Below are 144,179 nucleotides of genomic sequence, written 5' to 3' on the forward strand. Positions count from 1 at the left end.
TGAGGGTAAATGGGATTTTAAATAATTCATTTATTTAAAATAGTGGTGTAACTTGCATTTGTAGGAGAATGCAAGTGGATGGGGATTTAAATAAATATTCATTTATTTAATGTGTGTGCAACTTGCCTTTTTAGGAAAATGCAAGTGGGTGAAGGATAAAGGGGATCTAAATAAATATTTATTTATTTAAAAGTATTAGGAGGGATCAATTAAATATTAATTATTTGAATTTGGTTAAGTGAATAAAATAAAATAAACTGAATAATTTATTTAATTAATAGAGGAAGAGGGCTAGGGTGAACTAATTATATATTAATTTAATTAATTAATGATCAATGGTTAAATAATCAAATAAATACTAAGTATTCATTTAATTAAGTGGACAAATTTATGTGTCTACATTTGCCCCTATTTGAGATGGTGCAGTTTATTACATCGTTTCAAAGAAAAACAAGTAAGCATGGTACATGCACCAACATGTGCCAAGTTCATGGTTAGGTATGCCCCCTCGAGAGATGGGACAAAATTTTAAAAATTTGAGCGATCTCTCAATTTTTTTAAAGAAAATTAGGCATGGATAGAATGGAGGATGTGAGAATGAAGTATTGAGGAGAAGGATAAGCCGATAAGTACCCTTACCCTAGGTCAGTTAGGAGATACTGTGCAAAAGCAATGTTGTGGTGTATTTGATGGATGTTGTACAATTGATCAATATTGGTTGGATAGTCTGGTGCAATTAGTTGAATTGCCCTGGTTTTAGTCAAAGCATGACAATTGATGGCAGTTGTTTGCTAGGACAATATAAAGTCTGAGTAAGTGAGTCAAATCGACTTGACGAGACTTAGACAAATGATGTAATTGCCCAATGAAGTCAAGGTATCTGAAGAAAAATACTCATTGAGGTTTTGACAATTAATGTATTTGTCTGTTTTGATTGTGTTTGATTGGTTGATCAATTGACAATTTTTTCATTTTAGGTTGTTTGTTGCATTTGCTAGACTTAGTGTATCTATTGAGACTAGGAAATTGATGTAAATGCATGTTGTAGTCTAGTTGTGTGCGATTCGATGTACCTGTGCAGACATAGTAACTTGCTTTGCTGATAGGATGACCTAGGTAACATAGGTTACGTAGCCCCTCCTTTTAGAGATGGACTGTGATGAACGTGGCTTGATTGGTTTGATAAGACACAATGTAGGGTATGTGATGTTGATGATCAAGATGAGGAGGGTGAGGTGGGGAACTCAATTTCAGATATAAGGTATGGAGAACCTAGTACTCATTCTTGTGGAAGAGGATCAAAATAGTTATCCATTAACATGAATGGGGTGTGTATCATTGTACTCATTCATGATTTTAGGGATAGACCACACTTAGCTTTGTCATAACAACCCTATTCCTTGCGTATGCATGCACACCAAATATTTACAATGTATGAATGAGCTATATGCAACAAAATGCAATATAAACAGATGAGATGAAATGGCGATCCATGGCTTATTCATAATGATTTATTTCCTCATTGAGCATGGTAGTACCGATCTTGGCTGAAGTATTAGAAACCAAGGTTGAGCGCTCCACTTGTAAACAAACATCACAAACAAGGAAAATTCCCCTCCATTCTGGTTCATATACACATGGTTGAGGTATACGCTGTAGTTAGTAAGCCATAGTAATCCATGACTTGTATTTTTGTATAGGATCTCATAGCTTAGTGAGCTTCCCACATAGACATAATTAGTATGTGCCCCAAAATTTCATTGGAACAATTTGCAAACAAAAAACAAAGAAAAAGATATCATGAACCATCCCTACCACTCTAATCACTTGTGGATATCCTAGAGTAGCATAAGAACCTGATATATAAAGAAATAATTTGACCAAGTGCCTATCAGCCAAACAACATCTTCTTGTCAAAGATATATGTCACCATGTCTTGTTTTGAAGGAAGGATGCATCCTTGTCTAAGATGGTTTCGTGTATTTGTTGCTCATATTTTTGTTTGTTTGTTTGTTGGTCTAATAGCTGGTTATCTTGTAGGTAGTTCAAATGTTGTTTTGCATCTTGCTTGATGTATTATGTACAAGTTTATTGCAATGTTTTTTTTTGATTGATTTTGACATTTCATGAATACTTTTGGATTATTTCAGGATATTTTCCGAATGTTTTTGATATTTTTGAATGTTTTATGAATGTTTTTGGATTATTTCAGGATATTTTTTGAATGAGTAACTTGGTGAATCGCAATCATGGAGAATCTACTCCCATTAGTAGGTTAAGAACATTGCCCCCAGTTACATGTGGGTGTGAAAATGTGATGCAGGACATATGTGGCAATAACCCTGATTGTCGATCAATACCAAGCCATGGTACAAATGATGTATGAATGGATGCAATGGATGAGATCGCAACAAGTCTAAAAGACAATGGAGCTACAAACTTTACGAATGATGCCTGTTTGCTAGGTTTTCACTACTGTACTTATCCAAGGCGCCATCAGAGTTGGTTTTTGCCATTTGGATGAATGATTTTTCTTTACTATTTTCTTGATTTTTTCATTTTTTTGTACTTTTTTGAGGACTTTTTCTGAATGTTTTTTGGTAGTTTTTTGATATTTGATGAGCTTGATTATCTGTACAACTTATGTATGAAAATTTTTGAGATGCATGCTATTGATTGGATTTGCAAGTGGTTCTCCTTCTGAAGTTTCTAATTGATATGCCTTATACCCAAAGACTGCAATGATGACATATGGACCCAGCCAATTGGATTCAAATTTGCCCTAGTGATCTCTATTTCATTGATTGGAGGGATTACCTATGAGAACAAGATCTCTTACCTCAAATGTGCAAGGTTTGACCCTATTATTATAACTTCTTCTCATGCGTTGCTGATATGATTTTAGGTGATTGTAGGAAGCTTGTTGCTTCTCATCAAGCAGTTCCAAGTCCTAAAGATGAGAGACTCAGTATTCATCATTATTGATCAAATTTTGCAAGGAAATCCATAGGGATGGAAATTCTAATTCAATAGGTAGGATAATCTCTACTCCATAAAGAAGTGAGTATGGGGTTGCACCTGTAGGGGTTTGAATGCTAGTTCAATATGCCCATAGTGCTGGATTTAGATGAATGTGCTAATCACAACCAACATCATTGTCTCTATTCTTTAGGATCCTCAGTATGTTCTTGTTTGAGGCTTATTCTTGACCATTTCCTTGTGGGTAATATGGGGTGGAAAAATGGTGTTGAATATGCAACTTCTCACAGAGTTCACGAACATCTTGATTTTTCAAAGGAAGCTCGTTATCTGTGATGATGGACATAGGTACACCATACCGATAGATGATGTAGTTTAATATAAAGGAAGCAATCTTCTTGCCGGTTACTTGGGTAAGTGGAACAACTTCAATCCACTTGGTGAAGTATTCTGTGGCAGTAATGATGAAGTTGTGACCATTGGATGAATATGGATGGATTTTACCCACAATGTCTAGTCCCCACTGACAAAAGGGGCCATGGTATTATAATGGGTTGCAGTTATTGCACTAGGGCATGTATCAGATCTCTATGAACTTGGTACTTCTTGTATTTTTTGACAAAGTAGTAGAAGTCTTTTTTCGTGGAGGGCCAATAGTATCCTGCCCACATGATCTTTTTAGCTAATGAAGGGCCACTTGAATGAGATCCACATATACCTTCTTATACTTCTTCTAAAGCTATGGTCATCTCACCTTTCTCTAAACATCAGAGGAGAGTACCATCGAGACCTCATCGGTATAGGGTTTCAACAATGATGGTGTATCGAGCGAATTGGTGTATCAAGGTTTTGTGTTGGTTGTTTGATTGGTTAGGTGGAAGGATTTGGTCGCATAGGTAAGCATAAAACTCACCATACCATGGGGAATCAGGACTGATGAGTTGACATACCATCTTGGATTCTGGGATATTATAAGTGGGGATCCAAAGTTTTTAAACTACGAAACTTGTAGCATGTTGAATTCTATGGAAGATAGAGGAGAGAAGCTATGGTAGACATTGTGTCTGCAGCTCAATTTTGATATTAAGGAATCTGCTCAAAAGTGATAACTGTGAATAATTCTTTGAATCTATCAACCATTTTTTGGTAAGGCATAAGCTTATCGTCCTTAGTTTGGTATTCATCATTGACCTATCAGATTACTAGTTGCGAATTGCCATAGACCTGTATCTCCTTTAAGTTCCATTGCATGACCATGCATAGTCTTGTGATCAAGACTTCATATTATGTTGTGTTGTACATGCATGGGAATGTGAGCCTATATGATTTTGCAATGCTATCACCTTGAGGTGTGATAAAAAGAATGCTAGCTCTTGAATCATGTCTTATATAAGTCCCATCAAAATATAACTTTCTTTGTTGTGCTAGCATGACTATGAATATTTCCTCATCTAGAAAATTTGAAATGAGAGGATGGTCTCCTATGAGTGGTGATTCAGCCAACTGATCTGCAATAACTTTCCCTTTGATTTTTTTTTGGTCCACATATTCAATGTCAAATTCGCTGAGGAGCCATAACCCACTTTGCCAAATGGCCAGTTAGTGTTGCTTTTCTGAGTAGATACTTGAGTGGATCTATCATGGCAATGAGTTGTATCTTATGTGTTAGCATGTAGTACCTTAATTTGGTGGTTTCTAAAATCACTACTAGACAGGCTCATTCAATAGGGGTATAATTGAGTTCATACCCGACTAGGGTCTTGGAAATGTAGTATACTGCACATGCTTTTCCTTTTGCATTATGTTGTGTGAGTAAGACTCCTAAGGCCGTAGTTGTAGCTAATATGTTTATCAATAATGGCCTATCTAGAGATGGTGGTGTCAACAAAGGTAGAGTCATTAGGTAATCCTTAAGCTACTGAAATGCTTGTTGAAAATTCTCTTCCCATTTTAAATGAGCATTCTTATGAAGCAGATGTGTGAAGGGATGACATTTATCAGCCAATTGTGAGATGAAGGAATGGATTGACTATAGCCTCCCTTGTAATGTTCTCAACTAATTGATGTTCCTAGGAGATAGCATTTCCATGATTGATTTTACTTTTGCAAGATCAACCTCAATTCCTTTATTTGAGACAATGTGTCCTAGGAGCTTCCTAGAGGTCACTCCAAAGACACTTCTTTGGATTTAGGAATACATTATATTTCTCTAGTCTATTAAAGATTTTGTCTAGCATGATGAGGTGTCCCTCTCTTGTTAATTATTTAGCTAAATCATCCACATAGTGTTCCATTAGTTTATGCATCATGTCATTGAAGATGACAGTCATTTCCCTTTGATACGTGGCACCTACATTCTTGAGACTGAATGGCATCACATTCCGATAGTATGTACCCCATGGGCATGTAAAAGTTATTTTGTGTTGATCCTCTAGAGCAATATTTATCTAGTTGTATCCTGAAAAGCCATCCATGAGTGATAGCATTGCATGTCTTTCTATGAGGTCCATGATCATATCAATGTTTGGAAGAATGAAATCTTCCTTAGGACATGCTTTGTTGAGAACTCTAAAATATGTACAAATACGGATGCCCTCAGTTATTTTTTCCATTGGTACAAGGCTGGAGATCCATTCTGCATAGTCAATGGGTCTTATGAAACCAAATCTAATATATTTTTGAGTTCTTCTTTTACTAATAGTGCGATATGAGGATGCATCTTTCTGATCTTTTGTTAAACTGGTTTGACGCCTTCTGCTACTATCAAGTGATGCATTACTAGTTTTGGATCAAGGCTTGACATGCCTGCATATGACCATGCAAAATTGATTTGTCGCTTGCGAAAGAACTCCATAAAATTAGGATATTTTGTTGGAGTCAGTGATTCTGATAGATGTAATATGTGTGGATTTTTTGGTGCCCCTAGACTAACTTCCTTTATTTCTTTAATAAGAATATATGATCACTCTTGATTAGTGCTGAAGGGGAGAATATTAAACCTTCCATCCTTAGGCATCTTAGAGAGGTTTTTACCTTTGGATACGTCCTTTGTTTTTACTCTTTTGGTTTCCACAAGTGCCACAATGTGGTTTTCACTTGAGGATCTTGTTTTGATTGTAATATTTTTGTGATTGAAAGGTTTGGCATCCTCTCCAAAGTAAGCCACGCTGTTAAGTTCAATAGCATACCCAACTTTGTGATGCCCACTTGGTATGTCATCCTTTAATTCAAGAAAGTCTATGATATCATCATCATTTTGGAAGGTGTCAAGGTATGGAGGGTATTGTTGGCTCTAATCAATCAGTTCCAGGTAAATAATTGGCATTGCTTTATCAATTAGGTTAAGTTCATAGGATGCATCAGTTAGGATAAGTATGGAGGAATCAAGGTAATCATCAATAATATCCTCTTTGTAATCGGGCTCGGGAGGTAACCCTTTCTATTCATGATGTATCTTTAGGAGAAGAGTCCCAAAAGGCTTTAATCCATGCTTCTCCTTCAATGATTTTGTCTACAAGAGGACTGAGGGAATCTTCTTTAGATTCTTGTGAAGCCAAAGAATCCCATTTGTACTCATGTGAATCCCTCTTGGAATCACTTGGTAGAACTTTGTTTTTGTATTATAGGGATTTCGAACGATGTGAAAGGTTTGTTGACAACTGATGTAGGGGTTTTATCTGACAGGGTTCTTGATGCTGCTGGGGTGTCTGAAATGGAAAAGAGTTTTATCCTAGGAGTGATAGTTTGTCAGGAAACATAACTCCTTTTCTTACTTGCTGTATGCAGATACTGCAATTTAGAAGTGCTTTTGTGATTGGAATTTTTTTATTTTGTAGGTTGATTTGCAATGGATATTGTTCTTCTTCTGGAAAGGGTGATCTTAGAAGTGGTCTACTTTTGTTTGCCCGGAATCCTGAGCTTAGAAGAACTTCCTGAAATAGGGTTGAATATGAGTCTAGTTGTATCTCATGGTTGTAATAATGGTTGCAATGCTTGTACACCATATTTGTGGGAGCCCAATGTACTATGGCCATCATGGCCCATCTTTTGTATTAAGGTAAAGCCTTTACCATACCTATCTGTAGGGATCATGACCTATTGTCTAGTTGTATCGAAAGGGTCTTTATAGAGCCATCCAACCAAGTCTTCATCAATAGTTTCCTATTCTTGTGATCTATCTAGGAAGAATCCACCAAGTGTAGTAGTGTTGGATGCAAAAAGTGGCCTGAGTGACTGTTGTGTTTTTCCATGAGTCCTAGGTGAGAGGGGTAGTTTACCAACACAAAAACAATGACTAATATTATACTCGCCTAGGCCTTCATTGCTTACTTTCATCTTTAGCTTTTCTTGTTTAGGTGTAGGGATTGGTGGACTGGTAAGATTTGCTGGGTGGATGTAATATGATGAGGCAGTGGTTTCTCTATTGCTAGGGACTATGATATCAGGTTGATTCCTTATATTTTTACAAAAGGCGAATGGGTTGGCATCACCAAGGATAGTAATCTCTACTCCTTTATGTGGAAACTTGATGCATTGATGGTAAGTGGATGGTACTGCTTGCATGGCATGAATCCATGGTCTACCTAATAGTAGATTGTATAGAAGAGGGAGGTCTAGGATGTGGCAAACAACATTCTTCACCATAGGTCCTACCCTGACTTGTAGAGTAACACAAGCTTTAGAGGAGAATTATACATCATCATAGGCCTTGATGGCGATTCACTTTCTGGCATCTACTGTATCCTTTGCATATCCCAATATTGTGATTAACTGTAAGGTACAAATGTTAAGGCCAAATCCATTTTCAATCAAGACTCTCTTGATTATGTGTTTATGTATGAATCACTTAATGTGGAGAGGGGCGTTATGTGGTTGTTGAAAGGATGCGTCGTCATTCTCTACAAAAGTGAGACATGGTGATGATTTGAGACTACCAACCATGGCTTGAAATTAATATGTATTGAGGTCGAATGGAACTAATGCTTCTTATATAGCTTGGTCTAAGATGGTTTTATGTGAGCGTGATAAGCATAAAAGCTCTAATATGGAGATAAGTGATGGTGTCTTATCTAACTGGTCCACAAGGTTATAATTTATGGGCATGCATGTCACTCTTGATGGTTATCCTTGTTTAGTAGTCTTGCTACGATGAGTAATAACATTGCATGCAGGATCTTTACCTTTGATTGTAATGGTTGCAAATTGTTCATTGGCATCATAAAGGTTGTTGACAATATAAGTATATGGTGTGTGGGTATAGCTTGCTATATTATCTTGATTCTTACCTTGATGGGAGGGACCTCCTTTCTCATATGATGGGAGTGTATTTTTGAACATGGTATGATCAGTATTGAAAGTTTTTGCATTTTGACCATCAACTTCTATGTCTCCTCGATCAACAAGGTCTTGAACAATATCTTTTAATCGATGGCAACTGTTTGTTTTGTGTACTTTTCCTTTATGAAATTCACAATATTCATTATCTCTCCACCATAAAGGTTTGATCTATGGTTCATATTTTGAAGTTTTAGGAAATGTGATAAGATCATGAGAGATGAGTTGTCGTAAGATCTTTTCAAGAGATTCTCCCAAGGGTGTATATGTGCGATTGGGTTTGTAGGTAAGGTACCTATTTTTAGGTTCCTTTTTCTGTGTGTTTGGAGTTTAATTTCCTTGATTGTTTGGGGGATTACCTTGAATGGTAGTGGGGTAGTTGTGATTATCTACTTGCCTGCAATTTTGACTATGGGTTGGGCAATTTTGATAGTTCATGTGTCCCCAACACCATCGTTAACAATGTTTTTGTTGTTGGCCCAAAAATTTAGTTTGTCACTGTTGTAGGTTGGTCATGGACCCTCCTTGTTGTCATTGTATATCTTGAAAAGTCCCTTTTTCATAAGGGCTTTCTTGATTTTAAGTCCTTGGGCTATCACGTCTTTGAAAGTGTCTAAACATTTTATGTCTAAGTAGAATTCCATTTCCTCATTGAAGTTCGAAATAAAAATTTCAACTAATTGTTCTTCGAGAATGGGGAAGGAACGTCTACTAGAAATATGTCTCTGTCTTTGTAAGAATGTTTAGAATACTTCACCATTCTTTTATTTTGTATTGCATAGATTAGGAATGGAGACATCCCATTCAATGTTATGCGCATGATGAGTGTTAAATTTTTGTACCTGGTCCTCAAAGGTCTTGATCCCATTGGGTAGGCATGAGAACCATTGCATGGATGAGCCTCCCAAACTTTGGGGAAAAAGATGCATTAAACATGTGTCCTCATATGTTACCTCTAAGCAGGCGTAGCAAAATTCTTGCACATGATCTCTAGGGTCTCCTTTTCCTTTGTATTTATCAAACTTGGGGGTTTCGAAGTTGTGTGGGAAAGGAGGCATGTATACATTTCTATCAAATGGATATGGATAGATATCTTCGAGAGCATATTTCTTTTGTGACCTTCTTGAGTGTACTTGTTGTGCGAGGTCTTGCATCTATTGTCTCAACATATCCATTTTTATAGGATGAGGCGAGGTGTTTCCTTGTTGATAGTTATCATTATAGTTGTAGGTATTCCTTGCCCTCATGTCATCTTGATTTTTTTCTTGCCGATGGATATGTTGGGCTTGTTCTGGTACATCCCTCAGTTGCGATCACCAAAGTCTACGGGAAGTTTGGCTCCTTCTTGAGAAAGTTTTAGAAAATGGGTGTCAACATTTCCCCTAAGAATTTCCTAAAAAAGTTTGTTAGATATGGGATTACGAGTTGCTTCTTCTATTTATGATTGTGTAGGGGTGTTTGAGCCTTCTCTTCTAGAAAAGGGGTTAATGACTTCTTCGTCTTCTTCCCATATTTCATTTTGAGTTTGTCTCTGACTCCGAGACCTAGTCCTAGCCATGTTGTGAAGCACGCAGTTGTGGGTGAAAAAGTGTGTGTTTGATCTTTTTTGATAGTTCTAAGATTTTATGATGATGAAGATGAGTAGAAATGTGCATGGATAAGTGATCTCCTTTTACCAAAGGCTAGATATCAACAAAATTTCTTTTCGAGATTGCTTGCTTGGTTTCAAATAATTGTGAAATGAGGTGTAGCAAGGTTTTGTGTTATACAAAGCACAAACTACCTATCTATGAGAGGATGAAATCAAAATCTATTTTTAACCTATCTAAGATGCTTAGTAATGCCTGTTAGGATGATTGATCCTAGATGTAGAAACACACTAGAAAGTTGTTGGTTGTTTTTATCAATTTTTGAAGAACTAAGGACAAAACCTCATTTTGAGAGTTGAATGGAATTTTGATGTTATCAGATGAGTGAGGTGACTAAGAATTTTGATGATTCATGTTGGAATGATGAAGAGGAATTGGGGAAGATGTATGAAATGATTTGGAATTTAATTTATGGAAAATGAAAGATGTTGGATTTGGAGAAGTGAATTGGAAATGATTTATGAAAAAATGAAAGATATGTGAATGAGAAGTATGTTTCGGAAATAATATATGAAAATAAAATATGATTTGAATGTTGATGAGATGTGTAGAATTTTTTAAAATTATTTGAATTTAATTTATGAAAGATGGAAAAATGTTTGATTTTGGAAATGATTTGGGATATGTGTGAATTTGAAGTTGAAATATGTGATTTTTTTGGGAAATTAAGTAAGCTTTAAAAAATGTGTGATGTGAAAAATGATTATAAAGATATGCGTGGATTTTGATAAAGATATTTAAGATGTGTGAATTTTAGAGATGTAAATATGAAATAATGTTTTGGAAATGTGTGAAAGATGAAATGTGGAAGATTTACAAAATGATTTGGAATTTGATTTATGGAAAATGGAAGATGTTGGATTTGGAGATGTGAATTGGAAATGATTTATGAAAGATGGTGAATTTGAATCTCTAATAGGTGATTGCAGGTTGTGGAATGTATGATGGATGAATGCATTGATCATGATTGTGATGATATGACAAATCTCTTCTTTGAAAGAAAGCTTGTGATGCGAGGGGTTCTAATTCAAAGTCGTTTGTGAAACCGTGGCTAAAATCGTGATATCGATGGATGAAGGTGCTATGTTTTAGCAACAATTTACTATTGTTGTACAAGAAACTTCTTCTCTTGTGGATTTTCTTTGTATTTTGCTTTTTTTTTTGGTTTTTGATAAATTGACTTTTTGGCATATTTGAGAGATTTCCAAACACGAAGCATTGATAGATTTTTCAAGAATTTTTCTTTTGGGATGTAACTTGTTTCAAATGGTAGATGATTTCTTTGACAAGAAGACACAATAAGCACACAAGCACATAAACACACTTCTTCTCTTTTGATGTATGTTTAGGATCTTTTCAAATCCTCTCAAGGATATTTTCAACTCCTCTTTTGTTTTCATAGGAATTGAACAAACAAAAGACAAATTAGATAGACTCTACTATTGTCAAAAAGGTCATTCCTCATATCAATACTTGATACTTCGTTAGCTCAAACAACCCTGTCACACCCTAAGGTGAGCCTAATTTTTTGCCTTTGTCGAGAATTTGAACCAAAGAGAATTGCACTTCAATTGGATCATTTTCTTGAGAGATATATAGTGAGTCTCTTGGGGGCGGATTCTTCCTTACCCTTGCACTATGATATTACAAATGTCTGGCTAACTGACTCGGCAAGGTTTCAACTTCTAAAGCTCTTTAGTAAAGGTTATGTTTGGCGCAATGAAAGATAAAATCCCTTAAGAGGCTTCCCAACCTTTAAAACAAAGGCTTTTCATATCTCAAGGATACTAGGGGAAGAATATCAATGCACATTGTCGTTGGAGGGGATTTTAATCAGCCTCCACATTTGATTATAGTGGGTTGGAAAACTTGGCTAAAAACCATTCCCCACTTAGGTTGTTCCCCTCTCATTGGCCTTATGGGCTTCTCGGAAGGGAAGGCCTACTAAAGGTTGTATCTTAATTGCAAAAAAGGAAATAAAGAAAGTAAAAAGTAAGTTTGGATTTGTGTAGGGGAAAAAGTGAGACTAGGCTAACATGTCCTAATCCTACCTTTTGACACACATTTGTGGAATATGAAAGAGCCTAGAGGTATCACACAATTGGCTGCTTCTTTTTGTAGAAGAGAGAGCCACAGGCTCCCTATTAGGATTTCTATTCCTTTGTTGCAAATGATAGATAAAATGATACAAGTTCAACTGCTAGCCCTAGAGTGTAAGTATGAACTAGTAACTTTGAGCACAAGATTGTAGAATTGAGATTTAAACAATGGAAAGCTGTAAACACAAGGACAAGAAAAGAATGCAGATGCATACCTGGGGTTAAAATCTGAGTGGAAATGTTCGGGATGGGGGCGTAGGTGCCACTATCCTGATTCTGCACCTGAAACTGTTGTTTTGCAACCTGAAAAGCTGTCAGAAAAATGTTGAAACTGTTGTTTGACAGAAGGACCAGGGTGCCCAGTGCCCCTGTCCTAGGGACTAGGGCGCCTAGTGCCCCTGTCCTGGCAGGACCAGGGTGCCCCACGCCCCTGTCCTGGTCTTTTGCTCTGCAATTTGGTGTGAAGTTCAGTCTTCGTCTGCTTTCGTCAGATCTGCAACTTGCGGCGTCGTCTGAATCCCAAAATCTGCACTTATATCTGAAAAAGGTGTTTGGGCGGCTATATAGGGTTTTGCCTTAGTCAAACCCCCGCTTCGGTGATTTTCACCTCCACGAATAGCCAAGTTGTATTGTAAAAGTAATGTGTGTACAGACCTTGTGTGTGTGCAAGATCTAAAATGCAAGTAAGCAAACTAGAGCAACCTAGAAAGTAAACCCTAATTGCTTGTAAATGACAATGTAAATGCTCCAAATCAAGATGCCAAGTGATCTAAAGCATGAATGTAAGTGACATAATGAGGCTTATGCAAAGACATGAAAACAACATGAAATTATACCCAACCCCAAGGGAGGGGTACAAGCCAATCTTCAGTCGGTGATCCCTTATTGCTCTTCAATGCCTTCAAAGCCCTAAGTGAATGAATGGATTTGATGAATGCTTGGAGGATCAATGTTGAGAGTTGTTGAAGTCTTCAAAGATCTTCTCTTTCACTGCATATGAGGTTCCTAAAAACAAAATTCCCATCCTTTCTAATGAAGAAAGAGAGTTCTTATGTATGAAACCCTAGGTCTTAATTCCAACTTTTGGCCGACCTAGAGATTGAATATCCTGCCAATTTCTTGGGGTTAAGCTTTATTTTATGATTGGATCGCGCTCCTAAAATTTCAAGAAAAATGTCCGGGACCATGTGCACGCCGGGCGCCATGGTCCTGACAACTTTTCACCAAATTTTCAGGGCCGTCGGTTATGATGATTTTAGAGCGAATCCCAAAGTTACAGCTGATTTCGAGATGTTTTGACCCCCAAAATCGAGCCTGTAAGTTCAAAAGAGGACCTAATTAGGGTTTTTGATTAAATGATGTATTGGAAGAATAAAATGAAAGGGGCAAACTTTAAAGAAAGGGCCCAACTTTATAATGTGGAAGATGATGAAATAGGACCTTAGGCCTAATTAATTTGATTAATTAAGTGCTAAAGGGGAAATGCAATGCAAAATGAAAAATGCGCCAAGGCGGGTGCTAAACTAGGTGTGAAATTGTACCACCCTAGAAAGTGCGTACAATTTATGACGCTACATTTAGCCCCCACTTTAGCGGTCATATGAATACTATGTGCATATGCAAGCTAAAGTACAGAAAAGTAAACATTATTTGAAAAAGGATATATCCATAAGTTTGTCGAACGAAGCCCCCAGTGGTATCTGCAGTACACAGTTAGGAACCGCACCCTACAAAACACACGTTATATCACAAAATCACCTAATGATTACTAAGGAAGGTGATGAAAATTTGAGGGTAGCTATATGCCCCCCCTGTTTCGGCTTGCTAATTTTAGTGAGTTGAAACAGGGTATCATGTTTACCACTTTGAATTGTTAAAGAATATTAATGACAAATGATCACAAGAAGATTTGATATGAGATCAAAAACTAATGGAGAATCATTTGGTAAGAAAGAGGACCAAATCTCAATTCCAATACAACAAAGAGTGTGAGGATTTGAGAGTTCTCTAACACAAGATGAAGGATGTAAATGGAAACAAAATGCAAAGAGAAGAAAAGAAAGGAAAAAAGCATGAATACACACATTGGTGATCCATGAGAAGAATAGTGAGAGAGAAAACATGGACTTCTCACCCCTAGATCTTGTCTAGGTGATCCATGGGACAAAGGACATGGAAAACTAGCCCCTAGAGTCTGTCTAGGTGATCCATGTAAGGGAGGAGAGTGAGAAAGTCTAGCCTTATGCTGCTAGTTCCACTCAACCTCGTGCATGTGTGTGTAAGGGAGGTTAGAAGCACCTCATAGGAGTCTATGCCTGAGTATGCTACAACCTATATATGTATAGTACAAAAGCGTGACATCTCGCTCTAAGAGTCTGTGCTCTAGTTCTGAGAATAATCACCTTGCATAAAAGAAAAAAATGGAGACATCTCTCTCTAAGAGTCTGTGCTCCGGTTCTGAGAATGACCCATTGCTCAAAAAGTGTAATGTTTATGTCATAAGAAAAGTAGAACAAGGATACCTACCTTCATCACAAAAGAAGATACCCCAAAAATGCAACAGTGTCATAGATCCAAGCAAGAGAGTTTTGCACTCTTTAAGCAAGGATAAGATAGTTGAAAAGGGATATCTTGTAGTATGCGTAAAGGAGATCCTTAGAGGAGAAGAGATCTTTGTACAAAAGACACCTATCCTCAAGAGGAATTGTCTTAGACAAATATAACATCTTCTAGAATAATACAAAGAAGAGAATAAGAATGCAATACTTCCTTCTTTTGTGAGGTGAAAGTGATTCTTAATGAAGGATGATGCTCTTTTTAACCCAATTGGGAGAGTGAATTCATTATGGATGTATTTTACCAAGTGCAAAAGAGGTTGTAGTCAAGGACTTACACCTCTTGTGAGAGAGAATCCTTGAACAAACAACAACAAATGCATACAAGGAATAACATCAAGTAATAAAGTTCACACCATCCACGAAATAGGAAAAAGTGGATCCTTAGATAAAAATAAGGAAAGATCATTGCCTCCCAAGGATAAGGACAATGAGAAGGACTTACACGATCTTCTAGGGAGAGATTTAGACATAAGCAAAATGTACTACATGCGAGCAAGACATTAGTGTATGTAAAATGCTCCTCACAGGAAGTGGGTAAGGTAAGAAAGAGAATACACATCTTCTCCGATATCTAAGAAAAGAGGATTCTAAAGAAAAGATGATCAATATTTCCACATTATTACCCCATAGGAACAAGAGATAAAATAGAAAATTTAGGCTATTATGTTGCTTCAAAAATATGATTGCACTTGAAATTGTACCATCATGAATGACAATGAGCCCCTAGTAAATGAGCTACCAATGTCACATAATGATGAGCAACATAATAGCCATTAATGTTATTTAAAGACATGATAGATTGAATGAGGTATTTGAATATGACATGTTGAATGCTCAACTATAAGTGAGATCAAAAACATGTATAAAGTGACAAAAATTGAAGAAGGACAGTTACGAGAAATCTTAGAAGAGGGATGAGTGTAATTTATTAGAGCCTTATCCCTGGAGGAAAGGACTTTATGATGAATAGGAGATAAAGATTCATAATTGGATTTAGAAATTTGAGGGGAGTCATAAAGAGATTTGTTCATCGCCAAGATTTCCTTATGAGGGAAATGAGAGTTGATAGAAGTAGAAGATGATTTAGTTGAAGTGAGATCATCATCACTACTAAATATAGCATTCACATTGAGAGATGGTCTTTTAGATGCTTTGGTGGGATTAGAAAGATTATATCCAAGTCCAAATGAATATTCATGCATGTTATGTTCTAAAGGAACTTTAATTCCTTGTTCATTTGTGCCACAACCATTTCCACTATAGCCACTCTTAGCCAAAATGTGAAAACCACGACCATAACGATTAGCCATTTCAGAAAGAAAAGGTGGTTTTTCATAAGACAAAGAATCAAATTCTTCAGAATTAGAGGTGTGAGGAGAAGAAGTTTGAGAAGCCGCCACAAAATTATTGCTCATAGGTTCAGGTAAGACTGATTGATTTCTAGTTTCTTCCTTCTTTTTAACTTTAAGCTCTCTAGGAGGAACCCTATACTCACCTACAAAGGTGGGATTGAAATCAAGAGATCCCCAATCATCTTTTGCGAGAACCTTCTCAGGATCAAAAGCCTTTTCATGTGCAGATTCAAGTTGAGAAGAATCTTCTTCAGGAACTTCAGACTCGTCCAAAGAATTTTGATTATCAGAGGGTAATGATTCATCCATAGGTATCTTGTTTAACGAGTCATCACTAGAAGAGGAAGGCTTAGAAGAACTCCCTTTGGAAGTAGATGTTTGCAAACAAGCTTGAAAATTAGTATCACCTATCAAGGTATATGTCTTATTATTATAAATAAATTTAACTTGTCTATGCAATGTAGAGGGGACTGCTTGCATATTGTGAATCCAAGGTCTCCCTAATAACAAGTTGTATGTTAGATTTCCCGACATAACATGGATAGGAGTAGGCAAAGTAACAGGTCCCACTATGATGGGTAAGGTGATAATACCTAATGAAGACTTAGCCACATTATCAAAGCCTCGAATGGGATGAGAGTCAGGCTCAATAAGGGATGTATCCACATTCATCTTATGCAATAGGTTAATGCTACACACATTAAGGCTAGAACCATTATCTACCAGTGTTCGTCTTATAGCAGTGTCATTTATGATAACCACAATCATCAAGGGATCATATTGATGTTGAATTTCACTAGTAGGCAACTCATCTTGAGTAAACACAATTTGAGCTTTAGGATTCATCACAGAGTTAACCAAAGACACTATATTACTAGATGTATTAGGTGGAGGAACATTCAAATCTTTCAAGGCATCTTGTAACATTCCATGATGAGCGGAAGAAGTTTGGATCAAATCCCAAAGGGATATCTTAGCAGGGGTAGCTTTAAGTTGTTCTATGAGATCATATTCCTTACCAAGAACTTGTGAAATATGAGGAGCTTGAGGAAGAATAGGTTGGGAAGGAGGAAGGGAAGTTGGGATAACTGGAGGAGGATTAGGTTGCCTATTGTTTCTTGTGTTATAGGTATGAGTGACCGCATTATAACTCTCTCTAGTCAGTTGCTTAGCATACTCATAAGGGCTCTTAGTAGAATAACCTCCTTGCACAGTAATAATAGGTTTCTTAGGAGTGCAAAAAGAATCATTAGCATAACCACCTTGAACCACTAAGATAGGATTATTTAAAGGTTGAGAATTTTGAGAAGGACAAGCACCTTGGACAGTGAAGAGAGGTTTGTTAGGTATTTCATTCACATGTATCAAATTGATTGAGGATGGTTTAGAGGAATGAACAAAAGTGTTGGAAGAATTATTGATAGTCTTCTCTTGCACTAAAATCTCATCACGGATCAAATCAATTTTAGGAGAGAGACAAGGGGTAGGCATTGATGTTCTAGTAGGCAGAGTAATACTAGGAAGGGTCATATCATCCTCTATCATCAAAGGATCTACATGGGGAATAAACTCTCTAGGAGAAGGATCAACATTACTCTCTAAAGTCTCACTTTTGAGAGGAAGATCTTTGAAAGAGATGTTAACCATCTTGCTTTGAACTAGGGTATTCTTATGATTAGAACCAAGTTGAGGAGAGGGAGATGCTTTATTTTTAGAGGGAGAATAATTGAGATTCAAGGAAGGTGAGAAACTATCAAGGGAGTTTTCAATATTGATTTCATCCCCTTTGGCTATGGTTCTCTCATGGGGTATAGAATAGTCTACACCTTCTTCTAATGGTTCATCCCAAATAGTGAGGTTGTTGAAAGGAATGTTTGAAGTATTGTTAATTTCGGGAGAGGAGATGACATTGTTTATTAATTCCTCATCCTTAGGAGGGAGAGCATCAATAGATGTGTTAAACTCATCCTCTTTCCTCAAAATATGTTCAATATGATCTTTAGGGGAGAGAGCATTAAGGAAATTGCTTATTATTTCATCTTCTTTCTCTAAGGGATGCTTATGGGTAAGACAAACTTTAGGAGAAGGGTAAGCATTTATCATTAATTCATCATCTCTAGTGAGAATTTTGTTGGAAAAGGAAATTCCATCACTAGGAAATGTAGGGATAATGTCATCTTCTTGCACAAAAGGATCCTCATGAAGGGAGTGTTTTTTAGGAGGAACATGAACATATTTCTCCAAAGATTCATGCTTAGGAAGGAGATCTTTGAAAGAAGTGTTCATAACCTCTTGTTGCACTAACATGCCCCCATTGGAAGGACCAACTTTAGGAGAAAATAAGTCAATGTCCATCAATACCTTTTCACTTAGAGAGGCATCATGTAGGGAAGGTGAAGTAACATTAAGAAAGGTGTTTATGATATCATTCTCTTCCTCTAGGATAGCTAAATAGGAAGGGCACATTTTAGGAGAATTGTCAAGATCACTCTTAAAGTCTTCATCCTTAGAGCATGGGAGAGTCTCAAAGGGATTGGTAGCAACTCTTTTAAGCACTAAAATGTTATTATAGATGGGGGGAGTTTCTTTAGGAGAAGGAAAAATTGAAACAAGGGAAGCTAACCCATTATCACATCTATGAAATGAATGCATCATGACAACAATTTTCCTCTTTCAAATGATAACACATGCAAAATAGAAGGAAATGTTTAATTTTAACAAATGAAAGCACTTAGAATGTAGATTTAGAAAATTAAATTTATGATTCAAATGAGTTCCTAAATCAGATTTGAAATTATTGATCCCAATTAAGCTATCCACAAGTTCAACTTAGAATTGAAAAATTAGGGTTTTAGCAAAAATTTCCTCTAGATTTTTGAATCTTGCAAGAAATTAAAACTTGTAAATACAAATTTGAATTTGAAATAGCATAAAAACTCAAATTTGAAAACATAAATCAGAATTAGAGAAGATTGGAGTTCACGTCGGGTTCACCAAAATGTGTAGGGGAAAAAGCGAGACTAGGCTAACATGTCCTAATCCTACCTTTTGACACACATTTGTGGAATACGAAAGAGCCTAGAGGTATCACACAATTGGCTACTTCTTTTTGTAGAAGAGAGAGCCACGGGCTACCTATTAGGATTTCTATTCCTTTGTTGCAAATGATAGATAAAATGATACAAGTTCAACTACTAGCCCTAGAGTGTAAGAATGAACTAGTAACTTTGAGCACAAGATTGTAGAATTGAGATTTAAACAATGGAAAGCTATAAACACAAGGACAAGACAAGAATGCAGATGCATACCTGGGGTTAAAATCTGAGTGGAAATGTTTGGGACGGGGGCATAGGCGCCACTATCCTGATTCTACACCTGAAACTATTGTTTTGCAACCTAAAAAGCTGTCAGAAAAATGCTGAAACTGTTGTCTGACAGAAGGACCAGGGCACCCAACGCCCTTGTCCTAGGGACCAAGGTGCCCAGCGCCCCTGTCCTGGTAGGACCAGGGTGCCCCACGCCCCTATCCTGGTTTTTGCTTTGCAATTTGGTGTGAAGTTCAGTCTCCGTCTGCTTCCGTCGGATCTGCAACTTGCGGCATCGTCTGAATCCTGAAATCTGCACTTATATCTGAAAAAGGTGTTTGGGTGGCTATATAGGGTTTTGCCTTAGTCAAACCCCCACTTCGGTGATTTCCACCTCCATGAATAGCCAAGTTGTATTATAAAAGTAATGTGTGTGCAGACCTTGTGTGTGTGCAAGATCTAAAATGCAAGTAAGCAAACTAGAGCAACCTAGAAAGTAAACCCTAATTGCTTGTAAATGACAATGTAAATGCTCCAAATCAAGATGCCAAGTGATCTAAAGCATGAATGTAAGTGACATAATGAGGCTTATGCAAAGACATGAAAACAACATGAAATTATACCCAACCCCAAGGGAGGGGTACAAGCCAATCTTCAGTCGGTGATCCCTTATTGCTCTTCAATGCCTTCAAAGCCCTAAGTGAATGAATGGATTTGATGAATGCTTGGAGGATCAATGTTTAGAGTTGTTGAAGTCTTCAAAGATCTGCTCTTTCACTGCATATGAGGTTCCTGAAAACAAAATTCCCATCCTTTCTAATGAAGAAAGAGAGTTCTTATGTATGAAACCCTAGGTCTTAATTCCAACTTTTGGCCGACCTAGAGATTGAATATCCTGCCAATTTCTTGGGGTTAAGCTTTATTTTATGATTGGATCGCGCTCCTAAAATTTCAAGAAAAATGTCCGGGACCATGTGCACGTCGGGCGCCATGGTCCTGACAACTTTTCACCAAATTTTCAGGGCCGTCGGATATGATGATTTTAGAGCGAATCCCAAAGTTACAGCTGATTTCGAGATGTTTTGACCCCCGAAATCAAGCCCCCAAGTTCAAAATAGGACCTAATTAGGGTTTTTGATTAAATGATGTATTGGAAGAATAAAATGAAAGGGGCACACTTTAATGAAAGGGCCCAACTTTATAATGTGGAAGATGATGAAATAGGACCTTAGACCTAATTAATTTGATTAATTAAGTGCTAAAGGGGAAATGCAATGCAAAATGAAAAATGTGCCAAGGCGGGTGCTAAACTAGGTGTGAAATTGTACCACCCTAGCAAGTGCGTACAATTTACGACGCTACAGGATTATTGATCACCCAATTAAGGGGAGAGCATATACCTATCACTCCAAACACAATATATAAGTGGTTCATTTTATCCTTTCATTGCAATGTGATTTAGTTTCTATTTGGAGATGTTTCTCCAACAATCATGGTGTTCTTTTTATCCCTTCATAGAAAAATGCATATTTCTTGGAAAAACTTTGGAAACAAACTTGGTCAACAAAATGAAATCATGTATCCAATTTGGTCAACAAAAGAAAAATTGAGTAGCAAGTAAAAAAAGAGAGATTCTTTTTAACTTGCACTAAAGTAGATGAGGTTCTTTTTAATTTGCACCAAAAGTAGAGTGAGATTCTTTTTAGCCTTTGCAAGAAATAAAAGATTCTTTTGTGGTTCTTTTAAACCTTTTGCAAAATAGAAAATAAGTTCTTTTTTATTTGCACCAATAGAAAATGAAGTTCATTTTACCTTGCAACAAAATAAAAATGAGGTCCTTTTTAATTTTGCAAAAATAAAGGTTTGTTTATAGTTCTTTTTAACCTTTTGTAACAAAAATGGAAAAGTGAAGTTCTTTTTAAACACCAAAGAAAATTATGAGGTTCTTTTTAGGTCCTTGCAAGAAATGAAAGTGAGTTATTTTTAAAAACCCTTGGTAAAAAAAATAAATTTTAAATCAAAATCTACTCTAACTCCTTAGAACCTGCAACAAATTGTTAGACCTACAAAAACCTCTCAAAAAGTTAGTTCATATGGTGGGCTTTACAAGCCTAAAATTTCATTTTTTGTTACAATATGGAGCTCTTTGCCGGATACAATGGCACTACTCTGATGAAAAGAAAAGCACTAATAGAGAAAAAAAAGAGCTATATTAGATCAAAAGCGCCATTTTAGAACAAATGCACTACAATAGATAACAACAATGCTAGATTACAACAAAAGTGCTATAATAAGCAATGAAGGTGCAAAAGTAAAATGAAAGTGCTAATCTACAGATAAAAAACTAGGTGTAAAATCTAGAATGAAGGCACTATATTAGATGTCAAAAGCGCTAAAGCGCTACCTGTGCATGAAAAACCTGCAAGTGTCTAATTTTTTAGAAAAATCTTAACTTGATAGAATGAAAATGGGACAAGATCCCCACGGTGGGTGCCAAAATGATGCACATGAAAGGGGACACAAGTCTTAAACAAGATTCAAATGTTAGTATGTTAGTTTCCAACCAAAACTAAAACAAATGAAACAAAATCCTTCACATACATATCAAGAAAGATTAAAAAGCACGCAAAGAAAGCAAGATAAAAGAAGAGAAGGAAGAGGATGTCTCCATAAGATGCTCCCATGATGCCTTTGTTTCTTCTCCCTTGTCTCTGTCCTCCCCAAGATCCAAATGAGTGTATGTAGCTCTCAGCTTTAGCACTAAACCATGGATGCCAATGAAGATTCAAATGGTTGAATGAACTAAACTTCTCATTGCTATGAAAATGCCTACACCAAGATTACTATGAGAAATCTTAAGTGTTAGTGTCTATGCAAGTATAGTAACAATGATCAATATGCTTCCTCCTTTGCTTGAGGAATGAGGCTCTATTTATAGAAGAAATAGTTGAATAGATGACCAAGATTGATTGGGCTTGTGGAGGGTTAGGATTGTATGATTCATGATCCATGTGATGGTTTTAAACCCTATCTCATGTTGACAAGTGTCACCATGAGAAGTCTTGAGAAGAGATAAAAGAGGCATTAAATGCCTGAAGGGACATGATGGTTACCCTAGGGGGTTGGGTTAGGGTTGAGTTAGTGGATAAAGATTTTATCCAAAGGATAAACTCTTGTGCAAGAGTTAAAGGGATAACCATGGTCAAAGAAATGAATTCTTGAAGAGACCCATGAGTTAAAAGGATGGTTAAGTTAGACAGAAAGTCTCTAACCCAAGGTAGAAGGCAAATTAACCATTAATGATTATGAAGACTTTAGAGGTTAACCATTTGAAGACATAAATCCTTTAATGGTTTTTGAATACTTTGGAGGTTATCTTGTTGAGGAAATAAAGTATTTAATGCTTTATGAAGACTTTGCATGATTTTGAGAAGTTATTCCTTCTTAAGGAATGTGCAAATGTTTAGGAGGGAATTAGGATAATTAGAATGGATTATAATATTCTAGAAGAAGGGTTAGTGTGAAAGTGGATTTTGTAGGAGAATGAAAGTGGGAGGGATTTTAGGATTTAAATAAATATAAATTTATTTAAATGTGTACAACTTGCATTTGGATAGATATTTAAATAAATATTCATTTATTTAAATGTGAGAGTGATTTAATTAAATGTGAAAGGGGGATTTAATTAAATAAATAGGCTTAAGAGGACTCTAGAAGGAATTCATTAAAGACTTGAAGACTTTGAGGGAAACCATTAAAGGATTAAGAAGACTCTAGAAGGAAGCCATTAAAGGCTTGAAGACTTCAAAGGAAGCCAATAAAGGTTTCAAGTGGGTGAGGATAAATGAGATTTAAAACAATTCATTTATTTAAAATAGTGGTGCAACTTGCATTTGTAGGAGAATGCAAGTGGGTGAAGGATAAAGGGGATTTAAATAAATGTTTATTTATTTAAAAGTGCAGGGAGGGATTAATTAAATATTAATTGTCTGAATCTGGTTAAGTGAATAAAATAAAATAAATTGAATAATTTATTTTATTAATAGAAGAAGAGGTCTAGGATGAATTAATTAAATATTAATTTAATTAATTGTTGATCGATGGTTAAATAATCAAATAAATACTAAGTATTTATTTAATTAGGTGGACAGATTTATGTGTCTACAGTAGCTATTTTGAGCAACCTAATATTGCCAAAAGGGATTCTATTGTAAACTTCATTTATTTTTAAGTTGGCCTCTTTCAAATATAGAAAAATTAATAATGAAATCATTTATACCTTATGTTAGAGAATGCTACCATGTAAAGTAGATTAGGAGGTGGGCTAGATAAAGGATCTATGGAGGTTATATAAAAGCATTGTTTAAAAGGGTGAGATTGAGGAGATATGTTGGACAACATTTTGATTTAGTTGTGTATAAGGGTTTTATGGAAGGATGGGTGTGTGAATACATGGGTAAATGCCATGTTACAAAGGGAACCAAGCCAAATAATTTTTCCATAGTTAGGCACGTTTTGGATTAGATAATTATTCTTGAATCTTTGGACGTTTGATGATACAATTTTGGAAGTTCGATTTTGGATTATGGATTTTGGATTCCTGGGATTTGGTAGTTTTGGAGGTGTTTGGATTTTTAGGATTTAGATATTTTTATTTTATTTTTTGGATATAGGATTGGAATATTTAGATTTGGATTTAGGATTTATAGATTTATTTTTGGATGTAGAATGTGAATTTTTGGGTTGGGATGTAGAATTTTTTGATTTATTTTTTTGATTAGTGGTAAACCAAGTTTTGAAGGGACCCAAAATCCTTTACAAATATATTTTGTGGGGATCTAGAACCCCCTTACAATATCCTACCAAAAAATAAACAAAGGTAAACATCAAACCAACAACACCATACAAAAAGGATTACAACATCATACAACTATCTCCAAAAGAACACAACCAAAGCCATGTAATAGCTCAACTCATATAAGCTATTAAAATTGGATCTGAGAACTCCCATAACCTTGAGAAATGCTACAAAGGATAAAACAAAAACTAACAAAAGAAACTAAACTAGAGAAGATTTTTTGTCACAATATCATGCCAAATCCACCAAACTATATCAATGGGTTTTGAAAAAGCTCCCATAACCTTTCGATGTAGGTCCATGCATTTTTCATTATCCTTGAAATCCTCTTCACAAGACATGAACAAAGCATACATGAGAAACACCCTTGAAAAGGGCAACCACAACCCCCTGACAATATCTTCCACCATCTCCTGCAAGCCATGTCTCCACCTCAATACATGGAAACTCCACCTTTATAGGAAAGTTAGGTAGAAAAAAACGAAGAAAATATCAAAGAACAACACATCCTATCACCTCACTCTCCACATAAATAAGAGAAACAAAGGTTTGGGTACTTGGAAGTAAAAACCCTCTTTAAGAGGGACCACAACTTAAGAATAAGAACCACCTTACATAAGTACCACATATTATGAGCAACAAAAAGTCAACTAAGATCCACAACAAAAAAACAAAAAACCAAATCAGGCCTTAAAAACTTAGCAACCTAAAAACCCCACATCAAAATAAAAGTTAAGGGGATAACAACCAACTGAAACCAACTAAATAATAACAAGGAAATGCTAGTAGATTTGAAGAATAAGAATAAACCAATCTTAGAAAAACCCTTGATAAAGAAATAACTACCCAAAACCTTTTGAGGGACGCCATGAGAAAAAGATGGAAAAACCAGCCAACAAAGACACCTCCATAGGGTCAAAAGGCTAGAGAACAAAACCCACTGCTTGTGGACAACAAATTCAATGAGCCTAAAGACACAAAGGGACAAAAACTCAATAGAGTCTCCCAATCTAAGGCCATCAGGGAACAAAACCCCAACAACGACACTAACAATAATAGGGTAAAAAGGATCACATTAGCTAAACAAGAAAAAGAAGCTCTAACCAAGCTCTCAAAATCCATATTTGAATGATAACAGACATTGTTTAGGTCTAAAAGCACCCAAAAAGCAAGGAATAAATTACAAAAGAGAAAATTACAACATTAAAATAAAAAGAGTCTATAAAGAGAAAAGGGATAAGAGTTGCCAAGCAAAGGACAACAAAGATGCCATCCCAAAGTTGAACCCGAACAATAACAAGAATCCTACCACCCACAACATAGACCTCTACCAAGCTATTGACACTAGGAAACCACACAACCTCCCCAATGCTTCCAAATGCACCTTTCATAAAAAAATAATGTACGACATTGCTTAAAATATTCGAGCCCGCACCCATAATTGCACCAAAGTAGTAGAGATAAGGAAGAAATAATGACACATAAAAACCAAGAGAACCCCATGGCCAAGACAACCCTATCTACAACAAAATCACCTATTTTTGGATCATCGTCTCCTTCAACATTTCCATCACCCACTTTGAAAACCCTACTAATATAAATAAATACTCTACAGACATTTTTGACAAAGTGTTGTAATGCCCATTGGGCTCATTAACTCTATAATTTCCTTTCTTGTCTTTCTTGTACGTATTTACTAATGCAGTTGTATTCTTGGTGAATATGATTGTGTGCCATAATGTCACCTCTCTTTTGATTTTCTATATAATAGATGCACTGCCTGTCATTTCATCAAGGCAATTTGTGCTTTTGTACATTTGCTTGTTTGTGATCAACAAATTACGTCTTTTTTCCTCCATCTTAATGAATAATGATGAACAGTAAGTACCAAACCAACTCTGAGATGGGGGGGGTGAATCAGTATAGACAAAAAATTTCTCCACAACTCAAACAACAGAGACTGCACTAACCAGTAAGAAGCATTACCTATCTAAGTCAGGACACTATCGCTAAAACATAGTGAGACTGTGAAAAACACAAACCGGTAACACCTAGATCAATTAAAGACCTAATACATTATCACAACTTCACCCAACTGCTTAAGCAAGTAATACATAAGAAATACTTATGACCATTGAATCAACTTGCATTACCAATTAACATAAAAAGCATCACACATGACACACCGATTTTTCACGTGGAAACCCAACTGGGAAAAACCACGGTGGGGATGAATACCCACAAGCTGCTCTTTGAACTCTTTTGAAGTCCGCTCTATTAGGATCCTAGTCTAGTTAAATAATTTTACAATAGGTTCTGCTGGGAACTGATCCTGCTAGGGATCACCTAGTTAAGAGATGGCTAAATACTCGGTTAAAGTTTAGAACCCTATTAAAGGTTACCTCGCAAGAGGATTTCAAGAACTCATTGAATTGAGTCACCCTGTTAAAGGATTTACAAAAAGTCCTATTAAAGCTACCCGGTTAAGGGATTTTCCAATTGTTGAAATGGTTAAAAGTCAATAGGTAATACACTGATCTGATAACAACACACAATGCCAAGGCAGATCCTCTTTAGCTCCTTTGCTTCTGCAATCACACTCTGCAGGTATCAGCACACTTCTCTAGTCTAGCAAGAATCAAGTATCTCTTCACTTGGATACACACATAACATGTGCAAACAACTTCAAAATGAAAAACATCATCGACCTTATAGGAAACAAACAGGTCAGTAGCATAAACCCTAAACCCTAAACATTTAGGTTTAACAATTTAGTCAGTTCAATCCTGACCATTAATCATACTGCATTGAATACAACAGTCTTGAACAGATCTCAAGACATTCTCCGATGTTCATTATTTGCCACTTTAGGAAGCTGATAACCCATCATGCACTCTCCATCATTTACAAAGACTTTGCACATTTCCGAGGTAGATAGGATCAATCTCCATGCAAGATCCTCAAGGAAATTCTTCACGCGCACAAGGCTGACATGGCAACATGATCTAATCTTCATTACAATGCTAACTCATCACAAGATATCATCAGTTGAATCACATAGGCTTGAAATGCATCAACCGGAAACCCTGAGGCTGATACTACCAACCGGTAGTCATGCCAAATGAAACCCCGATACAAAACTTCCCATAGACCAATTCTCATTCCAACATGTCACTTCACATTTTCAAATATATTGGTTCACAACATCATACCGGTTCACTTGCCAGTTTGCATATATCAATATACCAGTTCATACTTCAGCATATTGACATCAATGACAACATACAATATCATCATGTCATCAAGCTCTACATGTATGCCAACAATCTCCTCCTTTGACATTGATGGCAATATACAAAGATATCTCCCTACTTCACATCTTCACCCCAATACTGCAGATATCTTCTCCCCCTTTGACAACAATGCCAAAGTGGAGGCACAAACAACTATGTTCCACTATGCTGCTCCCTCTAAGGAGTAGCATCCTTCAACACACCAATCCTGCAAAAGATTTATCAATGCAATACCTAATTGATGTGGAGCACACACCTTTAGTTCACCTCTTGAAGGGGCAACACCCCTAATTCACCTCTTAAGTAGGTAAATGTAGCCTTTAGTAGAGGCTTGGTGAATATGTCTGCTAGCTACTCCTTACTAGAAACATGTTCCAATACAACCTCTTTCTTATGAACCTTCTCCCTCAAGAAATGATACTTGAGCTTGAAGTGCTTGGTTCTAGCATGCAAAACTGGATTCTTGGAAATATTGATTGCACTTGTGTTGTCACACAATATACTCATCGGTTCAGATACAGGAAGTTTGAAGCCACTCAATACATGCTTCATCCATATTGTCTGAGTGCAGTTCATAAATGCTGCAACATATTTCGCTTCTACTGTAGACTGAGAGATACAACTTTGCTTCTTACTTATCCATGAGACTAGTTTACCACCAAGAAAGAATGCAACACCGGTTGTGCTCTTCTGGTCATCCACATTACCGGCCCAATCAGCATTTGTAAACACTTTAAGGTCTAAATCATTACTGTATGGATACCACAATCCATAGTCAATGGTTCCCTTTAGATATCTAAGAATCCACTTGACTACTACCAAGTGGGATTCTCTTGGACTTTTATGGAATCGTGCAGTAATGCCCACTGCATGTGCAATGTTTAGTTTGCTATGTACTACATAGTGCAACTTACCAATCATTGATCGGTATTCCTTTTCATTTACCAATGTTGAGTCATCCTCTTTTGACAATTTACAACCAGTCACCATCGATGTACCAACCAGTTTGTTGTCTTCCATGCCAAAGGTCTTCAACACCTCTTTGACATACTTAGACTAAGTGATAAAGATACCATCTTTCATTTGTTGAATCTGTAGTCCAATGAAGAACTTAATCTCTCCTATAATTGACATCTCAAATTCCTTCTTCATCTCATTTGCAAAATCATGACTCATCTTGTCATCTCCTCCAAAAATTATGTCATCAACAAATACTTCACAGATCAAAATCTGATCTCCTTCTGACTTCAAATAGATATTGCTATCTTCACTTGTTCTTTCAAATCCAGTCTTCACAAGATGGGAGTGTAAGCATTCATACCATGCTCTAGGTGCCTGCTTCAATCCATACAAGGCTTTATGTAGCCTGCACACCATGTCACTATCTTGTGATAGGGAAAATCCATCTGGTTTCTCTATAGACACCTCCTCTTCAAGTATTCCATTTAGGAATGCAAATTTTACATCCATTTGATATACTTTGAATCCCTTGAAGGATGCATATGCAAGAAGCATATGAACTCCTTCCAATCTAGCTACTGGAGCAAAGGTTTCTCCATAGTCTTCTCCTTCTTCTTGAGCATATCCCTTACACACCAGTCTAGCTTTTTTTCTTACCACTATGCCATATTCATTCAACTTATTTCTGAAAACCCATTTGGTGCCAATGACATTTTTATGCTCAGGTTTGGGTACCAAAGACCATGTGCCGTTCTTTTCTATCTAGTAAAGTTCCTCTTCTATTGCCTTGATCTAGTCTTCATCTTTATGTGCCTCTTTAAATGTTTTAGGCTCAAATTCAGAGATCATGCAAGAGTTTTCTCTGGCCTTTCTTCTTGTAAGAATTCCCGCATGCTTATCTCCTATGATCTGCTTTGGATCATGATTCAGCTTAACATACCTAGGAATGATCTTAGTTTTTTCCTCTTGCTTTTCTTCTTCATCCTCATCTTCATCTTCATCAACATCTACCAATGTAGAAGTACTGTTACTGGTACTTGGATATTTTGCTACCAGTTCCCAGAAGGTTACAACCGGTTCATCTACTACTTGCTCATTGCCGGTTTCCTCAGGTTTATTAGAAATTTCATCAACTCTAACATTGACACTTTCAACAATTCTCCGAGTCCTATTGTTGAAACACTTGAGAGATTTGCTCTTGGTGGAATACCCTAGGAATATTCCCTCATCACATTTGGCATCAAACTTGTTATGATATTCACTCCTCTTGATATAACATTTGCTACCAAACACTCTAAAGTAGCTTACTATAGGAGTCTTACTGGTCCAATACTCATAAGGTGTTTTATCCTTACCTTTCTTGATGAGTACTCGGTTCATAGTGTAGACTGCAGTTCTCACCGCTTCTCTCCAGAAGGTGTGAGCAACCTTCCCTTAAATCAACATCATTTTGGCTGCTTCAACTATAGTCCGATTGTTCCTCTCTACTAGGCCATTCTACTGTGGAGTCCGAGGGGCAGATAGTTTCCTCTTGATGCCATTTTCTTCATAGTATTTGTTGAATTCACTAGAAGTGAACTCACCTCCTTGATCAGTTCTACGACATTTGATTCTCTTACCACTTTCTTTTTCAACCAGTGCTCTGAAGGCTTTGAACTTTCCAAAAGCTTCAGACTTTTCTTTCAAGAATGTGACCCCACATCATTCTTGAGTAGTCATTAGTGAGAATCATAAAGTACCTATCTCCCTACACACTCCTAGTTTTCATAGGACCACACAAATAAGTATGCACAAGATCAAGTAAATTGTCTGCAGTGAAAGATTTACCTTTGAAGGTTGAGGAAGGCATTTTCCCTAGTTGTCACTCTTTGCACAAAGGATTCTCCAGTTTTCTTAGCATAGGCAATCCTCTAACTACCTTGATCTTACTTGCCTTCACAATATTATCAAAGTTTACATGGCAGAGTCTCCTATGCCATATTTAGCTATCATCAAAATTAGCCATTAGACATGTACTGATATTTGCATTCAGCTGAAATAAGTTACCTCTGGTCTGCATACCGATGGCCATCAATTTACCACCCTTTCCTTTTATTTTGCACACTCCATCTTTGAATTTTAGAGTGAGTCCATTGTCATTCAGCTAGGCAACACTCAAAAGGTTGTGCCTGAGACCTTCTACCCAATACACATTATCAGCATTCCTTTTTCCATTTAGAGAGATGGACCCTTTTCCTTTTACCATACATGGTGCATCATTACCAAATCAGACCACACCACCATCATACTCTTCCAGAGACAGAAACTTACTTCGGTCACCGGTCATGTGGTGAGAACAACCACTATCAATAATCCACTCATTGGAATTATCAAAGCAAGAGACAAGAGCTTTCTTGTCTGCAGCTCTTGTCTAACACATCTTCCTTAACTGCTACAAACACAATGTCTTCACTTTCTTCATCTTCTGATTCCTCATCAGTGACACCTTCGTCAACTACTACAAAAAAGTTTCTCCTGTTTCCTCCTTTGAACTTCTTGAACTTCACCGGTTTGTCCTTATTATCACCATTAGGACAGTTTACAACAATGTGTCCTATCATATTGCAAGAGAAGCATTTCAAAGGGAGATTACCTCTATATTTACTAGTTCCCTTAGGAAGTCTCTTGGCAAGAAGAGCTTCAAATTCTATCAGGATCTCCTCATCATCCATTTCTCTACCTTGTCTTGGTTCACAACTGGTGCTAGCTTCTTTTCCCTTTCTAGATGGTGCAGTAGATGCTCTAAAGGCTGATTCAGTCTTCTGAATACTGCCATCATAATTATTTAGCTCATATGCGGTCAACTTAGCAATGATCGAGTCTAGGGATACCTTTGTCTTGTCTATAGACCTCAACTCTTGAATAGCAACAACCCTTATTGTATAGACTGGTAACAAGGATCTCAAGACTTTGCTAACAACAGTGGAATCATCTATTTTACCTCCTTGACTCTTGATGTCTCCAACAATAGTTTTGATTCATATTCCATATTGTTGTATGGTCTCTCCTTCAACCATCCACATGTCTTCAAACTTTCCCCTAAGGCTCTCTTCCTTAGCTTGTTTCACATGCTCATCACCACCATAGATATTCTCCAGAGCATCCCATACTTCTTTGGGATTTTCTTTATCCTAAACATCAATAAACTCAATGTCAGATAGACTGTTGATTAGGGTTTCCATGACTTGCCCATTCTTTTGAATCTCTCATCTTTGATCATTGGTGAGAGTACCAGTAGGGATAACATAAGCATTCTCAACATAGTTCCAGTGTTGAGCACCCATGCTTTTGATGTATATCTTCATTTTGTCCTTCCATATTTTAAAGTTATCTATGTTGAACTTTGGACCTTCCCTCTTCATCATTATAGTAGGATAGAGTAGGATCTTTTCCTCAAGTGGTTAAGCTTACAACATAGAGGACCTAGAGGATGCTCTAATACCAATTGATGAATAATGATGAATAGTTAGTACCAAACCAGTACTGAGAGGGGGGGTGGTGAATCAGTACAAACAAAAAAATTCTCCACAACTCAAACAACAGAGACTGCACTAACCGGTAAGCAGCATTACCGATCTAAGTGAGGACACTATCGATAAAACACAGTGAGACTGTGAAAAACACAAACCAGTAACACCTAGATCAATTAAAAACCTAATACCTTATCACAACTTCACCCAAATGCTTAAGAAAGTAATACATCAGAAATACTTACGACCATTGAATCAACTTGCATTACCACTTAACATAAAACACTAAACCATCACATGAAAAGCATCACACATGATACACTGATTTTTCACGTGGAAACCCAACTGGGAAAAACCATGGTGGGGATGAATACCCAAAAGCTGTTCTTTGAACTCTTCTAAAGTCTGCTCTGTTATGATCCTAGTCCGGTTAAAGACTTTTACAATAGGTTTTTCTAGGAACCAATCCTTCTAGGGATCACTTGGTTAAGGGATGGCTAAATACCCTGTTAAAGGTTAGAACCATGTTAAAGGTTACCTCGCAAGAGGATTTCAAGAACTCATTGAATTGAGTCACCCTGTTCAAGGATTTACACAAAAGCCTGTTAAAGCTACCCGGTTAAGGGATTTTCCAAATATTGAAATGGTTAAAAGTCAACAGGTAATACACTAATCTGATAATAGCACACAATGCCAAGGTAGATCCTCTTTAGCTCCTTTGCTTCTGCAATCACACTCTGCAGGTATCAACACACTTCTCCGGTCTTGCAAGAATGAAGTATCTCTTCACTTGGATACACACATAACATTTGCCAACAACTTCAAAATGAAAAACATCATCGACCTTATAGGAAACAAAAAGGTCAGTATCATAAACCCTAAACCCTAAACATTTAGGTTTAACAATTTAGTCAGTTCAATCCTGACCATTAATCATACTGCATTGAATACAACAGTCTTGAACAGATCTCAAGACATTCTCTGATGTTCATTATTTGCCACTTTAGGAAGCTGATAACCCATCACGCACTCTCCATCATTTACAAAGACTTTGCACATTTCCGAGGTAGATAGGATCAATCTCCATGCAAGATCCTCAAGGAAATTCTTCACACGCACAAGGCTGATGTGGCAACACGATCTAATCTTCATTACAATGCTAACTCATCATAAGATATCATTGGTTGAATCACACAGGCTTGTAATGTATCAACCGGAAACCCTGAGGCTAAGACTACCAACCGGTAGTCATGCCAAATGAAACCCCGATACAAAACTTCCCATATACCGGTTCTCATTCCAACATGCCGCTTCACATTTTCACATTTACTGGTTCATAACATCATACCAATTCACTTGTCAGTTTGCATATATCAATATATCGGTTCATACTTCAGCATATTGACATCAATGACAACATACAATATCATCATGTCATTGAGCTCTGCACATATGCCAACACATCTAGTATCAGAGCTATTCTAAGAGAAATCAACCCATTATTATAAAAGATCCAGTAGAGATCAGGGATTGAGTTGTTTTGGAGTTCAATAGTATTGCTTGTTGCTTGCTATTGTTGTATGCTACAAAATTCATTCCCATTTACGAACAAAGGAGACAATCAACCTATTGGAAGAGCTACTCCCATGTACAATAAAGAATCAGCTTGTTGGAAGAGCTTTGACTCCCACATACAAAAAATAATCAACCTGTGCAAATAATTAGTCCACATGTTGTTGGCAAATGTAGTTGGATTTGAACCTACAACAATAGAAAAGCATTGAAGGAGGCATACAAACCATAGGAGAAATTTCCGTGTGAAATTTTCCCTCTAAAATCCACTCCAAAGTCAAATTCGTATATATCTTATAAGAGTGATTTATAAGTTAATCATTTGAGCTTATTATATTTTTTTATCACTTAAGTTTATTAAAAGCAAAATATACAAAGTGTGAAATTTTTCTTTGGAAGTGATAACTTATTTTAGATATTGGATTTTTGTTTTATTGTTTTTCAAGGACTTTCAAATGTTTTTTGCAAGAGATATATCAATTTTTGTAACAAAGTGTATTATCGGTTGCAATCAACACTTTAAAAAAAAATAAAATAATAAAAGGATTTATTTTGTGTGGGTCCCATTTTAAGGGACAGGGGGAGTATTCATTTGTAGAGATCTCTCCCAAGATTGGTGTTGAGCATTTGGGTCATTGAACATATTTTAATAGAAAATATGACAGGAAAAGTAATATCTAATATGTTAATTCTTATCTTTGAAGGAAACAATTTTACATAAATTGGGGTAATAGAATGCAAACCCTACTCAAATCTAAAGATTTGTTGGATATTGTCCAACATGGATATGAAGAGGTAGAAGATGTAAATGCATTGAATGACCAACATAAGAGGGAATATAAATCAAATATTAAAAAAGACAATGAAGATTTGTGTAAAGTGGAAAATTGGGAGCCTTAGCCAAATTTGCCACTTGGGAGAAAGATGGGAACTTGACTAAGGTTCAATTTTCACTTGGGGAGACTCTACATTCAAAAGAGGGGCTGAATCTACTAGATCCAATCCTAGAGGATGCAAGGATTGAATACTAAGTATAATGGAATGGAATTAACCCTCTTTTGTAAGTTGATTGATTGAATTAAGACAACGTGCTGAAAATGGAGACAAAGTATGTGAAAATAGTGAGCTATAGATTTGAGATTCACTCGTGCACCTAGATCTGAGAAGTTTGAGATGATTCAGAGTTGCTTTGTGAAATCCAACAAAATTTATAGGGACCGTGTGTCTGGATAGGGGTGCCCTATTATCGGTCCTTCGAACTTTTCGTGCATCGAAAAGGGTTTTCCATCTCTACGAATAAATATTAATTTTAGAAGTACAGTTGCATACCTGTTTCCTGCACACATAAAGAAAGGGAGATGTGTTGGGAATAAGGGTTTGTATTTAGATCAAACCCCAATTTTGGAATTAAACAAGTGGTTGAAATAATATAAATGAAAGGACTGAAAGTAGAACTCCTCTTCTTTGAGGGGATGTTGAATTGACTGAAATCGAAATTGAAGAAGTTGAGAAAATACAACTTCAGAGATCCCAAGAACACCTGTAAGCAAAATACCTGTCACAAGAGAAGATTGGAGACAAAATCAATAATGGCTCTGAAGAAGAAGATTATCATTCAGAGAGGGAATCAGTTAAATGAACAAATACAATACAATCCATATAAAATCATATTAGCAACCCTAAAGGTGTGCAACCCTAAATAAACCCTAAAGGGATAATGTGTATTTAATAATTAAAATACCTACAATATTATTAAATGCCTAATTTTATCTTAAGCGTCGTGTATAATAGACTAATAATTAAATAAATAATTATTAGCTAATACAAGATAACTCTAACACCCCCCCTTAAGATGAACTTAGGGAGTAGCTAAAAAACTAAATGCATGAAGCAAAAAAATGCAACTACATGAGAAGGCAAAAACAAATGTGGGTCCTAGCAACAAGGCCCGATGAGGTACCCAATCACAGCCAAATCTCTATGACCAGAAGAAATAGAGAAAACCACGTGGGAAAAAACTCTACTCCAAACAAAGATGGAAAAAGAAAGAGAAGAACTAAAGAAGCTTCCAAACAAGAATGTTCCAAAAGATAGGAACAAAAGAAGAGCAAAAGAATCACTGAAGCATGAAGAATCTGCAAATAGTGTCAAAGAATAACTGTCGATCTGAAGAACCTCCACTGAAATAGAAGATGAATAGGTAGAGAAGATTGTAATCTGCATGAGTGCCCTCAAATAACACTACTTAAATCAGATGACAAACAAAGGCAAACAACTGAACTCGAAGATACAAATGGCATAAAACACCAAATCCTGAAGAGATGATCCAACAAACCAAGGAAGAATTAGAACAATAGGACAAACCCCCCCATAATGCTGACAAGGGAGAGGGACATGTACACTGAAAAGAATGACCAACTAGAACTGCATGACGAAGAACTAGGAACATCAAAGGTGCAGAGGTACATAGTGTCATGGAAGGAACACTCACTTTACACACATCATGAGGCTAATTTGGTGTAGGGAACACTCACATGACAAAGGTAGATGGAAAAAAAAGGCAAACATCAACCCCCCCATGACACTTTATAATGTAGTGCATGTACAATAAGACACAAGATGTGCAAGATCCCAAGTATATAATGCATAGTGGCACTTTATCTCAGTGCATTTGTAAAGAATGAAATGCTTATAAAATGATGTATACAAAGATCAGAAGAGACATAGGCTAGAAATACAAAAAGAACAACCAAAGATGAGACATCCTACTCAAAGAAAGAGATCCCAAGACCTAAAACATCCAAGATATTCACCAGAGTGCTGAAAACAAAAAAAATTGAATAAAATGTACCTAAAGTAGAATCTGGAAATAAAATTCATATGACTGGAAATTTCACAGAACAAGATTTACAATGATATAAAGTTTTTGAAAAATGGAGTTCGGATGCTCAAGTTATGTCTCCTAGAGTGCAAAAAGGAACTTTTGGCTTTGACAACAAAAACACCATCAAAAAAGAAAAATTAGAAGATCAAACCTCCAGATTTGAAGAGAGCTCGAAAAGAGCTTTCTCACGATATAAAGTTTTCAAAAACATGCCTCTATATGACCAAGTTATGGCCAAAAGAAAAAAACCCCTCTTTTAGGGCATAAAGAGGGTAAAAACAATTAAAAAAATATTATTATTTTTTTTTTGATGAAAATTTTCTGATACATTTGCAGGTACAGTCGTATGGATTTTTGTGTCTCATAAATCATGCTAATGAAAAAAATCATGGCCTAGATTCCCTTGTCACCTAAATAGGTCGAATTATATATCAAAATGACTGGAAACACCCTTTAGAAGCTAACAGTGAAGTCCTTTTTTTGGCCCAAACTGCTCTAAAAAATTTTAAATGATTTTTCTGACAAATTTCTTGAAATTTGTGCCAACAAAAAGGAAAAACCAAAAAAATTTCAAGCGTTCTAAGCTCAACGGTGAGGTCTGGTTGAGTCCAAAATGATCAGAAACAAAATAGCTACCCTAGATCCAATAGAAAAGCTTTGAAAAAGCTTGAAACCCTCGTCCAAAAAATCTTTTGAAAAATTAGGAACAAGCAACATTAGATGTAGGCTCTGATACCATGAAGAAGTTGAGAAAATAAAAATTTAGAGATCCCAAGAAAACCTGCAAGCAAAATACCTATCACAAGAGAAGATTGGAGACAAAATCAATAATGGCTCTGAAGAAGAAGATTATTATCATTCAGAGAGGGAATCGATTAAATGAAAAAATACAATACAATCCTTATAAAAGGATATTAGAAACCCTAAAGGTGTGCAACCCTAAATATGTGCAAACCTAAAGAAACCCTAAAGGGATAATGCATATTTAATAATTAGAAATTACCTACAATATTATTAAATGCCTAAGTTTAGCTTAAACGTAGAGTATAATAGACTAATAATTAAATAAATAATTATTAGCTAATACAAGATAACTCTAACAAAAATGCTTATACCTCCTTGTGAAGTTTTGCTTGCCTCCAAATTGAATTAGGGTTTCATGAAGTAGAATGTTAATCTCCTCTTCAATGCTTGAAATCTTGTCTCTATTGCTTCTCCAAAGCTTGAAGGAAGACTGAAAATGCTCAATTTCTCTTGAATGCTTGATCTCTTGAATACTTGATGACCTCTTTTGTGTAAGTCTTAGATTCAATAGGATGGATGGATGTCAAATGAGAGGGGAAATCCCTCTTCTATACTTTCTATTAGGTTTAATTGATTGATTTTTTGACTTGGGCCAACATAGCAGGGAATCCCAACTTCAAATTTCAGTTAGGTCCAAGGGGAGAGGATCAAGGGAGGTCCCAAATAGGGGATCTCAGGGTGCCACTCCCTATTCCTACCCTATTTTGGGGTAGGATCAAGGTGTGGGCATAACACAAATTTGAATTGCAATGAGTTTTTGATGTACATGAGCATATTCAGGTCTCCAATCAAGCCGAGGGATGAAAACACTAAGGCAAAGATCCAAATGTAGTCAAGAATTTCAAGGATCGTGCAATTTTAGGATATTACATTTAGCCCCCACTTTAGAGAGAGTATGAGCTTACACAAATACTGCTGGTAAAGTGCAAGGAATTTAGATTGAAAGACTTTCACCATATCAAGGAGGCAGAATTCACCAAGCCCCCAGTGGACTTTAGGATCTGATGACTTCAATGATAGGGTAAAAGGAAAGATCATGAGAGAGAGAGAACCATGATTGCAACTAGTAAGGTTCTCTTACTATGAGCCATGAAAGGAATACCAAAAATTACAAAGAAAAGACAAAGTTCACTAAGTAACTTTAAGTATCAAAAGAGAGAATCATGAGCAGAGTGTATGCCCCCACGTTAAAGCAATTGTGTATGCCTTATCAAGAGTAATTAATTTAAGGTAGGATACACCCAATTAAGACAAGCACGTTATCACAATAATTTAGCCCCCAAGAGAGGATAAATCAAAGGATAATGAACACAAATCACAAAGCACAAAGCACAAGGTGGTTTCACCTAACTTTGGAGTTAGTATGATTTTTATGATAACAAATTTATATCATTTATATGTATATATGCATAGAATAGTCCTCATCCCCTAAAGAGAGGAAACCACCATGGAAGAAGGGAACACATGTGTCTTTTGAGTCAACATGGGAGAGACACAAGAGATCTCAACACTTTGCATCATCCTTAAGTAGACAACACTAGGGATAACAAATAGAAGAATAGGGAAACAAATGAAAGAATGTCACAAACAAGAGAGAGAGAGAGAGAGAGAGAGAGAGAGAGAGAGAGAGAGAGAGAGAGAGAGAGAATCTATAGTGCTAATGAAGCTAATCAAGAACGTCGTCCTCCCCCTGATCTTGGTGATCATTATTTCAGAAATGTGGACAACACGCAAGAGGAGCCACATTGAAAACAATAGATTGAGCTATCACAAGTTCCAAAAAGGACCATGCTCTAATGATGAGTGACTTTGTTCATTACTAGGAGCTAGGAGTAATGATTTTGAAATTTTTGTAGATAAGTCATTGTCAATGTCAACATATTCATATCCATCATCAGAAATATTAGGATCAACATTTTCATCATTAACAACATTTTCACCTTTTTCTTCATCAAGATTAATAAGAATAGGAGCTCTAATAGGAATAGAAATTGAACCATTATTTGTCTTAAGCATTTTGCATCTTGGAGAATTAGGTTGAACATCATGTTTAGGAGAAAATGGAATCATGTCAACAATTAGTGTTTTAGGAGAAGAAATGGTTTGGGAAGAAACTTCATGAGATCTAGCACGATGTCATTGTCGATGTTCTCTTGCACAATGGTTTTGTTTAGTCTTAGCTGAAGGTTGAGAAGGGTTAAGCTCATTAGGTGTAATCTTCATCTCTTCTTTTAAGGGAGGATGAATGGATTGAGGTCTTTTAAGTTGGACCATAGGAGAGGCCAATCACTTCTCTCTATAAGATGAAGGAGGAGGGACCACACCATACAAAGGAGGAATGAGAGGTGTAGGAAGGAGATCGGGTCCATCATAAGGAGGAGGAATAGGTCTAACCTTAGGAGGGATAGTTTGTTTTTAAGGAGGAAGAGGAGACTCATCCATAGGAGAAGGAATGGATTCTTTGTTATGAAGAGGAATATCTATTTTCTTGGGTGAAAGGATACTCCTCTTTAGGAGAAGGAATAGATGCTTCCCTGGGAAGAAGATTATTTCTTTCCTTAGGAGGAAGAACAATCTTATCCTCAAGGAGGGGTATATGATCATCAAGAGGAATGATAAGTGTTGGATTTCTAGGTTTACTCAAGGATAAATCCATTTCATTTATCTAGTTTTGATATAATCTAAAAAGAGCATCACTTCTAGGTTCAAGAGGCTTGAATTGTTTGGACCAAAAATAATCAAGACAAACATCTCCATGCCTCAATATAGGTTGAAATATTCTATGATTAACAGTTATGATTTCATCATTATGAGGAAATTTCAAACACTTATGGACAATAGAAGCAATCACTTTCATGGAAGAGAGCCAAGGATGTCCCAGCTACACACAAAATTGATTAGATGTAGGAATTCTAGCAAATTTAACATCTAAACATTTAGTGCTAACATTGATAGGAAGCTTTATAGAACCAATAGCAGGATAAGAGAAGCCATCAAAAAATTTAGCTATCACATTAGTATCATCATATATCACTTGATGCAATTGCAAAGTATAAAGAAATTCTTTAGTTATCACATTAATCATGCAAGCAGGATCAATAAGGACTCCTCTAGCAGGTATACCTTTGATTTTTGCACTTATGCATAATGGGCCATCAGGTGCCTTAATGGTCTCACTAGGATCAAATGTTATGCACAAATTCTTAGGAGGTTCTTGATGATCTACAAGATTCACCATGTTATTAGTTTCAAGGCTCACATCATTGGGAGAGAAAGCAAGATGATCAGTCTCAATCACATTAGTGGAATGGGATGGTAAAGGATCAATGAAAATTTGAAGGTTCTGATTAGGAGGAGCTACATATTTGTTTCCTTTATCATTCACGCCTGCCACAGATATAGTATTGTTATCAATCAATTCTTGAATCTTACTTCTCAATGAAAATTAGTTCTCAGTATCATGACCGGGCTGATGATGGTATTGACAAAAATATTTAACATCAAAATAAGGGGAAGTTGTTTTAGATGGATCAATTGGTTCGATTTGGGGAAGTTTTAAGACATTCCTTTGTATTAACTAAGACATAATGCTATGCAAAGATTCATTCAAAGGATAAACTCTTTTTCTCTTTTAAAGAATTTAGACAAAGGAGGCACACCTGTAGCACCTACGAATTAACTATTGTTGTTGTTGTCATTGAATTTGATGAGTCTTTTGTGAAGTACTATGCACAACTGCGGAAAGGAAGTAAATTCAGTGAAGAGAAGTTTATCCCTAATGTATTTTTATAAATTAGCAATGAAAATCTTTTGAATGTCTTTATCAGACACAAGAAAAGAAATTTGAGAATACAAATGCTTATATCTACAAATAAAATCAATCACTTTTTCTTTAACACCTTGTTTACAATGCATTAAATCAGTCAAAGTAACTTTAGGACCAATTCTATTGTGAAATTGTTGAATAAAATTAGTCAGTTGTTGAAAATAAGTAATAGAATAAGGAGGAAAAGAACAATAGCATTTCAAAGTTCTATCCCTTAATGTTCAAGTAAACAATTTTGCTAACAACCTTTGATCATGAGAAAAGTCACTACACAAAGTTTGGAATGTTTTAACATAAGTTAAATGATCACCTTTTCCATTATAAAGTTCCAATTGAGGGACTTATACATGTTTAGGAGGGACAACTCTTACAATGTCATGAGATAATGGGCTCGCTACATCAAATGTGGGCACATTATACTTGGATTGATTCATAGAAGCTATTTTTTGTTGTAAGGAAGATACTTCTTGGGCAAGGCTATTGATTGTAGCTTCGGTAGAAGGATTGAAATTAGAAATTTTTGATTGAGAGGGATGCATAACATGGTTGAATGAAGGAAGAGGTTGAGAATAAGGAGGCGGAACACTATGATAATTGGGTAATAGAGAAGATTGGGTAATACATGGAAGACTCATGGGAGGAATGAAGGAGTTTCCCCCTTGACTAAAATTTATAGGAAGTGAATGTAATTGGGTAACAAGGGGAACACTCACAGTAGGAGGAATGAAAGAAAAGGCATTGCTCCCATGACTAACATTTGTAGGTATGACATTTTGTGTAGAGGTAGCCATGATGTTTGATGTGAAGGTAGGAACACTAGTCATAGGAGTTGTCAAAGGAATAGAATGATTAACTTGAATAGAAGGTTGTGTATAACCCAAGTTTTCAACACAACTCTTCATAGGCATGATATTAGAATCAACAATATGAGCAATACCATGCAGGATATCAAAACCATGTTTATCACTTTGAATCATTCTTTTTAATCCTTCAATCAATGGGAGAGCTTCACTTTCTGGGTATTCTTGACTTATCCATTGTTGAAGATTGTCAAATTGATTGTCCATCTTTGCCAATTGATCAATGAATACTATAGTTAGTGATTCATCCTCATTGTGAGAATTATCAAGAGGATAAACATGAATATCTGAAGGATGGGAAGAAACAACTACATCCTCATTGAAAAAGGTAGCCAAATTAGGCTCCATTTCCTCAGTAATTAAACCTTGGGCAGCCTTAATTCTACAACTTCTTCTAATGGGGATACTATAGGTAGGACTAATAGTAGTAAAACTCATGCACTAGGAAAAGAAATTGGAAAGAATAATGAAATCCTCTAGGAAATTGAAATTGAAAATTAGGGCTTTGCTAAAATAACCTCTCAATTCAAATTTAAAATTATCCCCTAGAAGATAGAAATTTGAATTTAATATTAGGGTTGAAAATGACCTCTTAATTTTAAAAGGAGGGAAAATCAAAATCAAAATCAGGGTTGTCCAAATTTAACCTCTTAATTAAAATTTAGGAATTTAGGAATGTTTAAATATTAAAGAAATCAATTTAATTTTAAAAATTAGGGTATATGTAGTGAACCACTTAATTTTAAAATTCAAATTGACAATGGAAATGTTGGAATTCAGATTTGTTTTTTACCTTAGGGTAACCAAAAATCAATAAAAATTTACAAATCTTTGGAATTGTGCAGTAAAATATAGTCAAAACAAGCTCCCAAAATTTGAGAAGAAAAAGTCAAGACCAAGTAGGTAGTGACTTGGTCCGAACACATGGTCCGACCAACTTTTTTCCAAATTTTCAGCAAAGCAAGATATTATGATTTTAATGTGAATTCCAAATAAATATGGAAATTGGAGATGTTGGGATATGATAAATTAATCCTTGAATGTTGAAATAGGACACACTTAGAATGTTTGAGAAAATGATTAATTGAAAGGACAACAAAAAGGGCACTCCTAAGGGCCAACTTTTATGATGTCTAGAGTTTTTTTAGATTTAATTTATCCAATTAAATGCTTAAAGGAATATTTTAAATTAGACAAGATTAATTTAAGTTTAAAATTTAGGGTTTGTGATTTAACCACTTAATTTTAATTTTTTTGAAAATTGAAAGTGTAAATGAAAACTTGAATTACAAAATTGAAGAGTTCTCATATTTGAAACAATTAATCCAATTTAGACAAACGACAAGCTCAATTTTGAATCCAAAAATTAGGGTTTTGTGAATTCAACCTCTAATTTTTTTAAAAAATTGCAAGGAAATTAAACATGTAAATGAAAGTTTGAATTTTGAATTGCATACACTCAGATCTGTAAACAAAAAAATAGAATTAAGGGTGTAAGGAGTTGGGTTCACCAAAATGTAAAGGTGAACACTAGCTATGAAATTGATGTAACAATTAAGTGCATAAGCTAAATTTTTTAAAAATGATTGCAAATATGAATCAATTAATTGCATATGAATCAAATCTAAAAATAAAAATCAAAAGCAAGCATAAGACATGTTAGGTTCACCAAATGTAAAGTGGAAATTTGGGAACCTTAGCCAAATTCGCCACTTGGGAGAAAGATGGGAACATGACCAAGGTTCAATTTTTACTTGGGGAGATTTTACATTCAAAAGAGGGGGATGAATCTACTAGATTTAATCCTAGAGGATGCAAGGATTGAATACTAAGTAGATTGGAATGGAATTAAGTCTCTTTTGTAAGTTGATTGATTGAATTAAGACAAAGTGCTGAAAATAGAGAGAAAGTATGCAAAACAGTGAGCTATAGATTTAGGATTCAACCGTGCACCTGAATCTAAGAAGTTTGAGATGATTCAGAATTGATCTGTGAAATCTGGCAAAAGTTGCATGGACCGTGTGTTCGGATAGGGGTGCCCTCCTATCAGTCCTCCAAACTTTCCACACATCAAAAAGGATTTTTCTGTGTTAGCAAATAAATCTTAATTCCAAAAGTACAATTGTGCACCTATTTCTTGCACAAAGAAAGAAAGGGAAATGTGTTGGGAATATGGGTTTGTCTTTAGATCCAACGCCGATTTTGGAATTAACCAAGTGGTTGAAATTATTTAAATCAAAGGATTGAAAGTAGAAATCCTCCTCTTTGAGGGGACGTTGAATTGACTGAAATTGAAATGCTTATACCTCCTTGTGAATTTATGCTTTCCTCCACATGGAATTAGGGTTTCATGAAGTAGAATGTTAATCTCCTCTTCAATGCTTGAAATCTTGTCTCTATTACGGCTGTAAGGCTTGAAGGAAGACTAAAAATGCTCAATTTATCTTGAATGCTTGATGACCTCTTGTGTGTATGTCTTAGATTTGATAGGATGGATGGATGTCAAATGAGAGGGGACATCTCTCTTATATACTTTCTAGTAGGTTTAATTGACTGATTTTCTAACTAGGGCCGACATAGGAGGGAATTCTCGCTTCAAATTTGAGTTAGGTCCAAGGGGAGAGGATCAAGGGAGGTCCCAAATAGGGTATCCTAGGGTGCCACACCCTAGTCCCAGTAAGGACCAGGGTGCCATACCCTAGTCTTGCCCTATTTTGGAGTAGGATCAAGGTGTGGCATAGCACAAAGTTGAATTGCAATGAGTTTTTAATGTACATGAGTATATTCAGGTCTTCGATCAGGTCGAAGGATGCAAACACTAAGGTGAAGACCCAAATGAAGCCAAAAATTGCAAGGGGTGCAATTTTAGGATGTTACACTTTATTTTCGATTTAGGGTGCAATTAGTCAAGCCATTTTTTTGAGGATAAGTGGTTTTGTTCTCTCTAATGAAGCATGGAAAATACTTGGCAATGCGTATCAAGGTGCATAGTCTACCAAATTCCAAATAATGAGAATTTTTTTTGAAAATGTAAAGATGACTACTAATGAATTTGTCAATGAGTTTCTAACAAAGATAGAAGGTCTGATGAGTCAGATGAAAGTGCTAGGGGAGAATGTAGATGATAGGCACGTCATTGATTTTTTTTCAGAATTTTAATTCCTAAATTTCAAGGTGTGGTCTCTACAATTAAAATTTTAAAGGATCTCTCAAGTATGAAAATAGATGAACTAAGTGGAATTTTGTTAACTGCTAAAGAAAGAATGAAAAGTAATGAAGAAAGCTTAGAACAAGCATTTTCCTCTAAAGAAAATATAAGAGGGGAAAGGAACAATTCTTCAACAACCATAGTAAGAGTGATTATGGAAATAAAAATGAATACAAAGGTGAATCTAGCAATTTCAAAGGAAGAAGTCACAACTTTAGAGGAGCAGGAAGAGAACGAGGTAGAAATAATGGAAGAGACAATGATAAAAGGAATGTCCAATGTTCTCATTGCAATAAGTTTGAACACTACAATTCAGAAGGTTGATTTAATCAAGGTGAAAGAGAAAAGAGAAATGCCCATAGTACTATTGAAGATAAATTTTTTTTGTTCATTTCTTGCTTCAATACAAATGTCAATGAAAATAATGTGTGGTATATAGACTCTGGATGTTCTTCACATATGACATCTAATGAGCATGTATTTGTCAATTTGAATCAAAATCATCAAATTACAGAAGTAATAGGATATAATAATTCTCATGGAAGAAAAGGTAAGGGTACTATTACAATTACAACAAAATATGGTGAAGTAAAACATATAAATGAAACACTATTGGTTCCAGCACTAAAAAATATTTTTTTGTCTATTGGACAAAAGTTGGAGCAAAAATACTTTGCGATTTTTGATGAGAATGAGTGCATAGTAAGGTACAAGTTAAAAAGGAATGCAGTTGTTGCAAGAGAAAAGATGATAGGTGATAGGATGTTTCCTCTTAATTTCACTTAGGAAAACCAAGCACTAAGGTCTAATGAAATGAATGAAAGTAAAATTTGTCACAAAAGCTATGGTCACCTCGATTTTAATGGGTTGATTTTACTCAAAAGATTGAAAATGGTTGAAGGCCTACCATTCATTGAGAATACAAAAGATGTGTGTGAAAAATGTATTCTTGGCAAACAACATATGATAAGTTTTCCTATTGGAAAATCAAGTATAGCTAAGCAACATCTTGAGATAATTCATTTAGATTTGTGTGGTCACATTGAAATGCCTTCTTTGAATAAATCAAAGTATTTTTTAACCTTCATTGATGATCACTCAAGAAAAACTTGGGTATATTGTTTGGTTACAAAATCATAAGTGTTTGACAAATTTGTAGAGTTCAAGAGGATGGTTGAAAAACAAAGTTGTAAGTATATAAAAGTGATAAGGTCAGATAATGGAGGTGAGCATAAATCAAATCAGTTCCTAGATTTTTGCAAAAATCATGGAATCAAGAGAGAATTAACTACTTCCTATACTCCAGAAAAAAATGGAGTTGCTGAAAGGAAGAATAGAAAATGTCAAGATGTATGATGAAAGAGAAAACTTTGGATAGAAGTTATTGGGTAGAAGCAATATGCACAACAGTGTATCTTCTAAATAGAATTCCTACAAAAATAGTTAAAGGAATGACTCTTGAACAAGCATGGTCTGGGATAAATCCAAGTGTTGATCACTTGAGAGTATTTGGGTGTGTTGCTTATGCACACATACCAAAAGAGAAAAGGTATAAATTAGATGATAAAGGCCTAAAATGCATTTTTATTGGTTATGGAACTAAAAATAAAGCATACAGATAGTATGATCTAGTAGGAAAGAAGCTTGTGATAAGTAGAGATGTGGTATTTGATGAGGCAATAAAATATACCAAAGAAAATGAAAAAAAGGGACAAGAGATAGTGATTGATGAAAGTTAAGAAGATGAAATTGAATCATCTAGTGTAGGAGAAAGCATATATAAAAAATATCAAAGAAGGACAAAAAATAATCATCCAACAACTCTTATGTTGGATTCAAATTTTAAAAAAATGACAACAAGATCACAAGAAAAAGTGAATTATGCATTAATGACTCAAGTCATGGAAAATAATGAGCCACAAACATTTGAACAAGCTCAAGAAAAAATAGAGTGGATGGAAGCAATGAATGGTGAAATAGAAACAATTGAAAGGAATAACACATGGGATTTGGTTCAGTTACCTCTTGGTAAAGAAACTATTGGTACGAGGTGGGTATACAAAACCAAGTTCAAATATAATGAGAGAATTGATAAATATAAGACTAGATTGGTAGCCAAAGGGTACACTCAATAGGATGGTATTGATTACACTGAAACATTTGCATCTGTAGCAGGAATGGATACTATCAAATTGGTTTTGGCTTTGGAAGCTCAACAGAGTTGGATAGTTTATCAAATGATGTAAAGAGTGCATTCTTGAATGGATACATTGATGAGGAAGTGTATATTTCATAGCCGAAAGCTTTTGAAATACCTTCTAAAGAAAATTATGTTTATAATTTAAAGAAGGCCTTATACAGTCTCGAGTAGGCACCAAGAGCATGGTATTCAAGGATAGAATCATACCTTCAGAAAAAGGTTTTTCAAGAAGTCAGTCAGATCCAAATATCTATATTAGAAGATCATCTAAGGATATTTTTATCTTAAATCTTTATGTTGATGATTTTATCTACACAGGGAATAATTTAGCTTTGTTTGCAGAATTTAGAGCAGCCATGATTGATGAATTTGAAATGATAGATTTGGGATAAATGCATTACTTTCTTGGTATAGAAGTAAGGAAAACAAAAGTTGAAGTATTTATGTCTAAAAAAATATGTTTAAGATATTCTACCAAAATTTCAGATGAAGAGTTACAAACTAGTTGCAACACCTATTGAAGCTGGACTTAAATTGTCTAATTTAGATGTGTCAGATCGAGTTGACCCCACTCTATACAGACAACTGATTGGAAGTTTGATCTACTTAACTACTACTTGTCCAGATATCACATATGCAGTGAGCTTGGTATCTAGGTTCATGTCAGAGCCTAAGAAAACACATTGGATTACAATCAAAATGATGGCCATATATATTCGAGGGACATTGAGTTATTGTCTCAAATTTAAACATTCAGAGAATAGTAGGTTGGTTGGATATACAAATTCAGATTGGGTAGGTTCAATAGATTATCTAAAGTCTACTTTTAGTTACATTTTTAGTCTTGGTTCCATAGTATTCTCTTGGAATTTCAAGAAACAACCAACTGTATCACTCTCTACAATAGAAGCCTAATACAAAGATGCAATATCAGTAGCTTCTCAGACTGTGTGGTTAAGAAGACTACTAGAAGCTTTACACCAAATATAGAACGAACCTACCTTGTTGTATTATGACAACAAGAGTGCCATACAAATGAAAAAGATTCCAATATTTCATAGTAGAACCAAACATATTGAGATACAACACCACTATATAAGAGAATTGTTTCAATAAGGCTTGATAAAGATTGTGTAATGTAGTACATAAGATCATATAGTAGATATTTTCACAAAACCTTTAGGTCATGGAAGGTTCTAGAAGATCAGAGGTCTACTTCATGTTCTTCCCAATGGTCATTATGGGGGAGAACAACAATAATAAATACTTTGCAGACATATTTGACAAAGTGTTGTAATGCCCATTGGGCTCATTAACTCCATAGTTTCCTTTCTTGAATTTCTTGTATGTATTTACTAATGGAGTTGTATTTTTGGTGAATATGACTGTGTGCCATAATGTCACCTCTCTTCTGATTTTCTATATAATAGATGCCCTGCCTCTCATTTCATCAAGACAATTTGGGCTTTTGTATATTTACTTGTTTGTGATCCGCAAATCACCAATTTTGGATTCATCTACTCCCTCCTTTCTTTCTCTCATTCACCATTCTCCATCTTCTTACTCACATGTTATGTTATCATTATGTTGTTATGTTAAGAGTTTTTTTTTTTGTTGGGTTTTGGATATTTAGATTTGGACAACACATTTTTTGGATTTGAAAAGGAATCACAATTTGTGATGCAAATTTTATTTTTGTTTCTTTTTTATTTGTCTAGACCCATGTTATATTTTGGATTCCTTTTGAATTTGATTTTGATTTGATACTCAATTCCAATTCTTAGTGTTATGGCGATTCTTTTATTTTTGTGTGTTATTTGCCGGATTCTTTGCTTCATATGTTGATGCATCTAAATAAATTTCTAATATCATTTTATGATCTTTTGGAGGAATACCATATGAGCATATTTTAGGATTCCTTGTTCATGAATACTTATCTCTATTGATTTATAGTTCATGATTCTACACTTGTAGTTTGCAATAAGATGATTGTTACTTTGAAAAAAAACTAGAAATACAAATTTAGAGAATTGGGAATCATTAAAACATTCATTTTTCTCATCTATGAGAAGACCGATTTGAGAAAAGGTGATTAGACCAATATAATAATATTTTAGAGATATCTCATCATTCATAATTATGGTAATTGATCAATTATATAATCAATGTGGTCAATTATTAATTATTTATCCTCATGCTTGATTCAATCAACATCATTTAAACCTTGATTTCTAGTGATTAATTTTCCCATCTACGTGTTTAATGAGGATAATAATATCCTCATGGGAAAGGGGAGTCATAGAATGGTGAATACAATAACCTTGGTTTCTTGTTCTTTTTAGTTTGTGATAGTATGGATGGAATTGGATTCAATATTTTGAACTTGATTTAGTGATAGACATGGTTGGTCATGATTTGAAACAAGCTCTTGACATAGATATGGTTTCTTCTTTAACAAGATAAATGTACTTGTAATAGCTTCAAGGTCCCCTATGTTGGTTAGATCTTTGATATGTTCTATTTGTTGGTGCATAAACATGAATAATGCGTTTTCTCTATTTTGTTCATTAGTTGGTCCTATTCACACAGTTAAGGTTATTTAGGTCCTAGGGAATCTTTGTAAAAGGTGCTAGTTGACATAACATATTTTCTTATCTTTTGACGTTTACTTTTAGTTATAAAGGTCATTTAATAATTGACACTTTAGTTATCTCATAACATGGGGTTAAGACACATATCATGATCTTGTCTAATCCTCTGACCCAACCTTATTTATGTAAAGGTCATTTAATAATTGACACTTTAGTTGTCTCATAACATCTGATTAAGACACATTCCATGATCTTGTCTTTAATCCTATGACCCAACCTTATTTTTATAAGAAAGGAATCTCATTGTATATTTCATATTCAATCAATCATTCAAGGATCCATAATGAAGTAATATATTATTTCCATTTTCTCTCTCATGGAAAGTATTTTGGTCTAGCAACTAATCTTGGGGTGGAAGGTATTCGAGTATACTTTTCTAGATGAAACATTTTGGTTTCCAAATATCAATGGTTGGTAATATAGTTGTATGCAAATTTAAAGTTATGGGAGGGCTTTGATCTCATCAATTACTTTTTCTATCAAGAAATTTCACTCATTTATTATATTTTAATTGTTCTAGGAGTGCTTCTAGGGTTGCCATTTTTCTCTAGAGAGTGTTGACATGAATACAAGTTTTGTTGTTCTTATAGATGTTGCTTCTTCTCCTTATGTTCTTGATCTACCCTTTAAGGTTTTGGATAAAGTTTCTAGGAACTTTGGTTCGAGAGTTTCTATTGAGGCTGTGTTGGAAGGATAGATTCTTGGGTTAGAGTTTGTTCAAGAGGTTGATATTGTTGTTTCTTCACGTCCAACTGCTATTCCTATTTCTTCCCCAAGAGTCTCTACTGAGGATGTGCTGGAAGAACATATTCAAATTGATATTTCAATTTACCTTATTGAAGAGTCACCAACTTGGATTAAGAACTCTCTTGTTGGGATATTTTGTAGTAATCATCCCAACATAGATTCGGTTAGAAGATGGGTACTCTAGATTCAGAAACTCATTGGTGAGGTTGAGGGAACAACAATGTTGAATGATTTTTTCTCTTTTCTTGTTTTCCCAATCTAGTGGATTGCACTAGGATTATTTTAGATGATCCTTGTTTTCTTTAAAAGAATGGCCATTTTCTTCCACATTGGACTCTTAGTTTAAATCATATGAAGGATTCTTTTTTTAACTTTCCTATTTGGATTTGTCTACAAGGCTTGCCATTGGAATTTTGGAGTGAAAAGATTCTTATAATTATTGCCAGTTCAATTGGGAAATAAGGTGTCATATATAAGATCACTAAATTCATGAAATGTTTTTTATATGCTAGATTTTGTGTATTTGTGAAGAAAACCTAGTTGGTTCCTAAATAGATTTTGTGATATCTTCAAAATTTGGAGTTGGGGTATATCAGATTGATTATGGCGATTCTATGATTATTTTCCATTCTTGTTAGAAAGTTGGTCATGCTTCAACTATTTGCTCAAGAATTAGGTAAGACCACTTTGTTTGGAAGAAAAAGGAACAATGAATTGCTTCTAAGGAGGAGTCCATTTATTCCTTTGAAGAGGTTCAAAAAGAAGAAAATAAAAGGAATTCCTCTATAGACTATTTGGTGATGGATGTCTCTTTCAAAACTTTGAGGCTTTAAGATAAAGATGCTAGGGGTCTCAAGAAAACATTTTGGGGAGAAGGATGAAGGATCCTTGTAATTTGGAAAAGAAAACAACTTTGAAACATGTTTTTAAACCACCCTAATTGTAGATTGGCTGATCATTTGTAATTTTTAGTTTTTGCCTTGTCTTTTGCTATCTCTTTGCTATTTTTTTTAATGTTTGGCTGCGCTTCATCCTATATCTTTCTCTTTCTACCAAATTTTGAACTCTTTTAAAACCCCAATACTTTAATCAAAAACAACTTATACTTAAACTTTTTATTTGAGAGGGTTTTGTAAGAATGACCTCTTCAATTTAAAAGAGTGTGAGCATATTCATCCAAAGACTTTAAAAATAGTCTTAAAAAGATCATGAATAAAATAATTATTAAAATAGTCTTAAAAAGATCATGAATAAAATAATTATTAAAATTAAAAAATGCAGTTTTAGTCACACCCAACATTTTTAAGAATAAATATAGTAGTTCTTAACTCTCACACACAATATAGTAGTTCTTTAACTCTCTCACACAATATAGTTAATGGCCAAACACACTTGAAAGAAATATTCATGGCATAATATATAATATAATATTGTAGAAAGATCTTCAATCAAGTTCATGATGAATCAATTGTTTTGTCCAGGGGAAGGAGAGTCAACACGAGGAGGAGAAGTAGGTCCCTTTGCTGTCACTGCTATTTCCCGTGTTGAACTTGCACTCACACTCCCATCCTTCTACATTTAATTATAAACACACAAACACTCTGAACAATACTAAATAATTTCTTTCAAAATCATACAAATGACATAAATCTAATATATCAATCAATTCAATAGCCTAAGAAAAGTCCAGAGTTTAGTAGAACTTACATCCACACCATTAATCTTCTCTTCCTCATCTTTATTCATGCATCCAAATAAATCATTCATGATATTCTATTTGGAAAACATGGCAATGGCCAAGCAAACCTATGAAAAACTATCAAATTGATCAGAAGCAAATTTGAAATATTGAAAACAAAATATTTTTATAATTTTTTTAGTTTTTCTATATGTTAGTAATTGACATTTTTGAAGACCTTCGTGGCATTTTCAGCCCTTGAAACTTTGGCTTGTCCTTTAGAACATTACCATAGGCAGGTTCTTTTAGGACTTCGCCTTCAACTCTTGGAGACCTTTCCAACGAGTTAAACGGCTCGTAATTTCGAGTCCCGAACAGAAAGGTATGCCTAGTTAAAGTTAGGACAAAATTTCAAATAGTTTTTTGAAATTTTCGTAGTTTTAGATTTTATTATGTAATAAACAGATGTGACTGATCATCGACGTTTTTAAGGAAACATCATTAATTGGTCTAGATTTTCTTAACCAAGAACATTAGCACACACCCTTTTGATTCAAGATTAATTCGCCCTTGTATTAAAAGGAGGTGCAATGATTATGTTGATATAGTAGAATATAATTTGAATAATATATTAGAGAGTACAAAATTATAAAATGTAATGATAATTATTTGTAATGTAATTAAATTGGTTATAAAGTATAAATCTTTTTAGTAGAGGTGCCTTAAAAATTATCTATAGAATATCTCTCACTCCAAAAAATCATCTTTAATTCTCATAAACTATAAAACTTAAAAATATTAAACAAATTTTTGAAGAAACATAAAAAATAGTCTTATAATCTCAAACTATATTTTTACCACATTTTAAAAATCTCAAACATACACTTTAGAAATTCTTTGCAATCTTTTAAAAACTATATTGAAAAAAAAAACATTATGCTACCTTAAGAAATTTAGTTTCAATAATGAACTCAAACAAAATACTTATAAGATTGAGGAATTACATGGAAGATGAATATGGCATACTAGTTATAATATAATAATATAGTATAACATATATTAATATAATATTACAATAATAATTTTAATTAGGAATCAATTAAAGATAGTGTTAAGGTTAAGGTTAAGGTTAGTTTACAATTAGGATTAACATGGTTTGTTGTAAGGATTTTATTTTATAAAGATTAAGTTTAACTTAACATTCACATGGTTATGATTCATAAGGTTCAATTAGTTCAATTTAATTCAAATTTTCCATTTTTAAAGATTAATATTTAAATAATAAGATATTAAAAATATGTAAATTAATGATATTATTATAATTAGATTAGAGTTACATTTATGTAATTTAATAATATAAAATATAATTATAATTAAATTAAAATATAGTAATAAAAAATTAATAATATAATATAATAATTTAATAATATTTATATAACAATAAGAATAATATAAGAATATATTTTTTTAATACAATATTATAGTAAATAATAATACTAATAAGCATATAGTAGTAAGATTAATAATATTTTACAAATTATAATATTAAAATACTAAATTAATAATAATATAACATACTAATAATTTATTAATAAGAATAATTTATAATATTATAATAATTAGAATAAATTAATAATAAATATGTAAAATAATAATAATATAATAATATAGTAATATAATACTTATTCTAATTAGCTCTATATTAAAATTTATTAAATACCATTTCTAATTGATTTTTTATCCAGATTAATGAAAAATGTTATTCTTACCCTAATCCTTCACCCTAACCTTGAAACCAAATCTAATTATAAGTCTAACCATATTAATATTCTACCATAATCATAACCTTTAAGGACATGGGTTGGGAGAGAGAGACACATAAAAGAGGTAGAGAGATAAATTTTGTAAATTGGACATAAATTCCTCACACTAGTTTGTAAATTGGACAAACACTAAAATTTATTTTTAAATTTGAACTTATTATTTATAGAAAATTAAAAACAATCATTTATGAAAAAAAATAGTAAGGTTTTTAAATCTATATAAAATAATTGAAATATTTTTAAAATTTTTTTTAGCAAGTTTTGCCTAGGGGGTAGTACCCATTATATTTCCAAAAGAAAACTTACAAAGGGTGAAGGAGATGCCACTCCTTATACAAATCCAATGGGGATCAGTTATATTGAAACTTGATCCCATTACCTATTACCACAAGCCTATCTCCAACTCCTTTTGGAAAGAGATCAACATTTTCCTGAAGGAAGGCTACAAACCTATCCATGCTGTATTCCTTCATGACGCCTGCCTTGAAGATGGACCAAGCCTTCTGCATCTTCTTCTTTTTCCCTTCTGCCTTTAGATAGAAGTGTCCCAACATACACTCATCTTCTGGTTTGGAGACAATCCCATCCATAGCTCTCATCACCTCTATATAAATCCCCTCCTCCACCATCCTACGCACTATACCATTGGCCAACAGAGCATTCCCCAGCACCTGAATGATAGTCTGGAACAAATCTTCCACCACCCTTCTGTCATGCACATGTCCCCCAGACCAGTAGTCGGGTCCAAGAATATCGACCACAATTTCTTTCTCCTATTCATTTGCCTTTTTGAAGAAGCACTCAACCTACTCCTTAGGCATTCCCTCCAAAATAGTCACCTTACTACACTTGCAGATGATACCTAAATGCTCTACTATCATCCCTTATACTGAAAATGAGGCCAAGTTTGGGTCCATAAATAGAATTCTCTTCTGTTCGACCATCAACAACACCTAAAACTAGAAAGCTTGGGACAATATGACTGTCAGTCGACTTGTTCCCAAGCGTACTTCCTTGTTTGAAAAGCATACCAAACAAAACACATGTCCTCCTTATAATCGATTAGTCTCCAATCTAGGATCCCATCACCCTCTACCATCACCGTCAAAAGCTACTAAACTATCCAATTGCAGACCTCAGGATTGAACCCATGTCAAGGGAAATGATCTCCTTTAGGCCAATTGGCATCATATCATCCCTGCCAAATTCTCTCGCAAAATCCTCCTCAATCCCCATGTTCGCCAAATAGTCTGTTGCTTTGTTGCCTCCCTGAAATATGTGTTGAATGTGATAATCACCTAGTAAGTTCAAAAACATATTAATCCTCGGGATCCAGCACTCCAAGCACCAGTTCTGGAATACAGATTTGGTCACACCGTTGAGGATGACCTGAGAATCTCCTTCAATTATGAGTTTGACAACCCCATTATTAACACACCACTGAAGCCCTACCTTGAGTGTGGAAATCTCTGCCACATTGTTGGTAGCTACTCCAACTGGACCCAATATGGCACACACCACCTCGCCAACTTTGTTTCTGATGATAGATCCCACACCACTCCGACATGGATTACCATTTCGAAGTCCCACTTCGATAGAAATTTGTAATTCACCCCTTGAATTCTGCCGTTGACAACTTCCTCTATCGCACTTTTTATCTTGGCTTTAAGGAAATGAACCTCCATTGCTTCTTCCTTGAAAATCCTTCTGTTGCGTTCCTTCCATAAATAATTGAAATGTTGATCGTTAATTTAAATTTTATTTTAATAAATATATGAATTATTTAATCAAAATTTATTATTAAATGATTCTCAAATTGAATATTTTAATATTAGAAATATTATTTTTAATTATTAAAATATAATATTACTCAAAAAATATTCATAAATTAAATATATCAAATCTTTTTGGTACTTGAACAAATTCACTTGAATTTGTTTCAATTAATCTTTATTTTTTTTTATAATGTACATTTTAAAAATATAGAGAGAAAAAACTAATTTAAAAGAAAATTATATACTGCTTATGTATATTTTTATTCATTTATAAAATAATTTTCATGTATATAATGCAAATTTTTTATATTAATTTGATTAATATTATATTTTAATAATAAATTATGATTAAATAATTAATATATTTATTGAAACAAATTTTAAAGCAATGATCAACATATAAACTATTTAATATAAATAGTATAAATTAAATAGTATAAACTATTTAATATAAATAGTATAAACTATTTAATATAAATAGTATAAATAGTATAAACTATTTAATATATATAAACTATTTAAAATAGATTTAAATTCCTTTCTAACTATTTTTTATGTGATAAATGATTCTTTTTACTTTTTAAATATTACTATGAGTGATTTATTTTTATAAATACTAATGTAATTCAAATATGAACATATTTTTGTGTTAGTCAATGTAGTTTATAATATATAAAAAAAATTGGCAGGAAACTTATGGTCAATTTTCAAAATATATCTCTCCCTAATAATACTTGTAATTCTAATAAATAAATTTTCGCGGGTTATGGAGGATAGTCGTCGGTTGGGTTCGTGGGCAGATGTTGTTTGGGAAGATCTGCCGCATACCGCTCAGTGGGTTTTCACTGGAGGTCATTGGGAAGACAAAGCTTGGCACATTACCAAAGCTGCACGGAAGGGGTGGTATCGACTGGTTTCACATTATTTTCAGGGTTTTTTTGGCAATCAGGGCATCTCCTCTCGACGCTAGTTTCCTACATCTTCATCCCATTGCCTACACTTTCTAGGCATGCAGTCTCGCCAGTAGTACATTTCAAAGTCAAAAAGGGGTCGTGGTCGGGGTGATAATTGTTCTTTTGCCAAGGTTGTGAATTCGAGAAATAGGATTAGTCTGTCAGATGCTAAACATTCTACGAATCATTTGAAGAACACGATAATATCAAACCCTAAAATTTCTTCTCTAGTGAAGGAAACGGTAAGCACCCATTATTTCTCCTTCTGCCTGGGTGCCGATACCTTGCATTGAATTGGTAGGAACTCTAGTTGATAAAAAAGTGCATTGTTTGCATTAGAATGCTGTTTTGGGGGAAATTTGGGGGGATCAAATGGGTTTGTCCAAGCTTTATATGAAATTACAAAAATGATGAAAAAATATGCATTACTTTCTGTTAATTTCAGCAAATTTCTTCATTATTGTCTTTGATTCACCTTTGGTTTGTGCTGAGGTTTTGGGTTCTGAACATCACTGGTTTGGAAAGCGTTTGTTGTCTGTTTCGATCTGAAAGCCATATTTTGTGCTTGCTTGGTCAAAAATGAAATTAACTCCTTTTTGGTATGGTTTACCAAGGATTCCCTTTGAGTTTATGGACCTTGATGTTATGCAACAAATTGGGAATTCATTTGGCACTTTTAATACATCCCGAATGGATTTTTTAGAGGGGGAGGTTTTGGTAAAAATCTGTGTTTTGGTTAAACCTAGAAGTGTGCATCCCCGTACATGCAATATCAACTCTCAAGAGGGGATTTGGCATCAAAATATTGAAAGGTTGGATTTTGAACTTCTTCAACCCCCTCTTATCTTAGATGCACTATTATTCATGGATTTTAAGAAACATTGTCCTATAGATGAGTCTGTTCCCAAGGCTTCTCCTGCATTTTTGCATGTAGGTCAGTCAGGTGTGAGTAATTTGTGTAATCCTTAGAATAACCCTGTTGAAAGGGCTTCTCACTTGCTCCCTGATCAGGGTCCTGAGTTGTTGTTTCACCCTTGGAAATCTGTCAATAATCTTGGTTTACCTTCTGCTTCTGACTGTGGGTTACATCAGGATCTGGAAAAGGTTAATTTTTTTGCCTTCCAACCTTAAGCCTATGGATCCTCCTAGGAAGGATAATGGTTATGAATCTAATTTTAAGGTTCTTGTTGCTGTAGCTCCACAGGATTTGACTTAAATTTCTGAAATTCAAAATCTTGCTTCTTCGCCTGCCCATCAGGGCCAATTTTTTTTAGATAAGTGAATTTGGGTTTTAATATGATGCTAGAGGTAATTGTGCCTGATATAGAATTGGTTGAACAAGTAAATGATCTTTTTATCAAATATGCCCCTCAGTCAGTAGGGGAGGTTGTGGATAGAGTTATTTATGCAATTGATAGTGATTTAGGTGGGATTAATTCCTCCCTTCCTATTAATATAATTGCTAACCCTTTTGAGATCCCGACTTCTAAGGATTTGGGGTATGTCAGGTCAGATGAATTAGTTTCTCCAAAATCTATTAAGACCTTGCCAATTGTTCAAACTTCTTTTCTTTTAACTCCTCCTTTTAGCTCTCCTAGATGAGGTAGACCCCTTAAGAAAGCTCAAACTCAACTAGAAATTGATGCAGGGATACAAAAGACTTTGTCCCTTTCTCTTGGTATTGGTCAGGGGAGAAAGTATCTTTCCCTAGGAAGACCTAAAAAATCTAGCTCCACTCCATTATAGGGGAAAAAGAAAAAGGGGAAGCATCTGATGATTAGTCCTCCTGCGACTAGGTCAAGGGTTGTTAAGCGAAATCTATAGAGTTGTTTTGGTAATAGCATAATAGCTCTGGATGTTGAGAAGAGGGGAGCTTCGGCCTCCCCTCGAGGCCAATGAATATTATTTCTTGGAATGTTAGGGGCTTAAATGCCCCTAACAAGAGATGCTTGATTAAATTCCAGATGGATTTAATTAAGTGTGATATCTTTATGTTGCAAGAGACTAAATTATCATAGGCTTCCACTGATGTGCTTTTTTCATCTTGGAAAAGGTGGAATTTTGTTTCTCACTCAGCCAATGGAGCTTCTGGAGGATTATCATTACTTTGGAATAATTTCAATATAGATGTGCAGTTAGTAACTTCGGCTACAAACTAGATGTTGTTTTTGATTATTAGTAAGATTTATAAGGTTAAGGTTTGGTTATTTAATGTTTATGCTCCTTCTGCGATTCAAGATCTAAGTTTTGGTGTGATTTGAAAAGGATTGCTTCTCCCTTCAGACAGGAGTCCCTAGTCATATTTGGGGGAGACTTTAATGCAATCATAGACTCAAGTGAGAAAAGTGGAGGTATTTTACCGTCTAAAAAATCTATGGGTGATTTTGGGAATTTTATTTTTGAAATGGACCTTTTTGATTGTAAGTTTCAAAATGGGGTTTTTAATTGGATGAATATGAGAAGGTATTTTTCTCAAATAGCAGACAGGCTAGACTATTTCTTGCTTTTAGAATCATGGTTACAATCAGATTTTGAGTTTTTTCCCTCTATTTTACCTCTGACAGGTTCTGATCATTTTCTGATTTCATTAACTATTTTTGAGGTCAATCCTTGTGTTAAGTCTTTTTTAAAATTTGAACCCATGTGGTTCAGGGATTCCTCCTTCTTACCCCTCCTTAGGAAATCATGCGCCTTTGCTCCTTTCTGTCCAAGGTCTCGGATGTTTTAGATTGTCAAGAAACTTAGCTTTTTGAAGATGAACATTAGAGAGTGTAATTCTTTGCATTTCAAGAATATTTTCCATGAGAAACAAATAATTCAAGATATGATTGGATGCTTAAACACACATGTACTTTCTCATGGTATGGTTCCACATGTGTTTGATGAATTAAAATCTCTAAAATCAGAACTAGAAGAAGTTTTAGCTAGAGAAGAAATATATTGGAGGGAAAAATCTAGAGAGGTTTGGCTTTCAGATGGGGATAGAAATACAAAGTTCTTCCACTCTTCCACCAAGTTAAAAAGGAGCCGAAATAGAATATCTTGTATAGAGGATCCCAATGGGAAGTTGCTTATTGAATCAGAGGACATTGCCTTAGAGGTGGTTAACTTTTTTAAATCATTATTGTCCCTTGAGGATAATAGGATGCTGATATCTCCTTTCTCTTTAGAAGAGGTCAAATGTGTGGTTTTTGATATGAATCCTAAAAGAATCAGAATGTTTGGTTAGAAAGGAATAATAGGATCTTTAAAAAAACTAGCTCTACTCTTGAGGAGATCCTAATGAAAATTGAATCTTCTATTTCGGAGGTAGTCTTGTCTTATATCTACAAGAACCTAGAAAATCTTTCTTCTTTCTCGCACTGGGATAGTAGGGTGACTAGGGTCTAGAAATTGCTATCTATTTTGCCTTCTCATGGATCAATTTTGAAAAAGAATGATTCTTTAACCAAGAGAAATGTAGCTACATGGAAGCCTCCCCCTCATGGGCATTTTAAATTGAATTTTGATGGTGCTTCTCGTGAAAACCCTGGTTTGGTAGGAGTAGGTATGGTGATTTTTGACCATCATGCTAACTTCGTCCATGCTAGATGTCATGCTATTGGACATAAGTGTAATAATTTTGCAGAGTTTAATACCCTGTCTCTGGGCTTGGATATGGCTATATCCTTGGGAATTAAGGATCTTGTAATTGAAGGGGATTCGATGATAACTATACAATGCGTTATGAAGAATAAATCTAACTGTTGGGAATTATAATACATTCTAGATTTAATTCTACAACAAATGGCATTTTTTTATTCTTTCTTGATCTCTCATTGTTTTAGAGAAATTAATAAAATTGTGGATTTTTTGGCAAATTTGGCCATACATAGTAATGCAAATTTGCATGATGTAAGCATGGAAGAGATTCTGGCTTCCCTTCTAACATATCAACAATAAGTCTTTTGGTTCTTATTGAATATGGACATCATAAAATTTTGTACTGCCCTTCTTCCTTGAGAGGTAAGCATGTTTTATGTATATGCATAGGTGGTAAGGATTCTTTGTAGGTAACAAATCCTTGTTAGCTATAAAGTATGGTTATGATCTGGCATATGCAGCAAGGGTGGGTACCTTTAGGATTAGGGTGGCACCCTGTCAACAGTTATGATTCATCTTGTTTTCTTGCCCTGCTCTCGCATGAGTGTTTTAAAGAGTTTATTATTTCGTGCTGTATGAAGGGATTATGTTTTGATTGTATTCAGTCATAGTTTTTTGTGTTGTGATCATTGTGGGGTAAGCAGTTTGTTATGTGGCATTTGTTGGGATATGAAGTACTTCTTTTTTCAGCCACCACCATCGTACGAAGTCCCTCATTTATGTTGTATCTTGCATGAGCTTTAATTTCATGCCTTCACTTGTAATTATGAAGTGGTGTGATTTGTTTTGTTCACGTTTTTGGTGGCTATTGTCTTTAAAAGACGATATCATTTCTCAATACATGAGTAAATTTTGTATCGGTTCTTGTTGGGTTTCTTCATATGTCGAGTGTTATCGCTCTTTCAAGACACAGGGTCATCGTTGAGTGCCACCTTGAGGAGGATAATGTGGTTTCAGGTAATAATTCTGAAATACTTGGAAAGGTGTTTTGTTTGCTTACTCCTCAGGTGGATTTTGAGGTTCGCAGGTTGGTGGGATCTCTCTGGTTGCAATCTGCTTCTTCTTTTTCTGGCTTTGAGATTTTGTCTCGATTCCTTACTATTTGCTATGACATTTTGCTTGATAAGGGTTTACTCCAACTCTTGGTGTGTGCATTCATTGCTCCCTCGATTTTCTCCTGGGAGCTTGTTAGGTCTGCATTGGATAATTATCATTTTGAGCTGGGTTCTTTTTATTATGGGGACTTTCTTCCTCGTTCTGATCTGTTGGATAATGGGAGGTGTGGGGAATTATTGTTTGAGTTGAGAATGGGTTTATTATGTGACAGATTAGGGGACACTTTAAATTCATTTGAAGTCTTGTTAGATTGGGTTCCTTCACAGTTTGTGGATAAAGCTTTGGTGGTGCTTATGGGTTTACATTCTCTGCTCTCTTTTGGTTTTTTGGCCTTAGCTCCTCCATGGCTGGAATTTCCCTTGCAAATTATCCCTTCTTTGAGCATGGATAGTGAGCCTCCTGATGAGAGCTCAAGTTCTTGGTTTCAGATTTAACTACTTTATGCAGATATCTTTGGGTTGATATCTTTTTTGATGCAGGTTTTTAAACTGTTGATATGCTCAAATTTTTGGCGAGCCTGGGAAGCTTTGATGCTATGTTCCTCTTCTATAGATCATATCTCACGGGCTGCGTGGCTCTCTCTAATGTTTTTTGATGGTCGTATGGACAATTCTATGTTTATGTTTGAAAGACATGTAATGGGAGGGTGATCACAATTAGATATGTAATTTGGGATTATGGGGTTTTTACTTTTTTACATTTTTGGGCCACAACCGGAGGTTTTCTTGCGGGTTCTTTCATGCCGGTATGCCCTTTGAACTCGTTGTATCAAAATTTCAAAAATAATAAAATATAGTTTAGTGGCTTGCCCACTTTTATCAAAAAAAAAAAAAAAAAGTTTAAAAAAATTATTGTAACAAATTTGTCTATAATTTTAATTTTGACAATTTATAATCAAGAATTAGAAATGGATATCAATTTTCTCAATATGAATAATAAATATTCCCATCAAAACTATACATCTCTTATTAATTGGTTAACCAAAAGTATGAGTTGATAATGGAACAATTTTCTCTACAGAACATAAATTAACAAGTAATCATAAAATAAATTAACAGAAATAATAGTTTTATAAATTGCATATCATATGTTATAATATAAAAAAATATTTTAATCATTATCATTATTATGCATAAGCATTACTTTATTCATTTATGCTTTCTCCTTTACCCATTTGCATCCACCTCACACATGTGAGATCAAACTCTAAAATCCTATTCTTTATCCCATATTCATCCCACAATCTGGATCCACCTGAAAGATTAAAAGCATATCCCTTCTCCCATTTTGTTATCCATGACTTTGCATTCATCTCTTGTATTTTTGATAGTTTGATATCTTATCTTTCTTTCTTGCATTTATCATTTCCACGTTTTTATGCAATGATCTAAAATCTCCAATACTTGATTTAAAGAGTGCAACTGAGTAGTTTCTCTTTATAGCATGCATGGTTGTTTTGATTTAGATAGTTGTTCTTGCATGTATGTTGCTCCTAGGTATTTATTGAAAATAAAATAAAATAACCTTTAAATTTATTAAATATTTATATATTTTATTTATTTATTAAAATTATAAATTGAAGGAAAAATAAGTTTAATTAAAAATATCAAATTTAAATTATATATATTTTTAATCGTATCTTCACATTTGATCATTTAGACAAAGTAGAGTACTTAAACACTTCTAAAATTATAATTATTAAAATAAAATAAAATTAAAACTATTAAAAAAATAATAATTTCAAAGCTATCAATTTCAATTTGGTAACCTCGTTTGCTTTTACATGCACTTCAATATAATATAAAGCCATAGTTTTTAACTTCAAATATTCTCTTTATTAGTACCTGCCATAGGCAATTGCACCAACCAAAAGTGATTATTTTGTAAAATTAAGATTTATATTTTTAAAATTAAGATATTGATTGGTTTAAAAAATATAATGTTATAGGAGCAAATTTTTAGGGAGGGTAAAATTTTTAAGCTTTTTTTTGGATTTCTTTGTTTTTTAAAAACTGAAATGTCTATTTTAAATAGTTTTTTCTTTATTTTTAAATCATTTATAATATAGTGAATAAAATATTTTTTCTAAATAAACATATAAATTTTAATAATTATTTTTTATCTCAGAATATAAATACTAAAACCAATTATAACGATTTCATTTAGTTTAAATGAAAATTAAATACAAATATTTCTATTAAAAAAATAAACCAAATTATTATATGTATTATTTATAATTATATTTTATATATTTTTTGAAATCATTCTATTTTTTAATACTTTTTGAAAATCCTAATTTTTTTAATTATTTTAAATACAAAATAATTTAATAACTTTTAGTCATAAATTTTAATATTTTTCATTAAGTTATTTAAAAAATTTCCATTTTCACTTTTATGTATTAATAGTTATTTTATTAAAACTAATAATAATTAATATTACATAAATATAAATAATATTGAAATATTATACTATAAATTAGTAATTATATTTGAGATTGGGTGAATTTGGCAAAAAAGGTTTCGGCTTTGCAACTATGGCTACACTTACGTCACACCCATAGGGTTTGGTATGAGGCTGCAGGGGTCATTGCCATTAACGTGGGGGAGTGTGGGCGACCTCCTCCACATAGGTAAGTTGCTCCTTTGTTTTATTTTTTTCTTGGCTATCGTGCATGCTCTATTTTTTTTGACTGTCCTTCACGTCGTCGCCCGCTCTCCTATTTGCGAGTGGATTTAATGTGCGTTTATGGAGGGATCATCTGGAGGCATCGCCAATTTAAATAGCAGCCTGAAATCTGAAGATGGAAGGAAGAAATCTTTCAGAGATGTCGTTAACCAATCGTCATTCACCATTGCAGAAGGTGCGAGGTTTGTGTCTCTTGCTAATGGTGGTCCCTGTGGAGAAGGTAAGGACCCTAACTATAGTTTGGAATCCATCTCCATTGCTCCGAATGAATTAATGTGTAATGAAATTTCTATGGAAAAGAATAGGTTAAAGGATACTGCGATTTTCTTTGCCATTGTTGATGTAGATAAATGTCTGGCTAGGAAGTTTCTTGATGATTGGTTTAGGAATATCTGGAATATTAAATTAGGTTTTCAAGTATCATTCTGTAGATTAATTCAAAAAGGTTTATTCATTGTTTTTTTCAAATATCACAAGGATCAATTAGAAGTCATTAGCAAACAATATTGGACGGTGGGTAAATGCACTTTCCATGCCCTAGGATGGTCTCTTGAAGTGGTTAACGAAGAAATTTTAGCACTCTTGTGCCCTAGGTGGCTTCTACTTAAAAATGTCCCACCACTGTTATGGAGATTTATTCCTCAATTGCTTGAATCGATCAGTAAGACTATCCAGATGGATATCTCGACATCTCTTATTCCTCACTTGGATGCAAGGGTTTTGGTATCGATCAACCCTAGCCGAGACCTCCCTAATTCGGTGAACATTAACTTAGGTAATGAAATTGTCATTTTCCCTACTGAAATCATTGGAGGGATTAACGCGTGCTTCCTCTACAGAAAAGAGGGACATATTCATAAAAATTTCCCAATTGTAAATAGACATATAGGAATGGAGAAGGCCCGCAATGATGCTAGCAACCCTCCTCTAACCCACTGTAATAATGCTCCTCTCATGGACAGTCTTAACTCCCTTAGTAAAAAATCAATAAAGTTATAAATGGAGAGAGTAATAAAGCCTCTGAGACTCGAAAATTACTTAATTCTGATATACCCAATATTATCCCCTCTCTGCATTCTACAATTTTGGAAGCCCTGAAGTAGATGGGAGAAAGTCAATAGGATGGTTTTCAAATGGTGGAGAAAAACCCTAGGAAGAGGAGATGGAAAAATGCACAACAATTGGCGCTAGAGAAAATTAGGGCAAATAACCCTAATAATTTTAATAATAGAAAGGATAAATCCTCTATGGCTTTGCCTATGGAGGATGATGTGTAGGATAACCCCTCTAAAATGAGATTCTCAATTTTGAAAGCAACATCTTCCATTGATAAAACCATAGATCAAGGGTTCGAAGCGAGGAACAATGTCAGTAGTGAGCTAGGTAAGAGAGGGAGCTCTACTAGGACAATGAACATTAAGGCTACTCATAAAAACTCTATTGATATGAATGTCCTATGAGCTAGCCTCAACATGCATCACTGTTAATATAATAGACACCCCCTCTCTTATATAATCCACTCCTAATACCTCCCCCCTAAGAAGTTTGTTGAAATTGAGGATAACTGTGTGATTGAGGTCATTGTTGCTAACCCTAACAATTGTGATGTTAGGTGTAGTAAACCTTTAGCCTTTAAGGATGAAACCCTAGAATATTGTAATAACTTAGAGGCTCACAGACCCTATTCTGAAAATAGAAAAGCCCCTAGTCAGCCTGGTCCCAATAAGGACCCCAATTCCGAGGATGACTCTAAAAATGATGAGTACACTGGTGAAGAAGGGGAATGAATGATGGACTTAGAGAACCCTGATGCTATTACCAGAAGAAGAAGAGGTAGACCACAAGGTTCAAAGAACAAGGGCTCAACTAATAGAAAGAAAAATGAAGAGAAGAAAGATCTCCCTAGATGTTTTAGCAGCTTCAAAGCTGCTAAAGAGTAAATAATTCGCACTGGTAGATGATGAAGTGCATCTCATGGAATATTAGAGGTCTGAAGTCTCCAAACAGGAAGAAATAGTGAGAAAGTTTGTTAACCAACACAGAGACGTGGATTTTGTCATGCTACAAGAACTAAAAGCAGTTAAATTTACCTTGGAGGTCAATTTAGATTTCATCTGGAAAGACTCTGTCAAGATCTGTTCAAGACATGAAAAGGGTAGAGGATGAGTTGGGATCCTCATTAACTACAAATGTAAAGAACACATTATCAACCAAGGGTGCTCACCGTGCAATAGAGAAGTGTGGGCGTCACTGGATTTTAATAAAACTATCATTGGAGTTTAATCAATTTATGCTGCGAATGACTATAGGGAAAGGACTGAACTATGGGATTGGATTTCCTCCCTCCCTGATACACCATGGATTATTGGAGGAGACTTCAACATGATTGAAAATCATGAAGATAAATGTGGAGGTGTCCCTATGGAATGTAAAGGAGCCAAGAAATTACATTGGAAAAGAATGAAAAATTGTAGGAAACTATTGGACCCCTTACTTGGCAACAAGAAGGATGCAAAAGGAATCTGGTTCATGTGGTGCAATTATCATAGAGAAAAGAATAGTATATATTGTAGGTTGGACAAGTTTTATGTTGATAGAGAACATTTCTCTTTTGCACCAGATAATTAGGGTAGCATTGTGATAGTATGGCTGGTTTCACTCTCAGACCATCACCCTGTGATTTCCCTAATTAATCTTAGAGATTCTCCACCTAACCAAGGGAGAAGAGGAGATAAATTCATCCTTAACACCCATCTCCTTAAGGATCCAGATGTGTTGGTCACCATAAAAATTATTAGGCTGCTCAACAAAGGAAACAAGGAAATGAATTCCCATGTAGACAGGTGGAACCAAAATGTAATGAGTTGGCAGACATTACTCCAAACTATTGGGTAGAAGAAAGCCAAAGACTATAGGTCGATTGAGAAATCTCTTACCGATGAACTGTACCAACGTGAATGAGATGTCCAAAATAGTCCAAGCATAGTAGAACTCTCAGACAAAGTGGCCTAGGCGAGGGACACACTGAGGAAGCACCAGCAAGTCAAGATTAGAGGTACAATGATCAGGGCCCGAAGTCAGTGGATGCAATTCGGCAACAAAGGGTCTAATTTTTTCTTCAACATGCTTAAGCATAAGCAATTTAGAGAAAAGATTGATAGGTTATGGATAGAGAATAAAGAGGTAGGGGATTTGGAAGACATTAAAGAGGTTTTTTGAAAGTATTACAAAGAACTCTTCTCCTCGGAAGACTCCCTCAATTCCCAGGAAGCCAGAGAAAAGTGCAGAGCTATTATTCTCAGTAAGATTTCAGGGGAGGACACACAAATGTTGGGAGAAGCTATCTCCGTGGGTGAGCTAAAAACTACTATTAGGAACTAGAGTAATGACAAATCTTTGAGTCCCAATTGTCTGCCTTTGAATTTTATAAAGCTAATGAGGAGTGAATTTGCCAGGACCTCCATGAATTATATTCAGAGGCTTTCGAGAGTGGTGCAGGAGCACATAAATAATTTTGTTGTGAAGATTCCAGGAGTTTGGAATCAAGTGAATTTTGGTTTTTAATAAGGTTATAATAGGTTAGTTGATGTTGATTAATGGTTTTTAAGGTCATTTGAACCTTTTGAAGTGATCTAGGTTTGATCTGGGCAAAAGATGCTTAACAATGTAAAGTTGTAAACACCAATAGGTAGTTGGTTATCTTTTCAGTTAAAATATCTTTGTAACTAACCCAAGGTTGATATAAGGCTTGGGACAACTAATGAGAAGGTTGATTTGAAGAATTGGAAGAAGGAGAACAAGAATTAGCCTTTCATTTTGTGTGTTTTCAGCATTTGCATTGAGTTTTCCTTGGCATTGTACGGACTGTACGGACTTTCAAGTCTATACCAAGGCATGAATTGTTAGAAAAGAGTCATATCTTTCATTTCATGGTGATTTGAGCTTTTGAAGTGATATTGTTTACAAGTTTTGTTCATTTTTGTGCAGGCGGGTCCTAGAGACCTTGAAACTAGGGTTTTGAAGACTTCATGGCTCAAACCTAGCATTCCATGGTGGAACCACAGACTGAAACCTTGTGGAATGATAGGAAGCCTTGTATATTATGTTTTCAATTTGTTTTTGAGTCAAGAGAGGCTGATCTCTAGTTTTGCCACCATACCCTAGACTTGGCACGTTGAGTTGGCAAGTAGAGGGGTTCATAGACAAAAAGCCCTACATGGGTAAATCCATTGGATGGATTTGGTTCCATGTTGGATTGTAAATCCTCATGGGTGTTCAGACCTAAAACAATCATCAGAAACCTTGAGAAATTAGACTGGTGAAGGCATTTCTGCAAAACCCTATTTTGTAGGCTTAAAAGGAGGAATTAGGCCTAAAAAGGGTTAGGATGGTTAGCAACCAAACCTAGATCCAATTATGAGATATTGTATGAAAATTCCAAAAGGGTATCTGGGAATATAAAGAGTTTATACTGATAATCAGGCTACCGACAGATAAGTGCAAAATACCTCGTCGGTAGGGCTAATTGGACTAGGTCCACCAGTAGACTTAGAAAAGGCAAATTGGACCTAAAGCTTGTAACTGGTAAGCACCAAGGTCCATGAATGAAGGTTTAGGGTTGGATATCTAAGGAAAATCATCCTTGAATGTGTTGGTCATGTGTAATGAAGATCTCGTGGTAGAGAGGGTAGGCTCTTAGGGAAAGTGTTGAGTAGGAAGGTCTCTAGCAAAGAGTGCTGGACACTCAATAAACAAGGGGAGGTCACCTTAGTCGAAAGACCTTGGGAAGGTCACTAAGGGTGATCCCTACAACCTTTGGAAGGCTGGGAAGAGTGGAACAATTGGATGGTCCAAGAGACTGCCTAGACAAACCGGTAAGAATTGGGAAAGTCGGTACGAATTAGCAAAATCGGTAAGAATTAGCTAAACCGGTAGGAGTGGGCATTCCCTCTCTACATCAGAGAGGGGTTCATTAGGAGAGCTTATTAATAAAGGGAATATTAAGTTACTTCCCAAAGAAGGACACATGTCACTTATAAAAAATTGGAGACTAATTACTCTCCTTAATGTATCCTATAAAATTCTAGCCAAAGCTCTTGTGCTCAGACTAGAGAATGTGCTACCAAAATTCATATGCACCACTCAAACATGGTTCATAAAAGGAAGGTATATACTAGAAAACCTAATTACCAACTGGGAGGCGATGGATTGGGCAAATGTATCAGGTTAGAATGCGGCCATGTTTCTTTTGGATTTTGAGAAGGCCTATGACAGGGTTGAATGGAAGTTTATATTAATGATGCTAGAAGCCTTTGGATTCCTGGGGGAATTCTGCAAATGGGTGAAAATTCTCCTTAAAGATGCATCTGCTTGAATTGACATTAATGGTTCTCTCTCACAACCTATTGAGCTTGGTAGGTCTATCAGACATGGATGTCCTCTAGCCCCTGCTCTTTTTGTCATTGCGTCTGATGCCCTGTATTATAGCTTAAGAGATTACACCATATCCCCTAAAGTAGGAGGTGTTAAACTTCCGGATGGGTCTGAACTGATTAATACCCAGTTTACTAATGACACTGCACTTTTTATAGAACTCACCAAGCATAATATGGAAGCCCTAGAGTGCAAAATTAAGTTCCTAGGTGAAATCTCAGGGGCCAAAATTTCCCAGGCTAAATCCACCCTGCTTGGGTGGAAAGAGGAGCTGTTGGTTTGGCTAGATCAGTTTGGCATCCAATGGGGAGAGCCTAATAAAATTGTAAGGTAACTATGAATACCTTTTTCCATCCCCCCTTCTCTCAAGGAGATGTGGCTGTGGGTTAGAAACAAAATTGACAAGAAGCTCAATAAATGGAATAATAGGTATCTTTCACTTGTTGGAAGAGTGCAAGTATGTCAAAAAATTATATCCTCATACAATATCTACTACTCCTTGGTGTAGATGTTCTCCAACTACCAAATCATGGAAATTCAAAAAGCTATTAGAAACTTCCTATGGTCTGACGGGAAAGGAAAGAAAAAATACACTCCGTTAAGTGGGGGTGGTGCCAAGTAGAGAAGAATCTGGGAGGGCTTGGGCAAAAAGAATTGAATTGAGAATACAAGGGGTAGCCCTTGCTGCAAAATGGATATTTTAGGATTTTGATGGCATTGAACCATGGAAAATATTGGTAAGAAATAACATCTTGAGATTTGTGCTGAAGAAGGCTAAATCATGGAAATCTCTTCTTTTTTGTGACCTAGTGGGTAGAGGCTTTGCCATCTTAGTGAAAGGTTTGAGTGTCCGTAAGTCTATTGGGAAAGCTTGGGAAACTATTAGACCTTTCATCACAAATAGTAGGGCCAACAACAATGACCACATCCATGGGGAAAGGTCTATCTGGTGGAACCTTCTCCATTCGTCTAAACCTCTTCACTTATGCAAGGCTACTTTGCCAAAGCATGGGCCATTAAAGGAATTCGGTGCTTTAAGGATATTATAGAGAATGATAAGCTTCTTAGCTGGGAATCCCTTAGAGATAGATTTGAACTACAAAATTCCCATAAGAGAACCTATAACATGATGAAGTGTGCTTGTTCAGACCTGCAGTTACCCAAGAAATGCAAGATATTTAGTGATAGTTGTACTAAGCTAATGCGGAACAATGTTATTTCTATGTCTAATCTCAAAGAAATTTATATTTACAATACCCTAACATATGATGAATCTATTATAATGCATGCTAACAATTTGTGGTTTGCAAAATTCTCAGTGAAACAATGACAGAAGATATTTTCATGACTATGGAGTAGTCCTAGCATACCAAAAAAAAATGCTTTAGATGGCTGATGATAATTAACAAACTGCCATTGAGAAAATATCATAATAATATTGATATATGCAAAGTGTGTAGAGTACCTGAGTCTGTTAGGCACATTTTCTTTGAATGTAGTATTGCTAGAGAAATTTAGCTGTTATTTGGTATATCTATTCCTAAGCAAATTCTTGTTCTAGATGTTCTCATTAGATATATTAAGGGTTTGAAAAAGGATACTAACTTATTCTAGTATATTATTTCCACTGAAATCTTCTGGTATATATCAAAAATTAGAAATGAAGATATGTTCCAAGGTATAGATAGGGCCCTTACAGAGTCATTTTGTGGACTCACCCTTCATCGAATTCTTCTACAGGTATCGGTGACGATGAACATCGAGAAGCATAAGTTCCTCAGGTTCATTAAAGATGGAAATTCCAAGATGTACCCACATGAGATGGAGAACGGATACAAGTGGAGGTAGGCCGCAGGAAAAAAACAACTTGTTGACCAAGAAATGGAGAGCCTAGGAGTAGAAGTTGGAAAAATCAGAGATCCGGTGAAGGATCACATCCAGATGCTTACCCAACTCCTTGACGGTAAGCAGGCTATGTGGATGGAAGGCCCACTGGGGTGGATAACTTGGATGGAGGCCTTTCAAGATTTTGATCAGTCTTGGTCCTTCCTTTGACACTTATTTACTCCTCTTATGTTCTATTTTTTACAATATATTCTGCATTCATATGCAATTTTTGTGTAAAATCTGTGGTTAAGCCTATGTAACCTCTGCATACATATGTAGCTCTATGGACCTACGATCCTTATGTACACTCAGCTGTAGGTAGTTAAACTCTGGTTATGATAGTTTTGTAACAACTTTACTCCTTATATGCAATAAAAAAATAAAATTATATTTGAGATTAATTTAATTATTATAATTATAATTATATAAATTTTTTAAATTAAATTAGGATTATACTATTAAGAAAAATATATATTTTCAGTATAAAATTTGTATTATATTATAATTATTATGTTGAAGCATTTCCTATATGAATTGAACCATCTACTTATTGAAATCAATGGTTTAAAATTGGGGAGAAGAATAAAGACTATAGAATTAATCGCTTAAATTTTATTAATTTTAAAAAATAGATCTTTTATAATAAAAAATAAAATATATAAATTTTAATATCATTTATTAGGAGTTAATTTTTCATTAAGTTTGAAATTTATTTTAATTATTTATGTCTTTTTATAATAATTAAAAATTATAATAATTTAGTCTATAATTATATGCCTTATTACAATTTTAATAATGATACAATAATTATATTTTGAATTAAAATATTTCTTTTCTTACTAATTTCTTTTAATAATATCTTCTTTTATTAGGTATTCTATTATTTATTTATTTATTCTAATTTTCCCACTTCTTTTAAGGGTTGATTTTTTATTAAGTTAAAATTGTATTCTAATTATTTGTGTTTTTTAATGGAATTACAAATAATAATTAAAGATATTAGAATTTATACATTTTATCTTATTTAAATTTTATTTATTATAGAATAATTATATTTGAATTTTATTCTAATTTATATAATAAAATCAATTTTAACATAACACCTAAATTAAATTCGAGAGAGAAAGAAAGAGTAACTAACTTTTGATTACTCATTTCATGCCAATAACTTAAGGATATCATATGTCCTTGGGGAGTTATGCTAATGGTAGCATGTAATTTGATTATTATCTCTATCTCCATCTCTCTCCTTTATCTATATCTCCTTACCTATCCCTATATCTCTCTCTTTTCCCCTTCTATCCTTCTCACTCTATCTATCTCTCTATCCATCTCTCTCTCTCCTTCTGACTCCCTCTTTTTATATCTCTCTACTTCTATATCATCTCTCTCCCTCTCCCCCCCTCTCTATTTTTTGTATATCTTTCTTCCTCTTTATATCTTCTCTATATATCTTTTACTCACACACATTTTGTCTTACTCCCTCCTTATCTTTATATCTATATCTCTCTCACTCACACAAACACACACTCCAACCTATTTCTTCCTCCCTATCTCTATTCTATCTTACTATCTCTAGATATTATACACTCCTCTTCCTTCATCTCTCTCACTCTCTCCATATCCCTCTCTACCTCTCCATATATCACTTCCTATATCTCTCTATCTCTCTATCTCTCTATCTCTCCTTCTCTAATTCTCACCATCTTTCTATCTCTATTTCTTCCTCTCCCCCCTTTTCTCTCCTTCCATCTCTCCCTCTTGCTCACCCCCTCTATATTTTAAAAGTTATATTTACTCTCTAGATCCCTTCTATCCCTATATCTCTCTTTATATCCTTATATATCGCTTCTCTCCCTCTATCTATCTTATCTCTCGCTACCTCCCCATCACCCCCTCTTTTTATATTTCTCTACTTTTTCTCTCTAATGTATATACACACACTCCATGTTTATCCCTCTCTCTCTCTATATCTCTATGTCTATCTTTCCCCCTCTTTAACTCTCTCCCTCTCTCTAAAGTCTAAACCTTTCTCTCTCTATTGTCTTTGTCAACTCCTTTCTCTCACTCTTTCCCCCTCCTCTCTCTCATTTTCTCCATATCTCTTTCACAATATATATTTTTCTATGTTTCTATCCATCTCTTTTCGGTTCATCTATCTATCTCTTTCTATACATATACCTCTATCTCTCTCTATCCCTCTTTATCTATCTATATTTTCCTCTATCTATATCAATTTCCGCCACTCTCTCTCTGAGCCATCCCTCTCTTTATCTTACCCTCCTCTCTATTTCTCCCCATCTCTCCCTCCCTCATTCCCTCCCTATCCACCTATTTATCTCTTTAGATCTCTACCTCTCTCCCTTTTTCTTCCTCTATATCTCTATCTCTCTCTCTCTCTTTCTCTTACAATATATATCTATGTCTTGTATTTCTCTCACCCTCTCTCCAGTTATATTTGTCCATTTATTTATCTCTCTCCCTCTTCCCCTCTCTATCTCCTCTCTTTCTATCTTTATCTCTCCCTCTCCCTTTCTCTATCTTTTTTTTTCTCTTCTTTTACTCTATCTTCATCTCTACCTCTATCTTCATCTCTCCGCCTAATATCTAGACATGCCTCCTTCTATCCATCCATCTCTCTCTCATTCTCCCTATTTTTGGACCTCTATGTCAATATCTCTTTTCCTCTCTATATCTAGATCTCTCCCTATCACTTATTTCATCTATCCCTCTATCTCTATCTATCTCTACCATTATATCTCTCCCTCTCTCTCTATATCACTTCCTATCTCTATCTTTATCTTTCTATATCTTCATCTCTCTCCAACTATTTATTTTTCTCTTCCATATCTATATATTCCTCTCCCCTCTCTCTCTGTCTCTCTCATATCTCTCTCCTTCTCTCTATCTTCCTCTCTCCATTCTCCATCTCTATCTTCGACTCAATCTATATCTTCATCTTCTTCCCTATCTCTATATCTATCTCTTTACCAATCTCTCTCTCACTCTTACCCCTCTATATATCCCTCTTTCTAGCCCTATCTCAACCTCACTCTTGCGCTTACCCTATTGAAAAGACAAAATGAGCCTATTGCTAATAAAACTTGATTATCTTCTCAATTCAAAGGTTTCATTTCAGTTATGATTGAAACCTTGTAAGTGGATGCATAGTTGATTTTAAGCTATCACCTCTCAATCAAGTCCTTTGTTGTACCAACAACACCATGGCCACAAATTGACCTCATGCACTACACAAATTTATCCAAAAAATAGGCCAAATTTTCCCCAATTGACCTTCCACACCTCTTTGACATACCCATTGCATGCCAAAGTGCAATTGCTAGTTTATATTAATTTATTAAAATAAGAGTTTTAGTTAATATTACATAAATATTATTATTCTAATATAATTTTAAAATAGAAATGATTAAAAATTACAATAATTAGAAATTGGAACAAATATATTTTTATTAGAGTACTATGTACTCGCCACTACCTGGCACTTGTTATTATTACCAATTCGTGGAATTTGAAAATCGACAAAATTGTTTACCATGCATTTTTATATTAGAGTGAGGAGAAAAGTTAAAGCTTGCACGGAAAAAGTGGAGTCAATTGCGAAGCCAGTGGCCTTTTAATTTTTTTTTGCTCACATGTAATTTTTCCCTTTTTTGACCACACAAAAAATTTAAACTATTCCATGTGTGCCATGAGAGTTATGTGTTAGTGATTTCAATAGCACACGTACCTTTTCATTGCATGTTTTTGACAATGACAAAAAAAATTAGGCATCTGATTGTAGACGATTCTGGTGGGCATGCCCACCAAATAAATTCTATCAGCTAAAAATATTATCAAAAGTATTGAAGAAAAAGAATAGGATTTTATTGGTGTCATGTGATAAGGTTGCCCTCCCAATTAAAATAGGATGGAGACTCATGATAGAAAATAACCTGTAGATTTATGATGAAGATATGCCATTTTATTCTTCAAGTTTGGAATAATTTGTTTGAGGTTTTGAACATTTTGAAACAACTTAGTGAATATTAGAAATATTTTTGGTAGAGGATGCAAATAGAATATTAGGGATAGAAACAAGGTCTTATCTTAGGACTATGCTTGTTTTCTTTTACACTCTTAATTTCTATGAAACCATAGAATCTTTTGGACTCAAGTTTCAAAAGACTTGGAGGGAAAAGGCCTAAACATTATTGGATTGGATTGTTAGTAAAAGAAGAGAGTCTTAAAAAATTTACATTTGGAGAATTAAAAAATGAAGGTTATTAGTAGTTTGTTTTTTATATCTATAAATTTAAAATACATTACATTGTCTTGATTTTAAAATAAGATGAGTCACTTTTGTTAGCTTTAGTAGACATCTCACTTTTAATGTCAAGTTAGGTAATTCTAATGGATGATGGTTTTCCTTATAATATCCTTTGGGAAAAACATCTCTCCAGAAAGGCTAATGTCTTCTTTTTGATGGTGGGCCAAAGTAAAATTATTGTTGTAGATTATTTGGTAAACAAAGGATTACACATTCCTAATAGATGAGTTCTTTGTAAAAATCAGGCAAAGTCAGGATTACATTTATTTTAGGAATATTATTTTCCCCTTGTTTTTCTTGGAGGAATGATTTCCTACACCACCAAGAGACCTCATAGATGAAAACATATTATCTTAGTGAAGATTTTGGTAAAAATATTTACAACATACCTTATTATAGAGAAATCATGCAAATTAATTAACAACTCTTGAATGATCTCTTGAGAAAAGTGCATATAGATCTTGATGTTCTTAGTCCACTAATGATGGAATTAATTCTTCAACTTCTAGATGGTACTTTTGTTATCATAGTATATCATTGATGTATTTAAAAAATCAATTCCAAGATCAATGAGGATATTCTATGTCCAAATAGCCTTAGTAGTTGCATTAATCATAATTTCTCTTATCTTAGTGAATGAGAGGGCAATGCTATGTTGCTTCTTTTTCTACCAATAAAAGAGAACAAATAGATGAAATTTGTAGTTGCAAACAAGAATTGTCAGGAGACAACCAACCACTAGAGAAAGAGATGCAAGAGAAATGTTGTTTTCTTTATGATATAAAGAGTACAAAGGATTTCTTATATAGGCAAGGAAAAATAAACAAGAGGGCACAAAAGATGCCATCAATATAAATGAAATGTAGGTGTAGGTAGGACTAGGTAAAATACACCTATTGAAAACTATTAGGTGTGAATACTATTGCAGCCTAGAAAATATGAAATTACAAGTAATTAAATATAGCTAAGTGTAAACTTAAAAGTATGTAAATATAACTAACTATTTACTCTAACACCCCCTCTTAAGTGTAACTTAGGGAGAAGAATTATTATGTATATGATGTAATATGATACGATTATAGGTCCCAACAAATGGGCCATGTTAGCTACCCATGTATAATGCAAATGATCTCTTACAAATGGATAAAAGGATAAAACCACATGGGATAAAACTCATCTCCAAAATAGAGAAACAAACAAGATGCATGGATGGAGGAATCAATCACACCCCCAAGGACTACATACATCGTGTATATATAATCAATGATATCCACATAGGAAAGAAGAAAGGAGACTACATAGCCCCTGAGCCATAACGAGGAAGCTCCAATATTGATGAAGTATGTCTGGAAACAAAAGATGACCCAATACTGGCAAGCAACACATCTCCCATTAGGAAGAAACAAGTCCATTGAACGATGAAGAAGTCGTGCCACATCCAACTAAAAAATGGAGGAAGAAAGTCTCTAAATAGAAGTCTTTGAAATGTGAGGAGAAGTTTACAAGCACAAATAAGCCACCACATATTCGTGATCAAACTCAACCAAGGAATGTGACAAAGTGTCACAACCCTCTCACTTAGAATATTCAAAATATTTATTTGATTAATTTTGGGTAAGGTTGGAAGATTAATTATTTATTTGTAATAAATTAGAAATTAACTAACAAATCAAACAAACTCAAATTAATAAATGTGTAGACGTCTAAAAATTTCTCATTAATCACACACTAATTATTCATCTTATTAATTTAGTAATTCTTTAATTATTTAATTAAGCTAATTATTCTTCTTACTAACTCAATCATCACCTTGAACACTACTAATCATTAAATTTCATTTATTAATCAATTCATCATAAATCCCATTTTTAAAATATTAATTATTTTATTAATTACAATTAATTCCTTTAATTAAATAATCTTTATTATTTAATTAATCCTATTTCTAATGATTGAATAATTTCATTTAAATTGTTTAATTAATTAACTTATTCCTCCAATTCCCTAGATTCAAATTTCACCTAATTTCATCTAATTTCATTTTCTCAAATTCACATTTCACCAAATTTGAATTTCAATAAATTTCAGTTAATCTCATGTGCATTTCATCATTCAAAAATCCAAATTCAAATCCAAATCCAAATAACATGAAATTGAATTTCAAATTCAACATTCTACAACACATGTTGAAAATCCTAACTGGTTCATCAAATCAGTTAACTAATTAGTTAACTCAGTTAAGTCTCCAATCTCCCTTTTTCGCTCTAAATCACCTTTTCTGACTAATCAATCAAATCAGTCATCTCCCTAATCAATTCAGTCTACTAATCAATCAATTGAGTCAACTATCCAATCAGTCTTGTTAACAAATCAATCAAATGAGTTAACCGATCAGTCAATCCACTTAACTGAGCAATCAAAATCAGTTATCTATCAATCGACAATTCAATTCCACATCTCACCCCATCTCACCTGAAAATCTATAAATACAACCTCTTTCCTTCATTTCAAGAGAATCACTATCTTCAAAATAATTGTGTCAATCATATGCAGGAATCCCAGTGCAACACCCAAGAGCCACCTATCACACGATTTGGAGAAGGGCAAAGGAAGCCATGATGCAAAATCAAGAGTTTGATTAGCTTAAATATTGAATTTTTGCATCTATAATTCATTGTCATTTAGGAGTTAGTTTAATTGGATTTAGATTTTTTGATTTTCTCTTTTATATCTGATTTTCATTATGACTAATGTTACCCCTGAAAACAATGGTGATCCCGACATGAACTAACAAATTTAATAACCTTTTGGAATGTCCTTTCTATGATTTGCAGGTTCTGTACGAATGCTAGAAAAAATGTTACACATTTGTCTGCACAAAAATTTGTAACTATTCTTAATAGTTCGCATTTGTTCAGATACCTGTTCGCATTTGTGTAGACAATAATTCACATTTATTCAAAATGATTCGCATTTTCAGGGGTCATTCAAATTTTTAATTTTGATTGTCATTTCTATTTCTAATCCATTTGCGTTGCTAGCCCAATAATCTTTTTTGGATTGTGGAAAAATGATTTTTTCAACATAAAATGTGTCTAACCCCATGGCAGGAAAAGTAAGATTCAACATTTTAGGTGCTAGGAAGAGAAACGAAGATAGAAGACAATGAGGAGCTCATCAACGACTGATAAGAGAAGAGAAAATATTACAAGATCTTTAAGAATTGGCTGCCCTATCCCAATGCTATCATATTGTATAAAAATACATGTAAAGATTTGATGTATTTGATGACATTGAGGTCATGGCCAACATGATAATGGATAAAACACATGTCATTTAAAAACTTTTATCTTTAATCTTTTATTTCTGTTTAACTAATCACATCTATTTAGATATCAGTTTGCATCTGTGCAGACAATAGTTTGCATTTGTATAGATAGTAGTTTGCATCTGTGCAGACAAAAATTCACATATGTCTTCACATCAGTTCACATTTGTTTACATGTTGATTCACAATTGTCTGGTCCTCATAAAGGATTTCTATTTAGTTATTTCTCAATTCTCTATTGATATTTTGATATTTTAATGTTTTGTTTTTCGGACAGACTATGAGGCAAGTTTCTGTAACCAAAGGAAAAACTTCGGCTTGTGAGCCCTCAATACAAACTAATGCTTTCATGGGTTTTGCAGGTACAACTGGACCTAGTTTATCTCACACTTTCTTTGGTGTCATTTAAAAAGAATAAAAACAAATTTTCTTTAGTTATTCATCATTTCTTTGTGGATTAAAATGAACATCATGCTTGTTGGAGCAACATCTCCAAATAGTTTAGCTAATTTTGTAATATTGAAAGGATAGAAAGAATAATTTGTTTTCCATGTCTTGAAGGTGATAGGAATATGCTCTCCCCTTTACTGAGTGACCAAAAAGCCAGACCCACCCTTTATGTTTTCTGTCAATTTTGTAATAGGATAAAACCTTTAGTAGGTCAGTGAGAGGGGAATGACCTACGTGGGCAATGACTAAAGCCAAGTAATCCAACCCACTATAATCAAATGTGAATGCGATGAAAATCATGTCCAACGATAGTTTTGCATTGATAGACTTCCCCCAGTATCTTTAAGATGCAATAAGCCTTTGTCCTAAATGTTGGGAAGCCTCCTCAGGGAGTTCATCTTTGACGCACCAAACAAAACCCTTTCTACGAACTATAAGCATAGAAACCAAAATGAGTCAGTAACTAGACACTTATAATACCACAGTGCAAGGGTGGGGAAGAATCCGCCCCCAAGACACTCACCATATATCTCCTAGGAAAATAAGCCAATTGAGGAGAAATTCGTTGTGGTTCAACTTCCGGAAAAAGGCAAAAAAATGAGTGCACCCTAGGGTGTGACAAGGATGTTTGAGCTGACAAAGTATCAAGATGTGGGTTGTGGTATTATTTGTGACCTTTTGACCCTAGAAGAGTCTGACTATTTTATGATATGACCAACATTTATCAAAAATAAATGAGGTTTGAAAAGACCCCAACACTCATTAGGATTTGAAAAGATCCTTTAAATAATGCTCTCTTTGATTTATTGTTAATTGTTTTCTTACTTTGGTATTGTGTCTTGTGCTACACTTTCAAAAGATCAAACATTCACAACATAGCCAAAACAAGGTCAAAACAATGAAGTCTTGTCAAGAATCTTTCAATCATTTTGAGAACCTCAAGAGAAAAAATTGCAATATCAAGTATATCAACATCAACAAATAAAACCAAATTTGCCACATTCAGATAAATGGAGAATATGCTACATTTTGTGATCTAGGTCCCATGCATTTAGTCCATGCATAGTCAAAACTTATGTCCTCATTTTGCACAACTCCTCACCAAATACTTAGGAATTAAGGTCAACTATTTACATCCAAATTGTCTTTGTAAAGTCATCATTTACGTCCCTCCTAGGATAGAATCAGTCTTGCATACTTCAATAGGTTTCCACCAAGTCCATCATCTTAATTCTCGAATTGTCATCATTTGCATCAGTCATAGTCTATCACCCTTAGAAGTCTTAAGAACATTTCATTTACATGGGTCTACCAGGGGAAGGAGAATTTCTATTTGAGCAACCAAACCTTGGACCAGATAATGATCAATTAGAAATAATTGATGTTTTAGACAATATTTCTTGGGAATTAAGAACAGACCTCCCACAGTATGAAGAGATTGAATTTGACCTAGATAACGAAGTTCGTAAGTAAGTCCAAATTCAAAGGCGAGATGAACTAGAAATCAAGAAACAACAAGAATAAGAAATTATTGGACAACTTGCTAGACTTACCATCGAAGAACAAATTCCTCACTAGTAGAGAGCCCTCGTAGTAGTTTAAGTGTGCATACATAATCTCACAATCAATAGATCAAAGTCTTGCATATCAGTTGTCCAAGTCCTCCATTCTCCTTTTAGGTGCATCATAGAAAGTCAAGATCACTTTGAAGTTACATTCATGCCATTAACATGATCTCAAAAGGAAAAACACCAAATGGATCCAAATAGTGACCCCTATTACAATCCTACTTGGACTATAAGCCCACATACAAGCTCAAATTCACAATCAAGAGGGGGTTCTACGTTACCTACAAACATGAATCAACTACCCACAATTGAGGAGTTATAGACTAGATTAACACAAGAAGAGATTGAGGCTGCTCAACAAGACCCTCAGGTACTAACAATCCTCAATACTCTTATCAATAACAAAAGAGGTAGGTATCTCTCTCTTTTGATCCAAAATAGAGCAAATTTATCCCCGAATGTTGACATTTATGCAATCTTGCCACCCAGGATAACTCTAAATCAAAATAGAACTTAGATACCAACAACAAAAAATTCAACACAAAGTGTTGCTCAAACTATGTCAACACAATCAAATGCGATACAAGCTACCATGGCTTCAACATAAATGTCAGGAACCACATTTACTACATTCCAAATAACACCCATGGTCAGTTCACAATTGGCAAATACTTCACAAATGACAAAGACATTATCTGTAGGATCTACTCTTAATGGTCAAGGGACACAACAAGGATCTACCAATTGTTTTGGGTCTTCTCAATCCAATGCAAGATCACAATTTGCCTACTTCACAATGTGTAGTGGAGGTTTCAACTAATAGTTCCACAATCAAACAATATGTTCAATGATACCTGTATATACAACAACTCTGCCATATGTGTCTAATACATACACATCTAGTGTACCCTTGACGCAAATAGAGGTTTTGGATCAGAAAGTACAAAATCTACAAAGGCAAATGGTGACAATGCAGTCAAGTAAAGAGAAAAAGAATTACACTATGGAAAATCTCAGATCTTATACTTTTGATAGGTCATTATTGTTTGCATTTGCATGAAGATTGCATTAATGATATGTTATGTTGTCATTGATGTCAATAAACTGGTAATGATATTGCTGATATTGTTGTAATATTGTTACTGTAACTGGTAGGAAGAATTTGTGGAGTGAACTGGTAACCAGTGTAAACCTTATCTATTGATGTAACCGGTAAACCCTATCTGTTGTTTTTGATAAATCCTAACCGATTAAGTTTGGTGAATTGGTCATATTGGTTTATGATCTGATGATGAGTAGTAATGATGATGACACACATGATTATTGTATAAAGACAATTCCAAGAGGTTTTGGTGAGTTGTTGTAACGGTTTTTGTCTAGGGAATGAACAAATATATTGCATCCAATGCAAAGCGCGTGATGAGTTACTAAGTTCAATAAAGCGGTGATCAAGGAGCGATCAAGGTTTTCTTGATTGATGTGCAAAGATTGCTATTTAATCCAATGGTCACTTGAACCAAATTTGTTTATAATCTCAACGAGAGTTAGGTTTTTGTTGTGTTACCGACCTGATTGATTTGTATTTAAGGTCGATGAAGTTGTTTAGTTTTATAGAGTTGGCAAAGAGATAGACACAATTCAGTTGAGTGTGTGGTTGCCAAACCAGATGATGTATCTATAGTTTGAGTAAAGGTAGATAGGAGCATGAAATAGATCTAATCAAGCAAGTGTAGTGCTATTCAGATAGATCAGTAAGCTCCTGTTGTTTTCTAACAATTACAACAAAATTGAAATCCCCTAGCCGAGTAAGCTCTAACAAGCTTGGTGCTATTCAAATCCTCTAAAAAGGTGGTCCATTAGATTGGATTTTCAAATCCTCTATTGAGGTTACTCCTTATAGGGTATTGCTTCTAACAAGGCATTTATAGTCAATCCCTTAACTGGGTGATTCCTAACAGGATCAGTTCTTAACAAGACTTTTTGTAAAGCTTTAACAAGCTAGTATCCTAATAGGGTGAACTTTAGAAGAGTTTAGATAGTTATCTTGTGAGTCTCATCTCACCGTGGTTTTTACCTATTTGGGTTTCCATGTCAAAAATATTTGTGTCAAGTGGTGAATGTTTTGTGGTTATGTTTTCATGGTTGATTTACTTAACTACTTAACTATTTTGATAAGTCATGATAACCGGAAGCGTTGAGAAATGAAGAAGTTGTTTATTGTTAATTTGTTGTAACAGACAACCGATTTATCTTATGAGTTTTTATCTCGACAAAGGTATTATATTGTCAGTTCTAAGTTTACTTTGAGAGATTGATTTTTGATTGGTGAAGTTTATATCAGTTTTTCTATCTATTGATTCACCCCTCCTCTCAGTAGTTGATCAGATACTTATTCTTTCATCATACCATCAATTGGTATTAGAGAATTTCAGGTCCTGTAAGGTCTAAGCCTAACAGCTTGAGGTAAAGATTTGCTGATCATGATGAAGAAGGAAGGTCTGAAGTTCAATAAAGAGAACTACAAAATATGGAGTGACAAAATGAGAATTTATATCAAGAGTCTGGGTAGTCAGTATTGGGAACATGTCAATACCTATTATGTTGCACCTACTGGGATGTTGACTGATGATCATAAGAAAGAGAAACAAGAAAGTCATTAAGAATTGGAGGCTTTATCAGTTCTTTATCTGATGCAGAGTATGTAGATGTTCATGGTCTTGAAACTGCATATGAGGTATGGAAAAAACTTGAAGAGATTTGTAGCGGTGATGAACATGTTAAGATTTCTAAAGAGGAGAGTCTAAGAGGAAAGTTTGATGACATGCCGATGGATGAAGGTGAGAATATCCAGTAGTATGGTCAAAGGATAAAAGAGATAGTCGGTGAAATTAAGAGTGTAGGAAGTAAAGTGGAAGACTCTTCAGTGATGAGTAAGGTACTAAGAACCCTGCTACCAGTCTACGCTATCTGAGTTGCAGCTATTCAAGAGCTGAAGTCCATTGACAAAACTAAGGTAACTTTTGACTCCATCTTTGGCAATCTTACTACTTTTGAATTAAATGGTTATGATGGTAGTGTACAAAAATTTGAGTTTGCATTTAGAGCTTCTATTTCTAACCTATCTATGAGGAAAAGTAGAGATGCCAGTCACAGTTATGAATCCAAATCCAACAGAGAAGATGATGATGAAGACAGTTTAGTTGAGCTTGAAGCATTGTTGGCCAAGCGGTTGCCTAGAGGTACAGGTAAATATAGAGGCAAATTACTTTCGAATTTTTTTGCATGCAACAAGATTGGACACATTGCTGCTAATTGTCCTAATGGTGTTAATGAGCACAAACGAGAGAAATTCAAGAAGTACAAGGGTAAAGGCAAAAGAGATTGTCTTATTGTTGTTGATGGTGGTATCACTGATGAGGAATCTGATGGTGATGCTAATGAAGACATTGTGTTTGTATCCATTAAAGAAGAGATGTTAGACCAGAAGGGATTAGTATCCAGGATGGATAAATCAGATGATTGGACCATTGATAGTGGTTGTTCACATCACATGACCGGTGATCAGAGCAAATTTCTTTCTCTAAAGGAATTTGATGGCGGAGTTGTAAGATTTGGTAATGACTCACCTTGCATGGTTAAAGGTAAGGGAACTATTTCTCTTAATAGAAAGAGTAGTGCAAATGATGTCTACTAGGTTGAAGGTCTAAAGCACAATCTTTTAAGTGTGGCACAACTCAATGACAAAGGATGTCCATTGGAGTTTAAAAATGGTATGTGCAAAATCTATGGCAATAAAGGTGAACTGATTGCAACCGGGAAGCAAACTAAAGGTAACTTGTTTCATCTTAATCCTAAAGTCAACAACTATTTAATTGCAAAGATAGATGATAGTTGGCTTTGGCATAGGAGATTTTGTCATATAAACTTTGATAACATTGTTAAAGTGAGTAAGTCCAAGACAATGAGAGGTTTGCCTAAGTTAGAGAAAACGGTTAATGCTTTATGCAAAGAATGTCAATTGGGAAAGATGACATCCTCAAATTTCAATAGCAAATCTTTTTCAGCAGAACATTTATTAGATTTGGTTCATACAGATCTTTGTGGAGCAATAAGAACAAAAAGTATTCAAGGTGACAGATATTTTATGATATTCACTGATGATTGCTCAAGGATGATGTGGGTCACATTCTTGAAGGATAAGACAGAATCTTTTGGTAAGTTCAAGGCATTCAGGGCCTTAGCTGAGAAAGAGAGTGGTAAGAAGATAAAGTGTCTGAGGATAGATCAGGGTGATGAATTTACTTCCAAGGAATTCACTAGGTATTGTGAAGGAAATGGTATCAAGCAGCAACTTTCTGCACCAAGGACACCACAACAGAACGGTATCGCAGAGAGAAACAACCAATCAGTTGTTGAAGCTACTAGGACGATGTTGATACAAGGAGGTGTAGCGAAAAATTTCTGGAGAGAAGCTGTGAGCACAACTGTCTACACTATGAATTGGATTCTGGTAAAGAGAGGTAAGGACAAGAGTCCTTATGAATATTGGTATGGTAGATCACTTGATGTTAGTTATTTCAGAATATTTGGAAGCAAATGTTTTATTAAGAGAGGTGATTATATTAGCAAATTTGAGGCTAAAAGTGATGAAGGCATATTTCTTGCCTATTCCACCAAGAGTAAGGCCTACAAGTGTTTTAACAACCCGACATAGAGAATTATTGAGAGTGCTGATGTTTGAGTGGATGAAATTCCTAAAGTCTCATAGGAAACCATTTCAGAGAAAAAGGATGAAGATTCTTGCATTTTGTTTTTGGAACCAGAAACCATTAAATCTAAAATTGGCAAAGAAAATATTGAGTTACCAGTCCAACCAGAACAGATAAAATCAGAAGAAGATGATGATAATGAAGAAGCCGAACCTGAAGATAATGATCATGCTATTCCAAGATATGTGAAACTGAATGACAATCTTGAACAAATTATTGGGGATAAGGATGCTGGAGTACTAATTAGAAGAAGGATTAGAGAGAATTATTGCATGATCTCCACCATTGAACCAAGAACTGCTAAGGAAGCATTTGGTGATGATCATTGGGTTAAAGCTATGGAGGAGTAATTAGATCAAATTAAGAAGAACAACACATGGACATTGGTACCTTGACCAATAAATAAAAATGTGATATGAACTAAATGGGTTTTCAAGAACAAATTGAATGAAGATGGTGTTGTAGTTCACAATAAATCTAGGTTGGTTTGCAAAGGTTATTCACAAGAGAAAGGAGAAGAATATGGTGAGACTTTTGCAGCAGTGGAAAGACTGGAAGGTGTCATAACTTGACTTGCATTTGCTACACACAAGAAATTTAAGGTATACTAGATGGATGTTAAGTCAACATTTTTGAATGGGATACCTGAAGAAGAAGTATGCATTAAGTAGCCAGATGGTTATGCTCTGACTGATAAGAAAGACATGACATGCAGATTGCATAAAGCTTTATGTGGATTAAAGAAGGAACCTAGAGAATGGTATGAAAGGCTTCATACACATCTAATGAAGATAGGCTTTCTGAGAACCAGTGATGATAGTAACATATATCTCAAATCAGAAGGAGATAAAATACTATTCAGCGAAGTATTTGTTGATGATATCATATTTGGAGGTAATGATGACATGAGCAACATTTTTGCAGATGAAATGAAAAATGAACTTGAAATGTCTTTAGTGGGGGAAATAATTTTTTCATAGGCTTGCAAATACAACAAATGAAGAATGGTATTTTCATCACATAGTCTAAGTATGTGAAAGAGGTATTGAAGACATTTGGAATGAGTGACTATAAACCAGCTGGGACACCTATGGTTACAGGTTGTAAGTTGTCTAAGGAAGATGAGTCCAAATCTGTTGATGAGAAGGAATACAGGTCAATGATTGGAAAATTGTACTATTTTGTTCACAACAAACCAGACATAGTTCATGCAGTTGGCATAGTTTCTAGACTCCAGAAGAATCCTAAGGAAACACATTTGATAGCAACCAAAAGAATTTTTAGATGCTTGAAAGGTACTGTTGATTATGGGTTATGGTATCCATATGGAGGATATTTTGACTTGAAGGTGTGCACAGATGAAGATTGGGTAGGAAATGTTGATGACCAGAAAAGCACAACTAGTGGAGAATTTTTTCTTGGAGGAAGACTTGTTTCATGGAGTAGTAAGAAGCAGAGTTGTACTTCATAGTCTACTGCTGAAGCTGAGTATGTTGCAGCTCACATGAATTGCACACATGCTATATGGATGAGGCACATTTTGGAAGTTTTTAAGATGAAGATTCAAAACCTATAAAATTTTTATGTGATAATACAAGTGCCATAAATATTTCCAAGAACCCTGTTTTGCATGCAAGAACCAAGCATATTGAATTGAAGTATCATTTCTTGAGGGAAAAAGTATAATGTAAAGATGTTATCTTGGAGCATTTTATCTGCCTAAGACTACTTTTGAGTATCTTAGAAGTCAGTTAGTGGTTGTCCCTCTTCATGAAGCCAGTTAAGTATGATGTAGATTACATCAGTCCTGGAGCTACTTGCATATTTTTACAGGTGGATTGGTGTAGAAGTGGATGTATTCCACAGGGGGAGCATCAAGTTGGAAATTGTTGATGATGCACAATTAAATTTGACTTGACATGTTTTACTTTCAATTTGGCATTGCTATCAAAGGGGGAGAAGAACTATGTGATTATGGGAAGGAGAACCAGTGACAAGCTGAAGACATAGAGAGCATGGTGAATACTTGGTAATGTAAACGAGGATTCCTATTCACAATCACGCAACAATCAATGGTGTTGATATTTATCTTTCCATAATTGCCAAAGGGGGAGATTGTTGGCATTTGCATGAAGATTGAATTAATGATATGTTATGTTGTCATTGATGTCAATAAACTGGTAATGATATTGTTGATATTGTTGTAATATTGTTACTATAATTGGTAGGAAGAATTTGTGGAGTGAACTGGTAACCAGTGTAAACATTATGTATTGATGTAATTGGTAAACCCTACCTATTGTTTTTGATAAACACTAACCGATTAAGTTTGGTGAATTGGATATATTGGTTTATGATCTGATGATGAGCAGTAACGATGATGACACGCATGATTATTGTATGAAGATAGTTCCAAGAGATTTTGGCGAGTTGTTGTAACAGTTTTTGTCTAGGGAATGAGAAGATGTATTGCATCTAATGCAAAGTGGGTGATGAGCTACTAAGTTCAATGAAGTAGTGATCAAGGAGTGATCAAGGTTTTCTTTATTGACGTACAGAGATTGCTATGTAATCCAACGGTCATACTTGAACCGAATTTGTTTGTAATCTCGATGAGAGTTAGGTTTTTGTTGTGTTACTGACCTGATTAATTTGTATTTAAGGTTGATGAAGTTTTTTAGTTTTATAGATTTGGAAAAGATATAGACACAGTTTAGTTGAGTGTGTGGTTGCTGAACCAGATGATGTATCTACAGTTTGACTAAAGGCAGATAGGAGCATGAAATGGATTTGATGAAGCAAGTTTAGTGCTATTCAGATAGACCAACAAACTCCTGTTGCTTTCTAACAATCACAACAAAATTGAAATCCCCTAACCAGGTAAGCTCTAACAAGCTTGGTGCTATTCAAATCCTCTAACAAGGTGGTCCATTAGATTGGATTTTCAAATCCTCTATCGAGGTTACTCCTTACAGGGTATTGCTTCTAACAAGGCATTTATAGTCAATCCCTTAACTGGGTGATTCCTAACAGGATCAGTTCTTAACAGGACTTTTTGTAAAGCTTTAACAGGCTATGCTCCTAACAAGGCGAACTTCAGAAGAGTTTAGATAGTTATCTTGTGAGTCTCATCTCACCATGGTTTTTACCTATTTGGGTTTCCATGTCAAAAATATTTGTGTCAAGTGGTGAATGTTTTTTTGGTTATGTTTTCATGGTTGATTTACTTAACTACTTAACTATTTTAATAAGTCATGATAACCAGAAGTGTTGAGAAATGAAGAAGTTATTTACTATTAATTTGTTGTAATAGACAACCTGTTTATCTTATGAGTTTTTATCTTGACAGAGGTATTATATTGTCAGTTCTAAGTTTACTTTGAGAGATTGATTTTTGATTGGTGAATTTTATATCAGTTTTTCTATCTACTGATTCACCCCCCCCCCCTCAGTATTTGACTGGATACTTATTCTTTCATCATACTATCAATTATACATGCCACCCTTTCCTCCACATTTTGAAACACCAAAATTTGACAAGTATAGAGGAAAGAGTGATCCATGAGATTACATCAGAGAGTTCTTTACATCATTCATTGAAGTAGCCTATGAGGATACATACCTTTTACGACTTGTTTCCCAAAAGTCTAGGAGGATCTGCATTAGAGTAGTTTTCACATCTACCACCAAGGATTACCTCATGGGGAGAGCTAGCAAAGTTGCTCATTACAATCTTCTCTCACAATATTGACAACCTAGTAACTCTCATAGACTTGTGTTCTACAAATAAAAAAGAAAGAAAGACCTTTGCTACATTTTTGCAAAGATGAAGATCTCTATACCGCCGGTATCCAAGCCACATACTAGAAACAAAAGAAGTAGATATTTTTAGTGAAAACCTTAGACCTCCAGTGAAATATACTTTACAAATGCAATGTTTGAGTGCCTTTAAAGAGATCATTGAAAAGTGATTAAGATGTGAGAAAGGATTGGTAGAACAAGGCATCCTTAAAAATAGCAAAGATAGTGGTACATCCAACACAACAGGTGCAGATAAGCCTAAATTCTAGTCCAGAAATAAGAATGTGACAAATGATGGAGTGGTAGATGCTCGTGTGGTAAATATAGTTCAACCAACAAAACCATTGCAAGGGCCAATAAGTTATTCTTTGCCAAATGTGAATTAGTCACAAGTTAACAATATAATAGATACTAGTACAAATGCAGTACAATCCAACATCTTCAAACCTCCAAGGAATAACACACTAAAAAGAAATTTTACTCCCTTGGGAGAGCCAATAGACTCTGCATTAAAGAAGCTTGTACAAACCAATGTAATGAAATTACCTGAGGTGTGTCAATATGAACTAGGGCCACTCAAACCAGCATGGTGGAATGGCAATGATTTTTATGAGTATCATCAAGCAAAAGGCCACAAGACATCTAGCTGTTATAAGCTAAAGAACCTCATTCAAGATTTAATAGACCAAGGGGTTGTCATAGTGGATGCCAATAAAGGATATATAAATCAAGCTCACATCATCTACAAAGATCCATTTGTTAAGCACAATCAAGGTCAAGCTTCTAGTTCAAGAACACAAGATAACACAACCAATTACACAAAGGTTGATTATGACTACACCATTAATACACTTAGTAAAGGAGATACAGTAGTGGCCACTATCAATGTTAATCCTAGAAATAGAGATTATGCCGTTGTGACCTATAGATCAAAGGTTACATTACAAGAAGTACCTTCTCATACACCTCCTCAAACAAGAAACTTCAATGTTGTTGATCAATTAAAGAAGACTCCAGCATAAATCTCACTCTTTGAATTGCTTTGTATATCACCAAGTCATAGAAAAATATTAGACAAGGCACTCCAAGATTCAGGTGTCTCAATACATATAGATGAGACTACAAATCAAGCAATGGTGGGAAACATAGCTGCTTCATCTCGGGTGGCTTTCACAAAACAAGATGTCCCCAAAGATAGAGTGATGCACAATTATCCTTTACACCTAGTAGCATACATTCATATGAAAATGATCAGAAGAGTTTTGGTTGATGGACGAGCAGGGATAAAAATATGCACCCTCAAATTGATTCAAGGACTAGGCTATTCTCAATTTCACATAGACCCCACAAAGAAGATCAACATAAAGGAATATGATGATGAAGAAGGTCCTTCAAAAAGGGGTGGTCACATTGCCACTACAAGTTGGACCCTACTAATGTTATGTTCCAAGTATTAGACAAGGAATTGGGATAATAAATGATATTGGGTCGCCCATGGATACATGCCATGCAAGGTGTACCATCCACATTCCATCAATGCATCAAGTTTACATTCAATGGAATTGAAATAACAATACATGGAGACCAAGATCCTTTTCAATACTGCAACTAATTAAGAGAAAGTACAGACAACCAAGTCCCTATCAATCAAGAATCCACAATCATTCCACAATTGGGATCTATAGAACCATCAGATGCACAAAATTCTTCACCATACATTTCTACTACACCTCCATTGCAAATAAAGGATGAAGGGTGTGGAGAATATTCTATTACTGGATCATCATCAACGCAACCATCATCTCTATCTCCCAGAACTTTTGGGAGACCCTCATCTACTATCACAAAACAAGATAAAGGAAAAGATATTTTCATATATTCAAACTCTTTCTTGTTTGTTAGATGGGAACATATACAAGATGAAGCCCTAGAGGAAGACATGAATGCTATACTATGCAAGGATGAAGAAGACTACTATGTTATTAAACTTCTCTTATACCTATATGGGAATGAATTCACAATGTTACAAAGAGATGACTATGATGGAACAACAAGATTGGGACTAAATGATCAAGGAATCATTGAACACATCTTACCTATAGATAACCCAAAATATCAAGGTTTGGGATATAGCCACATAGAAAAAAGGTCTAAAAAGTCAGCTACTCCAATAATTGTGAACATACCACCAACAATACCACAACAGTCAACCAACGAAATCAGAAATCTTGATAATATTACATTGGGAAACTTGTCAACAACTATATCTCCACCATCTTCACATGCCAATGTGATAACAAAATAGGCATAACACCTGCCAGTGACAACAACACATGGATTGCTTCTTCATGCACAAGAATAAGATCACCAAATTAAATCAACACTTGGTTGGCCTCATCCTCATCTTCAAGTTCATAAATAGATAATGACATAGCACCAGCAAATGTCACAATAATAGGGCCAAAATTAGTCATCTAAGGAATAAGAAACATGTCAATAAATGAAGATGGATCATCAAGTCATGAGAATATTCCATGCATCATCAATATTGTAGAGTTCCCTCTAACTCCAATTGAAGAGGAACCATATGATGACATATTAGATATATACACCTATGTAGAGACAATCATTGACTTACACGACTATGAATTTATATCTCTCCATAGAAGTAGCACAACAGATGTGGACATATATTATGATCACTTGCCACCAGTAGATGATGACATTGTTTATGAAGATATAGGAATAGACCCAAATTCCTTCACAAGACAATTTGATAATCAAGTATGCATGGTAACAACAAGCCCAAACTTTGATGATGGAAGAGATCTATGTCTTAAGTACCCACATTTTATAGACTGGGGGAAAATAGAGGAACCAAAGCTAGATTGATTTGAGAATGATGGGGCTATCGTAGAGTTCTTAGGTGCCAGAGATGGATTCCCATTTGATGACCACAAGTCGGGATTCACCATAGATTTGGATAGAACAACATATTCTAGAGAGGCAAGCTCTTCCTCCAATCCAGATGACTCAGAAGAAACAAAAGTATGACCAGAGGTAGACTCGATGATCTTCTACTAGATCAAGAGAAATCGACACTTCTAATAGAAGAAACTAAAGAGATCAACATAGGAGATACCGAGAATGTACATAAAACTCACCTAGCACAATCACTAAATCCTCTGGAAAAAGAGAAATTTATTCATTTTTTCAAGCAAAGGCCTATCAACTTTGCATGGTCCTATACAGATATGTGAGGATTGGATCCAGAATTGGTGTTACACCATCTACAGTTATTACTAGGAACAAATACCTACAAGAAAAAGTTAAGAAAGATGCATCTACAAATAGCCTTATTAGTCAAAATTGAACTGCAGAAATTGTTAGATGTGGGTTTCATAACACCCATAGATTATGTAGAGTGGATCTCCAATCTAGTCCTTCAGAGATTTGAACAAGGCTTGTCCAAGGATTATTTTCTACTTCCAAATATTGATATGATTGTAGTACAACGAGAAATGAAATGCTTTCACTCATAGACAATTTCTCTGGTTATAATCAAATCAGGATGGCACTAGAAGACCAAACAAAGACAACATTCACATATCCTTGGGGAACATACTATTGGAACATCATGTCATTTGGTTTAAAGAATGCAAGTGCAACATATCAACGAGCTAAGACAAAATTATTCCATGACATGGTACATGATATCATGGAGGATTATGTTGATGATATCCTAGCCAAGTCACAAACCAGAGAAGATCACCTAAAAGTTCTCGCCAAAATATTTGATAGATTAGAATAGTACAAAGTAAGTCTCAATCCTAAGAAGTGTGTATTTGGTGTTACAATTGGAAAGATTTTGGGCTTCATTGTGTCAAAGAGAGGAATTGAAGTAGATCCTAAAAATGTGACAACCATCTTAGAATTGCCAGCACCAACAACACTCAAGCAATTAATAAGTCTTCAAGGTAGACTTTAATCTATAAGACGCTTCATAGCACGATTGGCAGATAAGTGCCACCCTTTCCAACACCTTTTAAAGAAAGGTGTAATGTTCAAATGGTCAGAACAATACTAGGAGGCATTTCAAGCTTTGAAAGACTATCTACTTACCACACTAGTGATAGTGTCATCAATCCATAGAAAATCACTATTGCTATATATATCTGTCATAAAATCCACTTTGGGTGTTCTCTTAGTACAACACAATGATCAAGCGAAAGAAAGAGAAATATACTACATCATTAGAACCCTTGTAGGATATGAATTGAATTATACTTAGATATTTAGCGAGCATGCTTAGTAGTGATTTTTGCTTCCCAAAATCTCAGACACTATATGATCAGTCATAAGATCTGGCTCATTGCAATATTTGATCCCCTCAAGTATCTATTAAGCAAAGCTACATTAACCAAAAGGTTAGACAAATGGGTGATGATCCTAAATGAGTTCGACATTGAATATGTTGATAGGAAGGCCATCAAAGGACAAATAATTATAGATCAATTAGCAAAGGCTCCAATGCAAGACCATCATTCAATGCTAATAGATTTCTCAGATGAATTTGTCTTCACAATCACAACATCAAGCACTTGGAAACTATACTTTGATGGGTCACATACTAGTCATGTAGCAAGAGTGGGAATCCTATTTATCACCCCTCAAGGTGATTATATCTCCAAATCATTCAGAATAAGCTTCCCACACACTAATAACATAGTTGAATATGAAGCACTAGTAATAGGACTTCATAGTGTCATGAAATGGAAGATCAAAGAACTACAAGTCTATGGGGATTCTCAGTTATCATCAACCAATTGAATGATGATTAAGACACCAAGGACGACAAGCTCACACCCTAGAAATAGCTAGTAGAATAACTTAAGCAATATTTCTCCAACATCTCTTTTGAGAAAATCCCCAAAGTACAAAACAGAGCCGCTAATCCAATGGAAATTGTGCGATCTCTCCTTGATATTTCGAATAATGGAACTCAATTTGAGTTTATAGTAGAGTAGTTGATGGTATCTTCATATAAAATAGCTACTTCATAATATGTTTGTGTCATAGTGGGACCTGAATCCCCTTGGTATCAAGAAGTATACTCATATCTACATGATCAATATGTGCGTCCAGATCTTTCATCCAATCAAAAAAATACCCTCATACGATAGACATCTAGATACACACTTATTACAGACATATTGTACAAAATAAGCTTGGATACCACCTTTCTTAGATGTCTCAATTCTGAAGAAGAACGACAAGCCTTAAAGTAAGTTCATGATGGAATTTGCGGTGCCCATGTCAGTGGCCAACTTTAGCCAAGAAACTATTGAGAACATGATACTACTGGTGAACAATGCAGAAGGATGCCTACAAATATGTTCATAAATGTAGACAATGCCAGATTCACGAATATTTGATTCACAAACATGCACATGGCCATCAACCCATCACATCACCATGGCTATTCTCACAATGGGGAATTGATTTAGTAGGGAAAATTAATCCTACCCCATCTAATGGATATAAGTTTATTATTATTGCCATGGAATATTTCACAAAGTGGGTCAAGGAAATCCCTATGACTTACACTATGGGCAAACAAATAGCAAATTTTATTCTGAATTACATTATCTACAGATATGGAGTCCTAATGTGCATTGTGACAGATAATGGAAGACCATTCAAGAACCAAGAAGTAAGTGAACTTTGTGAGTAGTTTCACATCAAGCAATGATTTACAAATCCATATTATCTGTAAAGCAATGGGCAAGTAGATTCAACAAACAAAATAATCTTGAAAATTCTGAAGAAAGTTGTCACTGAAATAGGACGTGATTGAGACATCCATCTCAATCCTTCTCTCGGGGCCTACAAAACTGGTGTACGAACAATGACAGGTGCTACACTGTATTCATTGGTATATGGTGTAGAAGCTATTTTACCTATTGAGGTAGAATTGACATCACTAAGAGTATCTCTAAAAAGCATCATATCCAAGGAAGATTATAGAGTGTCAAGATTGCAATAGTTGGAATTATTGGATGAAAAGAGACAAAATGCTCTAAATCACCTACAAGATTATCAAAACCAAATGAGAAGAGCTATAAAAAAGGGTGAGACAACGCTATTTCAAAATAGGAGATCTTGTCCTTAAAGAAAATCAAATAAACTTAGTAGAACGAGAATAACCAGGTAAGTTCAAACCTAACTGGTTGGGACTGTTCATCATCACAAGAGTTGTTGGCAATAACGCCTAAAGTTTATCCATATGGAAGGAGATCCACTCCCTGATCCTATGAATAGTATGCACCTAAAAATATATTACATCTAAGGGACAGATTCATTTTAAATTCAACATTGAATTTACATATTTCTTTACTGCATTGCATCACATATTAATGATTGCACAATATGTAGCTGCATATCATTAATACTTTTTCATATAGCTACATGTCATTACTACTTGTTCATGTAGTTGCATCATTAAAATAAGACAAATGTCCAAATTTATTATCCATTTGCATTGAAGAGAAATAAGGGTCGTCTCCTTTCTTAGATATTCAGACATAAATTTTTTGAGATCTTGAAGTCATTCATTTTCAACATCACCCCGTGGTGACACTTTACCTTTGGTTGGGTAGAGATTTCACTACTTGTGCCTTGTTAACCCAAAATATATTAATTTCTATATCTTGCACATTTACAAAATCTCTAATTCATTCTAGATACCTAGTTGATCATATGACTATTAAAAAATCCAATATTTTGCTTCAGTGCCGCTGTAATCGTCATACCCAAGTAGGTTTCATTACTTACAACTCAAGGCAAGAAAATAAAAAGGAAAAAGTGCGATACCAATATCCATCTCAAGGAAAAAGAGAAATGATATATAATTGAAATATCACACATACAAGTGTGACAAAAAAGCCTGACTATAGGAACATGTGAATAAGTCCATCAGGGCTATGGATGCTTGCTGGCAATGGAGCAATATTCGAGAGTATACGGTGTATAACCTCATCGAAGCCCTTAAAGCTTGTTGGTAGCGAGGCTCTGTCTAGGAGGGTTTTGAAGTTATAATAATCCATGTAGCTAGTCACATATGATGCCAATGATATTTAGTGAACACAGGAGATGGAATTAACTCACTCGCACACACATGGGAAAAAGAAGATCAAAGTTTCAATAATCAATGGGGAATTTTTTTGCGTCTACATTTGCAAATCCTATTCACTAAGTGTGTTAATCTGTATGTTCCAAGGGATATTGAGGATCGATTGATTTCTTATCTATCAAATGCTTTGTACCTCCAATTCAATTGATGTATTACAAAATACTAAATAAACATAGTCATCCTTGTTCAAATAGGAACTGCATCTTCATCTTGCATTAGCATAAGTTCATGCTTAAATATCATTGTCTTCATGAGAATTCTATTAGTCATCACATCATAACGGATCTACATACTGGGGCATAACTGAAAAAATTCTAAAAATAAGATAAAGTCTTGAAAAAATCCTACAAATAAGATAAAGTCCAAAAAAATCTTAAAAATCAGATAAAGTCCTAAAAAAAACTCCTAAAAATCATAAAAAGCATAAACTGATCCTGAACAAATACCAAAAACATTCAAAAAACGCAAAAACTTAAACATTCAAAAAACCATAAAATATCAAAAACATTCAAAATACGGTCTTGAAAAATCAACCAAAAACATTCAAAAATGATCCACATAATCCAAAAACATAAAAAATCAATCAATCAGAAAAGTTTCAATAAAATGTCTCACGAGAAACAAATACCCTAGCAGATATCCAACAAACACTTTGCACCCTGTTCAACAAAGGATATAACTATCTTATCAAAAATCTGCAACCAAACTGATCAAACTGTCTTATCAATTGTATCAATATCCATATCTACGTGATCATTATATTGTCTTAAACAGAAGAGGATACACTTGAAATCATACAGATCAGTCTTAAACAGGGTTCACAACTTTCTGAGATCAAACATTATCAACCATCACATCAAACAAATCAAAGCAAAGGTATAGTCAGTATAGCTACTGAATTTTGTCTATTTTGGTTTTATCTTTTATCAATTGGCAAAGATCATGTTTTTATGCTCCTAAAGGATGTCCAAAAGTGACTAGAGGAGCTATGATGGGAATGATCCTTTTCTTTGTTTGTTGTTTGTGGTGTGAACCAATGAAGTTATGGGGAAATGGTGCTATGGGTGTCTGTGATAAGAGAACTCAATATTTGAATTCCACACATACCTCGACTCGAAGCATCATTCCCAGAATGGAGGGTTCACTCCTTGTCTGCTACATGTTTATTCTTGCAATGAGATATCTTTACGTCTTGGTTCTTTATACCCTGATGTAAATAGCTTCATTGTTACATAATAAGGTTCAATGATGAATACTTGTTGCACTATGAATAAAGACACAAAGGATCATTAATCGTCAATAATACCATTTCATTTTTTTAATCTCATAATGCTAATTGTATCACTCAAGATCGTTCTTTAGTTAACTATCTTTTTCACGAATTAACCTAATTTTTCTTTCTCATCATTCTATCATTTAACATCATCTCTCTCTCATCATTTTTTCATCCTCCTAACATTTCTTCTAATTTAATTGAGTCCAAAGGGTAAAACAATATTCTGGCACATTTGAAACAAAAATAATTAGTGGCATTCATTTAATTGCATTCATTATCATCTAGATTCAGTTAGTTGCATTACATTGATTCATTTAGTTTCATCATCATCTATATTCATTGTAGTAGCATTATTACTGAAAATCATTAAACCATTTACACACATTCATATAGTTGCATTTAGTTTCAATCACATGCATATCTCATTTAGTATTGCATCAAAACATCATTTAGATTAATTATCATTTTAATAGAATTTGCATTATCATTTAATCATATAAACATTGCATTCATTTATCAAAATACATAAAAAATCACACATCACATAGAACTGAATCACATAGAAAGCATATAAACCACCGCCAAAACTGCATATCATATAACTCAAAAATGATAATGTGTCAGAATAGACAACAAAGTCCCAATGGCTCAAATAAAATTATCAATAAGTGTCAATCGACACTGCCCCTATCACCAGGAGGATCCTGCCTACTAGATCTTGCCCCAGGATGTCCTGATGGTGCCTAAGGTGGACCCATGACACCCACGGTGCTAGTATCTCGACTAGTGGATCTGCTCGATCTCCTCCCCAAAATATATGTCTTGTAGCTCGATACTCGCTGTCCCTCAGGAACAACTCGGTTGTACTCATGGTGCCAATATGTACACTCCTAAGCCAAATGAATAAGATGATCATCTCTAGACCTTGTGGCTGGATCATGATACTACTTCTATGCATCTTGAATCGATCTCGCTCTATGCACAACTTCATCATGCTCTCTCGGGAGATGATCCCTCTCTTGTATCCATGCCTACTGCTCCTACAAAACTGCAACACGATCATCCTACCTCCACTACCTCTCTCTCACTAAGGCATCCTCTAGGCTCCAGATCCACACTCTCAAGACCTGCAGATCATCATCATCATCTCCTCCTATGCACTTGCCTCTGCAGTAGGAGCATCCTCTAGCTTGGGCATGCCACTATCATGTGAGCTCTCTCCCTCATCTCCCTCGTTGTTAGATAATTCAGAAGATGAACCACCATCCTCGCTACCAAAATCGGTGTCTCCACCAATGCCTACATCCTTAACCACCTCCTCAGTCTCCTCCTCCTCAACCTCCTCCTCCTCACCCGCTACAACAATGGATGCAACCCATCCTCCTCCTCCATCCTTTCCTCCTCTCCTCCTCCCTCCTCATGGCCTCTAGTGTCAAGTCTGCTATGGTGAGATCATAATGGTAGGATCAGTCAAAGGAACAGGTTTGCGTGACAACCACCAATCATCATACTGAGGTGTAGTCCCTAGATCCACTAGCCCAACTTCCCAACCCCATTGCATAGGATAAAGATAATCAAACTCATCTATCACAACATGAGGCTAAACACAAGCCCCCCAATCCCTAATTTCCTAACATATCCAAGCCAAATAGAGTGTGACATTTGGTATGCCCTGTATCTCTCTAGACTGATGGAGTACGCATCCTGGAAGATGAATATCAATGATCCTACTCTGACCCACATCGTGACCAATCAAGTACCTCTACTGTCTGCAATAAGGCAAGTGATGTGCATCATCGGCCCAACCGGGGCAACCAAGGTAAGGCCTCCATGTAAAGTATTGCAAGATATTGAGTTGATGCCTCCAATATAGGGTATTCTATATACCCCTATGCCTAATCCCTGTTGTATATCTGTATACATATGGATGCTCATCCTGAAGCTCTACATGAAGAAACTGGTCGAGCAATGGCTATATGCTCCCATGCACAAACCTGGAGTAGTGTAACCCCACATCCGATAGATCTTTATCTGAGATACACAATGTCGTGCATCCGATGATACAAAGTGGAAAGCATACAAGGACCCCATGTGAACACCCATTTGTGTAGAATCATGTCATATATAACCCTGCCCCAACCAATTGGCAACCCATGTGTCCTCTTGTCAAGGAATCAATAGACCTGCTACTATACTACACAATATGATGGTAAGGTCATCATAATCCATCACCTCCTAAGGTATCTTGTATCGGCCTCTAATGTGGAGCTCCTCCTCTGTACACTTACGTAGCTCACACATGCCAACTATCCCTACTTTGTGATCATATATCACCCTGACACTGTAGATAGGAATGTGCAAGATGCACCATACATCCTCCAAAGTGATCGATGCCTCCAGTAGGTAAATGGAATGAACATGTCTCTGAATGCTAGCGCTCAACCAATGCTGTGATCATGACCCTATTGACCATCACCTCAGGTAAGTGCAATACATGATACAAACAAACATGTTAGACTAAGGCAACATCCTTGACACTCAACTTGGATCAAAGATCGAGACCATCAGGCCTTGTCTATGTACATACCAACACATGAAGATTCTCCTGCAAGTGAAAACACGAAAAAGTCAGACAAAGTATTCGCATGACAAATTTCAATCATACATGTTGAAAAATCAACATAATCAACAAATGTGAATTAGTTATGATAAATGCAAACCATTTAGGCAAATGCAAACCGGTCATGACAGATGCAAATGATTAAACATAAATGCGCATTATTAAACACAATTGCACATTAATATCAGCAGATGCAAATTATTAAATACAAATGTGAATTAAAAAAACAGATGCACATCATTTAGCACAATTGTGAATTAATCCTTGGACAAATGTGCATAAGTCCATACACAAATGTGAATCACATAAAATTTGGAGCTCTGAGAAATATTTGGAAAAATGAGCACAAATAGGTAAAAATGAGTATTTTTTTTGGAATACGTACCATGCGTCTAGTCTCGAGTGGTCTTTGGTATGATTGGACTTGATCATATAAGTGAAATCGCACTTGGAAGCCAACCATGATGGTCACAAAGTCACAGGAAAGCTAAAAAATCAGAAGGAACTCCAAGAACTCAAAAGAATGCAAATGAGAAAATGAAAGGGCTAAATCACTATTTATACCTCAAAATTAGGGTTTTTACCACTCTAACGGTCGTGGTCCCCCTAAACTTCTACGCACTTGTAGGCAGATCAAACAAAATCGAAATCGCATGAAACTTGAAATGATTGTTCACTAGCACTGTATCAAAAAAACAGTCTCAATTCCATAGTTTTTCGACTAGTTTTTTTGAGGGGGCATATTTACACCCTAAAGTGTCACCAGGGCATAAATTTTTCGTTTTCTTTGAAACAACGTCATTTCAAAAGAAAAATTGTTTTCTTTGAAACAACGTCGTTTCGACATTGTCTCAAAGAGGGGCAAATGTAGACACCTAAAAATGTCTTATTAATTGCACACTAATTATTTGTCTTATAAATTAAGTAATTCTTTAATTATTTAATTAAGCTAATTATTCTTCTTACTAACTCAATCATCACCTTGCACACTACTAATCATTCAATTTCTTCTATTAATCAATTCATCATAAATCCCCTTTTTAAAATATTAATTAAATATTAATTATTTAATTAATTACAATTAATTTCCTTAATTAAATAATCTTTATTGTTTAATTAATCCTATTTCTAATGATTGAATAATTTCATTTAAATTATTTAATTAATCAACTTATTCCTCCAATTCCCCAAATTTGAATTTCACCTAATTTCATCTAATTTCATTTTCTCAAATTCACGTTTCACCAAATCTGAATTTCAATAAATTTTAGTTAATCTCATGTGCATTTCATCATTCTAAAATCCAAATTCAAATCCAAATAACATGAAATTGAATTTCAAATTCAAACTCCTACAACACATGTTGAAAATCCTAACTAGTTCATCAAATTAGTTAACTAATCAGTTAACTCTCCAATCTCCCCTTTTCACTCTAAATAACCTTTTTTGACTAATTAGTCAAATCAGTCATCTCCCTAATCAATTTTTCTACTAATCAATCGATTGAGTCAACTATCTAATCAATCTTGTTAACAGATCAATCGATCTACTTAACTGAGCAATCAAAATCAGTTATCTATCAATCAACACTTCAGTTCCAAATCTCACCCCATCTCACCTGAAAAATCTAAAAGAATTCAACCTCTTTCCTTCATTTCAAGAGAATCACTATCTTCAAAATAATTATGTCAATCATATGCAGGAATCCTAGTGCAACACTTGAGAGCCACCTATTGCACGATTTGGAGAAGAGTAGTGGAAGACACGATGCAGAATCAAGAGTTTGATTAGCTTAATTATTGAATTCTTGCATCTATATTTCATTGTCATTTAGAAGTTAGTTTAATTGGATTTAGAGTTTGTGATTCGCTCTTTTATATCTGATTTTCTTTATGATTGATTTTACCCCTAAAAAAAAATGTATTAAATTAAATAATAAAATCGATTAGATATAGTAGTAGACTAATATATATAAAATGATTTTACTAAGAAACCTATATGTGTGTGTGTGTGTGTGTGTGTGTGTGTGTGTGTGTGTGTGTGTGTGTGTGTGTGTGTGTGTGTGTGTGTGTGTAAGCACATGGTGTAGTAGAAAGGGGAAGGCCAAGACACTAGGCACAAAAGAAGAGGAAATTTTTTATAAGCATATTCTATGACAAGTGAAAGTTACAATATTTATCTATTTTGGAAGGAATAAATATTATTTTAGCAAATTCTATGACATGGGAGTTACAAATTAATTCTATGAGAGGAACATCTCTATTCATGGTATTTTTATGACAAGGGAGTTACAAAATTCATTTTTAATAAAATGGAAGAAATAAATAAATTTGACAAGGGAGTTACAATTTTATTTTTGGCATATTCTCTTACAACTATTAATTGAAGAATCTTCTTAATTTGAAAATTATTCTTATGGATGGTAAGAATTATCTTACAACTTCAAAATCTATAAATTAGGAAGATATTGTATGCATTAGGGACACATTTTTTTGGGATATGTTATGAGATTTTTGTAAGTTAGTTTTAGTTTTTATAAATTTTTATGAGAAATTTTGTTAAGAGTTTTTGAAGGAAGATGAGTAGAATATAGACATTCTTCTAGAGTTGTTTAAGATTTTTGCAGGAGGATATGGAACTTTAGATTTGATTTTAGATAAATAGATTGAAGAAAATTTCCTTGAGTGAATGTTTATGGGAGATATTTAGAATATGGTTTTGAAGAAAAAAATTCCATCAAGAATCGCAGTAGGAGAAAAATCTCGAAGATTCAAAACAAGAGAATGTGCTTGATTCAACAAAGAAAGGGACGTGATTCCAGGTAACATTTTGTAATGCTTTTTTTAGATAAAATGTTTAATGTTTGAATGCATCTATATGTAGTTTCTTGACGCGTGAAAATTATTAGAAATTTGAAAAGAGATGCTTGATTAGTTTCACCCCTTTTATTGAAATAATTTCTCTCTTCTGTATATTAAAAAAATAATAATACTTTATTTTCTCCAAAAATTTTTTCCTTTATAACGTGTTAAATAAAAAAAATTCAATAATATATATTTAATTTGTATCAAAATATATTATAATTCACGAAAGAATAAATATTTAATATTAATATTAATTATAAATACTAAATAAAAATATATAGACATATCAGTAAATAATATTATTGTCATATAAATAATAAACAAATTTTTGGGTCTTATTTTAATCCTAATAAAGTGGAGGCTTTTATTGAAGCTTTAAGCAGTTTTTTTTTTTTTTTTTGAAAAAGAAAAGGAAAATGAAATATATTTCCAATTCAATATATGTATAAATAACAAATATTTATCATATAGATAAAAATCCATATTTAAAATTTAAAAATGTTGATTTTTCTCAATTGAAAATTTAATTGAAATCATATTTTATTAAGTAAATATAAAATACGTAGTATATTATAATTTAAAAATAGAAATAAGAAAAAAAAAAGAAAAAAAGATATACTATTATATATAAATAAAAGCATATTACATTGTTAGCATTTATTATAAAGAATATAATTATTACATATTTTTTTTTAATTGTGGCATTGCAGCCAAGCCTTAATAAATGTTCCATGCCTATTTTAGACATAAAGAAACTTAATAGTTTTAATATAAAAAAAACTTTAGAATTTATTTTAAATATATTTAATATTAATAATTAACACTTTTGGTTAGGAGTAACTTTAAAGATGGAGCGGTCTGCAACCTCCCGTTGGGGGTTCCCGCACGATGGACAGATTCAACTCAACAGGAACACAGGGATGGCAGGGGTAGAGGACAGATTCGAACTCAACAGGTACGCAGAGATGGCAGGGGTAGGAATGGATTGTCTGGTTATAGTCGACAGGGATGGCAGGATGTTTTCCATAGAGGCTACACCACTTGGAGAAGGCATCCGATGCACAAATCGGGTAGAAGAGTTTTTAGGAAACAAGCTCCCTTTGATATATGCGGTTCTAAGTCTCCGCCAAGAAATACCCTTACATTTCCCAATAATATCCAGATTCACGGAGGATCCTGCAACCCAAATGTTAGTGAAAACAGGGAGAAAGTCCCTACACGGGTAATTGCCTACAGATCAAGGGAAAGAACTAGACCAACCACATCATCTTCAGAAGAATTTCCGGAGAGATGCAAGAAATAAGATCTCTTTCCCAGACAATATGCTTGATGCTAATATTGATGACCTTCACAAGCGTGCCCTAATTGGTAAGATCGGGGACTTTGCGCCACAAAATGATTTTATCTCGTTATGATAATGGGGCAAGCTACTTTATTGTCATATTTGTAGATAAGGTCGCCAGAGATAGGGTTCACAGGACAAACGTCTGGTTTGTTGAGGGTACGTAGGGGTTTATTCACTCAAGCATGGTCCCCAAATTTCAACCCAAGCCATGGTGTTGTTCCCTTTGTTCTGGTTTGGGTTTCATTTCCTGCACTACCTCTTGAATATAGGGACATTGTGATTGTAGAGGTCATTGGGTATTTTTGTTAGACATGATCTGATTTGTTTTTATGAATGCAAGTATGCTGTGAGGATCTGTATCCTAAAAGACAACAATAAGAAATGGTCATACGAGGTGTTTTTTCAGTCAAAGTTTGGAGAAATAGTGCAGAAGGTTCTGATTGACACTCCGCTTAGGGTTAAGCAGAGACAAGAAATGCTAGGGCATCTCACCTCGAAGTGTAACTCATGTGGGTGGAGATGTTAGGGTTTGTAAAGATCGTGCTTCTCTAGCCACTCGGTGTTCATTGTTTGGAATGCAACCACAAGATCAATAGGATGGGGGTGATATGGTGGGCATAGCTTAGGAAGGGAATGATGGTGGTGATAGGGTTGGTGTTGAGCGGGATGGGTCTAGGTTCCCTTTGGTAAAAGAAACTTACGATTCTAAAAGGGCTTAATATATGGGCTAAAGGGGTAGAATTGGGTGCTGACTATGGTATCATTCAACCTCCTAGGCCAGAGGGGTTGCACACACCTTTGCTAGATGAGGGTGTCCTATGGAGGAACAAGGAAAACTTTGGTTCCTCATTCACTGCTTCAGAGGATAGGAATTCATTGGATCAGGAGGGCAATGAGTTAGGGAGCCAAGCACTTCATTATTCAAAAGATCAGGTTTGGCTAGAGAATACTAGAAGGCAAAATTCACGTAATCAGTTTTTGTCCCAAGGGGATGGTATTACTGGAGAAGGTGCAGTGGTTACATATCAAGAGATTCACTTATGTGACCCCCCTCAGTCTCAACCTATAATTCCCTAAGAAGAGACCCCCTTGCCTAATTCAGAAGGTAAAATTGTGGCCCCAAGGTCTGATTCAGAAGAGGGACCTGAAGAAAGTAGCCAAGATGTTCACAGTAGCCTACTGCAAACTAATAACCTACAGAAGGAGGCAAGGAGTGGTGTGATATCTCAAGGGAGGGACAGGAATGTGAGCAATGAGCACATGGACATATTTGTCTCTCTTGATGGACCTATCCCTGAAAAAAATGATGACAATAAGGGAAGGGAATTGGCACAAATTCAAGCTAAGAACTTACGGGCACAGGGTTTAACAGAGAAAGATCTTGAGCTTTTTATGGAGAAATTCATCCTAGAGGTGGTAGAGAAAAAGATTGATGAGATTTCTTATGAAGAGGATGTTCAATTTGAGAGCTTATCTGAGTCCGAGGATGAGCCATTGGACACTTAGACCACCATTGCCATTGATGATCCTATTTGCTCCATAAATCAGATTGATGTAAATGTTTCCTAGATCAGAGTGTGTACTAAGGTAAATAAGATGAGGGATAGACCATCTAAGTTGAATAAGATTAAGGAGGATATAGAACCAGGGGTCCAATTGACTCTGAACTTTGATCGAACTCCTAGGAAGTGTAAGGAGGAGGCAACAACCTTAATTGCTATGCAATTGACTAGTGGAAGGAGAGTGAATGGCTCTCCGAGGATACAATGAGAATTTTATCTTGGAATGTTAGAGGCATTAATACCTCTTAAAAAGCCCGCCTCATCAAGGATTAGGTCTAGATGGCAGGTGTAGATTTATTATTGCTACAGGAGATAAAATTTTCTTTAGAAGGAGGGGAGAATTTGTTTAAGTCATGGAAGAACTGGTCTTTTTTTCAATCTCCATCAATTGGAGCCTTGGGGGGTTTGGGTTTACTCTAGAAGTCAAGTAGTTGTCAATTGAAGTTGGTGAGTACAAATGCAAACTGGATGGTTGTAGAGGTTACATGTTTTGATTTAAATTTTCTAATCATTAATATGTATGGGCCTACTTTGGTTGTTAGCAAGCAAAGGCTTTGGGGTTTGCTGACTGAAATGCTACATAATCTTGGGTTAGCAAAAATGATTGTGGGAGGGGATTTCAATGCAACATTGGGAGAAAGGGATAAAATTGGAGGTATGGACCCATCTCCGAAAGTTACACAAGATTTTAGGGATTTCATTGATGGCAATGCCTTGTTGGATTGTGCCCTGTCAAATGGGGTTTTTACTTGGTCTAATAGGAGGAAAGGTGCCAACCATGTGGGGGTCAGATTGGACAGATTCCTTTGAAACCTGCACTGGGTCTTAGAAAAGGGTTGTTGCATTTCTACTATTCTTCTTTTCATAGGGTCTAATCACTTCCCAATTGATTTGGTAATCCCTAAAGGCGTAAAAGGGTTTAAACCTAAGTCATACTTTAAGTTGGAAAGAATGTGGTTTAGAGATAAGAACTTTATGGTTTTGTTGCTAGACTGGTGGAGAGAGTGCCCTTATGTGAAGGGGTTAAGAATGTTCCAATTGGCCAAGAAGTTGGGTCATATGAAGGTAAAAATTAAAGAGTGGAATAAGACTAATTTTGGGAACATTTTTGAAGAGAAGAATCACATCAAACTTCAGCTAGATCTATAGAATGAACACATTATTGGAAATGGTCCATTAGCTAAGGTATATGAAACTCAAAAAGATCTGAAGTGTCAGTTGGAGGAGGTTATCTTCAGGGAAGAGGTTTATTGGAGACAATGATCTAGGGAGTTTTGGCTTAGAGAAGGTGACAAGAATACTCATTTCTTCCATACTTTAGCCAAGGTTAGAAGGCATAGAAATGCTATTTTTTCAGATTCAGGGTGGATCAGGGAAGATCCTTACAAAAGATGGAGACATCCAACAGAAAGGAGTTAGGTTTTTCCAAAGTCTACTTAATACAATTAACATTGCCCAAGACAACTCAGATGTGTTAGCATGTATCCCACAACTAGTTACTGAAAAACAGAATGCCAGTTTGATGAGACCTTTCTCTCTAGAAGAAATTAAGAAGGTGGTCTTTTCTATGGAAGCGGATAAGGCTCTAGGCCCTGATGGGATTACTCCTCTATTCTTCCAGAAGTGTTGGGATTTTGTGGGAAGGGACATCCTTTTGGCAGTGGAGGAATCTAGGACACATGGGGATATGTTGAAACAATTTAGCACAACTTTCATATCTCTCATCCCGAAGTGTGATCACCCAGCCACATTTGCTGATTTTAGACCGATTTCCCTTTGTAATACTATCTACAAAATATCAGAACAACAAGGATGTTTTATACCTTGTAGAGAAACTATGGAAGGGGCCTTGGTGGCTCATGAGGTCATTCACTTTATCAAGTTAGAAGGTTCTTCAACAATGGTGTTAAAATTGGACATGATGAAGGCCTATGATAGAGTAAACTAGAACTTCTTGAAGCAAATGTTGGTAAAGTTGGGGTTTCATAAGAAATGGATTAAGTGGGTAATGTCTTGTATTATAGGAGCTAAGTTCTCAGTACTGGTTAAAGGTTCTCTTTGTGGTTTCTTCTCATCTTATCAAGGGGTGAGACAAGTAGATTCTTTATCCCCTTTCCTTTTCATCATACTTACAGAAGGTTTAAGCAGGCTGATCCAACATAAGAAGGAAATGGGACTGTGGGAAGGTATTACAATCCAACAATCATAGTTGTCTCCGACCCATAATCTATTTGCAAATGACTCCTTACTCTTTGGGAAAGGTAATTTGAGGGAGGCCATATCCATCAAGAACACTCTAAATGAATATTGCAAAGCCTTGGGGTAAAAGTTAAATATTTCTATATCTCAAGTCTTTTTCTTCAACATTAAAAGACACATTAGAAAGGAAATTCAGTGATATCTGAGTTTTGTGGTTGCTGATACTCCCTGTAAATATTTGGGTATCCCTTTTTTCCAAGGTGAGAACAAAGAAGCACACTGGGGTAAAGTTCTCCAAAATATTAAAGACAAGATTGCATCTTGGAAGGCCCAGTGGCTATCATTGGCGGGGAGAATCCTATTGGTTAAATTGGTCCTCATCACCATTCCAAATTATGTTATGTTAGTCCTCTTAGCTCCTAAAGGGGTCTTGGATACCTTAAAGAAATTTCTAAGGGACTTCATTTGGAAGGGAAATTTGGATGAAAAGAGGAAAACAACTTTGGTCTCCTAGGATAATATATGCAAGCCAAAAGGCTATGGTGGTGTGGGTATCCATAATATGCATGAGAGGAATATTAGTTTGGGAGCCAAGTTGGCATGAAAGTATAATGAGAAACCTTCAGCTGTTTGGGCCAGAATAATTAGAATCAAGTATTTGGACTCAGATGATCCTAAATGAATATTCACGATGAGGAATCATCTGAAAGGCTCCACCATGTGGAATTTTATGGTGAAAATGAGAGAGGTGTAATTACCTCACTTGTCTTGGGTAGTCAACTCAGGGGACAAAGCTCTCTTTTGGTCGGATTCATGGATAGGACATCTTCCAATCAAGTTCTCTCCATAGCTATCTAGGGCATAGTCAACATTGGAATCTTTGTGGGGTTCAAAAGTGGTTGATTATGTCACTGAGGCTTCTTATAATGGTGTTTCTACTAAAGTATAAAAAGAATTGACAAATGTCCCCATCTCTGAGGGGGAAAGAGCAGAGTTCTCTAGTTTTTTGAGTAAGAGGGTGCTTTGTCTCAATACAGCTAGTGATAGACTAATTTGGTCCAAAAGCAAAAGTGGCAGATATTCAGTTAGAGAGGGGTATAAAGCATTGACTGAAGGGATGCAACCTATTCATAAGAGGGAGTACAAGTTTTGCTGGTATGATGTCATCCTCCCGAAGGTAGGGACATTCCTTTAGCTGGACCTTAACAACATAATACTAACAGGTGACAGACTTTCTAGATTAGGGATTTTTGACAGATTTTTGTCTCTGTTGTGTGGTAAAGATAGGGAAGATACAAGCCATCTTTTTCTCTCATGTGAGTTTGCTGAGGAGTGCTAGACTTGGGTGTTGGCAAAGCTTGGATGGGAAGGGCCTCTCCCGAAATCCTTATCCTTGATGTTGGTTAGGTGGCCACTTCTTCATAGACACTCCTTTCTTGCAGAAATATGGTGAATAGCTCCTTCATTTGTAGCCTAGGGAATTTGGTGGGAGAGAAATAAAAGGTTTTTCAGGAAGGAGTTTTCTAAGGTTGGAGATGTGTGCATGAAGATTGAAAAATCTATCTTAGAGAATGTAAATGCCTTTACAATGAGGACCAAGACTTTTTCTTCATTGTTCTCATCAAGTGGCTATCATTTTGAATAAGTGGAGGCAGATCTATATCCCATTTAAGGGTGTGTTGATTGGGAAGATGCCAAATTCAGAACGTTGTAGGGAGGCCAAGTGGGAGAGGCCATCCAAATCATATACATGAATGTAAACTTTGATGGAGCATCTAGAAGGAACCTAAGTAGATCAAGAGTTGGTTGTGTGATTCGAGACCATGGTGGGCATATCAAGAAAGCATTGTTGGCTAGAGTACTAGATGGCTCAAATAACATGGTAGAGGCCTTGGCCCTGCTAGAAGGGGTTAATCTAGAAATTAGTTTGGGGATCTCGAAATTGCATATCGAGGGTGACTCCCAGATCATCACCTCGGCCAATGTTTCTAAGAAAGTTGTTAACTGGGATTTGTAATATGTCCTAGGGGAAGTGTGGAGGCTTTTCCCAAGATTTCAAGCTTTCAAGGTTAGTCATTGATTAAGAGAGGCAAACCAATTTGCAGATATCTTGGCCAACTTGGGGGTTAACCTAGAGGCTATTGGATGGGATGGAGCTTATTAAAACAACTAAGGAACAAACAATCTTAGCTAAGTTGGCCGAGGAAATTGAGAGTGCTAATTAAGGTTCAATTTTGTGTTCCCCCCTGCTATTTCCACTAATAGTTAGAGAGGACAAGTATTATTCTTTTGACTAGATATTGTTGTAACATGTGTTTTCATCTAATGTTTGTGCGTGTGTTCTTCCAAGCCTCGTCATTCAACCCACATTGTTTTTAGTATTGGAGGTGGTGGCAGTTTTTTCTTTTCTTCCCATCATTTAGAAATGACTGGGGGTACATGTGAGGTGCCTTGGCAACAAATTGCTTTGTAATCTTTGCATGTGTTGGTAGATTATCTATGGCATTGGATTTTATAGTGGTTGGGAGTCACTGGCACCTGTATCTGCCAAAACATTTGCAGAGCATTTCATAGGATTGGCTAATATTTTGACTAAGGAGTCACCAAAGGCAATCTTCATGGAATGAAGGGAGTCATAGTTGCTATTCGTGTTGAGGGATTTTAAAGGTGGCTCAACCGAGTAGCTTCTCATTCAGCTTGCTATTTACATTTGGGTGCAGAGTTCCATTGCACTGTGTTCGTGGTGGTGTTTGTGGATCGACGATGGACTACAGACCTCTCAACCTGTGAATCATGATACCCATCAAGCAGTGGGAGTTCCCTATTTCTTCGGCCTACCTCAGTCACCATTTTAGGGTCCCTTTCAATGTTTTGCAAAGGAATATTGAGAGGGTGATTAGATGCATAATTGGTGATGGGTTTCTCATTCCATGGGCACTCAGATCCTTGTATCACTTGCAGGCGGATTTTGTAGATGGTGATGGGTTGGATTTGGCTATAAGAAAGTATAATCTTCATGGTTTTGCTGCTTGGATCGGTGGTTTATTCTCGGTTCATTCCCTTGACAACAAGATGGAGATGGTGAGGTTGTTTAGATATCCTCAAAATTGGTCTCGAAGGTCAGGATCGTATCTATTTCCAAAGGGAGGTTCGTAACCTAGCTGGGGTCCTTCCCTCAAATGTTTTGTGGGATTATTTTGCATTGTTTGATGTTGTGCTTCTTCTCATCTGATTCGCCTCAAACCATCCAACTCTTCAATCAAGTGGATCCTCCCCAGGGAAGGGCAAGGCCAAGATGGTTGATATAGAGGGGGTCTCCTTGTCTTCTAATGTGTAATAGTTTGATGTTGGTCTCTTTTTGTATATGGCTAGTGGTTTTTTATGTATATGGACTACTCATACTAATTCAGATGTATCTTCAGTCATTTTTATTGATGTATATGGTCGGTTGGAAGTGTCTGCTCCCATGATATGCAGATATGGCTGAGGCTAGTTTTATTTTGGTCATTAGTAGAGGTTTGAAATTATCTCCTGTTGCATTTTGGGACCTTTGGCTTGCAGCGTATCCTTCTGATGTATCTTTTGTCTCATATCAATATAATATTTGGGTCTCTGACCTTTTACCTAAAAATAAAAATAATTAACACTTTTAATACAAATATAATCAATATTCTTGTAAATATTTATAATATTGATTTATATATATTCAATTTAATAATAGTTTATCATTTATATATATGTTTTTAATATTTAACAAAGTTAAATGGAAAAAATATTATGCATATATAAATAATATAAGTGATTTTATAAAGTTTAAAGGATTATCTCTTAAAAAAATTAATATAATCTATGAATACAAGATAATGTATTGATTTTATTTTCATTGAAAACTTTGAAGGTGGAAGATGAATTCTATTGGATTAATTATACTGCATACAACAACTTGAAAGATTGATTAAATTAATTTATGTATTAATTACTAATAATGTTAATAAATAATTATTGAGGATAGATGTTATACTCCAAGTAAATAATTTTAGACATATTATTTTATAAATAGTCAATCAAATTAAAGATACAATGGAATTTATGATATTAACTTTTTAGTCTCTTCTTATAATTAATTTATCATTATGATGATTAAATAAATGCTTAATTCTTCTATAATGTTTTTTTTTAAGTTTCATTTGATAAGTATACTTATTCTTTAAATGATCTTAGACTATGTCCAAGCATAATTGAGCTTAGTTTTGAAAACTAGTTCTATTTAATCCAAAGTATTTTAATTTATTTTAATTTCCAAACACTTATCATCAATTTCAAACACCTAATCTTTTGATTCAATAGTAGTTAATTTTTCCCTTTAAGAAATTTATATTAATAATTTCATTTTCAAAATTTTATCATTCTCCTTTCAAAATATATATGAGTTTTTAGATTCATTAAATTATCATTATTTTCCATCCAAAATAATTAGATAAACTATTCATATATTTCAAACTATTAGATACTTACTTTGGGAATGGGTTTTGTTCTTCAAACAATTAATATTGATCTATTCATTCTATTTGGAAATATTTGAAGGATGAGTGAAAAATAAAAGGAAGGAGATCATCTATTTTCATAAGCTTTTTATGGTTAAAATCTTTTAGTCATACAATCTTCCCAATAGTAGTTAAATTATTACAAGACTAGTATAATTCACTTAAAAAGATTGAAAATTTCTATTAGAACAAATAATATTTATTTCTCTCTAAGAAATAAGTTATTATTAGAACTAACTAAATCTCTTGAGTAATTCAAGCTTAGTTGAAATAATCTCAATAAACCTTCAAGTATTTAGAATAATTTTGAAGGGTAGTAGATTACTAATAGTTGGTTTCCCTTCTAAACAATTTGGTATTAAATGTATCTAACACAATTCCTTGTTAGGCTTGTTTTAAAGTCTTATCTCAAATAAGTAGTGTTCTTTATAGTAGTTAGATTCATTTCAAATTTTAGTATTAAATAGATTTTATTTCAAGGAACTAGTACTCTACAACTACAGTTTTTCTTTCAAAATATTTAGCATCTTAAGAGTATTAGATTTACTACTAAAAAAAATTGTTCTTGGTGCAATTAGTATCTTTCAAGTATTTAGATTCGTTTCCTTTTTGAATCCAATTGTACTATGGGTTTTATTTCAAGTTATATTAATTAATTAATTAGTTTCATTACAAGTAATTAACTTAGTATACCTATAATTAGATTCATTTTCAAGTTTTATTATTAATTTATTTTTCGTTTATGAAAATAGTACTTACAAGTAATTGGTATTATTATCAAGAAAACTAAGTGTTGGAAATGATTAGATTCCTTTTTAAGCTAGTCATTAGATAATCTTACTTTCGAACCATCAAATATTTAAATTCTTTTACAAGATTTATCATTATATTAGTTTTTTTTCTCAAACAATAATTCCTTGCATGTAATAATTTCATTTTCGTAGTTGTATTAGTATAATGCTTTACTTAAGCTTTCATGAATTAATAGTTGAATTATTAGTTATATTTAAGTAAACAAGAGGAGATGAAACCAATACTTAACAACGCTCGGTATTTATAGTGCCTTTGGGTCATGCTTACGGGCAATGCCGTCACACCTAATAAAGCTGCGACAACGACATCCGTAACATCGTCCCAATAAATTGTTGGGGAGAAATAAGGGTCATTTGGCAGTTAAAATTCAAGGGGTGGGTAATCCCCCTTGGATTGATAACCTAAAAAGAAAAAATTAAGATGAACTAACATTCGTTCAGTTAAACTTTAGAAAACCCCATTAAGGTTTGGTTGTGTGTGATGGTTTTGAAAATTATTTATCTTGATGAAAATTCCATGGATGATAATGGGTGAAGGATGGCGTAAATAATATGAAATATGACTAATTTGTTTTAGACCATAAGCAGAAGATCACATTGAGCCTTTTTTCTATATAGCTACCATCGTGGGTAGCAACCGCAGAGAAAGTGTCTGGGACATTGACCCTTAAGGGTTGCATACCCACCAAATAGTTTACATTAAACATTGATAGAAACCAAAACTACATATTTTACACCTTGATCCCATGTTGAAATCAGTATGTAGGTAGTCTAGGGACAGAGTTGTCTCTAGTACTCAGGCATTTGAGAATGGGGATTAGGATCTGGTTAAGGATGTGTTGTTGGTTTTTGAAGCTCCTTGTTCTTCAATCAAAGGGTCTAGATAATTCTAATTGAAAGATTAAAAAATAATTCAAAGCGTACTCAGAAGGAATCCTATATAGATTCGATTGACTTCTTGAGTCTTTAGGACAAATTCCAAGGCAAAACTCAAGCTTGTTTAAGTGATTATTTTCATATACTCCTAAGGATGGTCACCTCGATGCATTCTTAGTAGGGGAGTCTCGTCTTTAGAGAGTGACTCAAGACCCAGATGGTCCAAATGAGTCTAAGTCTCTAGCCAAAGAACTTCCTATTTTTCATGAATAGATGCCTACCTAATTTGGGTAGATTTCTATCCCAAATTGGATAGATGAAATCCCCTGTACCATATAGATAGATTCCTAACCCGTATGGTTATATGCCTATCCTAGTTGGATGGATGTCTATCTCATTTGGATATTTAAGTACTTGAGTATGCGATTGAATCAAACACAAGTAAGAAAAAAAAATTAGTCCAAGAATTTTTGGGTTAAGTTAGGTAGGCCATTACACAATAAAGCGAAGGAGAAAAACCATCAATATCTATCTCCAAATACAATGTAGATGTATCAACTCTTCTCCTAAAACTATCATCAAAGAGGAGAGAAATACCCTCAAGTATGTCTCCCAAATCTACAAGATGAGACTCCATGTAAACAAGTCTGTAATACCTACCAAATACTCATCCCACATAGCAAGATCAAGAATACTATGATCAACTTGTTGAATAGAAGAAATCTATGAAGTTGAAGGAGATGGTGGAGGAGGAAGCTCAACACAAGTATCAAGAACACAAAGGTTCAAATGACCAAACTTCTCCACACAAACATGATTAACCTTTGGTGGAAGGGTATGAACATCATCCAAAGGAACATCATCTTTGGGAATAAAATGAGAGAAAGAATATAATATAGATGCATGATCAACCACACCTATAGAAATGATCTCTCTAGTCTCCACATCTCTAATGAACACATGATTAGGAGTGAATTCTACTATCTTAACTCATGCACTATGAGTAATTTAATAAACTAAAATGAGATAAGTGGTCAAGGATGGTACACAAACAACATCATTAAATGATCCCTTACCCATAATAATAGAACCTTTCCCACAAATCTTCATGTATGTATTGTTACCGATCAAAATGTGATGTGAATTAAAAGGCTCATAAGTAGAAAAATTGTCCATAGAAGATTCCATATGATGTGATGCACCTAAATAAAGAAGTCATATGATGTGATGCACCTAAATAAAGAAGTCATATGATGTGATGCACCTAAATAAAGAAGCCATCTACCATTCTCAAGAGTAGTGGAAGCCAAGAGTGTGATACCTTTCCTAAAATATGTAGTTCCAATCTTTGTGAATGCAGATGGAGAAGTTGTCAATTCTGAAGTTGAAGAAGAAGTTGGAGAGCTGAAGAGAGTAATGGGATATTGTGATTTTGAAGAAGGTGAGCAACCTCATCAATCTTTTTAGTATAACACTTATACTCATCATGTCCTTGTTTCTTGCAATATGCACATGTAGGTCTCTCTTTCTTCTTATTGACCTCTTTAGAAGAGGTGGATGTCTCGCAAGATCTTGTCTTGAAGATTAGGTTTCATGTTTTTCCCTTTTCCCTTGTCTTGAGCTGGAGTGGCAACTAATGCATGAGACTTAGTGACATCATTTTGATGAATTTTGGATTGCTTCCTAGTCAATCACTCACAAAAAGTCTCAATGTATGAAAAGACACATGCAAGCTTAGAAAAGATCAAGAATCTACATTCTTTATTAGGTTTCTCTTTCCCACAACCCTTCAACTGAGAATACCAGGACTTGACTTTAACCAAATAATCTTCAATGGTAGGAAATGTATCAATGGAAAGAGATGCAAATTTTGCTTCTAACTACATAGCTCTAATCTCACTAATTGAACCAAAAGGATCTTCGAGTTTGCACCATACTTCTTTTGGTGGAGTGCATTCTTCAATGTGGAAGAACAAGGATGGTGAAATATGCATATCAATTAGGTCCATTGCCTTCTCACATTTTCTATGGTGTGTAAAGCTCTCAAATTCGCTAGTGAAATTAGGTTGAGAGTCACTCAAAATTGACCACAACCCCTTTGACCAAGGCAAGAACTGCATGCTCACTTTCTAGATGTGATAGTTGTAAAGATGTGATAGTTGTGTAGTGTGAAGACCTCGAACCCTAACTCAACCATATGAAACACAACAAAGAAAAAAAGACAAAAATCTGATCTGAAACTTCCAACATGAGATAATCAACTGAAGTGGAAGTTACCCACAAAGAGTGAATTCAAGCTACAAAATGAACTAGCAATCAACAAATTCAGACACATTAGCCTATACTACAATGAAGCCGATGGAATCAGCTTTCCAACGGTATATGGAGTGCAAAAAAATGATACCGGATGTTCGAGATATGCCAATGGGATAGACCAGCCAAGCAATAGCAACATCGCTGATAAACGCCAATCCAGACCCAATGCGTTCAATATGGTAATGAATGCAAAAGTGTAAAACCCACTACTCTGCAAACAAAACCCATAGCCACAAGGTATCAAATACAGAAAAAAAACTTTGCAGATAAAGAAGCCAACGATAGGAGAAACCGTGGCCAACAAAGAAATCTGCAAATGATGATAACGCCAATACAATGAGATGCATCGAGTCCGCTGGGAAGATGATGATCAGTCCCGGTTAGCTTTAAATCATACATGTTAAGTAACATATTAAGTTTAGAGGATGTTAGTCAATTTTAAGTATTTAATACTTTTAAGTTTAAAAATATATTCTTAGTGTGACAACATACAATTAATTCTGAATATTTAACACTTTTAAGCTTAAAAATATAAATTTAATGTGTATAATTTAAACCATTCCATTAAAAAATCGCTGACAAATACACAAAGAGTTGAATGTAGTTCACTGCTGGATCGAATCCTGATCTAACAACCGCACAATTTTAAAAAAAAGGCCGAGACACACTTATCAAATCGCAGCTAATATATGATTATAAATGCCAGTACAAAATCGACCACAAGGCGAAATAGAATTTTTGAAACAAAAATTCAAACGCCCAAAGAAAATATCGTACCAGAATTTGGCCGGATCGAGACAATAAAATTTGTTCACAGATTGAGCAAAGTATTTGCAACAAAACAATCCGGCACAGATTTATGTCAGAAATAATTCCTCGGCAATTCAGACAACTACTAGGTGCGAATACCATTGCAACTTAGAAAATATGAAATTACAATTAATTAGATATACCTAAACTTAAGTAACTAGGATCAACTATTTACTCTAACAAAAGTTGTGGTTAGAAGTTGAATTATAATCATCAAGATCACCATCCAAATCAGAATTTTTGTATCTAATAAAATCTAAACTTTATTTGCTACACAACGAATTATTTATATTAGAGTATACTCTATATATATAGTGAAGAATGCATTTGGTTTCATTCTAATGAAGCGGATGATGCTTCTACATGAAGTGTAAAACCATGCCAGCTATAAATGGAATGAAAGGGAGAGTATGAGTCAAGAAAATGGAGTTGTCAATAAGAAGGTGATACAAGGTAGCATCATCCAAGGGATTGGAATACTTGGCCTCATGTTACACTCTTAAAAAAAGGGTTAGTAATAGTATACAATCAACCAAGGGATTGGAATACTTGGCCTCATGTTACACTCTTAAAAAAAGGGTTAGTAATAGTATACAATCAACCACATGAAATTGAGAAAGGAGATTGAGGGATTCTTAGGTTTGTAAGAGTGATCCCAAATGAGGATTAAGTAATCTTGATGCCAAGATAGTAGTGTAGTAAAACCTAGTTAATCATGAAAAATTTGTCATGCAAAGTAGTCTTAAATCTACCAATGATTGATGATAGCTACTCAATCATTGATAGAGGACCAAAAAGAGAAGAGTAGCATCTTCTCTTGTAATATAGATATTTATATTAGAATGACATCAAGAAAATTTGATAGAGAGAAGAAATAAGTTTTTCTTAGCATATGAATGTCATGGTGCCTTCTTGATATCATAGAGATTTTCCTATAACCTACAATCAAAAGAAAAATATTGAACAAACCCTTGTGATTGTACTATATAAATATCCTCATGAATAAATGCACTCCTTGCATCTATTTTTTGCACAACTCAACCATGAATTGCATTAATGGTAAGAGTTAGGTGATTGGAGGTCATTTGAGTGACAAGGGAAAGGTCTCAATATACGTAATGCTTGGACCCTATGCAAAACCTTGGTCACAATTCATAATTTGCAATTTTTAAGTAATTGATATAGACCAAATTTGGTTCCATAAATTTTCTTATACACAAGTAGTTTTCATAAATTAAGAAATAGAACAAGATTTCGTGTTCTTTTCCTAATCATATAGTAATAGTCTTCCTTCATTGCTAAATCCAACTAATATTTATCTAATGATTCATGAGAGGCTTGTAGATTTGAATTTGTGGTTGTTGAACATTATGATGTTTGTCTTGTCATTGATGTGAAAGGTGTGTATTAGGAGAGAGGTCATATTATTATTATTATTATTTTCTCATTGATTTAAGGTGTCTGGAAGGTTGTTGTAATTTTAATTATTGTCATGTCATGTCAAAGAAACTATGACCTAGATGAATAGACTCAAGCTATGGTTTATATCTCTCTAGTATAATCAAAATCATGATTCAATTCTTGGAAGACATCTGGAAGTGTCTATGGTATATTTCAAAGGTCTAGTGCTAAAAAACTATATGTACTTTGGCATAGTGCTTTTTACCACATTATACCAAAATGATGTTTTGGGTCTTGTGGTTTGGAAGATAACTAAGGTTAAATATAAAGAAAAATCTATTCAAGTTTTAGAGACGTAGTCTAAGAAGAATGAATGTTATGGTCGACAGTATGCTCATAGTGACTAGTTCACTATTTCTGAGGATGTTCTAGTTGAATGTATTAGAGAATTGCATTGTGCACCAGCAAGATGTAGCATCTGGAAGTTGATTGGGGCCAACTAAGCTTGTATTCAATAACACATAATGTAATCCCAATCTTGGAGTAATTTGTTGTCTTTTGGACCCGGTCTATTACATGTTAGGTTTAAAGCTTATTCATGTGGTTGAGTTACAAATGTTGTAAGAATATCCTAGGCCAACTTGCAATGGGCACCATGCTCCCAACATTTTGGGAGCTCTTTCGGCTAATAGGTTTGAATCTACTTACATTTCTCAGATCCAGGTTTGTGGCTCAATTTGACAATTGTAGCTTACTTTTTCTGCATTTTCATCTTCATTCCAACACTTTTACCCTAATTTTAGCAATTCAACTCATAAAAGAGGGTAAATATTAATTCACATCATCAAAACCCCAATCCAATTAGAGTTCTCAATCCTAATATTTTTTGATTTGTGACTAGATCTATTGGATTGGAATCCTCTTTTCAATGTAATGGTCTCTAAGAAAAAAATAGTGCTTTTCATACATCCTATGGTGGAAACCCTAATTTTCACCATTACACCAAGCAAACAATAAGTGGTCAATACCGAAAGTAGTACATTTCATTCTTTGTCAACCAGAGATTGTCCAATAATTATTGCCTCAACAATTCACACAAATCATAGTCATCATTTTACTTTACCATTTGATAAGCCACATATAATGCCATGGAAGAAGACAAACCTTCTTGATTCTTGTAATAAACCTTGCACAAAATTCCCATATTCACATATCTAACTCCCAAATCAATTATGTTATCGATATGAAAGGATCTCTTATTAGACACAACACTAGTTAATTTGTTTAGTTCATTCATTGTTTACTAACTTCAAAGAAGGTACTATTCTAGTTGAAAATGATCTAGTCACATCCCTTAGGGATTCCTTGGAAATTAGGTATGGTTGATCCAACCATAGAAAATCTCCATGAATTCTCCTCAACAAAATTTTAATTATCTCTTCATCACCAAACATAGGAAAATTGCTCCAAGTGTCCAAACCCTTATGCCCTACACTAGCATAATTTTCTTTTAACCTCTGTGCACCATCAACTTTGGTTGATCTCCTTCTCTCCTCTTCATACTCAACAAATCTATCACATTTCGCACAAATGAATTTGAAAAAGCAATATATAATTGTCATCTAAGGTTTCCTCAAAAAGCTGATACACTTTATACCCAAAGTCACCAGAAATTTTTGATCCAACAAACTTACTTAAAGACCATGAAAAATATCTTCCAAACATCTTCCATGCTGAGAAAAAATCTGCACCAAATCAAGAGGGGACAAAAAGATCTATGTTAAGCTCTCCCCCAGAGACACAACTGTTTGAGTTAGTTACTGGAAGAATGGTCAGCACCCACAGAAGGTGCAGATTCATCCTTAATATTTTTTTCAACCTTACCATCTAATTTCTTTACCCATGCCATTTTATCTTCTCCTTCTCTTCTTTGATATCAATTTTATTTTTCGGTCCATTATGTTTCTTAATTTTGCTTCTACAATGTTTCACAATGTGTCCCATTCTATTGCAATCATAGCACACCAAACCTCTCTGAGGTTCATCACCATTCATTCTACCTTTCTTGAATCTCCAATTTGCTCTGCAATCAATAGCTTTGTGCCCATAGGCCTTGCAAACATAACAATCTCCATTGAAAGATTGAACACCTCTGCTAAAACTTGAATTTCCATCTCTATTTTAATTCAACCTACTTCAGCACTCACTTTCTTTATAACCAGACTTGTTACAATAATGAAAATTTCCATTAAAATATTTATTTTTGATTTTATTTCTATACTCACTAGCTCTATGTCCAAATCTATTGCATGAAAAATATTTATCATTAATAGATGAATACTTGGAAGGAACAGGAGGAGGCCTCTAGGCATTCTTTGAATTTATGAAGCTTCAGTCTGGAATGATATTCTCTGATCTTTATTAGAGTTCTTTAAGCCATAATTGATTTTGTCTTTACTTCACTCCATCTTTGAACATTCATCAACCTCAAAGAAAAGTCCACCTTTATCTTTACATTTTTTTTGAGAGTTGAGCACACCATCTAGCACTTCATTGCCACCTTTGAGTTTGAATCTATTATGGATCCATTCTCTTGCAATTTTTAGTTCCTCCTTAAGTCTGGTTATCCCTTCTTCAAGCCTTGAACATTATCTAGTCTTTTCATCAAGCTTTGTTTCAATCTCATCAATGAACTTCTTTCTCTTATTAAGCAAGCTTCTTAGATGAGAAATCTTTTCAACTGCCTTCTTATGATTTTCTCTGCTATCATCTAGGTTTTCTAATGCAGATCTTGATTCACCTTCCATGTCAACAACGTCATATCAACATTATTTCAATCATTTTGATCCATATCACCCATATCATTTAGTTCTTCTTCAAACATAGTATTCAAAATCTTAGATCTACCTCAGTGGTTAAGTTGTCTCTTTAGGAACCAATGCTTTGATACCAATTGTTGAACACTACTAGAAGCTAAGAGGGGGTAGGGGAGGGTGAATCAGATTATTAAAAAACTTGATCACATTAAGGAAATTGAATAATAACATCCATCCAAACACTTATGCATGAAAGTAAACAATTGAACCATAAAAATTATCCACACAAGAACACCAAGATTTTTACGTGGAAAACCCAAACTAGGAAAAACCATGGTGGAAATCACACTCAAAATATCTATTAACTATTTACAATGATTAAGGGTTTGGAATGAGATTTTGGACGGAGGACTGGGGTCGTATGTTGAAAGGTTGAAGGGGTATTCGTCGAATGCCACTGGAGAATTTTTGAATGGATGGGATAATGGTATCCTTAAGGTCTATGAAGTAGAATTTAGGATTGATGAAGACTTTATTGCTAAAATTACTGGCCTACAGACGGAGGGAAGGAACTTCTATAGAGAGAGGAAATCTGCAGATGAATCTATTTCCACCTTCTTCAACAAGTTGAAGGAGCGGAATAGGGTTCAAAAGATGGTTGATGGTGGCTATAATCGGAAGGATCTTTAGATGCCCTAGGATGATGTGGAAGAAGTGATCATGTGATACATTACTCTTGATGGTCGGCATGTGAGCATTTTTTCCTATCACTTTGTCATTTTGAATCACTTTAGATATGATAGGAAAATTTCCATCCCTTTTTATCTTTTGTCTTCCTTAAAGCATAGTCTAGAGAAACATGCTGAGAATGTGGACAACTCGGTCCTCCATGAGGGCCTTATTCATCTCATTATCAATTATGCAAAGGCCCATGAAGTCAAGCCATCCCCTGTCTTGAATACCCGTGTCTCTTCTTCCAAACCGGAGGTCGAGGTAGTTTATGATATGAATTCAGAAGGGGAAGATAGTGGGCTTGTCAGGGATTGAAAGGATCAAGACTTGTCTGATGATCTTGAGTATTGTCTTCCTATTGGTGATGGTCCCATTCTTACCCCTAGGACAGGTAGTAGCAGACGTAATAAGAACCCTAGGTGGGCAGCTAGCAAATATAAAATTTTGGGGACTAAGACTGCTGACTTTGTATCTCCCAGACCTAAGAAGCCAAAATTTGGAAAGGGGGGGACAACATTGATACTCAAAAAGAGATTAAAATTGAAATCCCCATTAATGTTGATCCTGGGAAATAGGGGAGGGCTGCCATTGACCCTTACCTAGATGATTGTATTTCCCTTATGGCCAACAATCAGATGGAGTGCCTCCAGAAAATGGGTATGGAGATCGAAGTCCTTGAAGAGGGTATTAAGGTATTGTTGATACTTTTGCAGACAATCCAAGACCAAAGAAATTGGAAAAATCCTCCAACTGACCTAGAAAGTGAGTGAGGAGGTGGACAAGCTAAAATCAAATCATGAAAATAGGATATGTAATTTGGAGGTGAGTGTTGCAGAAATCAAAGGCAGTATGAAAAACCTGGTTGAGATCAGCTAGGCCACCATGAATAATAGTTTGGAAGGTTTGTTGAAGGTCAACAACATGATTGTGGATTAAAAGGTTGAGCGTATTGCTAGTGTGACACCTTCAAACTCTAAGCAGAAGAAGATTGTGAAGGGTGTAGGTGGTCAGACACCTTGATCCCAAACTACGACTAGTCCGTGTACCCATACCAGGATCAAGAACGTGGAGCAAGGCAACTCCAGATTTATCATGGACGAGCTAGAGGATATCAACAGGAAAGTGATTCAGAAAAATGCAGATTTGGTGCATTCTTATCAGTAGGTCTCTGTTTGTGTTGGTCTAAATTGTTGGTCTTTTGTAGACTCTTTTGTGGGCTTGGCCTATTTTCATTTAGCTTTTGCTACCGGTTTAAGACTTTTATACTTATTTCCAAGATTTTTGTAAATCTTTTGGGTTTTGGGTCCCTGTAGAATTCGTTTACATTAATCAAAAACTATTTACAATGATTAAGGCCACTATCCAAAGAGCTCACTACTCTGGACTTGCAGACTAAGGCACACAACCTTAGGCAAGATACAAAATAGGGAGTTGCATGACTGATGATCACTTCTTTAGGGAAAGATACAATTGTTCATATACAATATGAATATTAGACTGAACTGTATACAAAGTAGCATATATATCATAATGCGGATAACTGTTAAAAACATTGATACTCATCTGTTTGCTCTACAATACTTCTAGACCTAAGATTCAATTGAACAAATTTGCATCATATTCACATTGTAATACTTACTTCACATCCACTTTCTAACATCATTGCACACTTCTCATCCAAAAACTAACTGATCTATCCATTATATATATCAATCAGATCAATAATAATATTTACTAGGTCGATCAAACAGAAAGTGTAACATGTTTATAATATTGACCCAAAATATATCATCTAGAAGGTAAAGAAAAGTTGTGAGTATTCACACCAAGTCGGCACACCTTCGAATCATCACCAAAAATGTTTACACACAACCACTAAGACCAAAACACATAAGCTGGTACAAAATGATTTGCTCAAACCTAAAATATCTTAATCTGGACCTACAAGAAGAATAATCAGTCCACCACAAAAGAACCACAACACATTAGGAATAGTAACAATTGATCTACAACAATATTAATATGAGGAAGGCAACACATTCCTCTGCACACTCCTAACAACAACATTAGAACAACAATATTGTTCACGAGCAACTAACCAAACAATTGGAGATCTAAAAAAAAAGCTACCAAAATCATTTTTCAATAGACAACATAATAATCTGAAACATATGTGGCACAAACTCATATTCCATACCATCTTCATCAAAGAAGACAACAAAGCTAACAATGTCACTTCCAAACCAAATAAAGAACATTGAACTTTTGGAAACACCTTATATCATCATCCTAGATTATTCAGACAACACAATATCAATCTGCAAACAACCCAGTAGCTCAATATCAGTTAGATAGGCATTCAAACTAGCACTCGGATGCATCCAATCATGAGGAACATGAAGCATACTAAACCATATTATTCCACTATACATTTTTTCTAACTTGTAACATTAACACATACTAACATCATAATATATATCCAGATCAACAACACTAACATCCAAATTACACAGGTTTGACATCAATGACTGTAACAAAGACACTTATATGTGTAACACTATGTGTTTAATAATTAGTATCAGAGCAAGGTTACTTGGAAGAAGTATAATATCCTAAGGAGGTTGATATTGTTGTTTCTTCACCTCCTAATTCTATTCCCATTTCTTCCCCAAGAGTCTCTACTGAGGATGTGTTAGAAGAACATATTCAAATTGATATTTCAATTTCTCTTATTGAAGAGTCGTTAACTTAGCTTAAGAACTCTCTTGTTCGGATATTTGTAATAATCATCCTAGAATAGATTTGACCAAAAGATGGGTGCTCCAAATTTGGAAACTCACTCGTGAGGTTTGGGTAACAACAATGTTGAATGATTTTTTCCTTTTTTTTTCTTTTTCCAATCTAGTGGATTGCACTAGGATTATTTTAGACAATCCTTGGTTTCTTGGAAAGAATGGCCTTTTTTTTGTCAAAATTGGACTCCTAGTTTCAATCCTCTAAAGGATTCTTTTTTTAACTTTCCTATTTGAATTCGTCTATCAAGATTGCCATTGGAAATTTGGAGTGAAAATGTTCTTATAATTATTGCTAGTTCATTTGGGAAATATAGTATCATAGATAAGATCACTAAATTCATGAAATGTTTGCTATAAGCTAGATTTTGTGTGTTTGTGAAGAAAACCTAGGTGCTTTCTACCCAGATTTTGTTATCCTCAAAATTCAGAGTTGGGTATAGCAGATTGATTATGAAGATTCTATGATCATGTGCCATTCTTGTGGAAAAGTGGCTTTTGCTCAAAAATTAAGTAAAACCACTTTGTTTGGAAGAAAAGGGAACAATGGCCAGCTTCTAAGGAGGAGTCTATTTCTTCCTTGAAGAGGTTCTGAAAGAAGAAAATAAAAGGAATTCCTCTATAGACTATTAGATGATGGATGTCTCTTTCAAAACTTCGAAGCTTGAAGATGGAGCTGCCAATGGTCTTAAGAAAAAAAGATTCGGGGAGAAGGATCCTTGTAATTTGAAAAATAAAACAGCTTTGGAACACGTTTTTAAACTACCATAATTGTGGTTGTGTGTTTGTTTATAATTTTTAGTTTCTTCCCCAACTTTTTCTATCTCCTTGCTATTTTTTGATGTTTGACTGCACTTCATGCTCTATCTTTCTCTTTGTACAAGATTCCAGACACCCATTCACCTTAATTAAAAACAAATTATACATATATTTTTTTGTTTAAGAAGCTTTTTAAAGAATGATCTCTTCAATTTAAAAGAGTGTAAGCATATACATCCAACACTTTAAGAACAGTTTTTAGAAACCCTGAATGAAATTATTATTAAAATTGAAAAGTACGATTTCAATCAAAAGAAAAGAAAAGAAAAATCAAAATCCCCTTCAGCAATTTTATGATAAGATGTGAGAGACCAGACATGAGGCAACACGTATGATAACGGAAGCTATTTCTTATATCATAATAAACAACTCTTACATTATATGAGCATTCATAACCACACTTATAAGAAGTTCCAGTGGTATAATATATAATTGAAAGGTAGAGAAACTCTTATTATATAGTAGTTCTTAACTCTCTCACACAGTATATTTAATGGCCATACACACTCAAAGGAAATATTCGCGGCATAATATATAATATTGTAGAAAGATCTTCAATCAGGTTCATGATGAGTCAGTTAGTTTGTCCGGGAGAGCCAGAGCCAACAACAGGAGCACTAAGTTCTGTCACTGTTATTTCCCGTGTTGAACTTGCATCCACACTCCCATCTTCCTACATTTAAGACAAAAACACACAAACTCTCTGATTCATACTACATAATTTCTTTCCAAAATCATACAAATGACATAAATCTGAAATATCAATCCATTTAACAGTCTAAGAAAAGCCCAAAGTTATAGCAGGACTTACATCCACACGAATCTTCTCTCCCTTGCCTTTATTCATGCATCCAAAGAAATCATTCACAATTCACTCATACTATTCTATTATGAAAACATGGCAATGGCCAAGCCTAGTAATATGTGATAGAAACTATGAAAAACTGTTAAAAACTTATAGAAAACTAAAGGTAACATATAATACACTCACCTTTTATATTGGCTATGGTGGTAGTGTCTGTAGCTGCTTCTTTAACTTTGGATTTGGTTTCTAAACCAACTACAACCTTCTCTGAATGAGCAGTGTTGGATTTATTCTCAAACATCTCATTCTTTTTGCTGCTTTTAATCTCAGTGCTCTTATCAACTGCTTGAGCTTCCATCGTTCCTAAAGAGTGCAAGCTTGAAGCTTGTTATGAAAATTCCTTGTTGAGATGGAGAATTTATAGCCTTATTTGAAACGTTTTCCTTGTGGTATCAGTTTAATAAAGTTGTGTGACTATTTACCACTTTTCAATGTGGGTGAAGAGTAACATTATTAAAGATTGTTATTGCTCTGCAACGAAAACAACGTAACATGGAAGTGGAATAAAACATCAAATGAAAATGTCCCCACGTAGAAAATGGTGTGGTCCTTCACATCGATGCTCACCACTAGGGGGAGGGAAATCTGAGTGAAATCTTGTAAAGCCATTATACACGGGTAGTCTGTTAAACAGACAATACTATACCTCATTGATCATTGACGTTTTTGAGGAAACACCATTTATATTACAGATGTTCTGAACCAAAATCTTTACTACGCGCCCTCTTAATTCGAAGGATTCATGTTATCGTTGGGCATGACTCTGCAAAATCAATTTCTTATGAAAGTTTAACTTCAAAATCTAACTTATTAGGCAGACCCAACAAACTAACTTTATTATTAAAAAAATAGGTGTTTTATATTAGAATCATAATCTAAATTGGTAGAGATTAAATATACCATGTTCTTACAATTTATAAATTAGATGGAAATTAAAAAATCCAAAATTAGACACTATAAAAAGGATTGAAGAATAGAATAGGATTTTCTTGGTGGCATGTGATATGTTTGCCCTCCTCAAATCTTATGGATGCATAAGAAAATAAAGAATATGGCTATGGCTATCCCAATTAAAATGGAGGCTCATGAAAGAAAATAACCTTTGGATTTATGATGAAGAGAGGTCATTTTATTCTTTGTTTGGAATCAATTGTTTGAGATTTTAAATTTTTCAAACTAACTTAGTCAATACTAGAAATATTTTTGGTAAAAAATAGGATATTAGGGAATAGAAACAAGGTTTTATCATAGGATGATGCATGAATTTTTAATGCCTTCTTAATTTCTATAAAACTATAGAACTCTTTGAATCCAAGTTTCAAAAGATTGAGTGGACAAAAGGTTAAGTATTATTAGATTGTTAGTAAAAGAAGAAAGTCTTGGACAACTTTACATAAATGGAGAGTATGAACATGAAGGTTCTTAGTAGTTTGAGTTTTCTCAACTATAAATTTAAAAGACACTACATTATCTTGATTTTAAAATAAGACGAGTTAGTTTGATTAGCTTTAATAGACATCTTGCCTTTAATCTCAACTTAGGTTATGCTTTTAAAATTAACCTAATGCATGATGGTTTCCCCTGGGATATCTTTTGGGACAAAGATCTCTCTCAGAAGGCTAATCTCTTCTTTTGGATGGTGGGCAAAAATAAAATAATTCTTTAGATGATTTGGTAAAAAAAGGATTACCAATTCTCAAAAGATGTTTTCTTTGTGAAAATAGGCAAAGTCAACTTTACATCTATTTTTGAAATATTCCTTTTTCGTGATTAGTTTTGGATATAATCCTTCCCTTGTTCAACCTACCTTTATTAGTAGCATTCTTTACACTATATTTTATTATGCAATGAGAGATTGCCCTCTTCTTGGCTTCCTTAAGAATTTTTGGAATCTATCTCTAACCCACCATTTATGATGAGTTTGAAAGGAAAGGAACTAATAATTTTTCAGAATAGGAAAATAAATCTCTTAAGAGAGGGTGTAATAATTATCCAAGCTATTAGAGAGAAATCATAAAATTTTTTATGAATAACAAATAGTGAAAGTTAAAATTTGATTTCTACTTTTATATAGGAAATGATAAGCATTGATATATTTTTCCAACTCAGGTCATTATAAAATGACATATATGTTTTAAATTTTGAAAAGATGTAAACTACTAAAAGGTAGAATGTTTTTATTTTTTTTCTCTAATAACTTAGGGGTATCCCTATGTCTTATCCCAATGATTTCCACTAGACCTTGCATTGGGATTATTTTTATGTCAAATTGGGATTCCAATGGAGTGAGATGAAGTGAGACTAGTCCCCTAAGGATGGGCACAACAACCCACAAGCTACGTTGATTTTTTAGTTTATATTAAATGATTGTAATTAATTTTTTTAAAAATATTTGAATGTAGTTTTTTATAAAATTTTCATTATAATTTGCTTGCTATTAAAATACTAAATTATGATTTTAAATGGGCATCAAAATTATATAGTAAATTTCTTTCTTTTCCTCTAATTTTGTTTTTAAGTTTATAAATTGGAGCTTTAGTGCACAAATCTATTTATTTTTATTTTAATAAATATCTTATATATATACATATTAAAATTTGCATAGATTTAAAAATATAACTATTAGGATAAGACACAAGTTTTATCTCAACTATTGTAATATTTTCCCATGAATTCCCCCAAGAATGGAAATGAGTAAAAAGAAAACATTAAAAAAATAGAAATGATAGTTGAAACCGTATTCTATTTGTATGAATGTAAAGTATACAAGTATGAGTGGTTATAATAAAATCAATAGAAGAGTATATATAGGATATATCACCCAAGAGATTAAAAACACAACCAAAGTGGCCTAAAAAGAAAAATTACCTATTTAAGCTTAACAAAATGTGAAAAATATCTAAGTAGAGAACTAATCAAGAAATATACTTGTTCACACTAACACCCCTTTTATTTCAACTTAGAGGGAATATAAAACATGTAAAAGATGGTTCCTAGGTACAAGGCTGAGGTACCCATGTACAAAAATACTTCCCCAAAAAAGAAGAGAAAGAGAAAACATAGTGAAAAATAGTTTTCATCCATGGGAGGATGAAGTAAGAGAGAATAATTAGATCCTCTTGAAGGAATGATGTCATGCACCACCAAGAGACCTCATAGATTTAAACATATTCTCTTAGTGAAGGTTTTGGCAAAAATATTTGTAACATACTATATTATAGGGAAATCATGCAAATTAATTAATTGCTTTTGAATCATCCCCTGATAAAAGTGTATATAGATATTGATGTGCTTAGTTCACTAATGATGGAAAAAAATATTTAATATATAGATGGTACTCTGGTTATCGAAGTAGATCAATGATAGATTTGAAAAAGTAATTCTAAGATCAATGAAGATATTCTAAATCCAAACAACCTTAGTAGCTGCATTAATAGTAATTGATACTTACTCTTAGTCAATGGGAGAGAAATGTTATGTTGCTTATTTTTCTACTAATAAAGGTGATCAAAACCAAGGTGAAATTTGTATCTATAAGTTTGATTATGATCATTAAGATCACCATCCCAATTAGAATTTTTGTATCTAATTAAATCTAAACTTATGTTTGCTACAAAGTGAATTCTTCATATTAGAGTATACTATATATAGTAAATAATTCATTTGGTTTCTTTCTAATGAAGCTCATGATGCTCATACATGTAGTGTGAAACCATTCCAACTATATATGAAATGCAAGTGAGAGTATGAGTCAAGAAGATGAGGTTGTCAATAAGAAGGTGATACCATGTAGCATTATCCAAGGGAGTGCAAAACTTGGCCTCATGTTCCACTCCTAGAAAAAGGGTTAGTAAAAGAATATAATCAACCATATGAAATTGAGAAATTAGATCGATGGAATTCTTAGGTTGTGTTAGAGTGATCCTAGAAGAGGACTAGGTGATCTTGATGCCAAGATAGTAGTGTAGAAGAACCTAGTTAATCATGGAATTGTTTTCATAAAAAGTAGTCTTGAATCTATCAACGATGGATGATAGTTAGTCAATGACTGATAGAGAACCAAAAAATAAGAGTAGACTCTTCTCTTGTAATATAGTTGTTTGGATTAGAATGGCATCAAGATTATTTGATAGAGAAAAGAAAGGAGCTCATCGTAGAATATGAATAGCATGATGCCTTTTTTATGTCATAAAAAGTTTTCTATGGCCTACAAACCAAATAAAAATCATGAACAAAGCCTATGATTGTACTTTGTAGGTGTCCTATTGTATATCCTTATTAGTAAATGCACTCTTTGCATCTATTTTTTGTACAACCTAACCATGAATTACATTAATGGTAAGAGTTAGGTGAATGAAGTTCATCTAGGTGATAAGGGAAAAGGTCTCAATATAGTTAGCACTAGGAGCCTATGCTAAAAATTTGACCGTAATGCATCATTTGTAATTGTTAATTGATCTATCTAGAATAAATTTGGTTTAAAAGATTTTTCCTACACCAAAGAAATTTTCATCACTTAAGAAATAGAACAAGATTCTATGTGTTGTTCCTAATAATTTAGTCATACTCTTCCTCCATTACTAAATCCCACTAAGATTTACCTAATGCTTCATGATAGGATTGTATCTATTTGAATTTGTGCCAATATACAAATATTGTATATTTGTGTTGGAAATAATTACTTTGAGGATCTTAAGGAATTCCAATAAGAATTTATATGCACTACAAATTTTGGTAAATCCATCTATCTATAGAAGAAGAATGAGAAATAAGGGTAGAGTTCTTAGTCTCTAAATGTAAGTTTGGTGGAGGGGAAGGTGAATCCTCATGATCAGCCTTACAAATAGAAGAAGCTATATAAAAATTATTTGTGTCGAATTGTCATCTAAGTCCATTATGGAGAGAGGAAGAGTAGGAGAAGAATATCTCGGAGAGATTTCCTTGCAATGAAAAATCCTCTCAATGAAGAGCTCCTGAGTCATGATCCAAGACTTAATTTCCTTTGCGACCACCAAGTACCCAACAAAGATGTAAATATAAATTTGAGGTTCTAAAGTGATATAAAAGCATTAAAGCTCACAATAAATCCAATATCAACAAAAAATAATATTTTAGCTTTTATTTTCAATTTCAATTTAGTTTTATTGTGTTTTGGTTGGTTTTTTTATAGTTACTTCAAGATAATTTTTAGATTCAAATTCATCAATGAAACCACCTTATAGAAGGTCTTAATAATTATTTATAGTTGATTAAAAATCCCCTCCCCCAGCATGCTTTCAAGTTTCTTGCTTCACCAACAAGGAAATATAATCTTTTAGAGTTGCCACTCAAACATGGAAATCATTAAATTTTTAAAAATACTGACAAATTGAACAAAAATCTCACAAATTGTTCTGCATATGGCTAAATATTTGACCCTTTAACACCCCAAATAGACTACTGGGCTGCAATTTTGACAAAACATTAATAATTCCCTAGAAGCGTCACCAATTTGTTGGTGTTTCCAACTGATTACAGCCTTAATTCACCTAAGAACGAGCCAAATTCTATCAATACAAATTCAAATCAATGGATAACAAATGAGATCTCAACCAAAGGTTGAATTATCTCCTACACTTTAGGCTTTGTAGGACCTAGGGAACCCTTTGCAATACTTAATGAATTTGCAATAATGTTGACAAATATTGCTAAAATGTAGATTTACTCCCAACACATTTTAACTAGAATATATGTATTTAACTTTAGATTGGATCCATTCATAGTTATTTAACATTTTCATGCACAATTGGGAGTCAATCCTAACCTATGCCTACTCCTATGATCAAAAAAGAGAAATACATCAATAATAATTGAAATGGTATATGAAATTCACTCAAAAATTTTACAGATCAGTACCTAATCTAGGCAATAGAGTCATAACTTCATGAATTATTAATTACTCAGCCAGCTAGATCCCATATAATGATGCTTGACACCAATGCAAATCAAAAAATTACTTCAAATTCTTCTTATTGATCACTAAATGTGCCTTCTATTTTGTTGAAACACATTCACAAAATTTAATCTTTTCCTTGGAAAGAAACTGTTAACATATTTCAGATCTACAATGCAAATTGTAGAGACAAATAGTCCTATTGTTGATAGAAGCAATTCATACAAAATAAAATCTACAAGCATGAGACAATTTAAAGTAACCTGTATTCATTCATTGTTTCAAAATAGCTAGTACATTCATGAAAAGCTCAGGTTACACTTCAAAATGATGTTCTATTACCTATACTTACAACTTGCTAAATTCTACCCACCCAATTACAAACTAGAGAATTTCAGAACCCCTTGCCATTGGCCTTCAATTCCCTTTTATAGAAAAGAAGGGAGAAAAACAAGCTTTGGGCCAAATTGTTGACATGTCAAAATTTTACTTACCTAAGTAAGAATATGCTATGGCATCTTTATGTGCTCACATATGATAAAAATATTTGCACACTTGGAGAGAAAACTAAATATAACCATCTTCAGTCTCACAAATTTTGCTATATAGACCTATCTATGTGGCATGATGATGTGTTGCACTATTTTGATAACCACTTGATCTTGGAGAAAAAATTTGCTGATGATGATAATACAACTTATGATGAGGTGGAAAATCCATAAATTGAAAAAGAAAGAAAATTGCAATAGTTGAAGACAAGCCTTGTGAAATGACCAAGGCATCGAACAATGTGTGATGGAAATATCTTTGTAATCAAAACATAATTAGCTTCCCTAAATCTATGTAGGATACTCGTGATCTGATGATCCGACAATGTTCCCATGTACATGTATCTGAATTATGTGTGAAATAAAGTCTGTCCCTCCTGACATGGTGTCTCCCTATTAACCCCCCCCTCGAGTGTACAATGTTGTTGATGCCATTGTGCAATTTGGAAGCTAGTTGGCCATTTGAAGTTTTGGATTTCTTGCACTCTTCCATGAAATTCCCTGCATTTATTATCCATCACATTTTTTACTTTTGCTATGAATCTTCCATATAAGGCATCAATATCAATGACCTTGTCAATCATAAGATGTTAGGTGGATACCTGGGGCTAGTCCCCTTCATCAATTTTTCTTATGGAAACTTGTGTCATTTCTTCAAAGTCATTCTTCCATATATCAAGGCTTTCAATCTCACCATTTTCATTCAAAATATCATGGTTTGTCCAATTCTAGAGTGTTTGAAAGGAATCCATCTTTTCTTTGACTCCCAACTTTTCTAGGTTCAAGATATTGTAACTCCTTGATTAAAGTATTGAGCATCTTCCATGTAGCACTGATAATTGGTGGGGTTGATAGAATAATTTTTTGTTCACTCTATTCTTCAACCAATGAATAATTCCTTCCAAATCAAAAAACCTTTTTTGTCCAGACTTCAATGAAAATCTACTATCCATATATTTTTGGACCATTTCTAGGGTGTTAGAACCAATTGAAAAATCACCATATGTAACAAATTTTGGAAGGAAATCTCATTTCTTTTGTCCTTGTATAATAGCCTTAGATCCCTTAATATGGATTGCCACATTTATTCCAAAAATGCCAGTCGAGGAGTCATAAAAATTTAAATATGGTGTGGTCCTTGGGGCACCAATAAATCCTTATTATAGTATAATCTGACATAAAGAACCAATCACCATGGTTGAATTCCCCAACCTCATCAATCCTTTTTGGTTTTGGCCTTAACAACTTCTTGACCTTTGTTGGTAGTCTGTTAAGGAAGTAACCACACCATGAAGTGACACTGACAAATTTTTTTTTATAGAAGGTTAGGTAATTAGTAGTGCAATAGTGGACATCCCATGAATAACACCATCTTTGAATTGGCAGTAGCCTTCCATTTTCATCAACAAATAACAACCCTAACATGTTGCTCCAATCATACCTATGCTAGTGTAGGATTAAGTGGCACACTAGGAATAGTAATTGAACACAATACTTATTTCCCCTTCAGTGACCTTGAGAATTCCCTAATGTATCTCCTCTTTAATGAGTGCAGAAAAATCATACAACACATTCACATATTTGTGCTAAATTCTCATCGTCATCAACATCATCCCAATAGGCATTCTTTTTTCAAGATCTTTACCTAGAACTTGACATAGGGCATAATATGTGTTGATGAAGTACTTTTCAAACTTTTCCACTTGGAAGGGCTCTTTCTCTTAATAAAAAATGGGTACCTTTCTATTATCACATCCTTTTGGCCTATATAGAGGCACTTCTTCTGCTCTAAGAAATTTTTTCTTTCTCTCATAGTTAGCTTGAAATTTATCCACATCAATCTCAGTTAGGGCTTGTCCACTCAGACAAAAATATTCAATGATTGTAACTCAATTCATATCTGCAAGGATACTTCCCTCAATATCCTTTACCATCTTTGTAGCATAATCATATCTGAGAACCAAAATTTTGATTAGGTCAGGTTTAATGAAAATATCAGGTACAATTAGCCTTGCCAAATCCAAAGACCATGGTTTGGACAAGGGAATTGGCTCATTCCTTTTATAAAAACATGAAAATAAAATCCACCCTATCACAAGATGGTGAGCACTTCCACAATGAGTACAAGCATTTGTAAAAGTACCTCTTTCTCTGTAATTTATGCATGACTCAGGGAGGACATCCAATATGTCTTGATCATATAACCTTCCCTCTTCTTCTTCCTATTTTGTAGGCTATTCTATAGTGTCCATAAGATCTAACCTAGCTATGTCAACATATGAGTCTTCCCTTTTTTGTGCTTGTACTTGAGCTGGGGCCTGGGATTGCACATGATCATGTTCCTTTTGCTTCTTTCTTGGGGATCTCAACTTATTTAGGTTTGGTTTATTGAGAACCAGAGGCTTCTTCCTTTCTTAGCTTTGGAGCCCTAACTTTTTTATGTTTTGGTTCATTTGTAGGAGCATCTAAAGAAACACTCGACCCTATGCCTGGTTCTACAATAAGCTCAGTACAACATCCTACATTTGGTTCACTGCCTTCTTTTGATAGCACAACTATTACCTCTGACACCTTCTTCCCCCTCTTGCTTGATGAACCACCCTTTTTCAACATATTGATAACTTAAAACAACATAGGGTTTCTACAAATTTTCTCTACTAATAAATTCAAAGCATAGACACATGGGCAACTAAAAATTTTCACAATTCAAACACAACAGATACAAGCTTACACACCATTTAAATTCTCTCTTGAAAAGCCTAACTCTAAAATTGCGGTGGAATCACTTCATCTGATCTGGTATGCTCCATCACCCTCAAATTCTTGAATGCAAAGTGAGAAATGGTTCTTTGATCAATGAATTTATTACTCTTGATTCATATCCAACTTCAGTCATGTCTAAATTAATGTTGGAATCAAGGAGCACTGAGAGGGGGGGGGGGTGAATTAGTGTTCTAACAGTAAATAAAATTTCAAAATTATTGTCAGACCACCAAAAGAAAATGCAAGAAAGTAAAATGCAAAAACACAAGATAATCAACCACAAAACCTTAACACTAAAATTTTGACGTGGAAACTCAAAAAGGGAAAAGCCACGGTGGGATTGGAACCCACAATATTCATATATTGTGATCAGGAGTACATAAATATTACATAAGGGGAATGCACTTGCATTTAGGCACACTTCCTAGAACCAAAGATTCAGTTACAATATGGAAGTCTCACTAACTTATAGATCAATTACAATGATAACTACAATGTTTGAACTCCAAAGTATCATCAAACAATGCTAGGATGAGTTCTAATTAAGTGCATAACATATGACTGTACCACCTTTCCTACTCTGCTCTGTTCTGCTTCTCAGTAAGCTACCAGATCAATAATGCATGTGTGAAACTGTACCAAAAAGGTTCCTCGATCTCAACTCTCTCATATCATCACCCAAAAAGATGTTCTACATCAATTATATATATCTGCAACCATAAAATAAACAATCATTAAGTCGACCAAGCATAATATGCAATGTAACGTGTAACCAGATGTCGACTCAGACAGGATCACCAAACATATGCAGATCAACCAAATAGCATCCAAATGATTTCTATATGTCGGCCCTATCATCTTATACATGAATCTAACCATCACAATCACCACAACGGTTTTGGACAAAAAATGCTCTTCTTATCCTGGGATAGCGGAGATAGATTACCGGTTCACTTCTTCTTCCGGATATTAAAAACCATGACTACTGGATAGGATTTACAAGGAGATTTTCCATCAATGAAAACCCTAATCCATTATCCATGCACAAATATCCATTGAACGAGTGTCAATTGACAAATTTATCTCCCCCTTTGGCATTCATGGCAACACTTGTGAAAAATGACAAAGTGTTGAAACTTGTACATCGGATCAGGATTTCTAAGGCTCCCCATTAGATCAAAATATCAAAAAATTGTATCATTCTGTACATTTTTCACTCTACTCTCCCCCTTTGACAACAATTCCAAAGTTGTGTTGTTGCACCAAAACTTATATACCCCTGTATATACCAGACACTTTATATATACTTGAAGATATATGAAAAAATGGTCTTCAAAAATACTAAGTGGGTATCCCACCCATTCTTCAAGTTATCGAAAACTGTGATGAATGCACTAAAAAACAAAGGCATTAATCTCCCCATCTTCCAATTCATTCGGAATAGGTTGAGCCATTATCTTCAAGCAATCAACTTTATTTCTCAACATGGTGTCCATCCGGGGAGAAATAAAGTTCTGGAGCTCACTAACTCACCTCAAAATTCTCTCCTTATCTGAATTAAGGCTAAAGATTTGATCAGTAAGAGCCATCACCTAACCTTCTATACTATAGGCAAGGGCAACATTAAAATTAAATGACTAAGATATACTGTCAAGTTTTCCCTGGCCAACACTTATATTCTTATCTATATCAAATGTGAACTTAGACAGTGAGAGGCATGATTTGTATATCTTCCCACCTTCACTCAATGCCTCAGAGATAGTCTAGAGTCCTTTATTTAATCTAACTCTGTCATCTTCAATCATTTTCCAGAAGGTTGGCATTCTCAACTCCTTGAATCTATCTAATATCTTCTTGATGGTTGCCTTCTCCAGTGATTCAAAATTGGTACTGATATTGTTAACTAACTATAAGAGCTCACCAGAGCGGTTGGAGTTTGGATATAGTTGCACTTCCAGTACCACCTTCTGCAAAACACACACAAACATCTCAATCAGCCTTTTGTCCTTAGTTTCAAATTTTACCAAGTCCTGACTAGCTTGAGACTGGACTGTTGTAGCTACCATTATCCTTTCTATCAGGGACATCCGACCAATATCAAGAGGTTTGTCAAAATTGATGGATATTTTTGGGAGAAATCCTTTCCCTTTGTCCTTTAGAGTGTCAATTGCCATGATTGTCAGGAATTTGTTAGTTCTTTGCTTTTCCTTATCCACTTGTTTTGCCTTATCCTGTATCTTGTCGTTCATTACCTCTTCTCTTTCTACAAGCTTTCCTTCTTTATCGTATTTCTTCTCTTCAACCTATGCACCGGTGTCGCCACTTGGTGCAGTATCAACTTTAGGAGTCTCTTTGGCCTCTTCACCTTTCATTTCCACTATCTCAGATGATTAACTGAAGGATTTTGGTTGTCTATTGCATCAAGAGTTACATTGGCTTGGTCTATCAGATACAAAGTATCTTCCTTTGGAGGTTCATCATCATACTTAGGGTTGATTGGTAATTGATTGTCCTTTAGGAACCTTTTCCATATTTCTTCAGTCTCTTTTCTTACTTCTTCAACCATGCCAATCATAAGTCTATTGACTATGTTTTTGCTTCCGAATTCCTTCGGGTTGGCTAGCTCCATATTATTAATAACTTCTTCTTGAAATATGCAAGCACTGGTATTTATCAATTCATGCTCTTTCATTTCTTTATCTTGTCTGCTTGCAATTAGCCTTCTAGCATAAAGAATATAATAAAAATCTTTCAGAATGTTATGTTCCAACTCAATTAATGACTTGCCAAAGTTATGTAGATGCAACACAAAAAGTTCCTCAATTTTCCTTTGCTTATTATCATCAAAATCATCATAGTATACACTGATATTCTTAATATTACCATCCTTAACAATTTCATTAGTTAGCTCTTTTGCAGTTAATGGAGGAATAAAGGTATATTCACCTTCTACCTTGCTGGATTCAAGGTCCTTATCAAATTATATTCTTATCCTTCTTCTCCTTTTAGTCCTACCGCTTAGAGAGGGTTTTGATTGTGTTTTCTTGCTTGGCTAGGCACCAGTAGACTACGGTTTCCTAATCACCTTGACAAATTCTCCTTTCTTCTTCGCTTTCTCTACTTCCTCATTTGACTCAGTCTCAGAAGAAACAAGAGATACAATTACATAATTTTTCTTTAGTTTTTGCTTTTGCTTCAACACTCCTTTTTTGGATGAGTTTTGTGTTGTATATGACTTCACCGAAGTAGAGGAAGACTTATTCTCCTTAGGCTTTTCTTGGGAGGGAACCCATTCAGTCTTATATTTCTTTGATTCCATTTTAATTTTCTCCTTAGCCTTCTTAATAGCTTGTTTGGTAAAGCCCATCTGCTCAACCACAACCTCTGCCATCTTTGTTACTTTTCTCTTTCTTTCTAGCTGAGTGAACTTCTTGTGCAATTCCATATATTTTTCCTTGAAAGTCCCAAATTTCTCTTTAGAATGGTCAACTGGTTTTCTCAAAAGATGTTGAGCATAGCCTTCAAGAGTTTGAGCATCAACCTCATAACCCATCAACATTATCCACATTGTTCTAGGCTCTACTACCTTCATATGGAATTGGTCTTTATCTACCATGAAACAAATAAAGTCTGCATATTTGTCTACTACCTCCTTAGGGATCCTTACTCTATTCTTCATTCTGCCTTGGAAGATTTTAAAGAAGCTCCACAAGGCAGCTGTCTGGTTCTCTTTATTTCCCAATCTCTGCAGACTTTGTTTTGATCTAAGAGGCCACCGATATGTCATAATCCCATTGGACTCTGTTTATCCTGGGGATCTCATTCATGAAGTACAGGGCTAGACAAATAATCAGTGAGCCGAATTTGAAGACATTCTTCTTGTTAGTTTTGATTTTCTTCAAGTTGCTCAAGAGAACTCAAGAAGATCTGTACATAAATCATATTGCATATCTTATTTTACCATCTGATAGGCTACATATATCATTGTACCTAAGACCGAATTCAATCTGCTAAACTGATATTATTTATATCCAATAATCATAGATGCAAATTTGGCATCATGTTCCAAGATATCATCAATTGTCATTGACCTACTATCAAATTGAGCAGTAGATAGCTTTGTAATGGTAGGGTTTGTCAGCTTCCTCAGATTAGGTTTCCCATCAGTTTGATTCAAGCATGTGACTGCATGGATTGCCTACTTGGTTATCTTGTAAGGTTTGTCCAACCATATGAATTCATTGTGGACATGGCTCAAAATGTATCTGACCCATTCATCTTCATCGAATGTCAGAAAGTGAACAAACTGTGTGAAACCCTTCCTCTGCAACTATACATATTTTGGTTTGGGATTTCCAACTCCATCCATTATCTGCTCAGTATACAGGGTTAGGATGTCCTTATTTTCGGTTTCAATATGTATTCCCTCACATCATCAACATGCAAAACTTTGTAGGGAATAGACGAAAAAGAACCATTGGGATCATCCTCAAATAGACTTAAATGAGTTTCTTTTGAATTGTGGCCTTTCTCACTCAGAAACTTCACTACCAAGGGAGTATCAATAGAAGAAGATGCCATTTTAAGAAATTTAGGGTTCAAATGCTTTAGTAAATACCTTTTCCTTCTATCAAATGCACAAGAACTCCTTGTCTAATCACCTTAAGACTTCTAAATGCTTTGAAAAATGGTTCGCCTCGCTTTGCAGCTTCAACTATTCATTTGCAATGTGAGAAGTGATTCACATTTTTCCCCTTTTAACTTTGCAAACCCTAACTTTAAGTTGAAATAAATGCAACCGTAAAGTCCAACTGGATGTCCTATTTAGCATAACCAGATTCCAAGATTGGCATGAAGAATTTCAAATAATCATCTCCAAGCATTTGCAATCAACCTTGATCAATCACATATCTCTTCAGGGGGTTCTCCAAAAATTATGCATGAAAATGCCACCCCCTAAGGCCAAATGCCTTAGTTATCGGATGGAGATCCTGCACCAGATTCAGGTGCAGACTCATTGGTTTCCCTGGACTCATCTTTTCTAACCCACATCTTATAATGCTATTTCTTGATCTCTCCTACCTTTGCTTTGCCTTTCTTATCTAATTTTCTTGTTTATTGGATCATTATTCTTGCTTCTGCAGTGCTTTGCAATGTGACAAATAAAATTTCTTTTCATAGGTCTGAAATTCATCTGATTTGATCTCATCCTACATTGGATAGAGATATGTCCAAACATCCCACAAGCATAACATCTCTTGTTCTGAAAATTATTCATTACTTCTCTGCACAGGTTTGACTTGTGACCAAAATTATTTCATATGAAACACTGACCAGTAAAGGTAGGACCATTGTTCATATTATTCATTCCATTATTCATCCTACTTTTTCATTGATCTACCATATGAACAAATTTAATTCAAGTAAAACATCCACCGTTGAATTTATGGGCAATTAGGTTGTCTTACTGGAGGATTCTTGTTCTTCTTATGATTAGGATTTGCATTTCTTTGTCTAGATCCGAAGGATTCTCCTTTCTCATATCCAAGTCCTCTCATGTCTTTTCCATGTCTCTGACTTTCTAGCATCTCATCAAGCCTTGCTGAGATAGAATTGAATTTGTCTTTGAATTCATTTGTAGTCGCAAGTTCATCTCTTAGGGAAACAATTTTTCTTTCAAATTCTTGACCATTATTCCTTGATTATGTCAACTCAAGCTTCAACTGATCATTCTCATAAGTAAGCTTGAAGCATTCATCTGATCTGTCTTTCAATGATTGAGTCAAACTTTCTTCATTCTTCTTCCAATCTTCAATCTCCTTAGCCAGCTTCATCATAATGGATTGCATCTCATTCTTCAATACAACATTCTCTCTAGTAAGCCTATCATATTCATTAGCTTTGTCCTAATTTTCCATGCTTTGTTCTTCTTTCTCCTTCTATTTGTCCATCATTTATTTCCTCTTGTCTCTTGAAGTGTTGACCTGATCTTTCAAATCATTAATGAAGTCTTTTGTTGCATTCAGGTTTCTCTTTAAGGAACTTATTTCATTTATTCCTACATCAAGATCCTCAAGTGCCACACAAAGCCGTCTCTGCAAACCAGAATCCATTGATTTAATCTCCCATACCTTCCTCAAACGGTTAGGATTCCTTGAAGGAACTAGGCTCTGTTACGAATTGTTGGAATCAGGAACACTAAGAGGGGGGACTGAATCAGTGTTCTACTGGTAAATAAACTTTCAAACCAATCCTCAGACCATCGGTTCAGCAAATAGAGGAAAGTAAAATGCAGAAACACAAGATAATCAACCACAAAACCATAACACCATAATTTTTACGTGGAAACCCAAAAAGGGAAAAACCATGGTAGGATTGGAACCCACAATATTCATATACTGTGATTAGTAGTACATAAATATTACATAAGGGGACACTTGCATTCAGGCACACTACCTAGAACCAAAGGTTCAATTACAATATGGAAGTCTCACTGACTTACAGATCAATTACAATGATAAATACAATGTTTGAACTCTAAAATAGCATCAAACAACACTTGGATGAGTTTCAGTTAAGTACATAACATCTGACTGTACCACCTCTGCTACTCTACTCTGTTCTGCTTCTCAGTTAGCTACCGGATCAAGAATGCGCATGTGAAATTGCACCAAAAAGGTTTCTCAATCTCAACTTTCTCATATCATCACCCAAAAAGATCTTCTACATCAATTATATATCCACAACCACAAAATAAACATTCATTAAGTCGGCCAAGCACAATATGAAATGTAACGTGTAACTGGGTGTCAGCTCAAACCGGATCACTAAAACATATACGGATGAACCCAATAGTGTCCAAATGATTTCTATATATCGAACCTATCATCTTATGCACGAATCTTACCACTGCAATCAGTGCAATGATTCCACAACAAAAGTGCTCTTCTTATCCCGGGATATCAGAGACAGATTACCGGATCACTTCTTATTCCCGATATTAAAAACCATGACTACCAGATAGGATTTCCAAGGCGAGTTTCCATCAATGAAAACTCTAATCCGTTATCCATACACAAAGATCCACCAGATGAGTGTCAATTGCCAACAATTAGTGCATTTGATGCAAAACGTTTGAATTTGGTAGTC

The sequence above is a fragment of the Cryptomeria japonica genome, chromosome 11 (genome assembly GCF_030272615.1).
Source record: "Cryptomeria japonica chromosome 11, Sugi_1.0, whole genome shotgun sequence".
Lineage (NCBI taxonomy): Eukaryota > Viridiplantae > Streptophyta > Pinopsida > Cupressales > Cupressaceae > Cryptomeria > Cryptomeria japonica.